The following is a 144,179-nucleotide window of genomic DNA, read 5'->3' as shown; positions in this document are numbered from 1 at the left end:
GAGCACTACAACTGGCTTTGCAATAGTGTGAAGTTATAGGAGACGGTTAAAACCCAATATTTATGAGTTATTGACAATTGGATAAAAGAGAGAATCCTAAATGTACCTTTACTGATGTGATGGATTTAGAAAACGATTTCTGATCATAGATTACTGCTTAAAAACTCCTTCGGAGCACTGCCGCAGTCTAATGTTGGGATCCTAACTTTACAAATCTGGCCAGAGTGGAAACACTCCCAGTCATTGATTCTTTTGCCCTAAAGAAGCTGTTTGTCATGTTGCCATACACCGACATATGTGTCAGCTGTTGTTGTCGATCATCAGGAAGGGTTGGAGTTTTGTGCCAATCTATGGATTAGGCAATTGATTTCAATGGATTGTATCAAGTAGTTGCTATGTGCTTGTATTGTAATTTATGTACTAGTATTGTCATATATGCTTGTAAAATATTTTTTCTCTGAAGATTTTTGTAATAACTTGTTGTAGGAATTTCCCTATATGATGTTTAAATAATAAGAATCAGAAATGTTTTTTAAAATAAGTTTAATCAGTTTAAGTTATTAACTTCTTTGCATCAAACACTCTCCCCCAAAACTGCAGAACCCTCCTTAGGGTCCTAAATAGAATGCAATATAATTATGTAAAGGTTGAGTTTAGTCTTTGTTGGATAATCTTTGAGTGATTGCAGGTCAATTGGTAATATTTGGTTCCATTATGCTCACTACTAAGAACAGCCACTAAAGATAAGTAGTATCTGAGCTATACCTCAACATTCCAAACACAACCAGTGCATATTGATAGCTCTGCTTTGGTTGAAAAACAACCTCAGAGCAAACCACTGTGTAAAGTTAAATTAACAGTCTGTTTACTAAATCTTCACAATCTAATTGCAATTAGTCCCATTGTCTGCTGCACCTTATAGAGAACAGTTGGGCCTTTCTGCCAGTAACTTCAACAATGTCGAATTTTTATAGCTAAAATGTGTTTTTTACATACAAGATAAGTGGTCTACTTACCCGCAGCGCCGGGACACTCCATGGAGTATCTGTGCGCTTTATGAGCTCTGTTTTGATTTTGATTCTTTTTAAGATTGTATAGTATTTTATCTGAAATGTATTCGTAACTACATTATTAAATTTCTTTTATTTTCCTACAAACAATATGGTCCATTATTTCACTTACTGTTTCAATCAAGTTTTTCCCTATTTGAAAATAAATCATTGTTGTCATGTTGATAACACAAACATAAACATGCAATATAAAATAAAAGAATATGTAAATTGTGTTATTTGATTGTATATTGTCATTCCGGTTTCTGGTGTCATTTACAAAACATATGGGTTTGGTACCTTATGATTTATATTGTCACCAGAACCCATCAACAAAATGACTGGCCCATACTACAGGATTAGCCCTCATGTTTCCTCTATATCTATATCCAGCTATAATACATATACACATATATATATATTTATATCTACATTTATATTTTAATTAATATATATTTGTATTTTAAAATAATTTTATGATCACTATAGTAACCTGAAAAGTTGGCTTAATATTATCATCCATTTAGGAAATTAAAAGTCTGTTCAGAGGAAAGGTTGAACACGAGTGTGTATTGTCTTTCTAATGAGAAGTATTCTTGCACTGCAATATTTTATGCTACATGTCCAAACTAATTTTCTTCTGATAGCCTAACAGTGCTATACACATACCCTTCCGAGATTAACTTTTCAGGCTGGCAAAATGAAAATGCGATTAAAACATCATAGCTGATATAGGATGACATTGCCTAATTCTCAAAATTTAATTGAGAGAGCTCACTCTAGTTTTAATTCATTCTAATGAAACCTGAGAGATCCCTAAGTATTTAACTAATTATTCTGATGTCTATGAGGACTGCAATGCTGAGGGTAAAAGATATCAGAAAAGTAGCAGGTTGTAAATTGACTAACAGAAGAGACGGAGAGCCAGATTTACTACTAGCCATAGTGGATATTGAGCGTTTCCCTGGTGGACCGGAGGGGGGGTTTTGTACACATGGGCGCGGGGCCGGATGTGTTGTTGGGGGCCGGTTTGCAATATTGGCCCCCTATAACAAAATTGGGAGCATGCTTCTCTCTAGCACCCACCCCTGCTTTGGGGGGCAGTCGTGCAGCAATCTGTTGGGGCTGGTTGCTGCTCCCAATCTGTCTGGGAAAGCAACACAGCAATGGAATGTTCAGTGCTACATTGCGTATCATAGCTCTGCCTCTTTAGGGCCAAAGCAGTCGCCCTTGCGCCACAACGCAAGGATGTCCGCTGTGTAGTCAGGATAGTTTTTGCACAGGACGAAACACCTTCTTGCACAAAAACTATTCCTAGAGCATTATTTCTCTTTGTATGTGTGCTTCAGAATGCAGCACATATGTAAAGAGACAGTAACAAGGACATATAGAGATATTTCTCCTCGTTGCACCAGCCTCAGGTAGGCACATGCAACCCATGTTTACTGACTTTAGTAAATATGGGTTTGCATCAAAATAAAGGGGCGGATGCACAAAAACGCCCATCATCCACCCATGTAATGCTTCCTGGAGTAAAGGTAATGCAAGACAGCGCTGTGCGCTGCCTTATGTTACTTTTGGGTTTAAATCACACGCAAAGCCATGCAAATCTTGATTTGAGTGGCTATGTAAATCCCAACATGGATTTTGCATCGGGGCTGCACCACAAAAGTGGTGCAACCCCATTGCAAAATGTTAGTAAATCTGGGACTCGTGTTCTACTGTAAGAATATATATATTTATGTGTGTAATGATTTTGTATGACAAACCCTCATACAAATATATATTTACCTTTATTTGTAAATATATGCACATATATGTACTTTTTTATTGGAAGGTTTTGGATTTCTACTCAAAAGAGAAAATAAATTGCAACAAATAACATTGAAATTCAGCTAGAAACCATTATTTCAATAAATGTTATAAGTATAAAACAAAACATTAAAGCCACTGGAATTCGCCAGGTGTGGGGCTGTTTCAAGCGCTGTGCTAAGTCAGCTCAAAGAAGAGTGCCTGTTTTTGGTATTTAAAGTGTCTAAAGTTAATATATACAGTTAAATTTAATGAAATGCAAAAAGAGTTGCCCCTAGGTGGGATGCATTCCCAGGTGGAGATTACACCAAAGCAAGGGCACACGCCATGAACAAAGTCCTTTTGTTGGTTTCCTGCCAGACGTGTTTCGGGCCAACGCCCTCTTCAGTGGCACACCATGTGACATGACGGCATGTGGCAACCACCAGTAAATCCCCGTAATAATTATGCTCAGGTCAACCACCTGAAGCAATGCTTTCTGGGACTGGTGGTTCAGTAAAACTCAAGTGGGTCGCCGCCGGCACTCACATTAAAAAATGTCTTTAAAAGGATTGCCAATGTTCGCGCCGGCACCCCTGCATATAACAGTTACATATAATGGTACGTCCCCCGATGAGCACACAACCATAACTCCCCAAAGGTCATTCATGGCACCAGAGACCACTGGTCCACTGCCTCTGGGGTCAGCAAAAGACACTCAATGCCAGTGCAAGACCAATTAGCATCCCTCAAACTAAGGGCCTGATTTCAACTTTGGCGGTGTGGCACATGGTCCGCCCTGCCGCTGCAACGCAAAGCCATTGTCAGACTGCCTGCTAGATTAAGAGTCTGGCGTGCTGGTTTTTGGCGTTTCCACGGCGGTGCCTCAGAAATGGGCTCTGCAATGGAGATGCCATAAACAGTTCCTGCGTGGCATTGACTGAAAAGTCCATGCTGTGTAGGAACCGGGGTGCATGCACACAGGGGCCACATGTTTTGCCCCCCTGTGTGCATCCCCATGCAGAGGAGGCCCTTTGATTCCTGTCCGCCAAGGTGCTCATGGAGTAGAAAACTCCATGCAAAAACCAAAGGAAATGATGGACGGAGTGTTGAACATTGCAAGCACTCACCCCCAGTCAACTGATCTGGGTTTAATCCATCACCGTTCTTTAGCCCACTCTGCCACCCCAGTTCAGACATGGCCATATGCAAATCAGTCTGACCCTGTGCCTCATGGGAACAGTCCAGCCCGAACTGCCAACCCATGTCTTCTCTGGACCGGAAACAAGCTTCCTAGGACCGGTTTCTGGCATTTCAGCCGTCTTCAGCCAGGCTTGCTTGAATCCAGTGGCAAAGTGAGCAAGGGAATCACGTCTGAGCATACCCTGCCAACTTATGGCGAACAAAGCAAAAACCAAAGGAAATGATGGACGGAGTGGTGAACATTGCAAGCACTCACCCCCAGTCAACTGATCTGGGTTTAATCCATCACCGTTCTTTAACCCACTCTGCCACCCCAGTTCAGACATGGCCATATGCAAATCCGTCTGACCCTGTGCCTCATGGCTTGGCGGTTCGGGCTGGACTGTTCCCATGAGGCACAGGGTCAGACTGATTTGCATATGGCCATGTCTGAACTGGGGTGGCAGAGTGGACTAAAGAACGGTGATGGATTAAACCCAGATCAGCTGACTAGGGGTGAGTGCTTGCAATGTTCAACACTCCGTCCATCATTTCCTTTGGTTTTTGCTTTGTTCGCCATAAGTTGGCAGGGTATGCTCAGACGTGAGTCCCTTGCTCACTTTGCCACTGGATTCAAGCAAGCCAGGCTGAAGACGGCTGAAATGCCAGAAACCGGTCCTAGGAAGCTTGTTTCTGGTCCAGGGAAGACATGGCTTGGCGGTTCGGGCTGGACTGTTCCCATGAGGCACAGGGTCAGACTGATTTGCATATGGCCATGTCTGAACTGGGGTGGCAGAGTGGGCTAAAGAACGGTGATGGATTAAACCCAGATCGGTTGACTGGGGGTGAGTGCTTGCAATGTTCAACACTCCGTCCATCATTTCCTTTGGTTTTTGCTTTGTTCGCCATAAGTTGGCAGGGTATGCTCAGACGTGAGTCCCTTGCTCACTTTGCCCCTGGATTCAAGCAAGCCTGGCTGAAGACGGCTGAAATGCCAGAAACCGGTCCTAGGAAGCTTGTTTCTGGTCCAGGGAAGACATGGCTTGGCGGTTCGGGCTGGACTGTTCCCATGAGGCACAGGGTCAGACTGATTTGCATATGGCCATGTCTGAACTGGGGTGGCAGAGTGGGCTAAAGAACGGTGATGGATTAAACCCAGATCAGTTGACTGGGGGTGAGTGCTTGCAATGTTCAACACTCCGTCCATCATTTTCTTTTGTTTTTGCTTTGTTCGCCATAAGTTGGCAGGGTATGCTCAGACGTGAGTCCCTTGCTCACTTTGCCACTGGATTCAAGCAAGCCTGGCTGAAGACGGCTGAAATGCCAGAAACCGGTCCTAGAAAGCTTGTTTCTGGTCCAGGGAAGACATGGCTTGGCGGTTCGAGCTGGACTGTTCCCATGAGGCACAGGGTCAGACTGATTTGCATATCGCCATGTCTGAACTGGGGTGGCAGAGTGGGCTAAAGAACGGTGATGGATTAAACCCAGATCAGTTGACTGGGGGTGAGTGCTTGCAATGTTCAACACTCCGTCCATCATTTCCTTTGGTTTTTGCGTAGAAACCTCCATGACACCGCCGGTGGAGAGGAAACTTATCATATGCTTGCCAGGAACCACGGCGGTCCCGCAAGCATAATGCAGCCTCTTGACCACCACAACACTGCCAGGGAATGGCGATTCCCTGGTGGCTGCAGTGTGGCAATCGTGGTCCGACTGCCCTAATTGTAACAGGGTGGTCGGGAGACTGCCACTGCCGCGTCCCCATGAGTCTGGCAGTCCGTGGACCACCAGACTCATAATAGAGCCCTTAGTCGGCATGACCAAAGCTGGTGTCCCAATGGATTCTATTGTAAGGCATATTGAGCCCTTTTAGTGATGTCATGATGAAAATGGTGATGTGCTATATATAGCGTTTGATTCCATTTGAATACTTTCATCTGTAACATCATCTGAGAGGTTATAGGCTGTGCTTTTTGGAAGTCATGGTTGTTTTGCTCACTATAATTCCAGTTTAATAACTTAAGGAGAATCTGTATGCATTTTTGTGAAAATAGCTGCTTTCCTCTTAATAAAGTTTATTTCAGTGAATTCATTGGCTATTTAATAGTATATATATGAGCCTCTGGCCAAAGTAAGGAACTACTGAGGTATTGCTTCAAATTGAAGTTGTCTTGCACTTTACATTATTCAGAGCAGATGTACAGACTGAGTGGGCATAGATTCCACTGCACTGACACAACCTTGTTAACCTCATAGTATAAATGAATACACTTGCAATTGATGGCTGACAGTAGATATGAATCTGGAAACTTTAATTAGTGAGGCTGCTTTCCATATGCACAATCCATGGCCCATCACAGAACAAATGGAGAAGACGTGTTTCGGTCATTATGACCTTGATCACATTACACCCTAGCAAGTAAAACAGTGTGAAAATATTGTTATAACATAAATGACGGGGAAGGTGAAAAATCGAGGAGGGGCACCATCTTGGAACAGAGGTAATATATCCAATAATTGTGCAAGATTTACAATGAACAAAATAAAATAAAAAAAGTTGACAAAGACACAATATGCACAATTGATCGCTTCAATAAGAAAAATGGAAAAAGCCCTTTCGTAAGAAACTGTCTGTCCCCAACATGTTTCGCATTATACTCAATTAGAAATCTCTTCAAGAAAATAAAGCCCAAGTGAACAACATTGTAAATGGTCACAAATAAAATACAAAGAGCCTAATACTTACAAATCCTAAAATGTACTGTGAAGCTTTCAATAAAAATTGACAAAGTTAATCCAAGGGCACAAAACATCAGAGAAACCTACACAATAGATAAAACATAGAACAGAGGTCTTCAAACTTTTTTGCTCCAATCCCCTTCACCCATAAGCAAAATGTTTTGAAGTTGGGAGCCCCTCTAAAACTTTCTGGGTAGGATTTGGGTTAGTTGGAAATGCAGGGCTCATGGTAAGTGGCCGGTGTTATCAGATAGTTTCAAGGGTGCTGTTGTAATCCACGCTAAATGTGAGACTTATAAAGTGCAATGGCATCAAACAAAAACAGAATTGACCAAAAACACTTCCCATAATTGGGGTGCAGTGAGTCTCAATACATCACCACCTGCTGCACTAATAATGGCTGCAGCCCGAGAAGCAAGTGTTCTCCTCTTCTCCTTTCACTCCTTCACTAATATGCCTGACCATCGCTTCAATCTTGGAATAAACTCTCTGTCCCTTTCTGAAGATAAATAATGAGCTCCCACATGTTGGCCCCTTTTTGGCAGCAAGGGTGCCATCTGCCCTAAGGCTAGGAAGAAAAATGAGCACCAATGCCCACTTTTTAAAGTATAACATTCATAACTGTAATGCAGTGCCTCTAGGGCCAGATGTAAGACCCTTTCATTTAGCGCCTCACAATTTGTAACTCATTGCGAGTCGCAAATTGCGAGGCGCTAAATGAAATGTACAACAGTGTCATTACACTGTTTTGCGATTCCCAATGGGGTCGCAAATTGCGAGGCTCATTATTATTAATGAGCCTCACGCAATTTGCGAGCCCATTGGGAATGACAGTCCTCCCAGGGATGGTGGCCTATTTTTCTGATTCCCAAATCAAGGGGCCACTACTGCTTCATTTTCTCCTTCCCTTGGGCCATTGCTGTGAGATCCAAAGCATGGTGCAAGGGGGCCTGTGTTCAATCAGTCAATCATAGGTTTGTTGAGCGCAACTACTTACCCGAGAAGGTCTCAAGGCAATGGGGGCTGCACAGGTTCAGGATGTTCAAGGAGATCCATCGAAAAGCCAGGTCTTGAGGTCCTTCATAAACTTGGAGAGTGTTGGCGTTTGTCTGAGACGGAGCAGGATGGTGTTCCATGCCTTGGCCACGAGGAAAGAGAAGGATTGATCTCCTGTTCTGGTCTTCTTGATGCGAGGCACCATGGCGAGGGAGAGCTGGGCTGAGCGGAGGGATCTTTGGGGTGCACGGAATGTGAGGAGGAAGTATAAGTATGCAGGTCCGATGTTGTCAAGGGTTTTGTGGGCGTGGGTGAGAAGCCTGAAGATGATTCTCTTCTCGATGGGGAGCCAATGTAGAGTACGTAGGTATTGGGTGATGTGGCATGATGCAGTAGGTTGATGACTAGTTTGGAGGAGGCGTTCTGAACATTCTGGAGTTCACGGGTGAGGTTCTTATTGATTCCAGAGTACAGAGCATTGCCGTAGTCGAGTATGCTGCTGAAGAGGGCCTGGGTGATGGTCTTTTTGTGTTTGAGGGGGATCCATTTGAATGCCTTTCATAGGAGTCAGAGGGTGTAGAAGCAGGAGGATGAGACAGCGTTGGTTTGGCGGTTCATTTTGAGTTTGGAGTCCAGGATGATTCTGAGGTTCCGCGTGTGGTCCATGGGGGTGGGCGGGTTCCCGAGGGCGGGGGCCACCAAGTTCATTCCAGGCATTAGGGTGTAGGCCCATGATGAATACTTCGGTGTTGTCCAAGTTGAGTTGTAGGCAGCTGCTCTTCATCCACCTGGTGATTGCTTCCAATCCTTCTTGAAAGTTATGTTTGGATAAGGTGGGTTTGTTGGATAGTGAGAGGATGAGTTGGGTGTCGTCTGAGTAGGATACAATGTTGAGTCTGTTGGATCTGGCAATGGGGGTGAGCGAGGCCATGTAGATGTTGAACAGGGTGGGTCTGATGGTGGATCCTTGGGGAACTCTGCAGGTGACCAGTGTGGGATCTGAGAGGAAGGGTGGGAGTCTGACTCACTGCGTTCTGCCGGAGAGAAATGAATGGATCCAGTCGAGAGCCTTGACCCGGATCCCTGCATCATGGAGTCTGCTTGCTAGGGTGCGGTGAGAAACTATTGTTGAAGGCTGCAGAGAGGTCCAGGTGGATGAGGGCCACAGAGTCCCCTTTGTCGAGAAGGGAGCGGTTGTCATCTGTTGCGGAGAGGAGGTGGGTTTCAGTGCAGTGGTTTTTCCTGAAGCCGGATTGAGAGGTGTCGAAGATGTTATGTTCTTCAACAAAGGAGGCGAGCTCGCTGTTGACAGCTTTTTCAAAGACTTTCACTGTAAACTGGAGTAGAGAGATGGGTCTGAATTTTTTGAGATCAGTGGGATTCGCTAAGGGTTTCTTCAGGAGAGGGTTGATCTCGACGTGTTTCCAGTCGTTGGGGAAGGAGGCGGTCTCGAGGGAGTGGTTGATGGTTCGGCGAAGCTCAGGGACGATGATGTTTGCGGCTCTGTGGTAGATGTGAGGGGGGCAGAGGTCCATGGGGACCCCAGAGTGGATTGATTTTATTGTCTTCAGGGTGTCTTCGGTGGTGAGGGTGGCCCAGCTGTCAAGTGTTGGCTGCGTGGTGTCAGGAGTGGGAGGTGTGGGTTCCACATGTTGGTTTTCGTCGTTGAAGTTGTCATAAATTGTCTTGATTTTGTTGTAGAAGTAGGAGCTGAGTTTGTTGCAGAGGTCCCTGGAGGGAGGGATGTATGTGGTCTCACTGTTGGGTTGGGCGAACTCTTTGATGATGCTGAAAGGTTCATTGCTGTTGTGTGAGTGGGTGGAGATTCTGTCCTGGAGTGCTTTCTTCCTTGTGTTTTTGATGAGCTGGTGGTGGGCAGAGGTGGCTGCTTTGAAGTTGTCATGGGCTACTGTTGTTTTGGAGTTCCTCTAGATCTTTTTGAGGAATCTGCCAGTTTGTCTGGATTCTTGGAGTTCGGTGGAGAATCAGCCTGCTCTCTTGATGTATGTGTTGGTGGTTTTCTTGAGGGGGCGATTGGGTTGGCGCAGTCGGAGATCCATTTGCACAGGGTGCTGGCTGCGGTATTTGGGTCCACCATGGTGGTTGGAGTGGAGCTGCTGAGGGAGGTGGTGAGCTGATCGTCGGAGATCTTGTTCCAGTTTGCTGCCTTCCCAGGTCTACCACTTATGGTAAATCTGGGAATGTGTCAAAATCCATGGTTTTGCGTGGGAACATTTGCACACTGCCCACGGAATGCCTCCCTGGGGCACAGTAATGCAACTTGCGCTGTGTTGCGTTCCTCCGGATTTAATAAATCACTCAGGGCCACGCTAGATGGCCTTGTGTGGCTTGATAAACCACAATTAAGGGTTGCGTCGTGCATGAACCTCATTGTGTGGTGCAAAAGTGATGCAACTCTTTCATAAAAAGAAGTGTGCCCTTTTAATGGACACATAAAAAATTGGCACTATAGTCTAATTGCTTATAACTAACATTGATCATGTTAAATGATTGATTTATCTTAAACACTATTTTGCAGCAGCCTGTTTTATACTGCTTTAAAATTATGACATTTATAGTGCTTTCTGTCACAGGCTGGGACCTCGTAATACTATAAATAAATGCATTACTATTCCTCACTGCACCAATAAGGACTTAATTCTGTGTCTCTCTGGTCACACATACAGACATCTGCAGTGATCACAAAGTGGGAGAGGGTTGGAAGGGAATGTCCCTTCATGTATTTCAAGGTGATTGTTATTAGTGCTGGACTATAATTTTGATGTGGAATTTGTGAAGTGTGGTAAAAATGTAGTTGCATACTATTTATCAAGAATTCCAGTGAGTGAGGGAGATGCCATTCAGGAGGTATCTGATAAAGAGGTGAATGGAAGCGATGGAGACTTTGCATTAAATAGTGAAGAATGGAATGTGGCAATGATTGATTCCTGAAAAAGAGGAGGAAGTGAAAGCTGTGCCGACAAAAGATTTTTTTAACATGAATTAAGTGTGTTTTTCAATGTAAAAGATGAGTTGAGTCTACTGGGAGGGAGGTTGATGAGGAGGAATCAAATGTTCCCTCCTAGTGGAGTCCACAAGCACATTATTAACATTGTGCCTGAGCGACATCTGGGGCATGGTGTGACAAAAAGAAAAGTAAGACAGTCATTCTGGTGGCCTGGCGTGGATAATGATATTGAGAAGGTGGTGAAGAATTGTTTTAAGTGTGCTAACAGTGATAAAGCTAAGGTAATAAGACAACCACCGCTGGAGTGTACAGTTTGTCCAAGAGATCATAATAAAGATTAGCTAATGATTTTCATGGGCCTCTAGCAAGATTAGGATCAAGGAATAAATACATTTTGGTACTTGTGGGTTACCACGCCAAGTGGTTCATATATAGCACGCTACTCACCCGTGAGGGTCTCAAGGCGCTGGGGGGGGGGGGGAGCGGCTCCGGATCAGTCGAAGAGCCAGGTTTTGAGGTCCTTCCGGAACGTGTGCAGGGTCGGGGAGCATCTGATGTTCACAGGGAGCTTGCTCCAGGTCTTGGCTGCGATGTAGGAGAAAGTTCTCCCGCCAGTTCTGTTTATGCGGATGCGGGAAACCTCTGCCAGGGCGAGGTCGGCGGAGCGGAGGTTCCTCTTGGGTACGTGGAATGATACTCTCTCGTTGAGGTATTTGGGTACGATGTTGTTGAGGGATTTGTAAGCGTGTGTGAGGAGTTAGAAGGTGACCCACTGCAGGTGTGATTTAATTTATAGAGGAAGTTTTTATGGAAGGAGGGATACAATGAAGTGCAGTTTATCTCTAAGGAAATGACCAGTTATTTTGTCAGAATGGGAATAGTTCAGTAAAGGATAGCTCTCTTTAGACCCCAGTTTAATGGGTGGTTAGAAAGAGCAAATCGCCTAGTAATTGAGAATATTCAGCTGTCCTTAGCCAATTGACTTCCGTGGAGAAAGGAATTGAGAAAGATGATTTGGGCAGAAAGGACGGCTCTGCATTAAGTGAAGGGTATATCACTATTTCGACCATTGGAAAGAAGAGAACCTAGAAGAAAGGATTGTCCTGGGTGGTTGAGTGGGAAAAAGAATGTGTGGGGTGATCGTGAGAGTTAAGAAGAGTCAAGGGAATGCAAATAAAAAGTGAACAATATTATAACAAGAGGAAAAGTGTAAAGAATAAGGGTGGGCTAAGAATTCCGGTTTGCCGGCTGAGTTCGGGGAGTTTTGCGCTCATTAAGTTGGCGAGCACTTGCAAGAACAAATCACACTAGGACTCTTCCCGGCGAGCTTCCTCAAAGCGGTTGGCCGCAGCAGGTTGCGACCGCTTATGTTGAGAAATCTACAGCTCGCTTTGAGGAAGCTTCTGCTTGAGTAGAATGTCTACTCGAGTGGCAGAAAGCAGCAGCACTCTCTGGTGTGATGAATAGTGCCGTTCATAGCACAGGACAAACTCCTGGCGCCTAAAAATCAGTGCGAGTAGCACAACTTAACAGACTGCCACAGGAAGAACTCCACGGAGCGGGCAGAGTTTTTCTGCCTCTTCGCAGAGTTCTGCGGTGTGAAACTCTGCAAACTCTGACCAAGCCTAGGAAAGAAGACCTGTGTGGAGAGTAGGGATTGGGTAGTCGGGAAAAAAGGAGGTTTCGTTCATAAGGGTGACAATAAGGTTTCTATGCTGTGTAAGGTTAGATAGGTCAAATTTAGTGTAGTTGTTTTGGAGAATGAGTCTGCCTGGAGTTTGTGAAATGTGTGCAAGGTTAATAGATTAAATGTTGGGGGTATTTAAGTTGTCAAATAGTATGCTAGGAGGTAAAAGCGGAAGTTGTCTGAATGTAGTATATATATTTTTATTGACAAATTCTTCGTGAAGGACTTTAAAGGGGGAGATGTGTGGTGATGTCATAATGCTGATGATGTGGGGGAAAATGGAATGTGACATCATCGTGGGAGGGTTGAAAAGGAAGGAAGCTGAGGAGGGTGGAATGAAAAACTGAAGCTGGAGATTTATCCTTGATTAAAGCTACGTATTTTTCAAGAACTCTGCATGTCCTCGTCTTTACATACTGCTGGATACCAAGAGGACACATATAACCTTTTTATGATATCCTGAAGTTTGGATATACTGGAGCAGGAATTAAGAATTCCAGTTGGTATATCTATCAAGCACCACAAGTTAATAGATCTGGAATGGGCAATAGCACAAAGATTTGGTCCTCGATCAATAGATACATGCCGGCTCTTATTCAATTTCCAATAGTGGGCACGTTCTCATGCTCATTGGCCACCGGCTCAAAGCAGGTGGTAAATGTGAGGTGGAGATAATGCAATTCATTGGGTGGGTGTGGGGATGGTGTCAAGGACGGGCAGGATTCAGTGGAGCTGTTGGGACCTTTTTTGCATGAGCCCCTCAGTGGTGTTAGATGTGTTGACCCAGCCCCCTTGCATTTTCACCTTGGGCAAAAACCAGGCCCTCTGTTCTCCCACCTGAGAATTGTGGGTGCAGGATCACAAGGCAACTCATAAATGGAGGGATGGTATCCTTCCCGGGACACTGCTCTACTAGTTTCTTAATGAGGGTATAAATGTCATTACTTTGCTTTCAGCTGTTACCAGCATTGACTAGAAGAGACCCCTTTTCTACTTAATATCTAGTTCTCCTGATGGCCTGTATTCTTGTCACCAAAGTCTGAAAAAGAGGGGTGCCCACTCATTCCCACAGAAAACGTTTGGAACAAATTGATCTGAGCAGTTAAAGGCCCACCAGACTTCTTCTCCTCATGTATGAGTTTCTGGAAAAACATCTCAACCGTCCTGACCCAGGATGCACTTATCTGGTCCCAGTTTCAAATCAAACCTTGGCACAGAAACGGTGTTGTCGACAGTGATGGAACACTGCAGGCTACTAGAGATAATGCCAAATAGACAACACAGTTTTACTTGCTCTCTCCATGGCCTTTGACATTGCCGACTGTGTCCATTTAAAGGATGGTCAAGGGCAGAGGGTCTTGCTGGTTTACAGTTTTTATGCTTTCCTGGGTGATCAATTGCTGGTCATATTTTTAGAGCATCGAGGATCAACAACTCTTCTATTTGTATGATACTTAGCTTCTGGTGAAGTTTCACCAATCATTTGACTGTTTCAGAAACTGTATGGTCGACATCCATGACTAGATGGTTAAACGATGAGAAGACAGAGGTCTTGATTTATAGAGTGGTTATTCCTGTTGCACTAGGATGTGGCTAGAGAACCTAGCAGTCCTTATCGCTAAGGCAAAAACTGGGGGGCTTATTTACAAGGCCCTTGTGCCACTTTTGTGTCACTTTTCCCATGTTATAAATGATGCAAAAGTGGCGCAAGGGCCTTGTAAATCTGCCCCTGGGTGTCATCTTGAGTAAGATCTCTCATTTGATGCTCAGGTGGAAACAGTTTGAGCCTCATGCTTTTGCAGCTCAGCTTGCGCCAAAACATCCTATTGTTTCCTTCAGCTGACCATCATGCTATGGTCATTGGTGACACTTTTCTTTTGTACCGGGACTATAGTGACGCCCTATATCTGGGGCAAGCAGGGTCCTGTGAAGCCAAGCTACAGAAAATTAAAAACCTGGCTAAAGATTGCATTGCATTCTGCACAAGTTTTGCTGTGATTCAGTGGCTCACATCTCTCAGTTCTGCCTCCCAGGAATGCAATGTATTTTCTTTAAATCGACTTTATGGGCGATCCGGCCATGCAAAAGACCCCTACAAGTGTTGTCTCTCTTGAAAACCAGGATTCCTCTGCAATCCTTTTCTGGCGCTCTAGTGGCAGTAGAGCATTCACACCCTAGAATAGTATGCCTCTCCATCTCCTCTCCATTTCTGACCATTTGGAAGCTTTAAAGACACACCCTTTCTGTTAGCTTCCTGGTCTGCTTGCTCTCTGTTTACTCCTTTACGTTATTTTATTTTGTCTCAGTTTTCTGCTTTCCAATGACTCCTAGCGCCAGTGTACATAGAGTTCAATGTTACATGTTATGTAAATAAATCAATACAAATATTACAGTTTTGTAACGGTCGCCTCGCATATTCTCCAAACAGATAATAACATATTACGCCCTGCCAAAGACATGGGGGCAGATTTATCTTCCCTGGAGCATCCCTGCAAATCAGCATGGATGCGCCAGGGAAGATGCGTCACGAAAGTTTACCCTTGCGCCACAATAGATGCGCCGCATTTACAATGCAGTGCATCGTGGTGCAAGGATAAACAGATGCGTGGCGGAAGGTTGGCGCATTGCTGGAGGTGCCCTATCGTTACAATGCTGCGTCAATCCTTACGCCTACTTCAAGCATCATGACGCAGCATGGCCGGAAAAGTGACTGAGTGAAATCTTGTAGATTTCACTCAGCCACTTTTCGGAGGCGTTCCTGCGCCGGAATGCCCCCCCCTGTGCAGGTACGCCCACATGTGGCGCAAGCTTTACAACGTGACGCATCTCCCTAGATGCGTCACGTTGTAAATGGGGCGCAACATGGCGCAGGGTTTACGCCGCCGCTGAGTCACAAAAGTGACGCAACGGCGGCGTAAAAGTTGGGCAAGTCCGTTATAAATCTGCCCCATGATGTCAAAAACCGCTCTCAGCTGCAGAGAGGATCACATTTGGGTCTGTTGGTTTTCTAAGCAAATTTTCTTCCGATTTTCAGTTTTGCTGGTCACTGTGTTTCACATAGTGAATAGTTAATCGAAAAAAATAAAAGTGAAGCACAACACCCCCACTCCCCAAGCAGGTCCAATTAGCTTGCAAGAGTTATTTGTCTTAATGAAAACCACATTCTGTCTTTGTAGGGAGGGAAAGAAATGCACTCTGGCCACCAGACAGATCTTCAACATAAACTCAAATCAGACTTGATGTAATGCTAAATATTGCTATGCATAACATCGAAGCAATCTGACAGATTAATATGGGAAGAGGCGCAGTTGTTTTCAGATTACATATTACTTCTCACAGGGGATAGTGGTGAGATGGAAAAAAGTGACTGACAAGGAAAATAAATGAGAGTTCATGGGTCTGGAAAAGAGGGAGGAGGATGTGCACGCTGCCTACATTTTAATACCAAATCAACCTTTCTGCGAGATGAGTCACAAATATTAAATAGATTTATTTAAATTATCTTTTCTGGGTTGACCAAACCTGTTGTAAAAGTTGAATGATATTGGGATGGAGGGGCGTGCACTACATATCGAAGTCAAAATATAGAGGGTGATAAATATCAAGGACAAAGGGCCAGATGTAGGTGGCTAAATACCGGTCGGTAACCCAGTAATTCGGTACATTTCAGGGTTACCGACCGGTATTTAGCCATTCCTAATGTAGGTGATGATTCGGTATTTACTGAATCGGTATTTACCGATTCGGTAAATGCAATTTAGAAAGCACATAAAAGAGTGCTTATGTGCTTTAAGAATTCGTTAATTACCAGGTTGGTGGTAATTAACGAATTCCTTTAAAAATTCACTTTAGAATTTTTTTGTAAGTGCCATGTGGCACACATCCATGCCCTTAGGGCATGTAGGTGCGCCACATGTGCACACAGGCGCATTTCAGGGGTGCAACAGGGTGTCCTTTGGACTCCCTGGCACCCTTGAAATACCTCCCGGTATTACCGATTCGGTAATAAGGAATATTAAGGAATCGGTATTTTTTACCGATTCATTACCTACATAAGAAATACCGATTTCTTAATACCGAATCAGTAAAATTCAGTATTGAAAATTCGGTATTTGTGGATTACCTACATCTGGCCCAAAATATTGAAAACAATATGATATTGAAAAAATATGGACACGTGAGTCGAAATTTTGTGCACGTAACTCCACCTTTATGTTCCTAAATGGTACCTATAGTTTCAAGGTACATAGATGTGGCGTTAGGAATAGTAAATCTATACTTGCCTATATATGCACTGACCCTTCGATATTTTGTCACTCGATACTCAGTCATCAATATTAGTGTATGCAGATATTCTTCATGTCAATATTCAATAGCACAGACATATATATGGAGGCCCTCTCAAAGGGGTTATGTGGCAGCAATATAATTGATACAATGTTCTGTGCCTTGTTGTGTCCAACATTTCTGTGCCTTCAGCTATAATGCGCTTGTAATACGACAGATCTATTCACCATGTTTGTAACTGAGTATCCCGTCTGCCAAACTGTAACTAAATCTGTAAACAGCATTACCCAGAGAGGGAAGGAAGGTGGGAGAAGGTAGGGAGATGAAAAAAGGAAGACACAAAAACGAGGGTGAGTGTGACAGTGTCTCTTTAGCACAAGACAGTGTCTCAAGGGCCTCACCTCAAGAAGAAGAAAGACTACGGTGAGAGGATAGCTCAGAATGGAACACAAGGAGACAGGGCAAGATTATCACAACTACAGAGGCCTTCAGCAACAGACCAGCACAGACAAGAAACTGAAGTGAGGTGCAGACACCACAGCTGGCATGTGGAACCAAACGGTCAGCGGCCTTACGGTTTTTGCTGCTCTTGACAAAAGTGCCCCAGTGAGCTCCCACTGACAGTCACCTCTCTAACGTGCGCACATGAAGTAATGAGTTATTTTGCATGTATGTGGTGACCTCATGCATTGCAAGGTGCATCTGACTCCATACGTGTAAATCTATCTCAGAAGACAGAACCATCACCCTGTGCCCTGATCACCCACCATACAGCTTCTGGAATGGAGCGGTTCCTTTAAGAAACTAGACATTTTTGTTGTCATTTGAAATTCAAAGTCACCCAAGCGATGGCAAGGATAGATTAAAGACAACCTTGGAATTTCAAAGGCTTGTGGTGAACACATAATTTCTCAGCACTCTGAAGTAACCTCCTAAGAACCTGAGTACTATGTAAAGGCGAGAAATACATTGAACACTCCTCTACAGAGAAATATGCAAACTGAGTGTATACGCCATGTTCACCTATTGTAAATGACACACAAGATTATAAACAAGTTTAAAAATGACTGAAAGGGAGGTTAATTAACCAGGAGAGCTCTGTAATCTCCATTCTCCCGGCCCACCATGATCCATATGAATGTAGAATGCAAGCGGTCCAAACCAGCATAAGCGGGATCCCACCACTTAACCAACCTAAGAGTCACTGCGCGGGTAGGAGAACACCATAGCACCAGGTACACTCAAATGTGGAAAGTTTAAATGACCCGGCAAGGCCAGCATTGATGGGAGTAAGCGTACTCCAGACATCCCAAAACCAAGTCGAGTCATTATATACCAATCAGGGTATACCTGCAGGGGAAGACCAGTTGGCGAATGATTCTAAGCGCAGAATTTAAGATGGCTAGGAGAATTGGATGGGTTGCCAGGAGACTGTATTGTGGTAACGTTTAGTTCACCTGGAACGATCCAAACCATATTAGAAAGGGCTGGAACCAGGTCTGTTACCTATAATGGGATACATATCCTACCCCTTGTTTTATATTATCAACCCTCAAGGTTCATACAATATCCCTTAGAGGGAGAGAATTTCCTTGGGGTAGGACAACAAAGGTACGCCGTTCCAATCAGTAACCAATTCGATGTTTTTAGCACCTTAGGAGATATTGATTGACGGACACCACAGGCCCAACACTCAACTTGGGAGGATGCGTCAGCAGGGAGCAGCAGTTTGGGAATTTTAGCACACAAGAGTAATTCGGAACAGTCTGACCTAGAGAGAGATGTAAACACGCAATGGTGGGAAAAGGATGTATGAGCGAGGGAAATCGTTACAGGGAACGAGGTCCTTTTGTCTGCACCCCGAAATGGTCCTCCCCAATTACCAATGGCAGCCCGCACTGATAATCCCAACAACTATAGGCTTGCTCCATCTACTCCCTCACATAATAACGATGTGCCTCCCTGTAAAGTTATTTCATGGAACATCTCAGGGTTGCGGTCAAAGATAAACAACCCAGTATGGTGTAATTACATCCAGAGTTGTGATATACTTTGCTTACAGGAAACCTGATCTAGAGAACCATTACACACTAATGGTTTTAAAACCTTCGGTACCCACGCTGTGAAGGGTTTAGGGGGTAGACTTAAGGGTGGTCTCTGCACGTACATCTCTAATAAGTTGGCAAATAACAAAATAGAGTCCTCTCTGGGGGACAGATTCTACCAGATAGTTAAACTGTTTTTTAGTGTTAACCAATGTGTAGTTAGTTCTATTCAACTTCTATAACAATACTGCTCCAGAAGAACTCTGTCAGGTGTTGAAAAACTTGGGTGGTGGCTTGAGCTTGATTTGTAATACTAGCTCAATAGATGTTATGATAATTATGATGGGAGATTTAAATTGTGCCTTGTGTCCATTTGAGGTTAATAGAATATGTGGCCTTATGTATGAAGAAGGCTTTAGTAACACCCATTTTTGTCATGCAGCGGCGGGGGAGTTGTTCAATTAATTTATTGCTTGCACTGAACTGGGATTTGTGAACGAGCTTGTCTCAACACCAGTACCAATGCCCCACACTTTTATTGGAAGGGGTTTAGCCTCTACAATAGATTATATTCTAGTCTCATGCAATCATGCATCTAGATTACTCTCCTTTGAGGTTGGTGATAATCCCCTGAGCGATCACTACCCCTTATGTTTAATGGTTAGCTTGCCACTAAATAGACCGAATAGGAGTAATAATACCACACAGGGTATAGGTGAAATTGAACTTGATAAAACTAACAGTTAAACCATAAAATAGTCGATGGTGGACCCTTTGGCAATGACAAAATGTTTAGTGACTAATTGTAAATATGCCATCGATACTTGCCTATGTGAACTAGCTTCTCATGATAGGATTGTAGCATCTTATATTGAAATATCCAATGAGCTCAGGAAATTAGTGTCAGCCCAACACCGTAACAAATCTAAAGACACGGGCTGGTTAAATACAAGGTGCACCCAAGCGTATTCCAACCTGAAGCTTAAATTACATAGGCAACCTATAATTTTGAATAATGTCAGGATGGCAAGATTGGAATATAGGCAGGCTATTAAGGAAAGAAAGAGGGTCCTGAGAGATGAAGCATGGGAATCGCTTCACTCAGCAGCACTGTTGAAAGACAGTGCAGCATTTTGGAGTGCAGTGAGGGCACCGTTTCTAACTTCTCGAGATGGCCCATCGATAGAAATTGCCATCTCGGAAGAGCACTGGATCAGGCACTTTTCACAGGTATACAGTGGCCCAGATAATTCCTCTCCCTCAACCAGTGTTAGTGTAGTGAGTAATCATGTTAATGTTAATTTGAAATTCACAATAGAGGAAGTAAACAGAGCACTAGCATTAAGCCAGGCTGGTAAAGCCCCTGGTCCAGATGGCGTTCCTGTGGACCTGTTTAAATCTAATACCATCCTATGGGGGCCCATTATAACGCAGGTTATCAATGCTAGTTGCCAAACTCAACTTCCTAAGACCTGGGGGGAGTCAATAATTTTAAAAAAGGAGACCGCCAAAACCCGGGTTGTTACAGGCCAATCTCCTTGTTCGACTCTATGGTTAAAGTGGCGGGGCGTGTGATTCTGGAGAGTTTGCAAGACTGGGCAGAAGAGACTCAGGTCTTATCAGATTTACAATATGGCTTTTGCGAGGGGTTGGGTACAACGGAGCAGTGTCTAACTTTGGCCATGCAAATAGGGAAGTACACAAGGGCGAAAATGGGAAGACTGTTCCTGGTCTTCGTGGACCTAACCGCGGCTTTTGATTCAGTTTGGCACGATAGATTATGGGAGGTCCTCGAGGCTTTGGGGGTTGACCCACACATTATTGTCTTTTTAAGAAACCTTTATAATGGTGCATCAGCCAGTGTGCGTTTTGGTGTAGGGGGTGAGCGCACGGCTGCCTTTGCCGTAAGGAGGGGGGTCAGGCAGGGCTGCATGCTGGCCCCATTCCTTTTTAACTTGTACATTAATGGATTGGGCGAAGCATTAACAAGTAGTGCACAAGATTTCCCTCAAGTTGCTGGTCGACCCATTCCGGTACTTCTTTATGCAGAAGACGCAGTCTTAATGGCAAGAATACAATTTGGTCTCTAAAGGTCCTTGACTGTTTCTCAGTTTTTATGAAGGACCTTGGTCTTAGTACCAATATATCTAAGACGTTCGTAATGAGATGTGGCCAAGGGACCACGAGACCAAAAGATATATTTGTGGATGTTCAGAAGTTAGTTTCAACTAAGAGTTCCTCATACTTCGGAGTACAATTTAATCACAGTGACTCATGGGCTCAAACAATATATCTATAAAAAAATTGTTGTTCATTCGGTCATCCACCGCCCTCGCAACGTTTTCAAAGAAATTAGGTAGGAAACCCCCGGGGGGTGCTCCTACAAATTTACAAAGCAAAGTGCATTATTTCTGTTATGTACGGATCTGGGGCGTGGGGCCTAGCTAACACTATCTTGCTGCAACAAGTTGAAAATTCCTTCTTAAGATTTATTTTATCTGTTCCACCAAGTACCTCTTCTTATGTTTGTCATGAGGAGCTGGGTCTCCCTTTTATCTCTGACCTTATTAAAATAGAACAGATACTATTGTGGCACAGATTCTGGTCAAAGGAGCAGACACAGTTAAATAGTGAGATTCTGCAGGACTGTCTTAAATTAGATGGGGCTTTAAAGATTCCTTGGGTCAGGTTTGTGCGTGACTTTATGAATTATTTAGGTCACCCTGAATACTTTACTGACCCAAGGTCCCTGCGTCCGATCCCTAGAAAAGTCCTTAAAAAGGAGGGCCTACACTTGTTGGAAACTGTTAGATTGTCAGGAGAACTTTTAAAGCCTAGTGTTAATCAACACCAATTATTATAAACTACATTAAGAATGGAGCCATATCTGTCATTTGTGCCAGGTACCTGCGATAGATTGCTATTGACCAGGTTTAGGCTTAATACTGTCCACAAACTAGTGACCTTGCCTAAAATGAACGATTGGTCGCGACAGTTGCCATTGTGTCCTTGCGACAATCAATCTTCTCAGTCCTCTATTCATTTAGCCCTTTTTTGTAAATTTTATTCAGAGTTAAGGAAAGCATGGTTAATTCCACTTTTAAAATCTCAGGGGTTGAGGCAATGTCGTCCTGCTTTGATAACACTTCAGTTTCTGGAGAATGAACATGTAGCATGGAGGCTAGCCATATTTTTAAAGAGAGCGCTTCGCTTAAGAAAAAGTTTTAATATTGATGAACTCTAACTATAAACGAACCCCTTTTTTCATTTATATGTTTTTTTAATCACTGAAATGTGTGTGTATTTTAAACAACAAAATTGTACTGTTTATTGTGATTGTTTTTGTTTTTAATCTATGGATCTCATTGGAAAATTGACTATTTTTAATGCTTTTATGATTGTAACCGTTGAATAAAGCTTTCCTTGACTTGACTGAAAGTAAGTAATGTCTAAAGAAACAGGAAGTTATCTTTTTAGCACTCTCGAAGGCGCACTTTCACTAACTCAGTGAAAGGGCACCTTGAGCAAGTGCGCAGTGTGGCCTGCTATTCACTTAGCTGCGCGGACTGGAGCGACTGAAATGGTACTCATAGGTGTGCCCAAGAGGCAGGTGAAACAACAAGATTCAGAAAGGGCACCCGGGGGCAGCTGCGAATGGGGAGGGGGCCTTGGAGCTAACTGACCAGCAGCACTGACTACCACGCATAGAAAGAGGACAGGAGGTGAATACCTTCATGTCAGCATGGTTGGCCTCCATTACAGCGGTAGCACACCATTACAATACTGACAAAGAGCCGATTGCAAACCAAATGCTGACAACCTGGCTTTACAAACAGTTATTCCTAGGCAGATGGAAGACAGCACTAAATGAGTTGTTGACAGTGAGCCCATTCTTCCCATTTTATAGGCAAACAAACCCCACTGTTTTACACGTACCTCTGCCTGTACATAATGCAAAGTAACCATGACAAGGGTTATGCACGGACGCATATATTAAATGTGTAAACTGTTTGTTAAGTAGCCCCGCTCTGACCAGCCTGGCACCGCGCCTCAAGCTACACCTACTAAGTCCCATACATTCATAGTCCTGAGGCAACATGCGGATGCTCCCTTCCCAGGCCTGCAGAACACCCCGCTCCCTCCACATACAGGCCTTGCCAAGATCAAAAATGTATCCTGGCATCTTTCCATTGACTAAACGATACAACTAACAAAATTGGCCTAGCCCGGGCCCAGCAGCTGTAAATTTCTTTGTATCCTTACCTGGCCCAGGGAACACACCACGCATGGCGCCCACGAGTCCCGACATCAACCTGCAGTGCTGTGTGCAAGCAGCCATTAGGACAAGCTGCCTGCACTGCAGTAAATCATGTGGCGGGCTCAACAGAGACATACACCAGTCTTCTTATAATGGCGTCCACTCCAGGATTAACAGATTCATGCATGGGAAGCAGCCTCACCATAATTCGAGTCCACGCAGACTCCATTTCTTGGCTTCCCACCTATCACACCCTTTCCCAACTTGCCACAGGGTGGGGTCCCACCTTGAGGTCCCATTCTACTCCCTGTAAAAAGTTGGGAAATGGTGGGGTGACAATGCTCGCCACTTCCTCACTGACATGGAGGCTTAGCGATACGGGGCTTGTATCTAAACGCCCAGGGTTAACTTTAAAACTCCACTCCATCAGAGGGTTGGGACTGGGCATTGGTGGTAGGTCTTAGCAGAGCTGATGACATCACAGCTCTCAGGGCTGTGAGATTTTCAGCCCAGCAAATACTTAAACTTTGTGCCCGCCCAGGGGCGCAACTTAGTTAATGCTTGCAGTGAGAGTCATGTCACATGTCCAGCAACAACGCTGATATCAGTGAGCGGGGCAGACAGTGTCCCATATTATAGAAACTTACATTGGGGTATTCTTTTTTTATTAAAAACAACATATGAGCATTGCTATGATTGCTTTGTTTATACAGAATGTAAAGGGGCCGGAGCCCTTGCGGCCTTGGACAGAAATCACCACTGCATTACTCAGCATGTGGGTTGCACCAACATCATCATGAAACAATAAACAGTGACTAACCCCTCAAGACCTGAAAGATAAATCCCTTTATTCTATTAAATACTGTTTCGGTATTAGTGCAGCACCACAGACAATACCAAGCTAGATGACTGCTGGCACCCACTATGTATGCACCATCGGGGCAAGACTGTTGGCATGTATTCGAAATTATAGTGCTGCTATCTTTGATCATATGGACAGGAGTTTGCTACCAAGAAATCTCTAGGAGTAGGGAATTGACTACACTCTACTTAGAGCAATAAAGGAATAATGTGATGGCACATGGGCCCAGGTAAATGGTGTACTGTTGTCAGCATAGGGGGCTGAAACAGTGTTGCCTACTAACTCCTCTGCTTTCCAGGCTCTACTCTACTGACCTTGGACAACTCCTTTCCTTTCCACTAGTCTTGTCATTACACACAAGTGATGGAGTACACAGATGGTGTGGTTGTTTTAGTCACCCTGCAGAAAATACTCTGCCCTGGACAGATACAATTGTAGGAATATGAAAGTGGTCAATAGATGCTTGCTGGAGCTCACAAAAATCGGGTTACATGGCAGCTGTGTAAGGTGGATCCACTGTAAAATACTATAACCTTCAATTACTTCAGCACCTGGCTCAGTGATTTTTGCTCACTATGATACCATCTTGCCAAGCTCAAGTGGAAAAGCTCCTCACTGGTTGTTGTCCTTTATGGGGTATACTTTTCATCAACACCCCTCTGCAACTCACACCATGAAGGCAAAATTACTGCATTTTCCAAAGTACAGGCCTTCCCTACAAAAGCGTAGTACGTAGCTAAATTTAATTCAGTATGAATTGTTCAGGAAAGTCTTTAGCCTCCTAAACTCAATGCATCACTCCAAAATGAGGCTAGAATTTAGTGTTCTGAGACAAGAAGTACCAGTAACAGTGGGCGCTCCTTCGCTAAGGCGAAGGAGCATCACCCCACTGCTTCAGCTGCAAGTTGAATGCAAAAATGATAATAACGTTTGTTTTTATCATTTTGGTTTTTGTATTCAGCTTGCAGCTGAATCAGGTGGTTGGGAATGGGCTGCCCACGTCACAGAGGGAGGAGTGGTGGCAGCACCTAAAGTGCACATGACGCTTTGGCCGGCCGTCTTGGGCTAGCCGAAGTGTCATTCGCACTGTTCATGTTTTCCATGCAGGCTGCATCACAGTCTGCGTGGAGAACATGAACAGCGTGCAAGCCACTGTCAGTATTGTGATTGGTCAGGGAATTCTGGGCGGCTGTGTGCTTCGTGACGAGTGCAGACACCACCCCCCTCCCTCCATCACCTCGTCCCACCTCCCCACCACCCCTGTTCGGTTGCAGCAGCTACTGACCAGTAATAAAGCCATTAATAAATCTATAGCATGGCATGAAAGTCCTGAACCTGAGTCGGTGAAGTCTCTCATCTGGAATTATCTATGTCACGAAAAGGCCACGGACAAAGCCAATGACTTAAATACATCAAGAAAACAACAGACGTTTAAGAGGCTGGAGTGGCTTGGAATAGCCCGCAATCTTTCTCTTGCTTTGAAGTATGCACAGCCGATCAAGTCATTGTAATTCACAGATTGGAGGATAATCAGGAATTTAATTCGAGAAAGAACTCCTGCTATATTATAGCCTCTTGCCAGAGCATGATGGTCAAGGGATATTTGGGAGTGTCCAATGGCCATGCAATGGCGTAAAATAATATGGCTGCAATCCCTGATCCTTCCATTAAGGGAATATAGACGACAATGGAGTCATTTCCAGGTGAAGTCAGGACTGTGCAATTTATGTTCCAAGTCTTTGGAGTCCATAACACATATTATATATATTTTAAATGTGTTAGTAGTGAAAAGAAGCCCTGGCCCAAGTCCACCTTTCTCGAAGGTGTCATTCGATCTTGTAAGACAGTTGTCAATCTTTGCTGTGATAGTGACGATTGCAATGTTTTGGAAAACAAATAAATGTATTGTATAGTTAATACAATTTCTTTGCAAAATGTAACACATGGTTAAAAGCATTACAAAATGGCAAGATGTTCAAAAGTTGATAATGTAAAAGTTGTACAAAAGGCTGAATTGGTGATAGACAGGGTCTAAAAATGTGTTTACACATTTTACATTTAACTCTTTGGTGGTGTTCGCGTTCCACAAAGCCATTAAAGCGTTTATTTGTTAAAAGATAACATTTAAAAATATGCAAATTGGTTTGTGATTAGTGGAATCTTACAGATCACATATACTTTAGCATTAGACTTGAGTTACCAATTTGGAAAGAATCCCTTTTAATAAGGATAATTACATTTCTTACAGCAGCAGTTAGAAAATATCAGAACAATAATTTCTGTAGGCTTACTGCGACGTTGCAAAGTTAATGCTATCTTAATTATGTAGAATTATAGTTTTATATGGCTATTTTACTAAATTGATTTGTATATTTTGAATATTTTTATGCATTTATTTTTTCTGGAATGAATGTTATTAACTAACCAATAAAATCTTTCTAATTCTGACTTTTTTTGACAGGTTATCCAATATTGCACTCCCCAAAATGAGGCCAGGGAAATTACTGGGATTACAAGATTTTTGGGAATAACATGTGGTAATTGGTGGTTTTGTGCCAATTCCTGCATGTTTTTCCCCAGAGTTACACATGGAGATTTTCGCTGCTTTCACCAGCTGATATCTCTATGTGAAATGTTGTAACTGAGATTGTGATGGACATGGTAAAATCTGTTACCGGGCCCATTGGAATTTGGGAGTTGATCTACTTGAGATACTTATACTTTTCTGTAAAGCACTAAAAATCAGACAATAGAGGTCCATCACAAACCAAAGTTACAGTAGTTGTGTTAAAATTTGCATTCAGTTGAAATGAGTGCCTTGATAATGCCGATCTTTGAATGACAAATTATGAGACATCGCACAAAGTCAGTGGTAAGACTAAAGGCATGATTCAACAAAAATGTAAAAGGTGAATGTTTGATTTGCTCTGCATTCTGTCCATCATCTGTGTGTCTTTTGCTTTCTCGGCCTAAGTGTGCCGCGTATGCCCAGACGTGGGTCCCTTGCTCACTTTGCCACTGGATTCAAGCTAGCCTTACTGATGACAGGGGAAGCAATGAAACCGGTCCCAGGATGCTTTTTTCTTGTCTAGAGAGGACCTGGCTTTGTAGTTCGGGCTGGACTGTTCTCTTGAGGTACAGGGTCAAGACTGATTTGCATATGGCTGGGTCTAAACTTGGGTTACATGGTGAGCAAAAGCATGATGGATTTGACCCAGATCTCTTGACTGGGGGTGAATGTTTGATTTGCTCTGCATTCCGTCCATCATCTGTCTTTTAAACTATGAGATATGACACAAAGTCAGTGGAAGGAATACAGGCGTGATTCAACAAAAGTTCTCCCAAAACATCCTTTTGTGATCATGTTAAAATGATAAGATGTAAATTTACCCGTTTTGGTTAGTATGGTGTAGGTATTGTTATAGTTAATTTCTATTTGCACAGTGTCCACCCTCATGGGTGGCCAGCAATGCTATAACCAGCCAACGTGCTACAGACCACAACCCCACATATTTCTATTTTTTAAGTTTTGTTTTGGAGTCCTGCAGGACTCCAGCGGGCCTCCTGCGGGTGTCCCACCAGACAACTCAAGGGATCCACGCTGAGGAAAATCATGTATATTTTGGTGCTTAATGCAACAAAATCTGCATGATATAGTAAAAACCGTATGCTTTTTTGACCTGCCAAAATGTAATAAAGGTTGAGGTATTTAGCACATCCGAAAGGCACTAGATACCTTCCAACTCATAATTCTGAGCCGTGACTAAACAGGACTTTACGCATGAGCCAAAACACACTGGCTGGCTCATATTCAGGCCCTTAATATTTTGACATATAACCTCAAGTCAGCTTGCTTCCTATAGCAAGCATTGCACGAAAATGATCTCTAAAAAATATTTGAAAATGTCCCTTCAGCACATCTCTGTGAGTGTTAAGGAGTCTTTGCACTCTATGTTTCAAACACAACACTGGCAGTTCCTATTTTTCTGCACTGCAATCTATGTCTGTAGGATTTACAAGGTGCATCAACCTTACAGATATCAAATCACTGGATGTGCAACTACCGCTGTTACATTCAGACAAAACTGAAATAGAAAATCTCAGATCTTTCGGAAATCTCATTAAACATGGTTCCAATTTCAGTAAGTCTGTACATTTGTTTCAGAAAGTAGCCCCAATTACAGAAATGACTTTACTTCCCATGGTGGGTTTGAGCACCAGGCTAATCCATGAATACCTTAATGGGCTGGCCAATTAGGCACATGCCATAGTAACAGCACATAAGTAGCATAGGTGGTGCATGAAAATATGGAAGACGTGAGACACACAAAGTATTTGTTTTCTCATCAAAAAGGACACAGGTCAAAACAGTGTACATGTGGGCTCAACAGAAGTTTATCTCTGTACAAATTACTAAGCACATGATGGTTAACAAAGGGGGGTACAGCAGGGTGCTTACTTGGTTAAGAATTATCAATTGTTGACATTGAAATAAAGTGGCATTGGAGGTAAGATGGCAGGCATATTTAATGCACGAAGTAAACAGGGTATATATCGCCTGCTCCACACTGATAATCTCCTAGACAAATCAGAGTGGACTACACCATTCTCGTGTTCCCCTGCCAACACTAACAATTCTATTATCCATTGCTGTGGTTTGAATGCCAAGAGTGACAGCTGTGAGAATCTAATGTTTGTTATCACTCCACACTGTGCTCAAACCTCACCCTGACCCAGTTTGTTTCCATAGGGATGGGCGAGGCTGAAGAACACTGAATTTAGCAAGATTTTCCCACTGACAGATGAGGGAATGCTGAGCTCACATGCTCGCACAGTGGTTGGACTGCAGAGTTCAAATTTCTCCACACCCACCCAGCCCTGGGTATGCACTCTACATACATTATCATTTATTGACGAGCTTAACGCGACCTCTGTGAAGCTTCACAGACAAAATGTTGGATAATAAAAAATACATTTTGTGAGACACATAAAGAAAATGTCATCAAACCTTTAAACTGTGTAAACAAAGAATATAAATTCATTTTCTTTAAAAGTAATGCAATTTTAAGAACAGCAAATGACTGTGATGGTCGGGTGAATGCAGTAATCCATACTGATGGAAAAAGTAAACTGCTGGCTACCTATTGCTCCATTTAATGCGTGACTTCTTCAACCGACAGAACTAAAAATAAATGCTTAGAAGTTTTATTTGGAATCTATTAAGAGACGTGTGGATGAAGCCCTTGACCACGACTTTATTTATGCCTGTGTTATGTTTACCTGAAAAAATACTTTGGTGAGTTTGACAATACTTTTGAAAGATGGCAAAGAGCCTGATTTACTGTTTGACAGACGATACTCTGTTAGGGTGGCGGAGGACATCACATCCACCATCCTAGTGACCTGCTGTCCGTCAAAATTAGAGATGACCACCGGTTCTGCGGTCATGTTTGTATATTGAAAGACCTAGCTTGGCAGTTCGGGCTTGACTGTTCCCATGAGGCACAGGGTCAAGACTGATTTGCATATAGCTGGGTCTGAACTGGGGTGGCTAAGTGAGCTAAAGAACAATGATGGATTCAACCCAGATCTGTGATTGGGTGTTGTAGTGTCTTGACCCAATAATGACAGACACCTTATACTTTTATCACAAGCTTTATTTAGTGCTTCTTGCCCGGTCCCCGTCCCTACTCTAACTGCCCTCTTCCTGCTGTGTCTCCTCCTCTTCCCTTTGGCCCCGTAGCTCCGCCCACCCAACTACTAGACTGCTCACTTTCTACATCTCACCCTTTGTTAACAAAACAAGATAACTGACTTGTTCATAGTTCTTCAATTAGTCGTCTTGGCCTTTGAATGTCTCGTCGAGGTCGGAGAGATACGCTTCTGGCTTCAGACTCAGGCTCTACGTGAGTATCATGTCGCTGGACCGCGACTGCCAGTTCAGGCCTTTCTCTCCCCTCACTCTCTGGTCGTCTCATCATCTTCTGGAGAGACTCTCTCATGACTGGAGTACATTTTTGAAAGTGCGACACATTCCTGGTGATTTGTCTGCTGTCAGACTCTGAGGTCATCATGGTACCCTTTTGCTGAGTAATCGTCAAAGGCTCAGCTCTGAATTTACAGTCCGTTTTCCTTTACTGTTCCTGTTTGACTATGACACAGTCCCCTTCATGTATGGATGGTGATTTTGCTCTCCTTCTAGCGTCCGCATATGACTTCATTTTATCTTTTCCAATATGGTCAGCTGTCATTACCTCCTGATGAACACGGGCTGGTGACACCGCTCTCAGGGCGCCTTCCCAGGTAGGTATCCAGCTCCTGATTGGTCGCCCAAGCATTAGTGTGGCAGGGCACTTTCCTGTGGTGGCATGCGGTGTTGTTCTATATGCCCTTAGGACTTCATTGAGAGCCACTTGAAGATCCCTTTTCTCGACTGTAGCCTGTTGAAAAGTCTTCTTTAAAGTGGCCATGAACCTTTCAATAGTCCCGTTGGCCTGCGTCCACAAGGGCGTGACTTTGCGGTGCTTGAAATTCAAATGCTTGGCGAATCCACCAAATTCGTGTCCATTAAAAGGAGGGCCATAATCTGTATTGAGTTCCTTGGGTACACCCCATGCCACAAACACTTCGTCTAACACCGCAATGGTGCTTGATGCACTGGTGGATGATACGAATTGGGCTAGTGGAAATCTTGAATATTCATTGCCAGGGCATATTTTCCCGATTGAAGAGGTCCATAAAAGTCCATGGCAAGTTCTTGCCACACTTCACTGGGCAGTTTTGTCATTTGCAGAGGAGCTGGAGGATCTCCTTGACTGACTAGTTGACATTGGGGGCAGTCTTTGAGGGTGAGTTCCACCATTTGATCTAAAAGTGGAAACCACACCCGCTCCCTGAGGGCTCGTTTTGTCGCGACCACTCCCCGGTGGCCTTCATGGGCGAGGTTGATGATTCCTGATGTAATTGGGTCGGAATGACAATCCGTTGGTCCCTGAGCAAGAGACCTTCCGAGGTAGCAGAGAGTTCATTACTCACATGTCGGAATGCTCGCATTTCTTGTCGGATTGTGGGATCACTCCCTTCCTCTTCACTGTCATGTCTCCACCAATTAGTCTGCAGTCGGCGTAATACTTTCTGCAGGATGGCGTCTTGCGCAGTGGCCTCTTGAATGGCTTCCAGGGGAACTGCTGGTGGTTGAGCTTGGTCCACCACGAAGTGGATGTATTCCTCGGCCATCGATGATCGTGATGCCGGTGATGATTGAGGGTGTCGTGACATGTAGTCAGCCAGATTTGCTGATTTTCCCGGCTTGTGCAGTATCGTGTATGTATATTCCTGTAGACGCAAACCCCACCGCTCAATCCGAGGCGGCATCTTTGACCTGGGGTTTCCAAAGATGGTGACAAGCGCCTGATGATCGGTCACCATGGTAAAATGTTTGCCATAGATAAAGACATGGAAATGTTCGCAGGCCCATACAACTGCCAGACTCTCTTTTTCTGGTTGAGAATAAGCCTTCTCCGTGTCCGACAAACTGCGACTGGCGTAAGTCACAATGTGCCGCTGATCGATGTCATTGTCATACTGAGCCAAAATTGCACCCAGGCCCACTGGGCTAGCATCTACAGTTATCTCCGTCTTCCTCTTGGGGCTGAAATAAGCTAGGTTGTCGGCAGACTCAACCGCAAGTTTGATGTCTTGGAACGCCCGCTCGCACTGAGGGGTCCAGATAAAAGGCTGTCCCTGCTTCGTGAGTGTTCTGAGAGGGTGACTAATCGTGGCATAGTCCTTCATGTAGCTGGCGCAATAGCTGGCCATGCCCAGAAACGATCGAATGTCACTGACATCTTGGGGACTCTTAGTGTCATTGAGCGCCATCACTTTTTCAGGGTCAGGCTTCATCCCGGCTCCAGAGAACACATGTCCAAAACATTTGAGAGTGGATTGATAGAATTCACACTTGTCTTTGTTTAGAGTCAGATTGGCTTCCAAGAGGGCATGACATACCTGATCCAGAGCCTTATCATGTTCCTGAACGTTTGACCCATACACGAGAATATCATCACTGTAGTTCAACGTGTTGGGTATATGGTGTATAGTCTGGCGGATGGCCTCTTGAAAGATCTCCGCAGCCGAGGAAATACCAAAACTTAACTGTTTGTACCGAAACAGCCCCGATTTTTCATGCAACTAATACCCTGGCACCATTTAATGCAGAGATCATGTCACTCAGATGGGGCCCGGGGTGATGTTCCCTTTCGATGGCAGTGTTAGGGAGCCGCATGTCAACACATAGACGCACCTTTCCGGGGGTGCCTTTCTTCGGCACGATGACTACAGGCGGCACCCATGGTGTGGGACCGTCGGTCCGTTCAATGATGTCGGATGCTAATAGTTCTTGAAGTTCATCCTCCACTGCTTGCTGAAGGTGGAAAGGCACTCACCTGGGATGTTGTGCTACAGGCCTTATCTGTTCATTAATGTGAAGTCGAATTTGGCATCTGTTCATCTTTCCCAGCCCAGTGAATAGCTTGGGGAATTTGTGTATAATGTCTGGGTCATCACTAACCCTGTCTAGAATCTCAACTAGACGAAGGCGCTCCACAGTGGGTAAGCTGAGAAGACAATCAGCCTCCGGACCCTCAATTACGTGTATGAATGCCGGCACAGACGTGGTCTGGTGCCTGCGTGTCGTTGGGAATTTTCCTAGACAGGGAAGGGGCTTCTTCGACATCCAGGTAAATACCCTGACATACGCTGGACTCAAAGGTGGCTGTGGCTTTATTTTCTTGTATTCCGTCACAGGGATATAATTTAGTGATGCTCCACTGTCCAGAACAAATTTCGTTGCGTGATTCCCCACGCTTATATTTAGCCTCGGGTATTTCTTGAGTTGGTCAGGGTCTGCTACCATACTAGCGTATTCAATAGTGTATTCTGATTCATGCGACCCTGATCGGGAATCCCTGGACGGCGACCTTCTCGACCATTGGGACCTCCTTGATTCTCTGCTGGAGTGTGAAGAGCCAGAGGACGACTTCGGTCAATCTTGTACGGCTTTCACATGGTGCCGTCTGGTGTCAGGGCGAGATGGCCTTGTCCTTTCATTCCTTCTTTCCCTGCGATAGTCTCCACACATCACCTCAAAATGATTCGTCCGTCCACATTTCCGACATTTCTGACCCATGGCCGGACAGGCATCTATGTGCAGAAAGTCATACCCGCACCGATAACATTTTCTTGAGTGATCTTGTTTCTTGTCTCTCCGGCCTGACTCGTGACGCCTACGCTCTGTGTATTGATGGCGAGAGGACGGTCGGGATCTGTGCTGTCGCTCTCTCGAGCGTCTGCGACTACTGCTGGCCTGCACTCGGCATGCCTGCTCTCTCCTTTCAGTGCGCCCAGTCTCCATGCTCTTGGCGTGTTCCTCCGCTTGAGCGTAAACCCGGGTCATTTCCTCAATCTCATCCAGATTGTGACTCTTTCTTAATAATCTCCTCCTAAGCGTCTCGGATTGACAACCATCGATTATTTGCGATCTGATTGCATCATCCGTTGAAAACGTGTCAGATTCGCAATACCTGGACAGTCGACGTAGTCTCGTTATGAATGTGCTCATCACTTCCTCCTTCCCTTGACGGGCTTGGTGAAAGGTATGTCTCTCGTAATCCACGTTTCTCTTATGTAGGAACTTCTTGTTCAGAGCGTCTCGCACCTTATCATAGGTTCCTGTGTCTGCCGTCGGCAGTTCTTTGATTAACTTGCTGATTTCTTTACCCACGAGATTGCGCAGTGCAATCACTTTGTCTTCATCCTCTGTCACTTTTGATCCCTTGATATAATCTTCAAAGTCCTCGAGCTATTCCTGCCATCTGGGGCCCATGCTCCCTCCAGTCGTCAGCGTTAAAGGTTCTGGGGGGCGCAGATGTGACACCCCCGTCAGGAGTGGTTTGACTTCATTTCTTTGTGGAGAGTTGTGGTTCGACATCTTGGCAGTACGCTTTTGTTTCTTTCTTGTCTATGCACGTGCTTGTTTGTTGTTTCTTATTTGTATTGACTTGGGCTTGTTCGTTACTTCACGCTTGCTTTGGCTTGTGCTTATTTGTTATTTCTCATTTACATTGACTTGTGCTTGTTTGTTAATTCACGCTTGCTTTGGATTGTGCTTGTTTACTTTTCAGGCCTTTTTCTCGATTAATGCTTGTTTGCTTGGCATTGCCTGACTTCAAAATGGCCGCTCATGAACTTCATAGGGGTGTCCTTCAAGGATGCCTGACTCTAAGATGGCCGCCAAACAGAAACTCTCATCCCCATGAGATTTGGCTGCATTCAGTCTTCAGGCTCACCGAGCTTCATTCGGCACTCACCGGCAGCCACTTCCACAGGCACCAGGGCTTCAGCAGTGTCTCGCACACCTTTTGGTCACTTCGCCTATCCAGGCAGGCTCGGGATAAGCTCCCGACTTCTTCCTTCGTGCGCGTGCCGTTCCTCACGCATCGGGGGTGAGCTTTTCCGCTCTTGGCGTGCGACTGCGCTCTTTCTTCCGGGCACTTTCACGAGGCTTCAGCAGTGCCTCGGACACCTCCCGATCACCGGAGCAGCAGGCAGGATCGGGGTGGGCTCCCGATTTCTCCTCGTCACTCGTGTGCCGACTTGCACGCATCAGGGGTGAGTCGCAGTTTGGCGCGAACCGGCGTTCTGCTTCAAACTCCCTCAGCGTTCGCTGACACTTCTCCTCGGGGCTCTACGCGACTAGCAACTCGCGGAGCAGGTGCAATCACCACTGGGCTCTTGATCTGGGTGGTGGGCTTACTTCAGACACGTGTGTCTCGACAGCGTTTTCTTCCTTCACGCTACAGGGGACGGGACGCTTCTTCCTGAGGTTCGGTGGGTGGTGGGCTACACCATCCCACCCTCGTCGCCAGTTGTAGTGTCTTGACCCAATAATGACAGACACTATATACTTTTATCACGAGCTTTATTTAGTGCTTCTTGCTCGGTCCCCGTCCTTACTCTAACTGCCCTCTTCCTGCTGTGTCTCCTCCTCTTCCCTTTGGCCCCGTAGCTCCACCCACCCAACTACTAGACTGCTCACTTTCTACAGGTGTGAGTGTCTGAAAAGTATCAGTGGTCCGTCCATCATCTCCTTGTGCTTGCTTTGTATATTGAAAGGAACCATGGTCATGGTACAAACATTTTGGTGGCCGGCAACTGTCAGTTTTCACAGCCGTTCACCAAACTTTTAACATCTTTCAGTTTCTTTCAAAAGAAAAATTCCCAAAGTATGTTGGTTTCTTCAACAAAAAAATACTAATGACCCCTACACTCTTGGAGTTCTTTATCATGGTTGTGGGGATTATTATTGTTTTTTTGCCCCCACCAAATATAAAAGACATTACATGGTCCATTGTAAATAGGGTGGTGTAAGAAATTGAAAATGCAAGAAATTGGATTATTGGTTGAAGGGGATGAGACCCCTCTTCAAATAATAATCACAATCATTGTATCCTTGTCAGGGTGAACCACACAAGACACAACATAAACCTGTGCTTAACCCTCTGGTAGCTTGGCACAAAGGCAGCGCCAGGCTTAACTTAGAGGCAATATCTAAAGTATTGATTGAGTCAGCAGGCAAACTGTAATAAAGTGAAAACACAATACAAGAACATTCTCAAACCTATTGAGAACAATAGAGGAACTTTTTAAAAAGAAAATGACACCAAAATAAATCCAATCATTCATTCATTCAATCAACTTTATGTCGGTTCAATACACAGTGTAAAATTCAATTAGTAGAATCGGAATTATAAGTATTTTAGGTTTTTGGAAAAAAATAGCTCCAAAATGCGCAAAATGTCCACTAAGGGTACCATATTGCACCGAACCGGGACAAAGTCACTTGTTCAGTCCAACTGTGATGAAGTGCAGGCTAGATACAGCACCTTGTTTGGCCTGCTGAAAGTTTAACCTTCTGACTTAGATGTGAGGACTGTGTGGCATTACTTTGCAAGGTTCTGCATTGCTCAGACTAGGATCCAGTGGGCTTTCAGTCGTGAGCTGCACAGCTCTGCAAGGTTCTGTGTCGCTTGGCACTGGATCCAGTGCAGCCTTCGGCAAGTAGGCTACATCATACAGATCTGCAAAGCCATGCATCGTTCTGGGTTGAATCCGGTGAGGCTTCCAATCGGGATCTGAGTGGCTCTGCGAGGTTCTATGACACTCAGAGTTAGTTCCAGTGAAGACTTTGGGTAGCAGCTGTGCAGCTTAGCGTAGCTTAGGGTCGGTGAATGCGTCAGCTAAGCTGGGGGGAAATACACTCTGACTCTAGCCAAGGGTCCAGGGCATTGAGATCAGCACTTTGGAGTCAGGTCTCACTCACACAGAGGCCAGCATAAGGGGTCAGGTGAAGTCAAGTTACATTTGGTCAGATGGGAAGCAGGAAAGGCCTCTGGAGCTTTTTGTATCCTTTTAGTGCATGCAGGAGGTCATCCAGCTGACATTTTGTGTCACTTCTGGGGCCCTAGGTTCAAGGCAAGCAGGTTCAGTCTTCTGTTGGGCTTCAGATAGCAGGGCAATCCTTCCTCTCAGTCTTCACAGGCCCAGGAGGGTTCTCGTTTCAGATTATGGGCATGCCACATGTATACCCAGTGCCAGTCTGTCAGTGGGGACTCCTCTTTGTGTAACTCTAAAAATGGTTATGGTTAGTTCCTCCCTTTACCATGGGTATGGCTATAGCCTGGCTAGTAAAACAATGGACAGAGACTTCTGGGTGAGAGTTGCATCTGCCAGTGAGAGGGTTGGCATCTTCTGAAGTCAGGAAGGGCTGGGTATAGCACCAGGCTACCCTTTGAAGTGCAGTCAGGGAAGGGCACATCTCTTCCCCAGCCATCCTATCTGGAATCCCCTCTACACCCAGGTCCATTGTCCACTGTCTGGAATATATACCCACCACACCACATGAGAGCCATTAACAGTCAGGTGACCCTGGACACTGGATGAAAGACACAAGTTGCATTTTCAAAATAGTAATTTAAACTGCGACTTGGCCATTAGGTTGGATTTTAAACTCCCAGTCCTTGATTCATTTTTCTAGCCAGTCTCAAACTGAAGTTATGCACTAAAGGAGTTATAATGTAACCCAATGCTTTTAGTTAGGAGCCAGCCTTGCCACACTGAAAAATGACTTTAGAGATGTTTCACAGACAGGACATGTAAAACATTAAATATATATATGCGTCCTACTTTTTAAATACCATTCCCACATTCATATAGCCATTTAGAGCCTACCCTAGGAGCAACTTATAAGTAACCTGTCTGTTAAACTCTAAATTGGGCTCTAAATCTCAGGTGCCATTAGGCTGCTTACTTTTATGATTGCCTATGTGCACAGAGTGCACTGGAGAAATAGGCTACAAGTAGGAGGTAGCTGAACAGCACCAATCCTGCTAACATGTATTGCGTTAATGTACCAATGCATGCAAACACAAGCATTCACAAGTGGTATTTAAATGCATTACATGCGCACATGCTATTTATATCATAATAAAGCCTGCTTCGTTGCTTTCCAGAGCAAAAAAAAAGTAGCAAAAAAGCATTGCTTTATGAAAAGAAGGCATATCAGAAACATAGACTGAATGTGACAAACAGCATGATGATTAATTATGCTTTCCAGGTGCACAATAGAAGTCTACAAGGTGAAATTACACCCCAAATAGCCAATAGCATTTACTGAGGGGTACTACTCTTCTGGGTAAAGCCAAAGTCACCACTATTTATATTTTAAGGCCTATGGGCCCTATAATGACTTTGGCAGTCCTACAGTGGATGGTACAATGTGCCGTCTGCTGTAGGAACGCCAAAGTCGTGCTGCTGCCGCTCACCAGATTAGGACGTCAATCCTGGTCTGTCGGGTTGGTCCTGCGGTGGTCTGACAGCGGTGGTCCGTGAGGCTCACAGAAGAGTCTCACATGCAGACTGTCACTACCAGGGCGTAAAGTGCACCTTCCTGCACAGTGTGGCATACATGCCTCACCATGCAGGAAATGGGGGTGCAAATACAGGGGGGCACTACATGTGCCTCACATACACCCCAGGCCAAATTCTGGCAGGGGGCCCTGTTAGGACACTCCCTGCCCCTCCTCTGTAAAGCAACCCTCTCTAAAGCATCTATCGCCTCTAAATGATCTCTCTAGGACAGCTTCTCCACTAGTGCATCTCACTCCTAAAACACACTCTAATCCTGTAACAGTGCAAGAGTTCCCCACCCAGAACAGCTTTAAACCATCAGTTCTATAGGTTTAGAAGCCCAAGAAAGAAAAACGGCAGTCTCCCTGGCATGCTCTAAGTGTGTAGCAGTAATTGAGGCCATACAGGATTAAACCACTGAGGTTCCAGGCCACAGGTGCCTGCCAGCTGCCAGAGTTTTGTAGCCCTGACACCCTTCCTAACATGGCCCTTTATTTACTTAAGTTCCAGATCAAGGTAGTGGCCTTTCTCTCAATAAGCAACAGCAGTGGGCGCAATGAGAAGGCACAGGGTAGACTGGTGCATGGCTGCTTTCACGTTATCCCTTGTATGACTCTCTCTGGCTGGGCTGTACATAAACACAATACAGCCTTTCGTTCGGGTGAGCCTTCCATCATTAAACTGAGTTACATGACCCCTGGAAGACAGCAGCACATGCCTACTCTCAAAGTCTTCTTAGGTTGTTACAATTTTGTAACTAATGCACCTGTGCCGCGTGAAGAACCGAGCAGCAGCAGATTTGGAAAGGGACTTGGAAGCAATGTTCTCATGCTATCTGTGAGCATGACTTTACAAGTTAAATGTTTAGCAGCCCAAAAGTTTCTGCTTTCATATTTTGATTATAGCTAGATAATAAATATAGGCACAAATTGAAAGCATGCTTATAGCATTTCCCTATCTAGTGTTTTTCTGCTAGGGCTCATGTTGTTTCCTCTACTCCAACAGGGCTCAGAAGCAGCGTCAAAGAAATTTTTTGATGAGCACAAGGGGAGCCGTTTTCATAAAACACATTTCAGAGCAGACTGCTCCACCCTACATCTCCATGGGCTTTCCCGCTCCTTCTGAGGAGACAAAATATGCACACTGCCTTTTGAAATGGCAACTCAATATGCTCGGCGGTGCCAGCTGCAGCACCGCCATCATATTCCTGCCAGTGAAAGACCGCCAGCCCAGTGGGATTCTTGATCCTGGCGGTCTCTGCAGTCTCATGGCGGTCCGACCTCCTCACTCATAATACTGCGGACGGGCCCACAGTTTGGTGGTGGTCGCAACGCCACCAAGGGTTTGGCAGTCCATCGCAATAAGGCCCTTGATAACAATGTGTCTTTCAGTGAGCTGCAGTGGCAAGCCTCACTTAAAAAGTAATACAGGGAAGTGGTATCAAAAAAGGAGATTCATATCACATGGATGAGGTTGGGACTGACTGCTCTATAATGGTAAATAGAGCAAAGACCATTTGTAAACTTCTTGACATCTGCCCATCTATAGACTGCAGATAGGAAACACACGGCTGTTGGAAATTTCATGTTGTGCTTCATTTACTATTATAAACTTTCAAACCATTCATCCCAAAATCACTTTTTCCTTTTTACCCACTACCTCATGAGACCCTAGTTAACTGCCCCACCCCTATTTCTGACAGACCCCATTAGGCTCTTTCGTGCCTGAAGCGGCACATATGTTTTGTAGCCAGTTCCCAGGTACATTATGTATGTTTTTAACTGCTGCAAGATAACCATTTGTAGCGTCGCGCTACGAAAGAAACCACAGACACGGCGAGATGCAATCACGGAGCTTTATTCCTCGTGTCCTACACCACCACTGTCCCTATTCTGACTGCCCCTTCTCCCTGAGGCTCCTCCCCTTCCTCTGACCCCTTGGATCCGCCCTCCTTAACCACTAGACTGCTGGCTATTCTACATCTCCCCTTTTCTTCATAAAATAACAGAGCAACAGTGCTCTAGTCCATCTCTTCGATGAGTCTCCGGGGTGGCCGGATCTCCCGACGTGGCCGCAATGACGGGGTCCCGGTGGACGCACTCGCCACTGGCTCACTTTGCTGACCGTTGTCCCCAGCATTGAGAAGGTCATGTTCTTCACCTGCCGGTGGTAGAGTCATGTCTCTCCCTGATCCGTTTGTGTCCTGCAGACACTTCTTGAAATGGGAAACATTTCTTGTTATCCTGCGGTGCTCAGATTCGGCGGTTAGCATGGTGCCCTTCTGGCGGGTAACCACCAGTGGCTCATCACGGAACCGGGAGTCAGTTTTCTTCCGCTGTTCTTGTTTGACGAGAACAAAATCCCCTTCATGCAAAGACGGAGACCTCGCCCTTCGTTTTGCATCAGCATACGATTTCATTTTGTCTTTATGGTGCTTGTCCGTCGCTACTATTTCCTGATGGAGGAGGCCCGGTGATACAGCTTGCAGAGCGCCTTCCCATGTTGGGATGCGATTCCTCATTGGGCGCCCTAGCATGAGGGTGGCAGGGCATTGTCCAGTAGTCGAGTGTGGGGTCGTCCTGTATGCTCTGAGAACTTCCGTCAGAGCGACCTGGAGTTCTTTCTTCTCGGCGGATGCCTGCTGAAATGTCCTTTTAATCGTGGCCATGAACCTCTCAACAGTGCCATTTGCTTGGGGCCAGAGCGGCGTGACTTTCCGATGTTTGAAGTCCATGTGCTTTGCAAAAGCGCTGAATTCCTGTCCATTGAACGGGGGCCCATTGTCTGTTTTGACCTCTCTGGGGACACCCCATGTTGCAAATACATCGTCTAGTACTTTTAGAGTACAGGAGGCGCTGGTAGATGAAATCATTTGAGCTATGGGAAAGCGCGAGTATTCATCAATTATGACGATCACATATTGGCCGGACTGCAGTGGCCCATAGAAGTCCATGGCGATCTCTTGCCATACTCCGCTGGGTAAAGTGGTCATTTGCAGCGGTGCCGGTGGATTGCATTGGCTGGTTAGCTGACAGAGATGACAGTCTTTTAGCGTGGATTCTACCATCTGATCCAGGAAAGGGAACCAGACACGTTCCCTTAAGGCTCTCTTCGTGGATACCACCCCTCTATGTCCTTCATGAGCCAAGTCGATGACTCCCTGTCGCAGCTGCCTGGGGATGACGAGTCGGTGACTTCTTAGAATTATTCCTTCCGTGGTGACTGAGAGTTCCTCACATACATGCCGAAACGCCTGCATCTCCTTCCGGGTGGTCGCATCAGCGTCTTCCTCTGGTGTCATGTGTCTCCATTTATTCATGCGGATCCGGTGTACCACTGATTGCAGAATGTCGTCCTGAGCAGTGGCCTCCCGAATGGCTTCCATGGGGATGGCCGGTGGCAGTGCTCGATCAGTCACGAAGTGAATGTATTCCTCGGCAATCGATGGACTCGATTCCACAGATGGTTGAGGGTGACGAGACATATAGTCAGCGGGGTTCTCCGCCTTCCCTGGTTTATGAATGATTGTGAACGTGTACTCCTGAAGCCGGAGACCCCATCTCTCGATTCTCGGCGGCATCTTGGACTTGGGGTTGCCGTATATGGTGAGAAGCGCCTGATGATCCGTAATCAGAGTGAAGTGCTTGCCATAAATGAAAACGTGGAAATGTTCGCACGCCCACACTACCGCAAGACTTTCCTTCTCCGGCTGTGAGTACTTCTTCTCAGGATCCGACAGGCTGCGGCTGGCATATGCAACGATCCTTCTCTGATCAGCGTCATCATCATATTGGGCCAGAATGGCACCCAAGCCAACAGGGCTGGCATCGACAGTTATTTCTGTTTTCCGTCGTGGATTGAAATAGGACAGGCTGTCGGCCGACTCCACCGCCCGTTTTATCTCCTTGAACGCCCTCTCACACTCAGGTGTCCAGTCAAACGGCTGACCGAGCTTGGTCAGGACTCGAAGTGGGTGGCTGATGGTCGCGTAGTCCCGGATGTAGCGGGCACAATAGCTGGCCATTCCTAGAAAGGAACGTAAATCATTGACATCCTGCGGGCTGTTGGTGTTATTCAATGTCGCAATCTTATCCGGGTCAGGCTTCATGCCCTCATCAGAGAAGATATGACCGAAGAACTTCAGGGTGGCCTTGTGAAATTCACACTTCTCTTTGTTCAGCGTCAAATTTGCGCCCAGCAGGGCATGGCAAACGCGATCAAGAGCGATGTCATGCTCAGTCACGTCCGTTCCATAGACCAGGATGTCATCGCTGTAGTTCAGCGTGTTCGGAATGTGGTGGATGACTTGGCGGATAGCTTCCTGAAAAATCTCCGCAGCGGACGAGACACCAAAGCTCAGCCGTTTGTACCGGAACAGCCCTAGGTGCGTGGCGAATGTGGTGATGTAGCGAGACTTGACGTTCAGTTCCAACTGGTGATAACCTTTATTCAGGTCCAGCTTTGAAAACACCCTTGCGCCATTGAGAGCAGCGATCATATCGCTCAGGTGAGGTCCGGGGTGTCGTTCACGTTCAATTGCGGTATTTGGCACTCGCATGTCGACGCACAGTCTCACTTTGTTGGGGGTCCCTTTTTTCGGCACGATGACCACTGGGGATACCCATGGCGTCGGTCCCTCAGTGCGCTCGATGATGTCTGCTGCGAGCAGGTCCTGAAGTTCCTCTTCAACTGCCTGTTGTAGATGATAGGGAACCCGTCGCGGGTGCTGCGCAACAGGCTGGACTTGTTCATTGATGTGCAGCCGAACCTGGCAACCTCTCAGCTTGCCCAGACCCTGAAAGAGTTCAGGAAACTTGGTGACATAGTCCTGTGTGTTGTTGACGTTGAAAAGAATCTCCACCAAACAAAGTCGTTCGGCCGTGGGGAGGCTGAGGAGGCAGTCTGCCTCAGGCCCTTCGATGACGTGTATGACCGCCTGTATGGTAATGGTGCCGTGCGTGAGTGTCGTGTGAAATTTGCCCAGGCAAGGAAGTGGTTTGTCAGACATCCACGTGAACACGCGGACCGGTGCAAACGTCAGTGGAGGCTTCGGGACCATTTTGTCGTGCTCTGTAACTGGAATGTAGTTCAGTGACGCACCGCTATCCATGACAAATTTGGTGTTGTGATTCCCCACCTTGATGTCTAGTCGCGGATATTTCTTCAGCTGATCGGGATCTGCGATCATGTTCAGATACTCCACTGTGTATGCAGAGTCTCGGGAGGATGATGAGGAGCTCGAGTCCCGGGACGGAGACCGTCGATCCCAACACGACCGGCGTGATTCCCGGCTGGAGTGAGATGAGCCGGGGGACCGCACAGTTTCTCCTTGAACAGCCCGTATGTGATGTTTTCGGGTGCCTGATCGGGACGACCTCGTCTGCTCGCTTCGCTTGTTTCGGTGATAGTCCCCACACATGGCCTCAAAGTGATTTGACCGCCCACATTTCCTGCACCGCTGACCCATGGCCGGGCAGGTGCCCACATGAGGATAGTCACGTCCACACCGGTAACACCGCTGAATCCTTTCAGTCTTCTTGTCTCTTCGCCGGGCGTCCCGCCTTCCATACTCCGGACGCCGTTGGTGAGACGATCTGCTGGACCTCCAGTTGTTCTCGGGAGAGTATTTCCTTCTGTCACTCGGGCGTGCCTGAACACGATGCGCTTGCTCATGGCTGACAACGTGACCTGTTTCAATGGTGGCAGCATGTTCCTCCGCCTGATCGTAGATGCGAGTCATCTCTTCAATCTCTTCTAGATCATGAGGCTTCCGCAATAGCCGCCGCCGAAGTGTCTCTGAGTGGCAACCTGTAATAATTTGCGATTTGATGGCCGCCTCCGGCGAGAACCTTTCAAACTCGCAGTACTTCGACAGCCGTCGCAGTCTCATGATGAACGCACACATCGCCTCCTCCTTTCCTTGGCGTGCTTGATGGAATGCATGGCGCTCGTAATCGACATTTCTTTTGTGAAGGAATTTTTTGTTCAGTGCGTTCCGCACATCGTCATATGTCCCTGTTTCGGCCGCCGGGAGGTCCTTTATTATTCTGCTTATTTCTCGGCCTGCGAGATTGCGAAGGGCAATGAGCTTCTCTTCGTCTTCCGTCACCTTGGATCCCTCAATGTAATCCTCGAAATCCTCTAACCACTCCTGCCACTTGGGGCCCATGCTCCCTCCTGTGGTCACAGTCAGGTATTCCGGGGCTCGCAAGTGCGATCCTCCCACATTCCGTCGTGGTGACGTTGCCATTTCCTCGACGTCTTACTCCTATCTCCTTTATTAATCTCCGTTCGTGCTGTGCTCTCGCCAATGCTTGCTTGTTTATTCGTGCCAATGCGTCTTTATTTCGTTGTTTTTTCTTTTTTTTTTTTTGTTTTCGTCAGTGTTCGTTCGTTTGCATTTGCCAGTGCTTACTTTATCCTGCCAATGCTTGTTTGCATTTACCAGTGCTTACTTGCTCTTGTCAATGCTTGTTCGCATATACCAGGGCTTGCTTGATCTTGTCAATGCTTGTTTGCATTTACCAATGCTTACTTGCTCCTGTCAATGCTTGTTTGCCTTTCCTTCGCCAATGCTTGTTTATTTGGTCTTGCCAGTGCTTGCTTCTACTGCGGCGTGCCTGACTTTAAAATGGCCGCTCCCACACGTGTTAGGGGTCTGTCTCGAGAGCCTGCCTGACTCCAAGATGGCCGCCGTCTCTGCACGCACGAGGTTTCCTCTCACTGCCCACACTCAGTCCTCTTCATTCCGGACTCACCAGCGGTCATCCTCGGCTGGTGGCACACCTCCGGTCCTGCTCAGCATTCACTGCTGCCACTTAGGTGAGATCGGGGTGGGCTCCCGCCTCTTCCTGTCGTTTCCCGCGATCTTCGTCACACTGGCATGCCGAAGCTCACGCATCAAGCGTGAGGTTTGCCGGTAGCAAGCTCTCTCAGCTCACACAGCAACGCGCTCGACAGCGCTCGCAGCTACTCTCCCAGGGACAGCGTCTCAGGTGCTGGGGCACTCCTCTTCCCACAACTTGGGTGTACGACGGGTTTGGGGTAGGCTCCCAACTCTTGCGCTTACAGCGCTTGCCCGATTACACGCGTCCCGCGTGCAGCGCGCTCCAGCTCACTCGGCTCCACTCGCCTTCACACCGTCTTGTGGTCAGTGGGGTTGGGGCATCCCACCCTCGTCGCCAGCTGTAGCGTCGCGCTACGAAAGAAACCACAGACACGGCGAGATGCAATCACGGAGCTTTATTCCTCGTGTCCTACACCACCACTGTCCCTATTCTGACTGCCCCTTCTCCCTGAGGCTCCTCCCCTTCCTCTGACCCCTTGGATCCGCCCTCCTTAACCACTAGACTGCTGGCTATTCTACACCATTGACATCATTTAGGGGTCACCAAGGGTCAAAGCTGAGACCCCAGGCTTGCTCCATGCTACCCCTGGGACAGCCCTTGCGACCTCAAGCCTCAGAGGAACGAGGAACAGTGCATCACATATAAAATAAAAACGGGTCTTGCAGTCCTGTTCATGTTAGCACCGGGAAATTATTGCACGAATGTAAGTCCCCAGAAACACTACACCCCAAGTCAAAAGGCAGTGTGCATATTTTGTCTTTCTCCTCAGAAGGGGTGGGGAAGCCCATGGGGTGTAGGGTGGAGAAGTCTCCTCTGAAATGTGTTTTATGAAAATGGCTCCGCTTGTGCTCATTAAAACATTTCTTTGACGCCGTTTCTGAGCCCTGTTGGAGGAGAAGAAACAACATGAGCACTAGCAGAAAAACACTAGGTAGGGAAATGCTATAAGCATGCTTTCAATTTGTGCTTTCATCATAGCTATAATCAAAATACGAAAGCAGCATTTGTTGGGCTGATAACATTTAACTTGTAAAGTCATGCACACAGATAGCATGAGAACATTGCTTCCAAGTCCCTTTCCAAATCTGCTGCTGCTCGGTTCTTCACGCGGCACAGGTGCCTTAGTTACAAAATTGTAACAACCTAAGAAGACTCTGAGAGTAGGCATGTGCTGCTGTCTTCCAGGGGTCATGTAACTCAGTTTAATGATGGAAGGCTCACCCGAACAAAAGGCTGTACTGTGTCTCTGTACAGCCCAGCCAGAGAGAGCCATACAAGATATAACGTGGAAGCAGCCGTGCACCAGTCTACCCTGTGCCTTCTCATTGCGCTCACAGCTGTTGCTCAGTGAGAGAATGGCCACTGCCTTGAACTGGAACCCAGGGCCATTTTAGGAAGGGTGTCAGGTCTACAAACCTCTGACAGCTGGCAGGCATCTGTGGCCTGGAATCTTAGTGGTTTAATCCTGTATCGCCTCAATTACTGCTACACACTTGGAGCATGCCAGGGAGACTGCCTTAGTTTATTTATTGGGCTTCTAAATCTATGCAGATGATGATTTGAAGCTGTACTGAGTGGGGAACTCGTGCACTGTCACAGGATTAGAGTGCATTACAGGAGTGAGAGGCACTAGAGGAGAAGCTGTACTAGAGGGATCATTTAGAGGTGATAGATGTTTTAGAGATGGGTGCTTTACAGAGGGAGGGCAGCGATTGGCCTATAAGGCAGTCTAGCAGTGCCAGATTGCCTGGTCTGAGAGGTCAGTGTGTAGGCTTGTTTTTTTTGCTGTTTGTGGGCTATTTTATTGTCTGGTGGGCTGGTTTCTGCAAATGCATGCAGTGTCCCATGCCTTCCAAAACATGTATATATCATGACTCTACAAGTTCAAAACTGCTCTGATTTCCAAACTTGAGTTACTTTTTCACCTATGAGGGCCACTTTTATTGGCGCCCAAACCTATTTTCGGTCCCAGTCCTACCCTGAAGAGGGGTTCTTCAGGGGGTGTGAGGCGCTTTAGAGCAGAGGGGTACTTTAGAGAAGAGGTGTGCTTTATAGGAAAAATGTGGTATACATGACAGATGTGTTATACCAGAGTAGGTGTTTTACAGCAGAAAGGTTCCTTAGTTGACAGAGGTGCTTTGCCAGAGAGAGATAGAGAAATCGTTCACCAGGGAGGGGTGCTTTACAGGTTAGATTTGGTATAAAGAGCTCATATGCACTGAAGAAGGCAATGCTATAAAGGAAAATGTGTTTAAAAAGGTGGATTGTTTAAGTGAAAGGCTTGTTTTAAAGGTCTGGTGTTTTAACTGGGTGAATTGCACTGAAGGTGAAGATTGTGTTTTGAAGATGTGTTTTGATGAGGAAGCATACTTTAAATGACTAGGATTTGCTCTAAATTAAATAAGTGATGCAAAATATAAGTTTTAATATTTCAAAGCACTGTTGAGGAATGTTTAATTCCCACTATACAAACAAATCCAATCAGTGTGCCCTAATCCACTTGTTACTGTTTGGTTGTAATGCTAACTGGTAGCAGACATGTTATATACATATTTTTCCTTTTCCTTCTCCTGCTTTTAGAGTTACATCATTCCATCCACCCATTCACTGTGTAGTGTAGGGCCTTCAAGCATGCCTCTCTATAGCGTTTTCTGGACTCTTCTAGCCTTAAAATGTTGACTGCATAATATTTTGGTTCGAAATCTGAGGACTGTCCATAGAAAGCATGTTGATGACCTTTCATGCCAAAGTTTGACCTTTTAATACGACAGCTTAAAGGAATACAATTCCACACCCACTTTGCACAGCCTATTGGCAAACAAAAAGCCAGCATGCTTGTGGAAACTGCCTGGGGGAAATAGCCTGGCAATAGCCTAAGTGAAGGTTTGAGTTGCCTTAGTATCAGTGGCTGAAAAAAGGACTGGCTGTGTGCCACTGAGTAGTTAGCATGCGCCACTTACAGACACCTTGCTGCTCATCTGTTGGTCAGTGGTATATGATCAACTAAGACTGAATGCTTCACAATGCATCCTTACTCTCTTTTTTTTCTCCAAAAAATAAGTTTATTATGACCCTTGGTCTTTAAACCACATAAAACACAGTAAAACAGCAGGAAATACAATATATAGATTACAATTCTATAAATGAACCATAGAAGCAGGGTTAGCAATATTTCAAGTTCAATATTTCTTTATCTCATGAGAGCTTGTTTTCCTAGCTTCGATCGTAATTTGTTAAACCAATTCCATACTCAAGTAGAGAGCGCAATCCAAATACATATATACGGTCAAACATTTAGTTTCTGCTTTGAACAACTAAAATAACCCAAGTAATCTCTATTTATCACTCCTTGACCCACTCTTTCATTCCCTATTCCACAAGGAACTTCTTTGCTGCTTGGATAAACTTCTCCAAAGCAATTGCAATATCAAGGAACTGCATATCCGTAAGGAGCTCGATTGCTTGTATACATGACCTTGTACCATAATTTAAAAAAACTGGTCGTAAAAACAGTTGACGCAGAGCCAACAGTTTTTGGCAATCAATTAAAATGTGTACACGGGAACATTTTATGCCCATCCTGCATGTACATCTACCGTCACGGTCAATTCATATACTTTTTATTTTTTCATTAGCACAAGCTGGACTAATGCCTACTCTCACCTTTATAATTCCATTCTCAACCATTGATTTGGTAGGGTATCTAAATAAGGGTACCAGTTATCAATGCTCCAGCTATTTAACATAAATTGCACAGACTCTTTTTGTTTCAGATACACCATATCAATTTGTCTAGACTTTTCCTTCCCCAAGACTTTTAGTACACTCTTAGGTTCTTCAATATACAGCGACAGGGGGTCAATTTTCACCTTCAGATTGCCACAGATGGAGTAGAGTTTCTTTCTTGTTGCTTTTGCCCACTTTAATTCACTTTTCTGAATCTCCTTCATACACCAATGTGACACTTTCTCCTCTTCCCCTGCCCCTAACCGTTTCCAAAACCTACATAAGTTTACTTGAACCTGAATGTTCCATGATAGTAAGTCTAGCTCCAATCTAATGGCCTGTAACATTGATGAGCTGGGCAATGACAACACGTTTTTTAAGCTTTCCCTTCCTCACTGTCCCAGGAGTGTTTCCCTCCTAAGCATAACATTTCTGCTCCATATTGCAATTGAGGAGAGATCATTGCATTATAAGCCTTCATCATAGGTCTGTGGGACATAGCTCCATAATTACTGTTGAATTTTTTGAACCCACAAACTGAGGCTAGGGCTTTGGTATTCTGGGCCTGTAAGTGTGTGCCCCAATTTAAAGATTTATCAAAGTATATTCCCAGGTATTTGTATTTGCATCATTACTCTCGAATTCATAGTTCCTCACCTAACCTAAACACTATGCTGACCCATTGCTTTGTGTGGAGGATTAAAATGCAGTGCGCACGACTGGCTCAGTAAACTGAGCAAAATATTTTCCCCCTCCTCTTTCTTTCCACCTCAGTTACCATTGGATCTTTCTGTGTGGTCGCTGTTGTTCTTTCTGCCACCAACTACCTATACACAAAAGTGTATCTCTCTGTTTAGCTCAAATTTAGTACTCTTCCTAGGAGCTGGATTCAGGCCACTGACCATTGTAATGTGCTCCTCCATTCCCCGAACAGGTGTTGAAAGCACTCCTTTAACAAAAGTGTTGTAAAAAGCAGTTTTACATCACTTTTTTGTTCCATCTCTTGACTTTTCTGTTTCTTTCTCCAATAGTTCTTCCCCTCCCATTCATTCCTTCACTACACTCTTCTTTTTCTTTCATCTTGCCTGTTTTTTTGGCTCTCATTCTTTCCTGCTCCCTTGCTCTATCGTCTACTTTTTTTTGTTCTACTCCCCTTTTTATTTCTTTGCCTCATCAATTATTTCTCTCATTGTACCCAGCTGTCATCCTTTCCCATCTTGGTGAGTTCTTTGCTGATCTTTATTCCCTGGTCCCTCAGCCCTGCCACTTCAGTCCTCTAGCAGGTTATTTATGAACATCTGCCTGAAAACATATCTGTAGAAGAGGATCCACAACAATCAGTTGTCCACTTGCAACAGAAGGCAAAAGTGAAGGCAACAAAAATTACCAGAGTCAACATCAGCCCATGCTTCACTATTATGCACAACAGGTTCTGTACAGGTAACACTGAAAATGTCATATACACACAATACAGGTACTGTATGGAAACAGTAATTGGGCATGCTCGCACATCTTAGGTTGTTACTAGACATATGAAAGTTGATCGTGGACATTTGGGAATTCAATTGTGCATGTCAGGTTCTAATCAAGCATCTTAAGTTTCGACTTGGGTATATGATCATTGTGTAGAATCTTACATCTGAACATTGCTATAATATTGATTTACCAAAGCACATCTTTGCAGCTTCTTGTGTAATTTTCAAGTGGCAACTTAAGTTCTCCTTTGTCTGTTTTAGTTTCCTTTTTAGTTATTAAATCTTCCATTGATCTAGCATTTTTTTGTACTTTATGTCTGTTATGTAACTTCACAGACAATTGTCATGTAATGTCATCAGGGTCTAAGAATGTTTGATGTCATATCTTGTGATGTCATCAGGGTCAAAGGTCATGTGATGTCACTTCCGCTACCCCAGGCATTTTGCTGAATTGACTTTTATAAAGATAACTGAGTGGGTTGAACATCCATTGCACAGAGGTTACTGTATATGCCATGATTAGGACTTTGACAGAAAGCTTATGCAGCAGGGGTGTTGCATCTACAAGAATAGTGGGGGTCCTGATTTTCTGGTGCAGACATCTAAAGATTGTGAGCACTCACTGGATTGGACTGGATATCACCCACCAGGCAGGCACAAAGGACCAGTCTCAATTAGGGTGAAGGAGTCACTGGATCTTCAAACAGCGACATCTTGGGAAACATAAGTCATAAGGTTGTTCCAGTTGGTCTGAGTACAGCATGGCCAACCATGACCAATAGAACACAGTTTCCTTCTGGGAAAGGAGGAAACACAACTGTTCCTTCTGTATTGATATGGATGATGTAGACGCCCTCAAAACATTATGTTCTTTTGACTTCCTCGAACCACGATCCCTAACCAGTACCTCTGGAGTGGCCTCGACATTTTTGGGATGCAAGTAGTGATCTTGTTTTTCAGATTCACTCCAGGGAGACTGTGTTGCAGCTTATTTTGACTCCTGTGGCAAGTTGCCCCCCGTATCAGTCTTATTTGCATGTGACAATTGATTTGCCTTTCTAAACATCACTTATGCCACGGCACACAGATTTTACTCAAGGCAGGCCAACTACTGTTCTTTCGGGAAGGACAGGGTATCAGTCAAGTTGCCATTGTCCAAGCCTTAATTCCCCAGCTTCTTAGAAGCTTTTTTTTTTACTTGTAAGGCGCCTGGTTACACCAACTGATGTGTCCAAGCGCTAGGACTAACTCTTCAGAGGAAGGGAAATGGACATGGACTCTTAGAGCTGGAAGAGCCAGGTTTTCATTTTTTTCCGGAAAAGAATCTCTGATGGTTCCGCTCGGAGAAAGAGAGGTAGTGCATTCCTGTTTTTGGCTGCCAAATAGCTGAACGAGCGTGAACCCATTCTTGCTTTTTGGACTTTGGGAACTTTGACCAGATGAGTCCCGGTAGATCTAAGATCTCGTGTAGGACTATAGGGGGCAAGTAGATCATGAAGATAGTTCGGACCTTTGCTCTGCAAGCCCGAATGAGTAATGCATAAGGGTTTAAAAATAATTATTTTATTATTCGGAAGCCAATGCAAGTCAACCAGATCTTTCCCAGTGGAAGCTCTACTGGGAAGATTTAGAACTAAGAGGGCAGCCGCATTCTGAATACATTGCAACCTGTGAAGGCATTTTTTTGTTGCTCCTAGGTAGAGGACATTTTCGTAGTCCAATTCAGATGTTACAAGGGCATGGACCAGGGATTTCCTGGCTGAGGTGGGGAGGATATCCAGAGTTTTCCTTAACATTTTGAGGATTCAAAAGCACTTCCCTGCAACCTTTCTAGTGTGTGCCTCGAAAGAAAGAGAAGATTCCACCCAGACTCCTAGGTTTTTAACCTGCTTTTTAGGGGTAGGAGTAAGACCAAAAGTCTGTGGCCACCATGCCGATGACTAGATGGAGGCGGATTTCCCCCCCACTAAAATCTCTGTTTTACTACCATTTAGTTTAAGGCAGGTATTTGTCATCCAGGAAGCCAAGTCCTGCAGGCAGGAAGAGAACTTTATGGCTGCTTCTGTAGAGTCATGGGACAGGGAGACAACAAGCTGTGTGTCATCCGCATATGACACAGCGGTAACACCCTGCTTTTCCACAATCTCCGCCAAGGGTGCAATGTAGAGATTAAAAAGAGTTGGGCTGAAAACTGAGCCCTGTGGAACCCTTTGAGACAGAGTTATGCTTTTGGAGATATGAGCGTGTTGTGCAACCTGGAAGCTCTGATTCTGCAGAAAGGAAGCCATTCATTTTAGCGCTGCTCCATCCAGCCCACCTGATCTGAGACGTTGTAAGAGCAGTTTGTGGGATACCATGTCAAATGCTGCACTGAGGTCCAGTAGGACCAAGGCAACAGTCTGATCTTCATCCACACGTCTGCTTAAAACACTGGTCATGCTATCATGAGTTCTCCCAGCTGATCCTGCAAGGTTTGCTGTGAAGTCAAATAGTTACAAAGTGCTGGCTTCAGAAGGCCAGTTTGTAAGAGAATTTAGAGGCCAATCCCTAATCCTCAGCACCTTTAAAGGTATATTCATACATTGGAGTGAGGTGGTAATGGCACGCGGTCAAGGAGTTCTGGATTAGGAAATCACATGCAAACATCCTAAGTAAACCTGAGCTGTGGCTCGCCTGAACCTGGCATTGCTCTGACAGGGCAGTCAATCCAGTTTTAGCCAAGTGCTTTTGAAAGGCAGTCATTTGTTCTGAATATGAGATGATTTCATCCCAGAAACAAGCACAGGCGAGACCACTTCGGGGTCAATGATGTGTCTGCTTCATTGATACAGAAGCCAAATTGTTCATATTTCTAATGCAGGTAACATCCACCTAGGTGTACTTGGAATATATCCAAGGCTGGATAAATACACTTGTGCAACCACTGCTTTTTCTGCTTAACTATGGGTTTCCCACACTTGCCTTATATTACACCCTATGCTGCATAATTTGTAAATTACAACAAGAAAAAATAGTTTCCAACAGAAATAGATTAAAAAGTAGTAAAAACCAAATTCAGAAGGAAGTGGCAAAGACTTTGCAAAGGTTAACCGGAGGCATGGATTGCTCTACTCAGATATTAAACAAGTATATATGAGGTGAAAGCTTTTGTCTGGCTAGTATAAATAATAATGATTTGTTGCAAAAATGGTTTGCTTGAAAATGTATGTAATGGCACATACATAATACTTCTCTTTTAAAGGCCTAATATCTTCAATCTTACAGTTATTATTGTTTGGCAAGGAATAACATTTTCTGTAGAATCTGGTTCTTAAGAAATCTTTTGCATAGAGTTCTTATCCTTGGCAGATATAAATCTGTGTTAAATAGATAGTAAGAAAATACTACCAACAATGCATTGCCTAATGCTGCATAGTTAAAGGGCCTTCTTTGAGACCCTTGCCCTTTGTGAATGTAAAAAAAAGTTTATGGAATAATAGGAACTCTTCAATAAAGCAAACTTTTTTTTTAACGGAGACCCGGTTCTTTTAAGGAAAACAGCATGCATTAAAAGAAATTTGCTTTATTTAAAAGCGATCACAGACATGGTGTACTGCTGACCCCAGCAGGCCACCATCCCTGTTGATCACCTCCAACCATAGTGAGTCACAATTTTTGACCTATCTCATGAATATTCGTGAGGTTGGCCTGATTTCTACCTGCAATGATTCAGAATCGACCTATTAGTACATACGAAGGTTCTTAAAACTCTTTACTGGTTGCTAAAATACGGATCAAAAAATGCGGCTATTATTTTGCAAGCAGTAAACAGTACACATGGCCCTTCGTCCTTAACTGTGGCAAAAGTCCATTGGCCCTGAATGTACTCTTAAGGAGGATGCAAATCACACCACATAAGCTCTCCACACATACCATATGAAATCTCAACCAAACACCACATAATCACACGGGAAGTTTCAGGATCCAAGTTATGGAGAACTCAACAGATTTTTGATGAGGCTTATTAGATACCTTTCGCAGGGGTACTGGTAAAAGAGCTTGCAAACTAGGCAAGCACCCATCTGCCATCAGAGTTAGCCTCTCCGTAGCCTGTTGAGTGGATAACAGTCACGCTCTCACTGTCCATCGGAATGCAGAGGTGACCCTGCAAACACCCCCACTATGATCCAGAGCTGTGCTGTTATGTCACTACGTTGGCACCATTCACACTGGCATCTAAGAAGTGCCCTGAGTACTCCTGCAATTATGGGAGCAGTTTTTCATTTGTACGGGAAGGGTTACATGGTGCTACCCAGTACTTACTTTGAGTTAGTGGTTGCCGGTGCGGGCCACTGGCACTCCTTTTTGGGACCGGCACTTATTTTTCCTCATTAGACTTTTCCTGAGAACAAGAGAGGGAAAATCAAACAAAGGGGAAAGAGGGAGAAAGGGAGACAGAGAATCCGTTACCTTGGGCAAAAGCAGAAGCCTGAAAGAGCGAGATAAAGGGGCAGGGAGTGTCTGGCAGTGGTATAAAGAGGCCTGAGGTGCATTGAGGACAAAGTAGCCTTGATATTCGGCACGTTGACACTTAATAGCGCCAGCCGTGGCCGTCTGAGCAGGTCCTTGGGCACCGGCACTTCTTATTTTACAAATTAAGCACTGGTGCTACCTGCATGGATAAATGGAGCCGAGGGTGCATCGCTGTTATACTTGTCAGCAAGAGTGTATTTTGTTAATAGCCTGGTCAGGACTGGGGGTCCTCAGTGACGGGGAGCATTGGCAAACAGTGGGGCCCTGCACACATTTGTTAATACAGCCATGGATGTACCCTTGTGTAACAGTGGACCAGTGGCACATTTTTATTTGGGGCAGACTCGTCCTAACAAAAGCCTCCCTAAAACAAGTGATTTGTAATTTGTTTTACCTGCAAGATTCTCTTCTGAAATTAAAGATGGGGGATTTAATATAGCAGAATACCCGCCCGTATGTTAGAATTGCCTCCCACACTTTACATGTTTAAATCTGTCATCTCGAATGTCCGTAGCTTTGTTATCTATCTATCTATCTATCTATCTATCTATCTATCTATCTATCTATCTATCTATCTATCTATCTATCTATCTATCTATCTATCTATCTATCTATCTATCTATCTATCTATCTATCTATCTATCTATCTATCTATCTATCTATCTATCTATCTATTCTATCTATCTATCTATCTATCTATCTATCTATGATGGGGGATTTAATATAGCAGAATACCCGCCCGTATGTTAGAATTGCCTCCCACACTTTACATGTTTAAATCTGTCATCTCGAATGTCCGTAGCTTTGTTATCTATCTATCTATCTATCTATCTATCTATCTATCTATCTATCTATCTATCTATCTATCTATCTATCTATCTATCTATCTATCTATCTATCTATCTATCTATCTATCTATCTATCTATCTATCTATCTATCTATCTATCTATCTATCTATCTATCTATCTATCTATCTATCTATCTACCTACCTACCTACCTACTTACCTGTCTGTCTGTCTACCTATCTCCATCTTACTGAAAAAGCTTGAAGTTTCCTAATGTACGTACGCACCAGGTTCATAGAAAAATCTTAAGAAGGTCAGAGAGGGAGCAGCGGGATTCTGCCAGCATGTGTAAGCGAAGGTCTATTTTCCGCCGTCTATTATTATCCTTCATCTTTGAAGTTGAAGTGAATGCCCCCAGGTTCTATTATTCTCAAATGTATTTGTGGTATTGCTTTTCTTCGTTGGACTCACTGCCCGACCTCAGAGGAGGCAGAAGCAATTAGGAACATTTTGGGAAATAAGAACAGCGAACCTCTCCAGAGAGCATTGGTTGAAAAAAGGCGAGAAGTGCCGGATGGAAATGAATGAAAGAAAGAAATGGAGAAAAATACGCAGTAGAAAATTATTGAATGGCTAAAGGTTACATATGCCATCACGCAGCAAGGCGCATAGTGCGTCAGAAGGTCAGCGTCCAGGAACACGGAAGCGCCAAATCTAACCTTGGCTAATAATGTCTCCAACAGAATGTAAGGGATCCGGTGCAGAGTCAAAACTCACTCCTAGTCCCTATTCTGATGGTCACAAGGTGATCTGTGTTGATAAAAAATGAAAATAACAGATATAGTTGAAAACGGACTCATAGAGACTCGTTCTGTTAAATAGGATTCGAAATCGGGCACACAAACGGAATGGCTTCAAAGGTGTCGGAAGGGCCATTTTAACTAGAACCAGCCGTCTCATTTCTACGGAAGTGATACATAAATATCCCCATGTCCTCGCTGTGATACTTAAATCTCCCCGTCAATTTACCACGAGTTAAAACATTTTCAGCTGGTTTTATGTCTTCTGCAGGAACGTGTAAGTAAGGAAAATGGACTCCCTCGCTGCTGTATGGGAAGTAAGATACAGCAATGCAGTGTTCAATGGGTCGCACAAACCGTTGGAACCCGGTGCGGTGCACCTGCTGCACCATTGCCAGCTAGGTCCCTGTTGAACAGATTGGTTTGGCAAATACGGATTGGCAAAGCCAATACGTCTACGTTTGATGTTCTAACACATGCAAATGCACAAATGCTGTTTGCCTGCGTTTTATGTACAACTGCTTTTAGGCACATTAAAGTCCTACTGACTGTCAATTACGGGGAAAAGAGTAAAATATGTTTGCTTTCTGTTCAGAATGCACAGAGCAGCTAAATAACTGAATGTTCCAGGGTGGAGAAGATTGACTGTATGTGTCAGATACAAAGTATTCCCTCATGCACGCCAATGGAAGCACCTACTAAACAGACCCTTCCCTGGATTTTGTGATCATGGGCTGCACATTTTGCAGCACACAAAAGCAACATTTGCAGCCCCAAATCCCTAAATTTGCAGTATTTTGATGGCAAGCGGAAAAAAGGTGCCTGTTAACAAAAATAACTCCCCGTTCTTGGGGGCATATTATCAAGCCAGGCGATAAAATTATCGCCGCTTTAGTGGCAGAAAACTGCCGCTAAAACGGCGATAATGGGCTTGATAATATGCTCCATGGAATTCCAATTGAAGCCCATGTTAGATGTGAAGGACATCTAACATGGGCTGGGGGGGGATGCTGCTACTGTTCGAAGAGCCAGGTCTTGAAAAGTGTTCTGAAGGTCAGAAGGTCTTCGGTCTGCCACAGGCAGATGGGGAGGGTGTTCCATGTCTTGGCGGCGAGGTGGGAGAATGATCTGCCGCCGGCGGTCACTCTTCGGATGCGGGGGACGGTGGCGAGGGCGCGGTCTGCGGGCAGAGCTGGCGGGTGGGGTTGTAGAGGCTGAGTCGGCTGTTGAGGTACGTTGGTCCGGTGTTGTGGAGTGCCTTGTGTGCGTGGGTGAGGAGTTAAGATATTTTCCACTGTTGAGAAGCCACACTGTTCAATCTGGAGAAACTGATGTGTATTTCCCCAATTAGAAAGTCTTGCTAAAAGACATTTTGTAAAAAGATTACCCAGTATATCCAAGATGGCACTCAGATGATAACTTGTAGGGTCATTCCTGTCACCTTTTTAGGTCGAGCTTTAGCGGCAGCGCGCAAGCGCTGCTCGCTCTGCGAGGCATGCAGTAGTAGGGTATGGGGAAACAAGCTTCCCTCAATCTCTGCCCATATTTTTCATTGGCTTCTGTCTTTGCCCTTTGTAAATCCTGTCTTCTGATTGATTATGAGGTTTGTTAGTCCCGCCTTATTATGCTATGTCGTCATTTGTACCCTCCTATGGCTATTGGCCCCTTTACTTGGAGTATTACACTGTACAGTACATGTGATTTATAAGCACTATTTTTTCCCGCTACCTCGCCCGCACTCCCGCTGTCCTTGCTTCTCGCCCCCCTGCCCCCGCCCACCTGCACTCCCGTTTGCAATGCAATAGGTATTGCGTAAATGCAAGTCCTATTGCATTGCAATTGTTTGTTTAAGGACTTGTGCCCTGCAAGTACTACTGTTTTTGAAGAAGCGTCACAGAACGGAAGGAGGCTGGACTGTCAACAACCCGGGTGCAACGATAAAGGTTGCATGCGAAAACCTGAGATCATTTGTAAAGAGGTCATCGAGAGGCAGCGTTTCATCAGATCACAATCTCCAGGGCATTCGCAGTGGGCGGGTTAACAACTAACGTAGGCTCTGCATGTGTCACATGACTACCTTGTAACACTGGAGGCCGGGTAGGAGGAGGGTTGGTTGGATCCATAGGAGAGGGCGGATAACTTTCCCATAGCTGTGGGGTGTGTTAGGGCAGCTATCGGATTGCCTCATTCAGGCACCTTTGAACATGTAGAGGAGTGGGAAGGTGTGGGAGCGCTGCCGCCCCCTCCCTGTCTGATACGTTTCATTCAGCGACAGCAGTATATCCAAAAAGCAAGCGGATTTCAACAGAGGCAATCTCAAACTCAACGATTTGCCCAGCCACACCGCAGTAGTGAAGAAGGCAATCCTTTTCCTACAGCAGAAAGCTGAGAAAGAGGGCTCGCGGTGGCCCCTGGGTTTGTCAGAAGAGTTCTTGCTTCGATTTCTTTGAGCCAGAGATTTCCACATTGATCTGGCATTCAAGGTAAACAAACACATGTTTTCGTGCTACTGATTCATATTGCAATCTACAATGAGATTTCATTGCAAACCTCTGTGCGGTTCTTTTGCACACACTTAAAGTTACTCATTATTTGCGAAGCAAAGCGTTGGCCAGTCACCGTGCCTCGGGATATCCGTGGTTGTGATTACTCAAGGAGAGGTTCTCTGCCGATTTTGCTCCTCTACCCATTGGTGTCGGTGGGTAGTTTGTGTGATGTGGGTTATCTTCCCGGAGGTGTTTTGTAGGGTGGGGTTATTGTGACCTTCCTAGCCTAGCTTTCTCAATCCTGTGTGTTTAGTGGAGTGTCACTACATGGCAGCCCGCATTGGGGTTTTGGTTTGGAGGCTTTTTGTCTAATCTGTGTCAGCACTGGCAGTGTGTGTCTTGTGCCCTTCACAGTGATCTAGGTGGTTTCATATCAGAGTGTTTCTAGTGCAAAGTTTGTGACTTAGTCTGGGGTGCATTGTTCCAGATCTAGGTTTTAAAAGAAACAAAACACTCTTGGTTGTTGTTTACCGCTCTTCTCTATACAACAAGTGTGCCCCTACCACCCAGTCTCTTTTGCCCTTGGGTGCAGTGAACCGGTTTTGTTGTCTGTTTCTTGACCCAATGTTTCTCAACTGTGAGGTCCAAGTGCCCCTGTACCCATGTTTCCTTGCCTCACGAGAGCTCTTCCTGAGGTCGTCTTACCCCAAGGCCACCAGTTTACCTCTAATAAAAATAACATTGACTCTCCAAGAGTGGTTTTACTTGAAAATTATTTTCCTCTCAGAAAAAATGACAACAGGTTACTTTTTGTGTGCAACTTTGTGCCAGTCCTGGCTTTTTAGTCAACAACATTTTCTTTGTATGTTGGTAGTTTTAAGTTAGAAAGTCAGGCTAACAAATGCTGTCATTCATAATATGGAGCCAGTGGTAAGTGATATAACAAATGCATTCTGACCAACTTTATATGCTCGATAGTATATGAAGTAGAGATTGCCGCTCAGTGTTTAATTCTCCCAGGGTACACTGTGACATATCTCTTGGTTGCAGTGTGTCGTATGGCCTTTCTTTGAAGTCTGTGGTTACTTTAAATCGTTTTGGCGGTTTGACTACCCTGTTGTTACAATTTTTTTATAAAATGTGGAATGCAACATGTCTCACGTTTACGCGAGTTTCAGCTATTGGCATTGTAAATGATAATGCCTTTTATTTATCTTTTGGGTTTTGAAACATAAATAAAACGTATTGTCATTTATAATGCCAATAGGTTAAACTCAGGAAAATGTGAGACCTATTGCATTGCAAATGCTTGTTTATAAAGTGGAATGAATTACTCTCCTACCAAGCATTGGGAATTGAACTGGATTCTAAGCAACAGTCAATTAAATTTTTAAGATATGTTGCCCAGGAGATGGCGCAGGATTTTATTATCTCTACACCGATTTCATCTAGGCCTGCTGCGCTAGATTTTTTTCAGCTTCTTCATTACTTTATCAATTTCTTCTATTGATAGATCATCCCAAACAATTGCTGCCAAACACATTGCTTCTAGCGAAGGGTAATGATTGCTGAATACTATGTGAAGGTAAGAAAGTTAACATTTTATGTGGCATTATTGATGACTACTATGTGATGGCAAGAAAGTTAAAACTATATGTGGCATTATTGCTAAATACTATATGAAAGTAAGAAAGTTAAAACTATATGTGTCATTATTGCTGAATACTATGTGAAGGTAAGAAAGTTAAACCTATATGTTGCATTATTGCTGAATACTATGTGAAGGTAAGTAAGGTAAAACTATATGTGGCATTATTGTTGAATACTAAGTGATGGTAAGAAAGTTAAAACTATGTGTGGCATTATTGCTGAATACTATGTGATGGTAAGAAAGTTAAAACTATATGTGTCATTATTGCTGAATACAATGTGATGGAAAGAAAGTTAAAACTATATGTGGCATTATTGTTGACTACTATGTGAAGGTAAGAAAGTTAAAACTATATGTGGCATTTGCTGATTTCAATAATGCCTTTGATAAAGTTGATCATCCTTTATTATGACAACAACTAATACATTATAGCATACCTAGTTTTTTATTGGATCTAGTGATTAATTTGTACTCTGAAAATTGGCTAGGTTTTATCAGGCACTGAGATAGAATATACCTCCAATATTACAGTTTTACATGATTTAAAACTGGGATGCATTATCTCTCCTTTGTTATTTTCTTTATATTTGACTGGTTTTCCCAAATTGGCTAATGGCCATCCTCTGACGTTGGGTTCCAGGCCAATCTTCCTGTTAATGTATGCTGATGATTTAAACCTGATGTCCCTTAGCCCCGTTGGCCTCTAGAGACAACTAGAGGCTCTAGCCGGCTATTCAGAAATCCATAATTCAACTGATTTACCTACACACAAAGGAAAGAGAAAAAGTATGAATATTGGGGCATTGGTCTTGAAATCTCGAAATCAGTGGTTCTATAAAGGTTCCAAATTGGAAACTGTAAAGGTCTATTACTATCTACAGATGAATATTTCCAATAATCTAACTTGGTCGAATCATATTAAGGGGCAAATTACCACAGCAACTGCAATAGGGATTGGTCTTCAGAAATGTTTTTTATTGTGTGGAGGGTGGAGATATCCCCTCTTTACTACAAATGCATGGCAAAAATCCAGTCAGTAGCTCTTTATACTGCAAAATTTCACTCAATTGCTGCCCCGAAGGGGTATGTTAGTATTGAATCTACATAATGGAAATCCCACCTAGGCTTGGGGCAGCCGTCTTCAATTGAGATGAATCACTTAGAGTCATCCTTAACAAGCATTAATTTTACAGCATATTGAGAAATCTTACTGTATCCATAGGCTTTTTCCTAACCCTAAAAATGAGCATATAAAACGTATTTGTGGAGCATTCATGCATGAGTCTCTAAAGGGTTTTACTTTTACAAAATTATTCTTTTGTTCAGCTACTCAATTAAAACTTTGGAAAGAAGACATTTTTGCAAACAATTGATGAAGCTCCTGACTTTGAAGTTGAAAAAATGTATCAAAACAAAAAGTAACCAAAATGACTTTGAGCACTGTTAGCGATTTTCAAGGTTATAAATGAACTGTTTATATACTAGACATAGTGTAAGGCAATTTTACACCAACCGCCAAAACGTTTAAGAGCAGACAGTGGTCCCACGGACCACTGCCCAACCTGAGAAAATAAAAAGAAATCTTTTCAATTTTATTTTGGAAAAACATGCAGTTTTCCTGTAAGAAAAAACGGGATGTATTTTAAAAAAATCTGCTTTATTTAAAAAGCAGTCACAGACATGAGGGTGGCACCATCCCTGTGAGTGTCGGCGATTCACAATTGGTCACAAATTGCGACCTGTCTCATGAATATTAAGAGGTAGGTCCTTTGTGACCCATTTGGAAATAACAGTGTCTCAGACACTGTTGTACATGAGGTTTTGCAACTCGCAAATTGCGCATAACTAAAAATCACAATTTGCGAGTCGCAAACCAAACCCTGATGGTTGTCGATCTGGCCCTATGTCTCCATTAGAGCGCAGATTTGGCAGCATACTTCAGACCTTGGAATTAGTGTTACATTGTGACACAGCACCATTAAGGATTAATAACTATAAAGGCTACTGTGAACTGCACTTATAATACTATGATTCACAGTTTCACTTGTGGTCCATATTAGGGGAATATTTGACCAAATTAGACGGCAGGGGTTTAGGAAGTCGCGAAGAGGGGTTAGCAGAGGGGTAGGGACAGATTTAGGGAGGGACATGCACACTAGCCACAAAAGAGTAAGTCTATTGCTCTTCACACACTGCACTTCTAAAGTTACAGACATAAGGAACCCAAAACAGTAGTAAATGACTCGAGCTCACAGCTGAAGTAAGACCAGTACAACAAATGGCCCACCACTAGGCCTGGGCTAAAATTTCGTTCCGTTCGCGGAAATTGCGATAATTGAACATTTTCGCGTTACGCGGAAAGCGCGAAAATGTCAAAATTTCCGCATTCCGCAGCTTGGCGATAATTTGTTTCTTGCTCGCGCTGTAAAATAATACATTCTCGCGCGCGCGCGATCGCCTTACCTGAATCCCTGCGTTCGCCGACAAGTTTTCTTGATCCGGTCACGTTCTCCATGAGATGTTGTATTGTTGTTAGCCATTTGCGCTGTCTCACGACAGTTCTTGCCCGCAGTGACGTCATGCGTCGCGCGATAACGTCTTTCTTCTCGCGATCATGCACCGCGAGACAACTGAAAACAAGATGGCCGCGCCCGCGAGCAACCACATGGGTAAGTTGGCAAGCCGCAAGCATGCAGAAAATCTCGTGAACATGCGGGAAAAAAACTTCTGCATCTTCGCGATATTTCCGCGTGTTTGCGATAATTTTTAACATTTTCGCGAATTCCGCCCACCCCTACCCACCACTCATACTGCAACACTCTTCTAAAGAAACTAATCAGGTAGGGACTTAAAACCCCAATAAAAATAATATTAAATTAAATAATTTTAAATAGTTAAACATCTAAATAAATATATTTTAATATTCAAAACTACATAAAAATAAAAGGTATTTATTATTTAATTATAACATATTTTAACAACCTTTCTTGAATTTAAAATGATCTTTTAATGAAATATAATCAATTTACTTTTGATTAATTATATAATTCACTTTTAACAATTAATAATGCATGATAAAAATAATTTAGTTATTTTAGCTGTACAAATACGCATAACTTTAGAAAAGTAATTTTAATGCAATTTCTTTCTGTAAATATTTATTTTAAAACTATGATAATAGTGCTTTTGTTCTACATTCCAAATAAAAATATAAAAATCGTTTACAATAATATTTAACACAAAATGTGTTTACTAACTTTTTTAGGAGTTAGGTAAACTTACTTACTTTTCCCTATTCTTTACCATTTCATAGTCGTGGCAGAGATCTCTGTATTTTGACTTAAATCTTTAAATGATTTAAATATATTAAATCAAATTCAATTATTTTTCTGAAGTTTAAACTAAAAATACATTTCCACATGAAGTAAAAAAATACTGTGCAGTAATAAATAATAAAAATGATGTATAGAATTAAAAGAATTGTATGCAATTATATTGTATTAACACAAAAAACAAAATTCAAAAAGGTTGTTAAAGTATTTTATAATTAAGTGACAAATATGTTTTAGGTTTAAATATTTTTTTTTTAATTATATTTATTTATAGTTGTAAGTATTTTAAATAATCTCATTTAATATTATTTCCATTACTTTCTATGGGGGAGTATTGCAGTATCAGTGGATGGGCAGATGTGTGGTGCTGGACTTACACATTTATTTTTTGTAAGTAGTAACTTGCACTTCTAATTTTGGCTTCCCACCCTTTTTCAAGTAAGTAAGTGTATGTGTAAGTCTACACTTCTGAATAATTTTACATTTAGATTTTGTGAGTAGCCAGAAGTAGTACATTTACTCAAAGGTATAAGACTTAATTACATGTGTAAATACTCACAAATTGGTGGTGCTCCTGCCTCGCAAACTTCTGGTTGTTCTGCTCTGTATAGAGTTGGGGAGGCATTGATTGTCCTCAGCTTTCTCAGCCGTTAGAAACCTCTGACCTGCTTATTCATCCACTAAATGATCGTTAGGTCATATTAATGGATGCCCCACCCAAATTTAGAGCACAGTGACTATAATTTTTTTCTCTATTTTTCCCTGCACGACATGCCGATCCTTGGTAGAGAAATGCATAACAGCCCCAAGCACATGAAGAAAACTCACCGTGTGTTAGACCACTGCCTTTTTTTATTTTGAGAAAATACTATTTTTTTGATGGGGTGGTATCAAATATGGCAGCTTGACAAAGCTGAAGTGCCTTCAACACAGCCACTGCAGTGGTTGGCTCAACTAAAGGAAAGAGATGTCTAAGTAGCTGATGGAAATTTCTAAATATGAGGGCATTCCTCGGCCACGGAAGCTCAGGCAAATTTTCTGCTTATCTGATTAGCCTGAAGGCTATTCTCCATACTATAAAGGATGCCATAGGAGTTTTATTACATTATTTAAATGAAGTTTCAAATGTATTACATGTTTCACAAAGAGTTTAGCCACTAGCAAGACCACAGAGGAGATGCTGGATTTAAATTAACATGCCTTCATAAGAGAACTGTCCATAGCATCTTCTGTGACTCCCTGCATCCCTCTGTTGCAATGCAACTTTGTTAGGGCCCACTCCTGCTCCTTTGTCCCACAGCTGAACCCCCCACCATGGTTATGATGCTGTATGTTACTCTGCCCATTGGTGTACACCCAACCATGTTGTCTCGCTTTGTACCACCATTATTTAGGTGGCTTAGAGGCTGTGTAAGCCCCACTGGTATTTAAGTGGTATCTATCCACATATGGTGATTAATGCTCCATGGCATTCCATCGTTCTGAGATGAACTCCAGAAACAATGCTCCGGTTTAGTAAAATGTAGTGGTACATGTAAATGAAAAGGTGAACTGTCTTAAATGTAATTGAATGTAAAAGTAGGGTGAATACTTTACAGATATTGATATCTCAGATGTTACATGGTCATTGCACCCCAGAGACTCTGTTTATATACATCGCTTTTCACTTTGTTGATGTGTTGCAGTTTTTATCTGTTTTGGTTTTGTTAATATCTGGGTGGCAATCGTGGAAGGTAATGTAATATCTTGAGCCAGCTGAGGGCAATATAGTTGTATGTAAAGCTGCTTCACTGGTTTGACTTTCTACCCACCTTCTGAGACTGAAATTATGACTTCTGTTGTGGGTAGCTCCTAAGGCTCTGGTAAGCGGGAGTCATGTGAACATGTCTTGTGAAAATGCAGACTAGTTAAATGGCTAAATAATTGGAGATTGTGAAATATCCACTGTACCAATCAACACCATTGTAAAATTACTGTATGTTGAACCATTTTGTAGATCAGATTTGGATGGTTTTGTGCCAAAAACCTCTGAACGTTGAAAGATCAATAGTTCCTGATTTGCTCAGGGTTAGTTTGTCGCTGGTTATTTATTAGTGAGTGGAGGGCAAATTTGCACATACAATAAGGATAATTAAGTGAGGATGAAAACTTGGAATTGCAGTCAGAATTTCTGAGTGATAATAAACATATGAACATGTGTGTAGGATTAATCAGTAATACTGCAAATCGCACTATCCAACAAGGTTTGCTGAGTGATGGGGTCAAACTGGCCATGAACTAAGCAATACTGGAAGGTGAAAATCTGGCTACAGAGTCAAGATTTATGAGTGATTGTGTAAAGTTTTAACATCTTCTTAGAGCTACAGAGTGTCAAGAGTGCATGCAACCACTAACCTGCGCTTCAAATGTTGTCAGAAGCCACGTGAGTCCTGAATCACCCTTGTACTAGAACACTGCTTCTGGGCAAAATTTCTGGAAGCTGAACTAAGAAACAATGAGAAGGGTGTTGGGTTGACAGAGAAAACACTACCTTTCTGAGTGGTGGTAATGGTCTCCTTCTTCACCAAGGCTGGCCACTTATGTGTGGAAATCACTCCAGATCTTGCAGTGATGAATATGCATTGGAATGACAGCAGATAAAGTTCAACCTGTGACTTAGGGGCTGATTACAAAGGCGGGCGGACTTACGTCCGTTCACCACTGTATCGGAAATCGGGACTGCCCGAATGACTGTTGGCGGTCATGACATAGGCATTATGATTCAACTGCCACCACAGCGGTCGCAATGCCTATCTTTTGTATTGTGGTGGGTGCTGGCTGCAGCACCCGTCGCAATGCAAAATAGGGACACTGTACATATCCCTGCACTATGTGGCAGGCACCATGCAGTGCCTGCCACATGGTGCAGGTACATGTGGGGGGCACCATAGGTGCCCCCAGTGCCCACATCAGAGGGCCAGTGGGTAAAGGGAGCCCACTACGGCCCCCAGTGTCCCTTCCTGCCAGCCTTTCCACGGCAGGAGAACTGCCATGGAAAGGCTGGAGGGGAGGGACATCGTAATCCCTATGGTGGTGCCTGGTAGGCACTGCTACTATTTCAGGAATTGCGAGACCCCCCGCCACACTGACTGGCTCAAGGAGCCCGTTGGATGCATGGCGGTCGGTGTTTCCGACCACCATCACACTGCCCGCCATCCTAATGTGGCGGACGGTGAAGGTGGTTCCGATGGCGGTGAGACAGTGGTCTCACCACCATCGTAATCGGGCCCTAAGTTTTTTCTCATGTATGCTTTTTATCTAACAATTCTAATGATGAACTACTGATATTGAACGGGTTTATTGTCACATTCTCTCTCTTTTTTATTTTTTTCATTTGTAAGTATTCCAGGGAAGTTAAATTCATGACAAAATATGCAATCACAAACTCGTAGATCACGTGATAAAAGACTTTTCACATCCAGAGCAGACAAGTTAATAGAGGCCCAACTAAATCTAAATCGCTTCTCTTAAACTCTTAAAGTGACAGTGCCTCATTAAATCCCCAATCTTTATACCCTAAAGTGCCGAGCATCTAAAAAGTAACAACAAAAATACCAATACTGATACACTTTTACTCCACTTTTTTATGTGGGGACATTTTGAAAGGAAACAAAATGAACAAGGACCTTTTGTTTAGTCGATTTAATCAATCTATTTTAAACGTTTTGTTTTCAATTTACCATATACTTATGGTGTATTTCCACGATTTACATAAAACAAATAACAAAAATTAGTAACTGTACATATATAGACTTATTTACACATAGCACCACAGTCATATCCACATTCGCTCCCATACCACACTGGACAGTCCAGAAACAAACATACTCTCTAATAATACAATCAAAATTCACTCTAAAGACACAAATTCGAATAGGGCCATAGGGAAGTGTTATACTCTGTAAAAAACAACACAGAAATTCCAAGTGGTTCTTTGAGTCCTTTAGGCCAAAAGTTTAGGGTCGACGCGTTTCAAGCCCCTTCTACTACTGGGGCTCTCATCAGGACCTGGGAGCTGTAAGGAGAACACAAGGGGAGTCTTACTAAACTGTCACCTCCTCTTAAATGCAACAGCATATTTCATAGTAAAAGATATACCTGTTATTGAAGTTCACTAGTGTGTCCACCAGACCTCTTGTTGTCTGAGATCTAAATGACAAATTAAACCAAAATTCAATACGACTATGTCATCTTCCAAACTACAAATTAGAAGACCACCATACATACAAGTGACATTTTTACTGTTATGCTTACGTGCAGAAGTGTTGGGGCGGAATTAGTCTGAAAAATCAAATGGGAAATGTATAAGATGCAACGTTTGATGAAAACGATATCAGTTCAGCGCATCTAAGGGTTGTCAGTTATGTTGGAACGGGTTACTTGATTAACAAATGTAAGAGGTGCTCTGGGAGTGTCAATTACTCAAGAGCGCCTTGCGCGCGGCTAACAGGCAAGTCGCCTACCTTAGATCGGGGAGCTTTGGAAGGAAACAAATCTTCTCGTATGTTCCGTTTTGTTTGTTCCGTCGTGATTAGATCACTGAAAATGATGAGAACGAATTCATCAAAGGGGTTCAAACCGCCGTAAAAGCGGGTGCGCTTTAATATTTTTGTTCGATCTTTCTCATACCTGTATTCGTTGCTTTTCACTCGTCAAACTCGGAGGAAATGAACTTCCGTGTTTGTTCTCCAATTCTCGTGAGAATATAATCTTGTGTTACACGCCCAGTGAGTTCTGGGTAGTGTAGTGCTTGGCGGTTTCATGTGCCGCGGAACGACTTCAGTCTAGGAATTGCGGAGTGTTGGTTGTTACTAAATCTCCTTCGCAAAATTTAAATACACTTTTCTTGGCTGCGAGGGTGTACATTAATGTTAAAAACAACTTTGATAAGTGTAAGGGTTGTAATCTGTCTTTCTTTTGAATAGATGAACTTTATTGTTCAGTCAAAGATGAGCCAAGCAGGCAGTTAAGTGCACTGTTATGTTCACTTGTATCGCTCCACGCAAAAGGTGAAATGGTACAGTGGGCTTGACTTGTGATTTAATATTTACATATATCACTCATCCAAAGATGAGAATCTTGTTCAATGAGTGTCAGGCTCTTGAAGGGACAGTGTGGAGGGGATCCACTATCATCCACGGTGTTTTATCCAAGATTATAGATTTCCGATAATTCATTTAGACCATTCATGGCTGTATTGAATTTCACTATGAGCATTGCTTCGCGCCGCGAAAGTTGTCGTTCAAGGTCGCCTCCTCTTGAGTCAGGATCCACCTTGGAAATGACAGTCCATTTTAAATCTGTTATTTGATGGTTGTGGGTTTTCCAATGTTGAACCAAAGGAGCATTTTGTACATTTTTATTGATCCGCGATTTGTGTTGTGATATTCGGACTCTGATTTCCTGGCTGGTTTTACCTATATACAATAGTCCACAAGGACAACGGATCGCATAAATCACATTTTTGCTCTTGCAATTAGTGAAGCATTCATGTTTCCAGTACATTGAATTATGTGCAAATAAATCACCTTCTTCTGTTAACGAACAACAGGCACATGTTCCGCATTTATGATGGCCAGTTATTGGAGGTAAGCCCACATATTCTCTTAGTGATTTTTTGGTTGTTGTTGGCATAGATGCTCGCACTATTTGGTTTGCAATACTGCGATCTTTTTTGAAAGCAAAAAGGGGATAGTCACTTAAAGAGGGGTCTAAGTTCTTGACTAGGTGCCAATTTTGGCAAATGATCTTCTTTAATGGATTTGAATTTGGACAGAATGTTGAAACACATACAATCTTCTTGAGAGGGGATTTTTCTTTCTGTGTTAAGAGCTCCTCTCGTGGTGTCCACCATGCTCTTTTCATGGCTTTTTTCAATAATTTCTTCGGATAACCCCTCATTTTTAAGTTTTCCAGCAGATTGGTTGCATGGAGAAAATATTCGTCCTTGAAAGAACAGTTTCTTCTAATCCTGAGAAATTGCCCGTAGGGCAAGTTCTCTCTTAGATTCCTTGGATGACTGCTGGTGAAGTGAAGTGCTTTATTGCGGTCTGTTGGTTTTTTGAACAGAGTTGTCACTAGTCCGTTGTCTGCTGGATATACCTCTACATCTAAAAAAGGTATCTTGGTCTTGGAATGATTCAGACTGAATTTGATGTCTTCCGTTCGGTTGTTAAGCCAGTCGTGGAACAGGTCCAGGTTCTGTTCAGTGCTTGTCCAGATCATGAAAACATCGTCTATATAGCGTACCCATTTTCCAATGTGTTGGGAGAATGGGTTGCCATTATAGACGAATTTTTCTTCATACTTTGCCATGAAGAGGACTGCCAGTTCAGGAGCAAATGGACAACCCATTGCTACTCCTCTTATTTGGTAGTAAAAGTCTCCTTTAAACTTGAAATAGTTCTTCTTCAGGGCGAAGCCAGCCAGGTCCATAATGAATTCCGTGGGAACTCTTGTTGGTTTTGGTCTACTCTCCAAATACAATTTAATCACTGCCAAGCCTTCGTCTTGGGGTATTTGGGTATACAATGAGACAACATCTAGTGTGACTAGATGATGCTCGTTTTGCTCAAAGACTGATTCTGCTAAATGATTAATGAAATCGGTCGTGTCACGTATGTATGAGGGTACTTCTTGAATAAATGGTTTGAGGAAAAAGTCAACAAATTTTGATATCGGTTCTAAAAGAGATTCGCAGCCGGAGACAATCGGTCTTCCAGGTGGTTTTGAGGCATTTTTATGTACTTTGGGAAGTACGTAGAAAAGAGGAATCCTTGGATTCTTGTTCTTTAAAAACTCGAATTCTTTTTTGTTCAGAAATCCTTGTTGGAGGCCTTCTTCAAGTATCGGAAAAAGTAGATTTTGGAGCTCAGTTGTCGGGTCATTCTTAATTTTCCTGTAACAATTATTATCTTGTAGTTGTCTAAGCACTTCGTCCGTGTAGTCTATGGTGTCCCAAACTACAATTGAGCCGCCTTTATCAGCCTGCTTTATTATAATGGAAGAATCTTTCTGGAGATTTGAAAGCGCTTGTGTCTGGGGTTTCGAAGTGTTGAATTTCACCCATCTTTTTTTCTTTTCCATTTCTGTGATTGCTGATAAAATTGTTTTTTCAAAAGTCACCACTTCTTTTGGAATCTTGCTTGTGGGAGGACAAAAGGAAGATTTTTTCTTTAGACCGGTGTTCTCCGTCAGTTCGATGTATGGGTTCTGGGCAAAGAAGGTTTTCAACCTGATTTTTCTACAAAATTCAATGACTTCCATTTTTAGTCGTACAAAATTTGTATTCTTGGCGGGTACGAATGTTAGCCCTTTTTCCAAAATGCTCTGTTCGTCTTTTGTCAAAGTTTTTTTGGATAAATTGTACACTACTGATGGCTCTAGTTTTTGTAGTTTTGCCTTCGAGTGGACATTTCCCATGGTTGGGAGTTGAATCTGACCCTTCCTCGCGACTTCTGTTGACCCCTGCCTAAAAAAGGCGTTTGTTGTTGTTGTTGTTGTTGTACGAAGTTTCATCGTCTGCTGTTATTTCTGTATTCTTCACTTGTCTCTCCTTCACTGCCACTTGAGGAGGATGAAGTGTTGGAAAAGGTGATGAAGTTCTTTGATGACCTGCCTTGGTATTCGGATAGATATCTGCGTGAGTCCACTCGAGAATAGAAGTCTGGCTGTAAATAAGGATATACTTTTTCAAGGGAAAAATTCCTTTTGTCTTTGTCAAATTTATTGCCTTTTTGATTTACTGTGTAGTCTCTAAAATCTCCGATTTCTTTTTCCACTTTGTCCAGTAATGCTTTTGAATCCGTGATGATTTGGTTTGTTTTAATTTCTGATTCTAATGCCTCAATTTCCTCTAGTTGTTGTTTTGACAGACGTTGTGCTGTTTCCACTGTTAGAACCATCAAGTCGCGGCTGCACTTTGTTTCAATTTGGCTGTATCCTTTTTTGTATTGTGGGTCTTCGGTGAAGATAACAGAAATATTTTTAATTTGTAGACCTCCTGGGATAGTACCTGCTCTGAGGTGTTGAATGAGGAAATGTCCATGTAAGTCTGTCCTTATTTGCTTTTTCTTTAGACGTAGAAGCTTATCTGCCTCGTTTTGGTTTTTTGCGGAAGAGCTTAATGTGGCTGAGGCAAAAAGGGGGGGGGCATCTAGTAGTTGTTTAATGTGTTCCTCGCTATAAGCGAAGGTGTCTTTTTCTGACATACTCTCACTCAAACTTCAAAAGAGACCCACATTCACTATACTTGACAAAAATAATAGGAATAATCACACCAACTTCAAAAGAATCTTACCAGAAGATTCTGTGCGATCTGCAAAAGCTTTCTAACAAATTGAACACCCAAATTAGTGGGTTACCACCTCGCAGAGCATCCTCTGCTAATAACGATTGAACATAAACAGGGTTTAGGCTGCAATCAGTAAGGCCATGCCTCGTATCATAAGTAACAACAAAAATACCAATACTGATACACTTTTACTCCACTTTTTTATGTGGGGACATTTTGAAAGGAAACAAAATGAACAAGGGCCTTTTGTTTATTCGATTTAATCAATCTATTTTAAACGTTTTGTTTTCAATTTACCATATACTTATGGTGTATTTCCACGATTTACATAAAACAAATAACAAAAATTAGTAACTGTACATATATAGACTTATTTACACATAGCACCACAGTCATATCCACATTCGCTCCCATACCACACTGGACAGTCCAGAAACAAACATACTCTCTAATAATACAATCAAAATTCACTCTAAAGACACAAATTCGAATGAAATATGCTGTTGCATTTAAGAGGAGGTGACAGTTTAGTAAGACTCCCCTTGTGTTCTCCTTACAGCTCCCAGGTCCTGATGAGAGCCCCAGTAGTAGAAGGGGCTTGAAACGCGTCGACCCTAAACTTTTGGCCTAAAGGACTCAAAGAACCACTTGGAATTTCTGTGTTGTTTTTTACAGAGTATAACACTTCCCTATGGCCCTATTCGAATTTGTGTCTTTAGAGTGAATTTTGATTGTATTATTAGAGAGTATGTTTGTCATCAGTGATGTCATCAGTGATGACATTTGAGATGTCATCAGTGATGTCACTGACCATGTCATGAGGGATGTAATATGTGACGTCATCAGCAGTGCATTGCGAGGGCGCGAGTTATAGTTGGCTGAACTAACTATAACAGGGGAATTTCTAGTGTTTTGTATGAGGGAAATGTCCAGCTAACTATAACACCCCTGAAACCTATGTTTTTTTCAGTGATTTTCTAAGGTTTTTTAAATGCCAATTCCTAACCATAACGCCCCTGAAACCTTTGGTTTTTTCAGTGAATTTCAAAGGTTTTTTAAATGCCAATTCCTAACTATAACGTGCATGAAACCTATGGTTTTTTCAGTGAATTTCAAAGGTTTTTTAAATGCTAATTCCTATCTATAACTTATCTCTGAAGATATCATGTTTAATGATTTTGATTGGATCTCTATATTTTTCAAATTCAGGGTGTCAATTTCATTAATTATCTTTTTTTAAAAATACTTTTTTATCACCATTTTTTAAAATTTTTGTTTCAATTAATTCTTTTAAAAATTAAAAAATATTATTTGAACTTAATGGGTTTTCAAACACATTTTTCAAAATATTTTTTTAACTATATGTGCAAAACTTTATTTTATAATTTTCTTTCAATGTTTTTGGATCCGCGCACCCTAAGCGCACCGTTCCCGATCCCTACGCGGTGGCATCCGCGCATGGTACGAGTTGGATACGTGTTTAGTGCGCAATGGTAATGCGTCCGGTACGCGTCTCCCAGCCTATACGCGACATGTTCGATGTACGTAACGCGACGTTTACGCGCTTCCGTGATGCGTCATCTACGTCTATGACGCAGTAGGTGCACAGATCCCGCAAAATATTTAACATTTAAAAAAACATATATATATGTATTTCATGTGAATATTAATTGAAGACAAACTCTAAACTAGTCTTAAAACTAATATATTTTTACATCTAATCCTATATTTCTTTCTAATTCAATTTCGCGGATGCGCGCTGGGTGCGTGCTGCGTAAGCGCACTGTGCGCGGATCCCATGTGACCTGCAAAAAAAGAGATTTGATTGGTTCATTACACTTCCTCTTCTAACTATTGAAAGACCCCACCCATTTCAATCATTCTTCTTTGACCTTCTTTAGAGCACCATCTCTTTGGAGAGAAGAAGATTTTTTAGACTAAGTTGACACTTAGCTCTAACTTTTTTCAACCAAAAATGGCTTCAGTGCAGCAGGCATCAACTGCATCACCTCATACTTCTGAGGATGAATTTTTGCCGGAGGCACCACTCAAAAAACGTTTTTCTTCAGTGGTGTGGAAATTTTTTACTTTCCCCGAGGGGCAGAATAAGACTAATGCCACCTTGGTCACGTGCAAGATTTGCAAAAGAGTCCTATCGAGAGGGGATCCTAACAAGAAATACTCTTGCGGCACGACAAGTATGATGAAGCACATGAGGACCCTTCATCCAAACAATCTTGCACGAGAAGAGTGCAGACGGATGAGAAACACTCCTGCTCCTGCGCCATCCACCTCATCGCAGCCGAGCACATCAAGAGTGCATCCATCAGCCCAAACCTTGGACATCCGTCCTCAATTTCAATTTTTAAAAGTGCTCTGCACTAAGTGCAATGCGACTTTGTGCTATGGTGAGCAGTCGATCGATCTGATCTGCCGCCGCCAAGAAAGTCACATTTGCTAGTTTTTTTTTTTATTGTTCCCTGAAGTTCATTGTTTGGTTTCTCCTGGGTTTTTTTTTTTTTTTTTTTGCAGAAAAACCCAAAAAAATTAAAAAAAAATCAGAAATTCAAAAAAAAATTATAAATGAAGAAAGAAGAAAAAAAAAGTTCTTGTAAGAACTAACTTTCTTGGTTTAAAAAAGAGCTACATTTCTTTGTTAGTGTGTGAAAGTTTAGATGAATGTATGTATAGTACGTAATTGACTGAATGAATGCATTAGTAGCGTATGGTGAATGTATAAGTGCAGAACTATGAGGAAGTGCTGCAGCATTACACAGTAACCTCTTTAACTACAGTGTGCTGTAGTACTTCCGAAGCACAGGGATGCAACATATGTACATAAATATGTTGCAAATCTATGCTTCTCTCTGCACGGCTGCTTAAACTGCAGCCATGTGGTGACACAGGCACCCTTGCACCATAGTGCAAGGATATCTGTGTCATGTGCTGTTTGTTTTTCTGCAGGAAGACACACCTTCCTGCACAAAAACAATGAGAAAATGCATTTTTCTCCTTCAATGTATGCTGAACATTTCAGCATGCATTGAAGATATAAAAATGTGGAGAAATGAAAACAATTCTCCTTGTTGTGCTTTCCTACACCAATTTTAGAATGGTGCAGCATTCACACACATATCAAGATTTGTGATTTCTGATAAATCTAGACATGTGTCTTGTTCTAGGAGTATTAAGTGCAATCGTGCACAACAACACTTATAGAACACCCTTTCAACACAAAGTGGTGTGCATGATGAGGTTATATTTACATGGAGTATAAAAAGTGCACAGAGTGCCTTTTCCTCTCTTTGTAAATATAAAAGAGTATCTTGCACAATAACTATGTTACAAAAAGTGACATATTTCTGTTTTTAAATTTCCTTGCGAATGATAGAAGGTAAGCACAGAGTTTTGTCTGCAAAGATGTTCAAAGAAGACTGATTGAAATGATTGCGGTCCTTCAACAGCTAAAAAGGTAAAATATTATGAACCCCTCAAATCTCTTTTTTTGCAGGTCACATAATATCTGATTATGGTCAGATTTCAAAACTACATAAGCAGAGTGTTTTTAGAAACGTGTTTCAACTTTGTAGCTTCTTGCAGGCCTCTTCATTCTGCATATTGAGACTTAGTTAAACTTACCTTCATAGTAATAGGAATAAAAAATGGTATACATTTTTTTCTGTTTTTCATTCAAATATAAATTCATATAAATTGCTTATTTTAAAGTTTGGATCTGTGAAAGAAAAGGAAAAAAAAATTATAACATGTAATAATACATTTTATACAACACAGCATCATTTCCACAAAGTAATTTTTTTGCCTTTTTTGCTGTTCTCAGAATATATTAAATTTCACTAAAAATAGTGATTTCAATCGTATTCATCTCTTAACAGCGGGCAAAAAAAACACAATCTCAAAGATTGTTAAAAAAAAACAACATGCCATTCTCAAAATACAAATCACAGATATATAAAATGCACGCAGCTAACAACATTTTTTAACTTTAACTTACAAAAACTGTAAATGATGTCGCTATAAAATATTCACCAAATCTAGAGTTGAATTTTTGGAGGATGCACCACGCCCACAACGTTTTCCTTCAGTGATGTGGAAATTTTCTACTTTTCTCGAGGGGCAAACAAAGACCAATACCACCTTTCTCATGCACAAGATTTTCAAAACAGTTCTGTTACGAGGGGATCCTAACAAAAAACTACTCATGCGGCACAGCAAGTATGATGAAACACCTAAGGACCCTTCATCCAAACAATCTTGCACGAGAAGAGTGCAAACAGATGAGAAACACTCCTGTTATGTATCTGTAAAAAAGAATCAAAAATAAATGTATATTATTAGCTTTCAAAATTATACTATTCCATTACTGTACAAATACATGTTATATAAATACTGACTAAGAAACTATGTCCCTGAACCACAAGTGTGACGATGGTTAAAACACGACATTCATAGTGCATACTACTTTGAAGCAGTTCATGTCCTAAAGCCTACCACACTAAAACTCTACATGCTAACTGACTAAATGATTACAGTACTATAAGGAGACACACTGGGTGAGTGACAGGGTGTTTGCTAGAAGAGTATGAATACTAACTAGGGAATTGAAGGTGTGAAACACAACTGTGTAGGTGATTAGAGGACTGCATCAATACTGCATAGGCATTTAAAGCAGTCCATGTGCTAAGGCCTGGCTCACTGCATCACTACTTGGGTACTAACTGAATGATTAGAGTATAGCAAGAAGAGTGCCTAGGTGAATTTATAAGTGCTAGACTTTTGGCACAGGGAATGGATTAGTACTTTGTACTGAATGGGTCACTAGAGGAGTGCAAAGGCAGTGACGAGATGTTTGCTGGACTGTATGGATACTGACTAGGAAATTGAAAGTGTGAAAGACAAGTGTCTAGGTGGTAAAAAGACTGCATGCATAGTGGATAGGGGTTTGAAGCAGTCCATGTGCTAAGGACTGGCTCAGTGCATGAATACTTAGCCACTGACTGAAAGATTAGAGTACTGCAACGATAGTATCTTGATGAATTTATAAGCGTTTGGGTTTTGGCTAGGGGTGGGCGGAATGTGCGAAATTCACTTGCGCAAATTATCTCGAAAATGTTAAAAATCTCCGCAAACACACGGAAATATCGCGGAAGCTTTTTTCCCGCCCGTTCGCGGTATTTTCTGCATGGTTGCGGCTCGCCAACTTACCCATGTGGTTGCTCGCGGGCGCGGCCATCTTGTTTTCAGTTGTCTCGCGGTGCATGATCGCGAGAAGAAAGACCTGATCGCGCGACGCATGACGTCACTGCGGGCGCGAACTGTCGCGAGACAGCGCAAATGGCTACCAACAATCCAACATCTCATGGAGAACACGACCGGATCGGGAAAACTTGTCGGCGAACGCGGGGATTCAGGTAAGGCGATCGCACGCACGCGAGAATGTATTATTTTACAGCGCGAGCAAGAAACAAATTATCGCTAAGCTGCGGAATGCGGAAATTTTGACAGTTTCGCGCTTTCCGCGGAACGCGAAAATGTCAAATTATCGCAATTTCCGCGACCGGAACGAAATTTTAGCCCAGGCCTTGTTTTGGCACAGTGAATGGATTAGTACATGGTGTTGAATGGGTCACTAGAGGACTGCAAAGGGAGTGACAGGGTGTTTCCTGGAAGTGTATGGATACTGACTAGGGAATTGAAGGTGTGAAAGACAATTGTGTAGGTGGTTAGAGGAGTGCATGCATAGTGGATAGGGGTTTAACCTCTTTTGTGCCCATGACGAGATAGTCTCATCATGGAGCACGGTCGCGCTGTGCCCATGACGAGACTATCTCGTCATGAAACCCGCCCACTAATGTAACGCCCGGCACAGGAGGGGCAAAGGGCGTGGCACAGAAGGGGTTAAAGCAGTCCATATACTAAGGCCTGGGTCACTGGATGAGTACTTGGGTACTGACTGAATGATTAGAGTACTGCAAGGAGAGTGCCTGGGTGAATTTATTAGCGTTTGGTGCAGTGAATGGATTAGTACATGATGCTTAATAAGGTCACTAGAGGAGTGCAAGGGGAGTGACAGGGTGTTTGCTGGAAGTGTATGGATACTGACTGGGGAATTGAAGGTGTGAAACACAAGTGTGTAGGTGGTTAGAGGACTGCATGCATAGTGGATAGGGGTTTGAAGAAGTCCATGAGCTAAGGCCTGGCTCAGTGCATGAATATTTAGGCAGTGACTGAATCATTAGAGTACTGGAAAGAGAGTGTCTTGGTGAATTTATAAGTGTTTGGGTTTTGGCACAGTGAATGGATTAGTACATGGTGTTGAATGGGTCACTAGAGGACTGCAAAGGGCGTGACAGGGTGTTTCCTGGAAGGGTATGGATACTGACTAGGGAATTGAAGGTGTAAAAGACAAGTGTATAGTATGTTAGAACACTACATGCATACTGCATAGACAATTGAAGCAATCTATTTGGTACTTAGAAACTGACTAAATAATCAGACTACTTCTAGGACAGTGCTTAGGTAAAACTTTGACATTTTCAGTTCTACCACAGTGAACAGAATAGTACATGGTACTGCACCTCAGTGTCAAACCCTGACTCATTTTATCAATGCATAAGCAAAGACTAGCTTCTAATGCTACTAAAACGTGACAGGTTTTAAAAGAGTTATCTGCTAAAAAATACACAATGTTACCAAATGTGTCTCTCACAGTGGTTCCCAAATGCACACAGACTCACAGTGTGATTCTAGACAACAACCACTATACCTAGGAGTTTACCAAAAATCATTCACTACTGTGGAAGTGGTAAGGGAACTGCACACAATCTTCATATTTCAGGACTGCACTTATGTGTCAAAGCCTGACTCATTTAATCAAAGCATAAGCAAAGACTGGCTTCTAATGCTACTAAAACTTGACAACATGACTGGTTTTAAAACAGTTATCTGTCAGCAAATACACGATGTTACCAAATGCTTCTCTCACAATCCTTACCCAAATGCACACAGACTCCCAGTGTGATTTTAGACAACCAACACTATCCTAGGAGTTTACCAAAACTCATTCACTAGTCTAGAAGAGTTAATGGAACTGAACACAATCTACATATTTAAGTACAGCACATCAGTGTCAAAGCATGACTCATTTAATTAACGCATAAGCAAAGACTGGATTCTAATGCTACTAAAACTTCACAACATGACAGGTTTTAAAAAAGTTATCTGTCAGCAAATACACGATGTTACCAAATGCTTCTCTCACATTGGTTCCCAAATGCACACAGACTCACAGTGTGATTCTAGACAACAACCACTATCCCTAGGAGTTTACCAAAACTTATTTACTACTATGGAAGTGGTAAGGGAACTGCACACAATGTGCATATTTCAAAAGTGCACTTTTGTGTCAAAGCCTGACTCATTTAATCAACGCATAAGCAAAGACTGGCTTCTAATGCTACTAAAACTTGACAACATGACAGGTTTTAAAACAGTTATCTGTCAGCAAATACACAATGTTACCAAACGCTTCTCTCACAGTGGTTCCCAAATGCAAACAGACTCACAGTGTGATTCTAGACAAGCACCACTATTCCAAGGAGTTTACCAAAACTCATTCACTACAGTGCAAGTGGTAAGGGAACTGCACACAATCTACATATTTCAGGACTGCACTTTTCTGTCAAAGCCTGACTCATTTAATCAAATCATAAGCCATAACTGTCTTCTAATGCTACTAAAACTTCACAACATGACAGGTTAAAACAGTTATCTGTCAGCAAATACACAATGTTACCAAATGCTTCTCTCACAGTGGTTCCCAAATGCACACAGACTAACTGTGTGATTCTAGACAAACAACACTATCCCTTGCACTATACCAAAACACATTTCTTCATCTAGAGGTAGTACTACATTTTAGTATAGAAACAGAACATAACTCATTTCACAAATTCATAAACAATGACTGGTTTCTAATTCTACCAAAATATAAAAACAGCACAGTTATCTGTCTGCAAACACATGAAAAACACAAATGCTTATCACAGAATGGTTTCTACATGCACACACACTGTCAATAAGATTGTAGAGAAAAAAAGTACTCCCTACACTTTAGCAGGAGAAATACATTAGTCTGATTGATTAAAATCAAAATAGTCTACATACATCCCCTCACAATTAAATAACTCATCTTTCAAGTTCTTTTGTAATTAAGAAGTATATCAGTCACTCACCATATTTTCTTTTACAGAATCTCTGCACTGTGCACCTCTCAGAAAAAACAAAGAATGGAAAAGTTTCCCTTTCATTTTCCACACATATACATGTAAACATCAAATCACAATCCTTCACACATAAACTCAAAAGCAAACACACATTTCTATTGGTTAAAAATTTCAACCCTTTCCAACTGAAAGACATTTCAACCCTTCCCCCAATCTGCCTTCTGCCTGTTACCATAGAAACAGGTCATAGAACACTGCACTAAGCACACAGGTCAGAAGTTCAGCACACAATGTTCCTACACAAGAGAGGAAGTGTGCTTCACTTTTCAACATATCAGCTAATCATATATAATGTTCCTTACTATCTTTTTTTGTTACCCAATAAGAATCATACCTTTAAAAAACAGAAATATACGCCCTACCTTTCAGTGTACAAAGTAGTCATACAACCAATGATTTCTTGTCTTTTAAAAAAAAAAATCAGTGGATCCGCGTACCCAATGCGATAGGATGCGCGCACGGTGCGCGCATTTCGCCGTTTTTTTTTTTTAAAAGGGGGCCCCAGGGGGTCCTTCTGGGACCCCCTAAGCACTTCTAGAGGGTCAGAGTATTTCCTCTCTGCCCCCTTTATATGTTTTACACACTTATTCCCCTTACTTCTGCAGCCTCACTTCTACCAAGGCAGAAAATGGCCGCCAACAGTTCCTGGTTTCGAATGTAGAAAGACACTCGACAGCCAATTAGCATTCAGCGCGCGATCGGGAGGCTGCGCGCTCGGTTCGGGGAGGGTGCGCGTACGGTGCGTGTATGGTCCACGGATCCTCCACGGCCGTAGATATTTATGTACTTTTAACTCTAATTTTCTCAGGAACTACTGAACGGATTCATACCATTTATACAAAAGGAACAAGTCTGAACTGAGGACTACCTCTTTGCCAAATTTGGTGTCATTCTGTTCAGCGGTTCTGGCTGTAGCTGCGACAACAGATCCTATGGGAAATTGCATGGGGAAAACGCGTTTTGGGACCCCCCTTCTTTCTCGGCCCCCGCTTGACGAATCACCACGAAACTTTCAGGGTAGGAGCAGAGCGGAGCTGGCCAAAAGTTTGGAAAAACCATAGAAATTCACAAAAAAAAACATAGGTGTCAGGGACGTTATAGTTAGTTAAACATTTGACTCATATAAAACCAGAGAAATTTGCCTGTGCGCCCGCAATGCACTGCTGATGATGTCACATATTACATCACTCATGACATGGTCAGTGACATCACTGATGACATCACTGATGACATCTCAAATGACATCGCTGATGACATCACTCATGACATCATCCACGTCACAATCTGCCATTCCCTTTTTTTTTGTCTCAAATGTATATCTAAATAACTTTAAACAGTATATGAGAGCACGCGAAAATCTAAATTATTTTAAACATTTTATATTTCAAACTGTAATAAACGTATATTATGATAAATATATTTTGTCAAAATCGGTGCGCAATTGCCATGTGACCTTAAAAAAAAGCATTTGATTGGTTCATAACATTTCCCATTGTAACAGTTGTATGACCCCACCCATTTTATTCATTCTCTCTACAGCGTTTGACGAGAGACAACTCTTCTGCTTAGAAAGCTTTTTTGAAAAGTTTTTTCCTGTGTACACATATCTTATAGTACACACAACATGCAACGATCATCTTGATCAATATTCATACTCTGTACATTAGCCTTCCACGTGTGATTGCCATGCATCTCAAACGTTCCATCAAAAAACAAATATGTGTTACACAATACCCCTTCTGTGTGTGTCTGCACATTATTGTGCTGCCTTTCGGCCTGGGTATTGCTGGCTCTAAGAAGCATCATCAGCCACAGTCAGACTGCACATCCTAGATCACATGCCATCTCATTAACGATAGTTTCCGCCCTCCCGACACATGCTACACTAATCTAAATTGCACACTCTGCGAGGTCAAAACCACAAAAGAAACACACATAAGTACACTTCCTGGCCAGGCAGGAACTGAACAACGCCCAAGTCCCCGGAATAATTATTCACACCCCTAAGCTGGCCTGGCGGACGCAAGCCCAGCCCACTTTGCGTACGTATAAATAGGATAACCACGACGCCACTAGTCCCTCTTCTTTCACCTCGCATATCACAATGCGCATTAAAAAAAAGAAATGGATCCATGAGGTGTACTTCATCCTGGCAATCAACACGGGCTCTAAATTGTGAGCCCTACTGCCCATCATCTGCGAAAGGGATCCTGAGGTGTACACTCTCCTGCAATCAACACTCCATCTGATTTGTGAGCACTGCTGCCCATAGTGTTTGCTCACACAACAATGACAGCAGGTAAGCAGAGTGGCCTGGCTGCACAGAGCCTCCAATTGAGCGCACTACGGTGAGAGGGGTGAGGTGCTTCAGCCTAGCTGCGCAGGTCCGAACAAATGATATTGCCATGTGTTATGATGTGATCTTTGACCTCATTCACTCACATCTCTGTCTCATTTTAAAGACCTGCTGGACTGTACTGTAGGCCTGAGCCAGCGGGCAGCGCTGCCCTACAGACACCTCTTCAGCGCGGTGCTGCGGGAGGGATGGGATGCTTCAGCCAGACTGCGCATGTGCGAATAAGCGATATTGCCATGTGTTATCATGTGATCTTTGACCTCATTCAGTCACATCTCTGTCTCATTTTAAAGACCTGCTATACCATAAGGTAGGCCTGAACCTACGGGCAGCGCTGCCCTACAGACACCTGTTGAGGACGGTTCTGCGGTAGAGGTGGGGTGCATCACCCTGAGTGCGCACGTGCAAAAAAGCGGTGTTGCCGTGCGTAATGATGTGATTTCTGAACTCATTCAGTCACATCGGTCTAATTTTAAGGACCTGCTGTACCGTACTGTAGGCCTGAGCCAGCGGGCAGCGCTGCCCTACAGACACATGGCGTTGGCTTTTAGGACACTGTAGTGAGCTCCTTACTAAGTGTACATGCACACAGGCTCCGCCCACACCAGAACCTGGGCTTCTAAGGGAATTCACAAGGGCATATTATCAACCCCTTATCGCCGCTTTAGCGGCAGTTTCCTGTCGCTAAAGCTGCGATAATGTTATCGCCCTTCCTTCATAATATGGCCATAATCTCTGGCCTCATGTATTTAATTTTAAGGACTTGCTGAACCACACTCTTTCTCGCAGACACCAGCGTACTAGACAAATGGGTGACGGAGGGTAAACACTAAGGGCTGGGTGCAATAGGCAGACGCTCTGTCTCCTCTTCCCTCTCTTTTTTTGACTCTCCCTCTCCTTCTCCCTTCCACCCACTCCCCCTCCCTTCCATTCTCACTATGGTCCTTTCATTCATACTACCTTTCTTTACCTCTTCCACATAGCACACATACTTATGTTCCATTTGTGTCTTGCAGGTTTCCTACGCTGCTTCCACTGGAGTCCAACCCACGTTTTTTTTATTATACTGTTCTATTAAAGTTACATTTCTATTTATTTCTGTTTTAATAAAGGTTACTGCCGAGGCCCACCCTGCATATTTAAATAAAGACCCGGAGTGGGGCGATCCCCGGACTTCAATTGGCTTCGAACCCCCGAACAATTAGTAAACAATACCCAGGAAGGTGGCGCTCCCCTAGGCTGCAAAACGTCTCTGTGCCCTTCCGCGCCTAATTTACATGTGACATTAAGATCCCCAGTCCTACAGAGACACCGCAATATAATATTTGGATTGGCCACGGAACATTACCCACCCACCAGGGGCCTCATTTAAAAGAACGGGTGAGACCCCGCTTTTTTTGTTGTTCTTTTCTCTTCATTTTTACCATCCGCATCCCCTCTATTACAGCGATACAAGGTTTTCCTCCTCTCGCTTCAAGTAGGCGAACAAGTATTTGCTATCACAGGGTGGAAGCCATGCACCACCCTCTAATAGCAAACACAAATGTCCAGCGAATGCACACCCGGGGACATTGTATGAGCTGCGCCTGAGAGGTCGCCCTCCATACTACCATGATGCATTTGTTAGTATAAACGCATACTAACACTACTTACACACATGTAGTACAGCGACCAGAATGTAGTGAAGAAGCAGAGGAAGCGCAAAATCTAAAAATATAAATCCTACCAGAAGTCGGATGACATAGTTCAATGAGCCGACGACCCTGGCATGAGTAGAAACAGCTACACAAACAAAACGGGTCTTCAGCACAACACAAGCAATTTTGAAATATTGCTGAGTGTTGCCTTCTTTTTGCCTTCACCCACTCGTCGCCAAATTTATGTAGAGAAGAGGCAGACAGCAGTGAATCCAAGTAGATTAATTACAAGAAAACAAGAAACCTGAAACAACCACCAACAGGAGCAGACAGCAAAGCAACAGTCTAATCCAGCACCGTGTACAAACTCCGCAAGGTTCCCCTCATGACAGCCCTACATTCTAACATTACATACTGAGGGCCATATTATCAAGGAACGGCTTTAAAATTATCGCGGCTTTAGCGGCAGGAAACTGCAGCCAAAGTGGCAATAATGGGCTTGATAATATGCCGTAGAGAATTCCAATAGAAGCCCATGTTCTTGTGTTGACATAGGCTTGTATTGGAATTCTCTATGGCATATTATCAAGCCCATTATCGCCATATTAGCGGCAGTTTTCTGCCGCTAAAGCGGCGATAATTTTAACGCTGTTCCTTGATAATATGCCCCTTAGATTCTAGTAGAATTACATACTAACATTCTACTATGACTTACAATGGAATACTACACAGAGCACATGACTTTACAGCAATGAGCTCATAGTTTCATCCATGAGTCTTAACACCTGTAGGGGTAAGAGTTTCACTTCCCACTCCCTATATTGTATAAACGTAAACTAACACTTCTTCCACAAGTATGCTACAGTACTCAGAGCACATCACTTTACAGCAATCAGCTCACAATTTAGGCTCACGGTTTAATCCCCGAGTCTTCACATCAGTAGGGATGAGTAGTTCGCTTCCCACTCCCTATATACTATAAACGCATACTAACACTACTTACACATTTATACTACAGAGCCTAGTATCCTACACCGCCCAGAGCCCATCACTTTACAGAAATCAGCTCAGTTTCATTCCCAAGTCTTAACACTGGTAGGTGTAACTACTTCGTTTCCCGCTTCCGGGAAACGAAGTAGCGGTCAACACACAGTAGCGGTCAGTAGTTTGCTTCCCACTCCCTGTATGGTATAAACGCCTACTAACACTACTTGCACACGTATGCTACAAACACCATACCACATCACTTTACAGCAATGACCTCACGGTGTAGACTCTAGGTTTCATACCCAAGTGTAGCACCATATCATATCACCACCATGCCACTCTGAGCAACACCGCACTTTCAGACCGTTAACAGTGATAACTATCTACTGGCGACTGCCAGTAGGTAATCAAGAACAAATTACAATTGTTCCTTGATTCTTTTAGCTTTCAAAAATTCTCTCTATTACTGTCTTTCTGCTTTTCCATATAAATAGTTTTTTTAATATTCAAGTACACATCGAAGTCAGAAATGCAACGTATTCTATCAACACACTTTCTAGAACATTCTACAAAACATGGAGGCTAAAAGTTCATCAATTTTTTAAAACCTAACGATATTTTTTTGCAACATTTTCTCGAACATTTAGCGGCACGTGCAGGTTAAAAGTTCACAGTTGTATTAAGTTTGAACAGTGCCTTCCAAATGCAAGTAGCAGGTGTGGTTGAGTTGAGCTAATTTTATCCTATAATATGTACTGTAATATGTACGTGCAAACTGCTTTTTCTTAACCAATCACAAACATACTTTTCCACAAAACGAATGTGCACCCTACTTTTAAAAAACAATGCTTTTCATCTCCCAATCAGGTACTGTTTAGAATGCGAAAAGAAACTAGTTCCCCATCTTTAAACATATTTCTTATTCTACGAAGGAAGTGCATGAGCTACAGACATCTTTCCATACCTTCCAGCCATACCTTCAAAATGCTAGTGTGGATCGTAGGACATAGCTATGTTTTCTGGTGCAAGAGGTATGTAGAACAGAGACGTACTGACTTAGACCTAGGTTTACAAAATGTGGACATAAAATGGTTTGGACAGAGAGGATTGAAGTGGCACCAATTGTTGCCTTTGGTTAAAACCTGTTTGCATCTCCAACACCCTGACCTCATGATTGTGCACTGTGGTGGAAACGACCTAGGCACATTGACTGGGGTAGATTTGGAAATGCTTATGAAGGACACCTTTGGACAATTGATGTTACTTTTGCCTCAAACTGTCTTTGTATATTCCAATATATGCCAAAGACAGAAGTGGAAATGGTCCAAACTATTTTGTCCTCAGATTGAAAAATCTCAGAAAAAAGTCAACAAAGCTGTCTCTGCATACCTCAGAGACCACAAAATGGGGTCCATATACAACAACAACATACGTTTTGATATGGCAGATATATACAGAAGTGATGGAGTACACTTCACAGATCAGGGAAACCGAGTTTTCCTGAATAACTTGAAGCTGTGCATCCGCACTTATATGTAGCTCCAACTAATGAACAAAAGGGCTCTTTTTAGAGCCACCCTATAACTTACAACTTAGGCCCCCTATTTTAGGGCCATATAACGCCAACTCCTGCACCCTAATGTATTCTCCACACAGCTGTGGCACAGCGGCCAGACCATCTCACTTTGCAGCACAGACCTCTCGCTTTGAGTCCCAGCTCTTCTCACCCATAGGGGTGAGTAGTTTGTGCTCTACAAATACCATATTGATTTACCTTCGCACTCCCTATACAACACCACCTAAGCACCATACACAAGCTACAATGTTCTAAACAAAAGTTCATCCAAGTACCTATAACTACATGCTAACACTACTTGCACAGATGTGGCACAGCGGCCAGAGCACATGACTTCACAGCATATGACACACAGTTTGGGCTCATGCTTTAATCTCCGACTCCGGCAACAGCTCAGCTTAGCAACATGAGACTCTAGACAATACCTCACATATATTCCGTACCCCAGGACTTTCATACCAGTACGGGTCAGTAGTTCGTCTAGTAGTTATACACACATCCGGACACTACTTCCACAACTGTTGTGCAGTGGCCACGGCACATGACTTCACAGCATAAGACACACAATTTGGGCTCACGCTTTAATCCCTGAGTCCCGCACCAGCTCACCTTACCCGCATCAGACTGTACCCAATACCTCACTTATTTCCATAGCCCACCACTTACACACCGGTAGGGGTAAATACTTCGCTTTGCACCCCCTCTATAGCACACCCTAAACACCCCACAGTGGTTACAGTGCTCCTACCCTCCTATTTCCCACTTTCCCCCGCTTTTTTCACCTTACTCGCTTCAACGGAATCACAAAATGGCGGCCAACACTTCCTAGTTGCAACCGCTTGCACCGCTCGCAGCCAATCAGCAACAAGCTCGTGCTCGTAACGCCTCAGCCAATCAGATGGCAGAATTCCCAAATATCGATATCTGTACATTTGGATATTTTTCAAAAACTACTGAACGAATTTACACCAAATAAACAAAAGTGTGCTTTCTAGACCAAGACCTTTCTTCCTGCCAAATTTGGGGTAATTCTGTTCACCCGTTCGACCTGTAGCCTTATCTAAAGTTTCCTATGGAAATTAACATGGAGAAAACATGTTTTGGGACCCCCCTTTTTTCCAGGCCCCCCCTTGATGAATCACAACCAAACTTTCAACATAGGAGCTGATCTCAATAAAAAAATTAGTTTTGAAAATTTCGCGAAGATTCGTCAATCGGCGCCAAAGTTATTGCGAATAGAATGTTGCCATTTTCCTATAGTAACAAGGTCCTAACTATAACTACCTACTGGCAACCGCCAGTAGGTAATATATATATATATATATATATATATATATATATATATATATATATATATATATATAAAGCATTGTCCCCACTCTTCCCGCTTTCCATCCGGCACACTAAGAAGAGAGAGTCACGGACACCCGTTTTCTTTGTGGCAAATCAGGTCTTTATTGCAGCAATGAGCTCATAGTTTCATCCATGAGTCTTAACACCTGTAGGGGTAAGAGTTTCGCTTCCCACTCCCTATATTGTATAAACGTAAACTAACACTTCTTCCACAAGTATGCTACAGTACCCAGAGCACATCACTTTACAGCAATCAGCTCACAATTTAGGCTCACGGTTTAATCCCCGAGTCTTCACATCAGTAGGGATGAGTAGTTCGCTTCCCACTCCCTATATACTATAAACGCATACTAACACTACTTACACATTTATACTACAGAGCCTAGTATCCTACACCGCCCAGAGCCCATCACTTTACAGAAATCAGCTCAGTTTCATTCCCAAGTCTTAACACTGGTAGGTGTAACTACTTCGTTTCCCGCTTCCGGGAAACGAAGTAGCGGTCAACACACAGTAGCGGTCAGTAGTTTGCTTCCCACTCCCTGTATGGTATAAACGCCTACTAACACTACTTGCACACGTATGCTACAAACACCATACCACATCACTTTACAGCAATGACCTCACGGTGTAGACTCTAGGTTTCATACCCAAGTGTAGCACCATATCATATCACCACCATGCCACTCTGAGCAACACCGCACTTTCAGACCGTTAACAGTGATAACTATCTACTGGCGACTGCCAGTAGGTAATCAAGAACAAATTACAATTGTTCCTTGATTCTTTTAGCTTTCAAAAATTCTCTCTATTACTGTCTTTCTGCTTTTCCATATAAATAGTTTTTTTAATATTCAAGTACATATCGAAGTCAGAAATGCAACGTATTCTATCAACACACTTTCTAGAACATTCTACAAAACATGGAGGCTAAAAGTTCATCAATTTTTTAAAACCTAACGATATTTTTTTGCAACATTTTCTCGAACATTTAGCGGCACGTGCAGGTTAAAAGTTCACAGTTGTATTAAGTTTGAACAGTGCCTTCCAAATGCAAGTAGCAGGTGTGGTTGAGTTGAGCTAATTTTATCCTATAATATGTACTGTAATATGTACGTGCAAACTGCTTTTTCTTAACCAATCACAAACATATTTGTAGTTCGTCTAGTAGTTATACACACATCCGGACACTACTTCCACAACTGTTGTGCAGTGGCCACGGCACATGACTTCACAGCATAAGACACACAATTTGGGCTCACGCTTTAATCCCTGAGTCCCGCACCAGCTCACCTTACCCGCATCAGACTGTACCCAATACCTCACTTATTTCCATAGCCCACCACTTACACACCGGTAGGGGTAAATACTTCGCTTTGCACCCCCTCTATAGCACACCCTAAACACCCCACAGTGGTTACAGTGCTCCTACCCTCCTATTTCCCACTTTCCCCCCCTTTTTTCACCTTACTCGCTTCAACGGAATCACAAAATGGCGGCCAACACTTCCTAGTTGCAACCGCTTGCACCGCTCGCAGCCAATCAGCAACAAGCTCGTGCTCGTAACGCCTCAGCCAATCAGATGGCAGAATTCCCAAATATCGATATCTGTACATTTGGATATTTTTCAAAAACTACTGAACGAATTTACACCAAATAAACAAAAGTGTGCTTTCTAGACCAAGACCTTTCTTCCTGCCAAATTTGGGGTAATTCTGTTCACCCGTTCGACCTGTAGCCTTATCTAAAGTTTCCTATGGAAATTAACATGGAGAAAACATGTTTTGGGACCCCCCTTTTTTCCAGGCCCCCCCTTGATGAATCACAACCAAACTTTCAACATAGGAGCTGATCTCAATAAAAAAATTAGTTTTGAAAATTTCGCGAAGATTCGTCAATCGGCGCCAAAGTTATTGCGAATAGAATGTTGCCATTTTCCTATAGTAACAAGGTCCTAACTATAACTACCTACTGGCAACCGCCAGTAGGTAATATATATATATATATATATATATATATATATATATATATATATATATATATATATATATATATATATATATATATATATATAAAGCATTGTCCCCACTCTTCCCGCTTTCCATCCGGCACACCGAGAAGAGAGAGTCACGGACACCCGTTTTCTTTGTGGCAAATCAGGTCTTTATTGCAGTTGTAGCTCTTCTGACGCGTTTCGGATAACGCAGTATCCTTGTTCACATGCGGAAGTGCCGTCCGCCAACAATTTTTATACCCGTGTGTTTTTTTCTCTCTACTATGTGTCATGTGATACTAAAAATGGAAAACATCCTTATCAGGTGCTAGTCTGCTTTCTTTGGTTTACAACATTTGTGGAATAACACAAAAACACAATAATTTATCGGCTTTGTGGTTGTAGCTATTGACATATCCACGAGTAACAATAATAATATTTGTTGACATGTTTTCATTGCACATAATTGAATATCCGCATTAATGCCAGATATACTATATATCATTCTATGGATGGTTCCAGTCGATATATATATATATATACATATACATATTTACCTACTGGTGGTCGCCAGTAGGTAGATATAGTTAGGACCTATTTTCCATAGGAAATCCTCAGCATTCTATTTGGAATAACTTTGGCGTCCGTTGACAAATAAAACAACTACAAAACAAAGAATACTATGAGAAACTAAAAACAAACCCCACAAAAAAATGGAAGGAAGAATTGGACATCAAGCTAAATATTTGGAATAAACAAAATTTGTTGAATGATGACGAAGTGAAATATCTGACCATGGAACATCCAAAAATGGCTACCATTTATTTCCTTCCCAAGATACATAAAAATCCACTTCAACCACCAGGGAGGCCGATAATCTCGGCGAAAGGAGCTTTGTTGGAACCAATGGCCAATTTTTTAGATGTTTTTTTGTTGCCATATGTAAAGAATTTGAGTTCCTATTTGCAAGATACAGGGGACCTATTGAGACACTTACAGGATACACCTTGGCAAACAAACTACAAATTAATAACAATGGATGTTATATCACTATACTCGAACATCCAAAACGACATTGGTTTGAAAGCATGTAAACACTTCCTCTCAGAAAGAAACATCCAATTCTCTGATCATAATGTGATGTTATTACAAATGATACAGACATGTCTGGAACAAAACACATTTATGTTCGGTGAGGAAATCTTTCGTCAAACAAAGGGGACAGCAATGGGATTTTCCTTTAGTCCATCATATGCCTGCTTAACGATGGGCCTATGGGAGCAGACTTGGGCTTGGAGCAGTGAACATGACGTCTATGTAAATAAAACCATAGCTTGGTTTAGATACATAGACGATTTGTTTATAATTTGGGAAGGATCTGAAAAAGAATTTGCGGAATACTTTGAGATTTTAAACACATCTGAATTCAGCTTAAAATTCACATACAATATCAGTGAGGAAAAAGTTGTTTTTCTGGATACTGAAATCTACATTGTTGAGAATATGATTCACACAACCTTACATCGGAAAGACACTGCAACGAATGCAGTCTTACATGCTGAATCGTTCCACCAAAAGAGCTTGATCAAGAACATCCCCTATGGGGAGTTTCTCAGAATTAAGAGAATATGCTCAAAGGAAGAAGAATGGTTAAAACATCGCAACCAGGCAATCACACGCTTCAAGAAAAGAAATTACAGCGAGAAATCAATCCAGGAGTCCTTAAAGAGAACCATGAGTATTAAGAGAACTGATCTGTTGAAAGAAAAAGGAAAAGAGAAACAGGATGAAAACCAAATAAGATTCATAACCACTCACTCTACTGATAATCCACAATTGATCAAAATACTGCGTAAGAACTGGCACATTTTAAAAATGGATCAAACAACTTCAAGTATTGTGGGGGATCATCCCAATATCACATACAGACGGACAAAAAACCTTAAAGACCAATTGGTTCATAGTCACTTTTTGGGCCAAAAAAAACAGACAAATTGGCTAAAACCTATCGGTTTCTTCAAATGCACGTGCTGCAAGGTCTGTACCATTGCTCAAAATATGAAGGAAATTAAAATGGCCAACAAACGAATGTGGAAAATCCAACAATTGATTAACTGTAAAAGTCAATTTGTCGTTTACATCATTGAGTGTCCCTGTTCTCTCAAGTACGTGGGAAGCACGAGGTGCGAGTTAAAAAAACGTATACTGGAGCATGTGAGGGCCACGATAAACACCGACAGAAGCAATGCGGTGGCCAAACACATGGAAAAAGAACATCATGGTAACTGGAAAGAACTTAAATTTTACGCTGTTGAAGCGGTGGGAATGCATCCCAGAGGAGGTGATCGTGAGAGAACTCTCAGGCAGAAAGAGTCGAAACACATCCTAAATTTCAGGACTCTGACTCCTCATGGGTTAAATCAGGATGAAGAACTCCATTATCACCTATAAATTTTCATCACTATAGATAAGGTCACAGAATGATAAGGACATGAACTTTGGCCTCCTGCATTTTAATATTTTAGGGTTGATTGTTTTTTTTCACTATTTTTGTTTTTGTCAACATGGGGTGTCACTAGGCAGCAATCTAATTGTTAAATGAATTGAGGTTTAATTGTCATACAACTGCTTTATAATACACAAAAATGAGATTCAGGTCAGGCCCACTGGAGGGCCCTATATACAGCATTTGCGAATACAGTATATGTCTTTGTTTCATACTGACCCACTGGAGGGTAAAATCATTGTTAGAACGCAACATTCCACAAATAGAAGGGAAGGAACAATTAATTATATACCTGATTAACTTTATTTGCAAATTGGTTGCATAAATGTCAATTTTTGTTTATAAATTTTGCAGATACATTGTCAGCTAAAAATGTTTAAAAATGTGGCAAATAGGATTAGAAACTACTAAGACCACAATTCCTTGCTGCACTAAAACAGGATGTGATGTCACTTCACGTTTTTTTATGTATTTAAAAAAGAAAAAAAACCATGTATCATTGGTAAATCTCGTGAACAAGCCTCAGGGGAGGTGAAACGCGTAGAGTCCTTTTGTTTGAACTGGCACGCTGTCATTAAATGGATTAAATGGATTACAACTGAACTAAACTTTATTGGCTAAGTTTGGCTTCTGTCCGTGAGTGCGTGGGGAATCCCCTCGGGGAAACGAAGGCGAAACTACAAACGGCTTGGCCCTGCCGTACCTCATTCGCACCGCCATAGAGCGCCTGGAATCCGAAAGTGGGCCGTTTTGCGGAAAAAAAACAAACAAAAAAAAATATATATATATATATATATATATATATATATATATATATATATATATATATATATTTTCTTCAGAAAACCGCTATTCCAAACCTCCTGTCCGGTGAGAGGAAAGCACACGAACCCTCAGAAATGGTGGCAGAGATTTTTTATTTTTCCAAAGACCTCATACGTGACGCGTTTAGAGCAGCAAGTGCCCTTGATCGCACGTTGACACAAATGCTGAGGCTGTTTTTTTCTTTTTCAAAGATGCAGTGCTACACCCGATCACGTGTGATGGAAATAAAAAACATACTTTTTACTTTTTTCTCCAATCTGAAAGTTCTTAAAAAGTGAAACAGGGTACATCAACAGTACATAAATGTTTAGCGCCGATAAAACATGTGGATAATAAAACATGAGCCATAATGACATAATTATTTAGATAAAAATGTTCGTGCTTTAAAATTGCGTTTGAATTAACTGAGTGCAAATCACCATACATTTTGACTATCAAACTTGTAATGCTATCACTTTTGATGATTTAAAACACAACAACACTAATCCCACTTGTCATATACCCTTCGTCTTTGGCTGATTGCAGATATCTTATATTCACTGAAAAAACCATAAGTTTCAGGGACATTATAGTTAGCAGGATTTTTCACTCGTACAAAACCATTGAAATTCCCCCGTTATAGTTAGTTCAGCTAACTATAACTCGCGCGCCCGCAATGCACTGCTGATGACGTCACATATTACATCACTCATGACTTGGTCAATGACATCACTGATGACATCACTGATGAGATCTAAAATGACATCAATGATGACATCATCCAGTGAATGTGTGTTTTTCTGAAAATTAAATGTTTTATATATGTATATCTCAAGGTCGATGGAAGAATACATGGGTATATAAGTGTCTAAATGGATGATTTGTTTTTGAAAAATTGATTGTATCTTAGTGAATACATGGCTTAGTGAGTAATGTTTAAATATGTAAATATCTGTATCAGTCTCTCACTTTGTGTTTAAGTGGCTGCATGGGTTGGTGAGTAGCTACATGAGTGCCTATATAGGTTATTAGTTGGTTTTTTGAGTGTCAGTATGAGTGTCTGAGTGTCTGTATGGTTCGGTGGGGGGTATTACGTAGTGCATAGGTGCATGAATGAGTGACTCACTGTTTGTATGTGTTGAAGACAACATGTGTGCAGGACTGTATGGGTGGATGAGTGTGTGCATGGGTGTGTTAGTGAATGAATTACTGACTCAATGGTGTCTTTATGAGTAACTACATATGTTTTAAACTAGCATATGTGACTATTGGTCTATATAAGTGAGTATCTGTGAGAGTGAGAGATTGGAAGAGTTCCTGTATGAATAAGTATGTGTTTCCATAAGTGATTGTTTAAAGACTAAGTATGTGTAAGTTTCTGTAGAAGTAAGTGTGGTGGCGTGTGTATAACTGTATATGCCAGTAAATGGATGTTTGATTCTTTATTAGCATGAGTGACTGTGTGTGAGTAACTCAATGGATGAGTGGCATTGTGTAACAGGATGTTATGTTATGTTATGTTACTGGGTTTTATACCGCGCACAGCTGCCCCAGCAAAGGGGCGTCCTGGCGCCAAAGGTGAACACAACAACACAGTATGCAGTGGGATTACTTTGATTTATTAAAAAGAAACGTTTTAATAGCCCCTCTAAACCTGGTTAGATTATCCATAGCACGGATTTCAGCAGGAAGAGCGTTCCAGAGCTGGGCAGCTACCACTCGGAAGGAGCGGCCACCCGTCCTGGTCAGCCGAAAGCGAGGAACAACCGCCAAATTCTGGCCCAGAGATCTCAGCGGGCGAGAAGGGATGTACGGAGTAAGGAGATTCGTTAAGATAGGAGGGGCCGAGCCCTTCAGAATTTTGAAGGCCAGGCACAACACCTTAAACTCAATACGCCGCACCACAGGTAGCCAGTGAAGAGTATATAATACTCCAGACACTGAGCAGCGTTTGGGCAGCCCAAAAATTGCTCTAGCAGCGGCGTTCTGAACTCTTTGCAGCCGCGCATGTTCAGCCTTGTTCGTGCCAGCGAGCAACGCACTAGCATAATCTATTCTAGATAGAACCGAGGCCTGGACCACCAGCTGTCTCGTACTGGCATCAAAGAATTTGAGCACCGGTCTAATGCTCCTGATGATGCCAAAACAAGCAGCAGCTACCTTCTTCGTATGACAGGTGAAGCTAAGTGATGGGTCAAGCCATACCCCAAGGTTCTTTAGCTCCACAACCGGAGAGGGGATCCCACCTAACTCAGAAGGCCACCAACTTTCCTTCCAACAGTCAGGACGCGTGCCAAACACCATCACCTCAGTCTTTTTGGTGTTCAATTGGAGACAGTTCTGATTCATCCAATTGGCCACCGAACGCAGCCCCTCACAGAAGTTGCGGGCATCAATAGCTGAGTCCCCACTTAGTGTGACCGCCAGCTGCGTGTCATCCGCATAGGAGACCATTGTCAAACCCCAACTTTTGACAATAGCAGCCAGCGGCCTCACATAAAGATTAAAAAGAGTGGGGCTCAGAGATGAGCCCTGCGGGACCCCCGTTGTGAGCTGATGGGAGGTGGACTTACCGGGCGGGATAGCTACCCGAAAGGATCTGTTGGAGAGAAAGGAGCGGAACCATCCTAACGCCAAACCCCTAACCCCAGCTTCCTCTAGCCGCCGCAGCAGAATGTCATGGGACACCGTGTCAAAGGCGGCACTCAGGTCTAACAAAAGGAGTGCCGCAGTATGACCGGTGTCCAGCACGGAGCGCAGATGTTCAACCATATACAGTAGGGCGGTCTCCGTGCTATGAGCTTTACGGAAACCATTTTGCGTGGGATCCAGAATGTTCGCTTTGTCCAGGTGATCCGCCAGGATCCCATTCACATGAGTTTCAGTGACTTTGGCGACCCACGGCAACAAGGAAATGGGGCGGTAATTCTCAGGTTTAGTGGGGTCAAGGGTAGGCTTTTTCAGGATGGGAGTGACTACCGCTTCCTTCCACTTGGTAGGAACAGTCGCTGACCCCAAGGACAAATTAATCAGGGAAAGCAAGGGAGTACGACACGTGTCCAACAGGTTTCTAAATAGGGCCGGTTTAAGGGGATCTATGTGTAGGTGTATGAGTACATATGATGAGTGAGTACATGTATGAGTGACTGTATAGGACTGTTGGTGAATGAGTGGATGTGTATGTGGATCTTAGAATTACTGAATAGGTTGTTGTAACTGATATTGGTATGTCCATTGTTTTGAAAATTTTAGTTTCTATTTTTGAATGTGTGTATCAAAGGTTATATTAGGGTGAGAGGAGGTCTGCCACTCTATCACAAGGATGATGCCATCAGTGATGTCATTTGAGATGTCATTAGTGATGTCATGAGTGATGTCACTGACCATGTCATGAGTGATGTAATATGTGACGTCATCAGCAGTGCATTGCGGGCACGCAAGTTATAGTTAGCTGAACTAACTATAGAGGGGGAATTTCAATGGTTTTGTACGAGTGAAAAATCAAGCTAACTATAACGCCCCTGAAACCTATGTTTTTTTCAGTGAATTTCTAAGGTTTTTTAAATGCTAATATCTAACTATAAAGTGCCCGAAAACTAGGCCTGGGCGAAAATTTCATTCCGTTCGCGGAAATTGCGATAATTTGACATTTTCGCGTTCCGCGGAGAGCGCGAAAATGTCAAAATTTCCGCTTTCCGCAGCTTGGCGCTGTAAAATAATACATTCTTGTGCGAGCGCGATCGCCTTACCTGAATCCCTGCGTTCGCCGACAAGTTTTCTTGATCCGGTCGCGTTCTCCATGAGATGTTGGATTGTTTTTAGCCATTTGCGCTGTCTCGCGACAGTTCGCGCCCGCAGTGACGTCATGTGTCGCGCGATCACGTCTTTCTTCTCGCGATCATGCACCGCGAGACAACTCAAAACAAGATGGCCGCGCCCGCGAGCAACCACATGGGTAAGTTGGCGACCCGCAACCATGCAGAAAATCTCGCGAACATACGTGAAAAAAATTTCCGCATCTTCGCGATATTTCCGCTTGTTTGCGATAATTTTAAACATTTTCGCGATAATTTGTGAAAGTGGATTTCGCCAATTCTGCCCACCCCTACCGTAAACTATGTTTTTTTCAGTGAATTTCAAAGGTTTTTTAAATGCTAATTTCTAACTATGCCTACAGAGATAGGACATGTGAAGAAAGAAGAAAAAACGCACAGAAAGAAAAAAAGAAATGCAGAAAGAAGCAAAAGAAGTCCTCAAAGACGAACAAAAGTGCAGGACGAAGGATAACGTGCAGAAAGAACAAACAGAAGAGCAGAAAGAAGCCTTGTTGCAAAATCATCCTGTACCCTCAACTTTTTCAGACGGATACTGGTGTTAACTGAGTCTGAATAACCAGTCCTAGAGCCAGTGCTATGTTAAAAGACACTCAGAATACAGTGAAAACACCTACATACACTAGGGAACACTATGCGTTGGGGTCCCCCTGTGATTTGCATGACCTCCTCTGTAAGCCCCTAGTATATAATAGGGCAGGGGGATTAAAACTACCTCTTAAAACGCGCCACAGGGCGTGTTTGCACACGTCACCTCAGGCCTCGTCCCCTCCCTTTCCCACTGTGTAAACACGCCCTGTGGCCATTTTAAGTTGGGAGATTAAGTCCCCTTGAATCCTGAGGGTCCCTAGGGTCCAACTAGACCACTAGGTACCTCCAGTAAGTGCCACAGAGCTGCGTTGCAGAGAGATGTAAAAAGGGGCACGGCCTAGACTACCTCTCTGCAACGCAGCGCAGTGGCGCTTACTGGAAGCACCTGGTGGGCTAGTTGGCCCCCAGGGTCCCTCAGGATTGAAGGTGAATTATTTCCCCAACATAAAACGCGCCGCAGGGCGTGTTTGCACACGTTAACTCAGGCCCCGTCCCTTCCCTTCACCACTGTGTAAACACGCCCTGTGGCCGTTTTTAGTTGGGAGATTAAGTTCATTTGAATCCTGTGGGTTCCTAGGGTCTAACTAGCCCACTAGTGCCTCCAGTAAGCGCCACAGAGCTGCGTTACAGAGAGGTATAAAAAGTGGCATGGCCTGGACCACCTCTCTGCAACGCAGGTCAGTGGCGCTTACTGGAAGCACCTGGTGGGCTAGTTAGCCCCCAGGGGCCCTCAGGATTGAAAGGGAATTATTTCCCCAACTTAAAACGCGCCATAGGGCGTGTTTTCACGCGTCACCTCAGGCCCCGTCCCCTCTCTTCCGCACTGTGTAAACACGCCCTGTGGCCGTTTTAAGTTGGGAGATTAAGTCCCCTTGACACCTGAGGGTCCCTAAGGGCAAAATACTCCCCCAAGATACGTCCAGTAAGCTCCATTGCAGAGAGGTGTAAAAAGGGGCACGACCTGCACCACCTCTTTGCAACGCAGAGCAGTGGTGCTTACTGGAAGCACCTGGTGGGCTAGTTGGCCCCCCAGATCCCTCATGATTGAAAGGGAATTATTTCCCCAACTTAAAACATGCCACAGGGTGTGTTTGCACACGTCACTTCAGGCCCCGTCCCCTCCCTTCACCACTGTGTAAATGTGCCCTGTGGCTGTTCTAAGTTACGAGATTAAGTCTCCTTGAATCCTAAGGGTCCCTAGGTTCAAACTAGCCCACTAGGTACCTCCAGTAAGCACCACAGAGCTGCGTTGCAGAGAGGTGTAAAAAGGGGCGTGGCCTCAGAACACCTGTCTGCAACGCAGCTCCCTGGCGCATACTGGAGATACCTGTTGGGCTAGTTGGCCCTCAGGGATCCTCAGTATTGAAGGGGAATTAATTCCCCAACTTACAACTGGCCAGGGGGCGCGTTTGCAGAGTGCTGCAAGGAGATGGTGTGGCCTCCGGCGCGAAGCCGGTCCTTTATTTATTTATAAGGCCCCCGTTCTTTTTCTAATTTATTGGCCCTGGGGACCCCATCCCCCAGGGTCTGCCCCTAATTTTTTTTTGAAAAAAAAAGAAATTGGAAGGGGGCCACGTGGCCCCCCCACCCAAGGCCTTAATCGGCCCCGGGGACCCCAACCCCCGGGGCATGGCCTTTTTTAAAAAAAAAATCTTTAGGAGGGGGGCTGCGTTGCCCCCTCCTCAAGCCACTTATGGCCCCGGGGACCCCATCCCCCGGGGAAGGCCTTTGTTTTTTATTATTTAAAAATATATATATTTATAGAAACACCTAGGAAATGCTGGACAAACCGCATGTACCTATCACCATGACGATTTGCGTGATATTCATTAAAAGGCGACTATGCATACAATGAATCTATGTGGAATGTATTTACACCGCTAGTGAAGCTCTGACGTGTCTGACGCCCTCCCGTGCCTAATCCCGGCGCCCCGCCGGTGGGTACTTTCCAAGTAGGCACCCTTGTCGTTTATTTATACAAACATGGGTAGCTATTGACGGGCACATTTAATACACACGCATACCAAGCCATTCAAAGAAGATTCAATAAAAATTCTACCAAAACTATGCAAGAAACCCCCCTATGGTTAATAAAACACACATCCACCGCCGGATGTGTAATACTTTTTATTTTACTCTCTGTAAAGGAGACAAACCTCACTTGAGAGTCACAGCGCTCTCCTGGCTGAGCATAATGCTGTGTTACACCCACCAGTGCCCGCCGCGCGCCACACACCTCTGTGTTGTATTCCACCAGCTAGTGTGTATGCCATGACACTCTCTAGTCCATGTGCACTCTAACACCACCCCGTGAATATGTCATGTCACACTTGCCTTCGCATGGGTTATATTGCCCCATCTAACATGCCTTCCTCGATGCCTATGTTATAAAGCACAGCGCTATGCCATACAAATTACAATCTGGGATCCATATCTTTGTCACAGTGAATATGCAACGTTACACTCCCCAGCACATATTTTATATTACAACTTTAGAGACCAGTTAGGTTACACAACACTGTCTTCTGCATATTACACTCCAAGGCGCATATCGCATAGCACACGCTAGTGCCTGTGCTATCTCGCGCTCTCCAATGAATCTGTCATTGCGCACAATGTATTGCATATTATATTTCACGCCCTGGTTCATCTTATATCACACTTTTTGGTGCATAGCTTATACCATACACTATATCTAGTTTTCATTTTCAAACATGCTCTCAGGACTAAGTTCTATATAACACTGCGTTCACCTACCCTTTTCACGGGCATTACATTTTGCGATGGGGGTGGAGGGTCAGGGGGTGTTTCTGCCAAGTGAGCCCGGAGGCACAGTCATAAACGTCCTCTTCTTCCTGAATAAAAGTGATATTATGCTACATACTCGTTCATATTTTAAGTAGTTCGCACAGACACACAATTTAAAAACAATAAAGTTCCTAATACCCACCTTCTCGGAACAGTTAGCTTGCTGCCCCATCCACCTCCTCCCTATCCTCTGTTGTCTGAATCCATGGACTAGCCTACTCCCTCCTGCCATGCATGGTCTGATGTGCTGCCACTGCCCTCCATTTAGCATGATGTACCAGTCCACTCCTCCTGCACTCCATTGCCCAATTCTATGCCCCATCATTGACCTCATGCTTATCCTCTGTGCTTAGCTTGCTGCCCCTATTCTCTTACCCCATGCCCACCAATGTCTTTGTGCATGCCCCTGCTCCATCCTTTTTGCCCACCGTGTTCCATGGACCTGCCACTCCTATCTACTTTGAGGGTTCTGTTGAGCTGCCACTCCCCTCCCACCTGTATAGCATTGTCAGATGACTGTAACCTGTCCCTGCCACCTCCACCCTGCCTGTCCACATGCCATGCCCCTATCCCCTTTCTCCTCTCCATGGTCCATTTTACTGCCACACCCTTCTGCCCTCCCTAGTCTGTTGTGCTGCAACTGCTCCTCCTGCCTGCCCCGCGCGGTCTGTTGTGAGGCCCCTTCCCCTGAACTCTCTTGTCTGTGCCCAGGTCCTGACCCTCCCTTGTATCCTCCGTGGTCCTTTGTGCATGCCCCTGCACCCTCCTTCTTGCCCATCATAGCCATTGTGCTGCCACGGCCAATCCCACTTGCCATGCATGGTTTTCTGTGCTGCCACAGCCCCTCCCACCTTCCCAGTGTGGTCAGCTAGCTGCCCCTGACCCCCTCCTACCTTCCCTCCATGGTCTGTGTGTATGCCATCATAGTCTCACTGTTTCTCTCCATGGTGTGTCTTGTTTCTAGTGCCCATCCTGCCTGACCTCCATGGTCATCTTGCTGTTCCTGCCCGCCCCCTTGCCCCCAGCCCTCTGTTTCCATGTGCAGACCCCTATTCCCTCCCTCCTGGCTTGTCTGTTCCATTGTAATGCCCCTGATCCGTCCCTCCTGCCCTTTATGGTCTGTTATGCTGCAGCTTTCTCTCCTGTCTGTCCATTATGGTCAGCTAGCTACCATTGCCTCTTTCCCCTCTGTTCTCTGTTGTCCATGTGCATGGTCCTGTCCCCTCCCTATTACTTTCTATGTATTGTTGTGCTGCACTCCCGTCCCGCATGCCCTGTGTGGTGAATTGTGCTGCTGCAAACCCTGATGCCTGCCCTGTAGGGTCAGATTGGTGCACCTCTCCATGTCCCTCCTGTCCTCTGTTATCCGAGTCCATGTCCCTATCCCAATTCCTCCTGCCTTCCATGATCCAATGTACCATACTTGAGAACATTTTAAAGTTGGTAAGAGGGAGTTTTTGAAAAAAAACTGGGGTATTGATTTTCCCCTTTGAGTTACATTGAAAAAGAGGAGATTGTAGACAGGAGACAGATCAAATAAAGCCCATTTGAGCTTAGAAACATTGGACGTTTCCTGGCTGAATCGGGTCTGTTGGCATGTATGGTTGTAATACCACTGCCTCTTCCTTCTGCCCACAATGGTCTATTATATTGCCACAGCCTCTCATGCCAGTCCTGTATTGTTGGTTTGTTGCCCCTGCCCCCCTTTCAACTGCCCTCCTTAGTCTGTTGTGCTGCCACTGCCCCTCCTGCCTGCCCAGTGTCATCAAATTGTTGCCTCTGCACCCTCCTACCTGCCTTCAATTTTCAGAGTCCGTGCCCCTGGCCTCTGCCTTTCAACAGTGTCTTAATGAACAACTAGATTGCTAACATTCTATATTTATTACAAAAGTGTGGAACGCCTGACGTCATCTTGATGTACTCAAAACTGTAATACCTAGAGCATTTCCTTTAGAAATTACATATATGAGAAGGTCTTATTTGCATCAAAATTATGGTTAGTGCTCTAAAAAACTAAAATGAGGACATATTTTCTCAGTTTTCAAATAGCGACAAAGCACTTTTAAATTATTTGTTATCGTTATGTTTTTTTATCCAGTTGACCACTTGATTAAATGTTGCACTTAGGGGAGAGGATGTGATGTTACTTCCAGAGCTGCAGACTTTGCAACTGGGGAACCAGGTTGGATTTTCTGCTTCAGCTCAACATTCTGTGATTCTGGTCAAATCTCCCCATTTCTACAACCAAAATGAATTTGATCTTGTGTGAGGTAACCAATGCTCATGTAAAGCACTCCAATACCTGACAAGTCTGCACTATATAAAACTGCAAAAACACAAGAAATAAGTGTTTTGTATCTGGGTGATATTTGTGTTGCATTTGGGCTCTTTTGTCTCTGGTGGCCATCTTGGGAGATTTATTTGTTATGAAGTTTCCTAATTTCCTCATTTACTGCAGTCTCCTCAGTAGGAAATGCTTTCAGTTTTTTACTTTGATACCATTAAGAAGGTATTCAGATGTTAGCACTCTAGTGGCTCATTAGATCACTGTAGTAAAGCTACTGCTCACCACTGAAGTCTGCTGCTGGTATTAAAAGTGCATGTTTCAGTCTGCATGTCAGAATTTGTTAATGAAATAGAAGAGGATTTGAGAAGTCACTCAAAATGTGCCCTAATTTTTCTTTCTTCAGCACTAATCATAATTTCTAATGCAAAATGAACCCCCTCATTGTGTTCCTTTTTATATTAAATGTTTTAAGTGTTACCAGTTTATTACAACCAAGATGGCTTCAGGTGTGCCATACTTTTGTCATAAGTAAGACAGTAACCGCTCCAGTTGTTCTTAAGAACACTCTGGGACATTCTGTCATTGGGCTATACTTGGGCTACATCTGGGTGATATTTGGGCTAGATTTGGGCTCTTTTGTCTCTGGTGGCCATCTTGGGAGACTTATTTGTTATGAAGATTTCTCATTTCCTCATTTACTGCAGTCTCCTCAGTAGGAAATACTTTCAGTTTTTTACTTTGGTTCCATCAAGAAGGCATTCAGATGTGTCACACATTTGCCATAAATTCTGAATGTTAGCACTCTAGTTGCTCATTAGATCACTGTAGTAAAGCTATTGCTCACCAGGGAAATCCGCTGCTGGTATTCAAAGTGCATGTTTCAGCCTGCATGTCAGAATTTGTTTATGAAATAGAAGAGGATATGAGAAGTCAAAATGTGCCCTAATTTGTCTTTCTGCAGCACTAATCATAATTTCTATGGCAAAATGAACCCCCTAATTGTGTTCCTTTGCAAATTAAATGTTTTAAGTGTTACCACTTTATTCCAATCAAGATGGCTTCAGGTGTGCCATACTTTTGTCATAAGTAAGACTGTTAGCGCTCTTGTTGATATTTGTGCTACATGTGGGCTCTTTTGTCTCTGGTGGCCATCTTGGGAGACTTATTTGTTATGAAGGTTCCTAATTTCCTCATTTACTACATTCTCCTCAGTAGGAAATACTTTCAGTTTCTTACTTTGATTCCATGAAGAAGGCATTCAGATGTTAGCACTCTAGTGGCTCATTAGATCACTGTAGTAAAGCTACTGCTAACCAGGGAAGTCTTCTGCTGGTATTGAAAGTGCATGTTTCATTCTGCATGTCAGAATTTTTTAATGAAATAGAAGAGGGTTTGAGAAGTCACTCAAAATGTGCCCTAATTTTTCTTTCTGCAGCACTAATCATACTTTCTATGGCAAAATGAACCCCCTCATTTTGTTCCTTTTTAAATTAAATGTTTTAAGAGTTACCACTTTATTCCAATCAAGATGGCTTCAGTTGTGCCACACGTTTATCATAAGTAGGACTGTTAGCGCTCTAGTTGTTCTTTGGAACACTCTGTGAAGCTGCAGTAGAACACAAAGGAATCAACGGACAGTCTCTGCCCTTGTTGGATGTGCATGTTTTACTTAGAATGTCAGACTTCATTCTCTCATGACTGAGAAAGATAATGTGAATTTACAGAAAATATGCTCTCAGTTTAGCTTATAGATCACCTTTCAAACCTCTGTGGAAAAAGCATGAGAAAATAGTTTTCTCTCAAACATGATTTATGATATCTCAGCAGAAGGCTTTTTCACATGGTAAAATCACATTAGAACCCACCACAATTCCTAAAATGAGTATGGTACCAACAACAAATGATTTATAATGTAACTAAAGTCTTAAAACCTTCTATTAACTGCAATGCTTTTTTAATGAGATGCTATCATGTATATTGGTCCCAAGATGGCTGCCAATGCTGGAGCAGGGTTTTATTTTAAAATTGTGTATACCCTCTCCATTTTGCATGTTTAGATTAATAAGATTAATTAACTAATAGTAATCGTATTACTTGGTTTGCTGTGGAATTTGATCAACCTTACTAACATAAAGAATACACGTGGGAATTGCAGTTGCATGGCATAATTAATACGTGAACTAAACAGTGTACGCATACTGATCATAGATAAATAGAGTATTACATGTTATATGTTGCTTCCGTGATGTATTTGTAATTTGTGCTCTAGTAATGTGAGTATAACCCGCAATGAGTGTTGCTTCTGCAAGATAACTACACACACATATGGGTATTAGCGTGGGGATAATATTTTATTAGTCATTTCTATGTATTAATTACGTTTTTGTTTCTCTTTGCTTAAGTTGCCCATTATGGCCTGCCTAAAGATGGCTGACATTGGTACTGAACCCGACTGCCAACGCTGAACAAGGCTTGGGTGAAGTGCGCATGCGTCGCCCCCAGCAACAGTGGCCTCTACGCGACCCTAACTCGACCGTGCCCCTCAAGGACACTCTGGGCTGCCAGCCAGATGCTCGAAAGAAACAGAAGAAGATACTTTTTTGTTCACAAAATATGAACTATATCTAAAGAAACATTCTCCGTATGAGAAAGTGGTGGAACAGATTTCATTGACCAATCAGAGACTTTCTAAAATATTACTAGTTACTTTTGGAATGTAATTTTACTATAAAAGGCCATAGAATAGAGAGGTTGCATCTCTTCCCCATCGAGCGCATTCTTGAATTTCCTGACGATATGCTGACGGGGAGGATGGTGACACTGCAGGACAGCTGTTTCCAAAGACTCTGACAGATTGAACTGATGACCAAGATTTTGACTTAGAAAACGACTTTTAGCCAGAATAGGTAAATATGATGGTCGATTTAACAAATTATCTTTTGCAATTACTTAGATAAAATATTATTATTATTACAAGAACTGTGTCGGGTTGTTTATTATGAGAAAACATTTATTAATGTAAATAGATTGTAGTTTTAAAAAATCACTTCAACCAGCAGCTAGCTGATCCATGGCCTATCCATGAGAGGAGTACCAAAAGTTGAAGTTTAGGCCTTATTGAATAGAGAAGGGTATTTCCTTTCATTACAGCGAATGGAACAATCACCTCCTTAGAAAAACAGATTAATAGATAATGAATGTTGGTGTTATGGGCCCCACCAGCGAATGTAGTGATTGAGTGTGTCGGTGCGATCTATGATCTGTGACGGAGGGAGGGATTTTGCATTCCACGCTGCAGCACCAACACTTCTTGGATGAAGTACTGACAGCCAATCAGATCTCACAATGAGACGTGTGGTTAGGCTACGCCCAGATATATATGTGATGTGGATTTTCTCAGGAACTACTGAATATATTTATACCATTTAAGCCAAAAGGCACGACTCTGAACCAAGGTCTACCTTTCTGCCAAATTTGATGTAATTCCGTTCAGCAGTTCGGGCTGTAGCTGCGGCTGAAGGTCCTATGGGAAATTGCATGGGGAAAACACGTTTTGGGACACCCTTTTTTTCTCGGTCCCCGCTACACGAATCATCCCGAAACTTTCAGGATAGGAGCGGAACGGAGCTAGCCAAAACTTTAGAAAATTTCGCAAAGATTTGTCAACGGACGCCAAAGTTATTCCAAATAGAATGCTGAGGATTTCCTATGGAAAATAGGTCCTAACTATATCTACCTACTGGCGACCGCCAGTAGGTAAATATGTATATGTATATATATATATATATCGACTGGAACCATCCATAGAATGATATATAGTATATCTGGCATTAATGCGGATATTCAATTATGTGCAATGAAAACATGTCAACAAATATTATTATTGTTACTCGTGGATATGTCAATAGCTACAACCACAAAGCCGATAAATTATTGTGTTTTTGTGTTATTCCACAAATGTTGTAAACCAAAGAAAGCAGACTAGCACCTGATAAGGATGTTTTCCATTTTTAGTATCACATGACACATAGTAGAGAGAAAAAAACACACGGGTATAAAAATTGTTGGCGGACGGCACTTCCGCATGTGAACAAGGATACTGCGTTATCCGAAACGCGTCAGAAGAGCTACAACTGCAATAAAGACCTGATTTGCCACAAAGAAAACGGGTGTCCGTGACTCTCTCTTCTCGGTGTGCCGGATGGAAAGCGGGAAGAGTGGGGACAATGCTTTATATATATATATATATATATATATTACCTACTGGCGGTCGCCAGTAGGTAGTTATAGTTAGGACCACGTTTCCATGGGAAATCCGCAACATTCTATTTTGAATAACTTTGGCGCCGGTCGACGAATCCTCGCGAATTTTTCAAAATAGGTGGGGCGCTACGCTCCGCTCCTACCCTGAAAGTCTCGGGGGGATTCGTCAAGCGGGGGCTGAGATAAAAGGGGGGTCCCAAAACGCATTTTTCCCATGCATTTTTCCATAGGACATTTAGACAGGGCTACAGCCCGAACGGCTGAACAGAATTACTAGAAATTTGGCAGAGAGGTAGTCCTCAGGTCAAGGAAGTGCCTTTTGTAGGTTTGGTGTAAATCTGTTCAGTAGATTCTGAGAAAATAGCCTTTAAATCAATATATATATCTGAGCCAGCTTACGGTGCGCTTACGGTACGCTTACCTTACGCGTACGGTGGCGTGCGCGAGCGCGATTCTGATTGGCTCTTAGATCTTAGTAAACATTCGAATCGGCCGAAACCAGGAAGCGGCGGCCGCCATTTTCTCTCTCGCACTGAGAGTGATGATTACAATACAAAGCTCATAAACATGTAAAGGGGGTGTTTAGACAGCTCCCACACACATAGCCATGTTGAGGGAGTCCCCAAAGATCCCCCAAGGCCAAAAACGGAATTTTTATTTTTTCGCTAATTTCGCCGATTACGCTTACCGTACGCGTACGGTAAAAAACTATAAAAAAAAAAAAATTATCCACACTCTCACCACCCCATGTGCAATTGGAGCCCGAAGGGCACCAATTTAGCATGGCATATTACAAATGCCAAAAATTAAAATATTTAAAAAAAAAATATTCAAAAATAAAATTATCCACATTCTCCCCACCCCGTGTGCAAATGTTGCCCGAAGGGCACCATTTGTGCATGGCTTATAACCGGTGCGGAAAATTTAAATATTACCTTTCAAAACGAAGTGCATCATATGTCCTCCATGTGCGCACGGTGCGCGAAGCGCATCGTGCGTACATGGCCCATCTAGCGTAACGTGGGCACGCGGTGCGCGTAGCGCACCGCGTGCCCACCGTGCGTGCACGGCACTAACTGCGTAAAGTGGGCGCGCGGTGCACGAAGCGCACCGTGCGCGCACGGAACGAACTGCGTTAAGTGGGCGCGCACGCCACGAATGGCGTAAAGTAACTTAGCATTTAAAAAAACGTACAAATTCACTGAAAAAACCATAGGTTTCACACACGTTATAGTTAGGAATTAGCATTTAAAAAACCTTGCAAATTCACTGAAAAAACCATAGGTTTCACACATGTTATAGTTAGCGGAAATTTTACTGATAAAAAACCAATGAAATTCCCCCGTTATAGTTAGTGCAGGCAACTATAACTCACGCGACCGCAATCTTCTGCTGATGACATATGTGTCTTTATGAAAAAAAAATATTTGTAATATATGTATAGCTAAAAATTTATGGAAGAAGACTTGGGCAAATAAGTGTCTAAATACAGTATTAGCATCAGCAGAGGATTGCGGTCGCGTGAGTTATAGTTGCCTGCACTAACTATAACGGGGGAATTTCATTGGTTTTTTATCAGTAAAATTTCTGCTAACTATAACATGTGTGAAACCTATGGTTTTTTCAGTGAATATATATATATATATACATATATATATATATATATATATATATATATATTTATATATATATATATATTTACCTACTGGTAGTCGCCAGTAGGTAGATATAGTTAGGACCTATCTATATCTATAGGTTGAGCCACAAGTGTCATTGCGTATCAAACTCTGAAGTGTGCTTTGTTCTCTTGGTCTCTGTAAATATCACTAAAAGTTATGATAAAAACTGAAACCCTACTGTGCCCAAGCCCACTTCCTTAATCTCCAATAATATTGAGTGGGGCAGGTAACTCTGGCATGATACAAGGCTTCCCTCTTACTAACGGTCTGCATTTTCTTTTCCCATTCTAGCAGCCTCGGAGCGGTAGAGGATTTCCTGTGCATAGTATTTAGGGAATGGGCAAACAACATTGGTAAATATAAAGTTCTCCATATCACATTGACCTATCCTGTCCCTCTCCCAGAGACCCAAAAGTGCAATTGTCGGGTAGGGAGAATATCCTGTTCATTTGTCCTGCCTACTACCTGAAGTACGCCCCTCCAGAACATCTCCAAGTGTCCGCAGGACCAAAACATGTGCAACCAATCCCCTATCTGATCACATTTTGGGCAGTTTCTAGATGAAGCAGAGAATATCTTATTGAACAAACACTGAGTACGATTCAACATTCTACCATTAAAAAAGGCCATGCAGTGAAAATTAGCCCCTCTGAGGCCTGAGTAGCTACGATCGAAATATCTTCACCATTGCATATCTTTTAATTTTATTACAGAGGGTAGAGGCTGGCAGGAAATTAGGGTAGAGGGGTGGGAGGGAGAGGGAGGTGGCTCGGGACAAAATAAAAAATGTTTAAAAAATACAACTTACCTGGTCCGCAGCCGTGTCTCTCCCCCACTTCTCGAGTCCCAGAACCAGGAAACACCCAGGCTCCCCGTAGCCAATCACAAAGCTGCAATGCAGAGTTGTGCTTGACTCCCCTAAGCTAATCACAACACTGCAATGCAGCGTTGTGGTTGTTCTGAGTGCCATGGATCGGTGCTCAGATGGGGACTGGGGGCCTGGGCTTGTCTTCCACCATGCTGTGTAATGCAGCCTGGTGGGGAACATGCAAAGTACACATGACCCAAGAGGGCTGGCCAAACAGTCATGTCCACTTAGGGAGTGCAAACCACTCCTCCCCCTGTGCCTTCAGACCCGCCCGCCCTAACCAGCCCCAAACCTGTTAAAAAGAAAATGAGAATAATTACGTTATGATCATTTTATTTTTCCTGCTCTTAGCAGAGGAGCCCCCCTCGTTCTAGTGTTGCTTTCCCACTTTCATCTAATCTTCTCAACCAAGTCATCCAGTCCTGTCTAGAGCTCTTTATACCAGTAACCCAGTGTAGCATTAACTTTATCCTTCCTGAATAGGTGTTAACCCTTGCTTATTGAGGAGTCCACATCCACACCAAAAATGTACTAAAAACAGCCCTTATTTGGTTGTACATGAAAAATTTAAAATGTACATGAGAGGCCTTTCCCGAAAAAAGAGCCTGGGGGGATTCCAGGCTAGCCCCAGTCAATACATTTCCTGACCTTTAGTATGGATAAATCTGCACATTTTTTAATTATTCCTTCTGTGAGGGGCGAGAGAGTGAAACTGGAAGTATTGCAGTGGTGTAAGTGTATTAACCCAACAGATTCTGTGTTTAGTAAAAAAAACTACTTTTGAACAGCAAGAGGAGATTTCATGATAACTTATTTAGCTGACTTGGGGATTTGAGCACACCACCTAGGGCCAGGCACTGTCAAGTTCCTCAGCTTAAGTTGAAGAATGGAACTATCAAAGTTAGAAGTCAGCATCGAGAAGTGCGGCAGGTGTAAAATAAAGGCTGCCATGTAGCATTTTTAAAAAAACAGGGGGGCATATTTACAAGGAAGTGGGGGAGCGTGGCATTAGCGTTAGCCTCCTCTGCTTAACGCTGCACTCTGCCACTTCTGAAAAGCACAGCTGCACCATATTTACAAGAATATGGTGCAGCTTTGCTTTCTTCCTTGCACTAACGCTAATTTAGCTGCCTAGCGCCAAAGCGGGCACCATTGCACCATAGTGCAAGGGTGTCTGCTTTGAGGGGAATGATTGTTTATATGCAGGAAGGTGTCCCTTCCTGTAGATAAACAATCTGAAATGGCGTTTTGAAACATTTACGTGTGCTTCTTAATGCAGCACACATAGAAGTTGCAAAATGCCTCTTGACAAATGATTGTTTATGTGCAGAAAGTGACACCTTCCTGCACATAAACAATCAATGGCGTTTTGCTGTTTCTAGCTTTGCTGCACAACGCAGCACACATGGAAACAGCAAAATTTGAGGGGAAATTAAACATTTCTCCTTACTGCGCCAGGGTAAGACCAGGTTTTCCCTGGTCTTCATTTTGGCGCTGCCCCATATCTACTCCACCCTTGAAAATATAGGACAATGTCAAAATCAATGGGTGTTGCGGTGGAAAGCCCACCACAACACCCATTGCCCGTCCCTTTCAGGCTACGTATAGCGTGAAAGGGTGCCTCATTCACAAGGCAGCGCTAAGCCATGTTAATTCGCTTAACGCCGCCTTGTGAATAAGGCGAAGCCCCTATCACCACCACAACGTCGAGAAAAATGATGTTGTGTTGTGATAGGGGCTTGTATATATGCCCCAGGGATTCACGAGCCTCCCTCACTCTTAGGCAGCTGTAATCCCTTTAGCTTTACGCGTGGGCATTTCAGCATTAACAAAAAGGATGATATGGCTTCATCAAATATTTTTTTTAAAAAGGGAGGTCTCTACCTTACAAGGAATCGGTAAAAAAAGGAAGAGTAGCATCTGTAACAAAAGACTGTACCCCAATAATTGATAAGAGCAAGCCTCTGCATATCTCCAGTAAATTAGAACCTTTATCGTCAAAGGTTTAAAATTGTTTTTAAACACTTCCTCCAGGTCTTCTGAATAAAACCCCCCAAGTACTCCTTTGGGCCTACTCTATAACTCTCTTTAATACTGAAGGGCGGACACCCAAGGTGGTGTTAAAACATAAATATAACTTTTTTTCTTTGCTAATTCTAATTTTATAGCTTAAATCATAATCGACTGCAGGGCCCTATTAAAATTGAGAATGATCGACGTTAAAAATAAGGCCATGTGATCAACATACAGCTTTATTTTTGAGCAAGAGGGAATGGGAGATGTAATATACGTGTCTTGCAGAATAAACTGAGCCTGGGGTTTGATAAAAAAAAGGGCAAATTATAGTGGGAGATAGGACAACCTTGACGGGTGCCCCGCTTCAAAGTGATATGATTTGCCGGAAAATTATTTATTATTAACTGTGCCTATGACCCTTGATATTACAGTTGAATACATTTTGTAAATTATGGAGGGAACTGAAACTTCCCTATGATTTGATATAGACACTCCCAGTTTGCAAGATCAAAGACCTTCTCGGCCTTTAGTAGGACGGTTGCTGCCCGAATGGTATCTCTTGTCACCATATCTATCAATTTAAACATAAAAGGAGTATTATAATATAGGTTCTGGCACCTTATGAATCCATTCTGATTCCCCAATATAGGTAAAATGGCTACCGTATCAATCCGATTGGCTAAACGTTTAGTGTAGAACCTATATTGAAAATTTCAAAACGTTATTGGTCTGTAAGATTTCAGATCTTTAGCCTCTTTCCCAGCCTTTTAAAAGTTTATCATAACCCTTTCCCGAAATAAGTCTGGTACCTGGCGGCCAGCAAGCAAATTATTAAAAAGGATAGCCATTGGAGATCTGACTTAAAGTCTCTACCACCTAACTCTCCGAGATAGGGTTTTAGTAAGATTGAGGCTGCTTCTTCCATCAAGGCAGGTAATTTTAACCTTTAAAAAAACATTGATTTGCTGCTCCAGCACCCCCCCATTAGGCCTGCTTGTCTGAATACAAACTGGCATAATAATCCAAAAATATATGCCTAATTTTCTCTCGAACTTTTCCATACTATGGAGGGTTTATGACCTATACCCAACTTTTTTAGATGATTTGGGGATTTGAGCACATCACTTAAGGGCAGGCACTGCCAAGTCCTTCAGCATAAATTGAGGAATGGAATTATCAAAGCTGGAAGTCAGAATCTAGAAACAATCCAGTTGTAAAATAAAGGCTGCCATGTAGTATTTCTGAAAAACAGGGAGTCCCAAGCCTTCCTCACTCATAGACAGCTGAAATGTTCCCCCAATTTTTTTTCCTTTGTGTCTTTGTGTGCAGCAGTGTAAGGTCTATGTGCACTGCAACCAAGGCTATGTGCGCCAGTAACCAGACAGCACGTATGGGTTCAGCGCCAAATATCACTCCAAACTTTTGCTTACAACAGTGAAGATGGTGCATTTCCACACATACAGATCCACGTGAACGGTGTTAAGGCAGGTTTGAAACTGTCCAACATAGCAATTTGAAAGCTTGGCAGCTATATTGCTGCATTTCTTTTCTGAATAGAGCTGGGCTGCGGGGGGATTGTGGCATTTGTTGAAATTTTCATGTTAATTACAGCACATGACGGGCGATGCGATTAACATGAAAACTTTAACAAAAGCGCTCTTTGAGCAGGAAAAATAAAATTGTAATAACTTAGTTATTATAATTGTATTTTTTGCAGCTCCAGAGCTGGGTTAGGGTAGGGCCACACCAGGCATTAGACTAACGCATGGTGTTTGCATCACCGCATTAAAATGGATTAGTCACGCATTCTAGCGCCCCTCTGACAATACTGCAATTGAGGCGCACTGAAAATGAGGCAGCACCAGCACGCTAAAATTGTCCAATATATTATTTATGCAACTTCAAATTTAAAATGCTATGTGTCAGAGATAGAATATTCATGAACAGCGCTGAGCAGGCAGGCCATAGTTTAACAGCTCATTTAGCCTTGCCCCAACCAGCCTTCCTGTAAGCCTACTCTGGGGGTACCAGCCATCACGTGCGTGATCCCTGGGTAGGCCTTGCCTGCTGTCTTCCCACAGTCACACCATCCTTTTGGTGACCAGAAGCACACACATGCTTCAAAGATTGGACACACTGGCGGGCGGTAGCTTTGTTTTTCCTTGCCACACCAGCCAGCAGAGAAGTCACATTACCTGAGCCTCTTGCGCAGGATGTTATAGTTTTACAGCCTGCTGTGACCATTCTCTTCTAAGCCTCCGTGTCAGCCTGGACAGAGATTGTTGACCTACCGTGCCCTCTTTATTTGTGTACTTTTGGGAACCGGAAGCACAGTATTGGTCTTGTCACTTGATCCTGGGACTTGATTGTTGTCAGAGCAGCACACAAGTGCGACCGGCAGAGGTAGGAGGCGTTTTTAAGAACAAGCTTATAATCCAAATTTTCAGACATTTTGTTTGTATGATCTGGGTTTAAAACAATAATCACTTATATACTTCGGGGCGGGGCAGGTAGAGAAGGAAAAGGACTCTGTCTCTTCCTTCTTGCCCAGAGAAGACAAGGACAGTGTCCACTTCTGCTCTGCCGCGGGCAAAAGCACTCACTGATTTCTGAATAATGATTGCAAAAGCGTTACGGTAACCATGTTGTTCCTGCTTACATGTCACATGCTTTACTTAAACTGGCATTCTCTATGAGTTCCTACTAGAGAGGGCTCTGAGCTAAACACATTTTTAAGTACTTCCAATCTTGGTTTTTTTCTATGGAGAAATGAGTTAAGTCCATCAACCCCTGCATTTATCAACGTTTAGAGGGAGGGGTTGTGCCTCAATTACAGATTTTGTGTTTGTGTCAGCTCCTTTGTTTTTGTTTATTAACAACTTTAGTTTAGTGCAAAGTCCATTCAGTGATCATAACTCCTTGTCTCTAGCAATAGGTGGGTTAAATGGTGGTGCTAGAACCTCGTTAGAGGCTCAGGTTGCGCTCTCCTCAGAGATCAATGCACGAGGCTTAGATGGTCTTGGTGTCATCCAAGCAGTTTACACACTGTTGCAGGCAAGCGATTTTCACGTTTGGACCCATGTCACCAAGTTGTGCTATTTTATCGGCATACAAGGATATTTCAAACAAGGTCTCAGTGCTGCAAAAAACAGTAGCTCCCATGGACCAAAATGGTTTGACAGTAGTTGCTCCAAGGCCCTGCAGCTGTTGAAGATCGCCCTAAGGCAGGTACCTAGAGAAAAGGCACTTAAGGAGCACAGCAAGATTTGCCAACTGTATGTTATCTGTTTCTGAAAAAGAACACATATACAGTCACACACCAATTTATAGGAAGTGATGTAGATCCTCGCTAGTGTTGAGGCCTGTGGGTGTCTTGGTGTTAAACTGGAGGATATACCTGTTCTTTAACTGCCGCAAGAGCTTCTCCCTGTTCCCCCATGTCTAAGTGTGGGTATGCAGTCAATCACTGAGTATTGGAGGTGCTCTAAGTTGTTATTGTGCACCTCCTTGAAATGTCTAGCTACTGGATAAGCCGGATCGCTATTGACAATAGCTCTGAGGTGCTGTAGAATGCGTAAATGTACTTGTAGCTTGGTACTCCCAATGTAGCGTAACCCGCACTTGCACTCAAGCATGTATATAGCATCTTCGGTACTTAATGATGAGTGGTGTTTTCCTAAATGTGGAATCTATCTACGTGATACTTTTACCAAATTTGCAGGCTCTGCAGCTGTGACATTTGACAAAGCCTTTCCTGTCAGTTAACCAATTGTGTGTGGTTATGATTTCTGGACTATTTCTCACCAGTGTATTGAGCATGGAGAATGCCCGCCTGTAGGTGATGTCAGGGAGGTCAGTTACTAATGTACCCAGAGTAGGGTCAAATTTAATGATACTCCAATGTTTGTTTATGACTGATCTGATGGCTCTTTCTTCGGTGTTGTGGGTTATGATAAGTCTGGTTCTGACTGTGCCAGGTGGTTTGGCCAGTATGCTGCCTGCGCTCATTATCTCAGGTGCTGGTTTACCTATGAGAATGGCATTAGCTCTTTCTGTGGCTTTCTGGATGTTAGAGGCCGAATAACATTGTGCCCTGAATCTCTTAGCTGCCTCTCTTTGACACTCCGTAAGGTCACTCTGGTTACTCCAGATCCTACAAAGGCGGAGCATTTCCCCATAAGGAATACTGGCAATTCGGTGGCTGGGGTGAAAGCTAGGGGCGTGTAGGGTGAAATTGCCCGCCGTTTGTTTTCTGTGAAGCTTAGAGTGCAGAGAACCATTGGCAATATATAGCATGACGTCTAGGAATATATATATATATATCCATCACAAACAGGCTCCTGAGACCCGTGAGAAGTGGCGCACACACCAGCAGAGAGTACCGGTAATTTAATCCACAAACAAAGTCAAAGGTACGTGCGCTCTCAGGAAAGCAGGATGCAAGACTCAAAGTAATCAAGCAAAGCGTTTATTTACACAACGCATTTTGACTACAAAAGCAGCCTTGGTCACGTGTAAAATGCACAGATTTTGACTGGCTTATAAAACAACACATGGTATGACAATCAACATGAAATGATGACGGAAGGCATGTGTCGCGGAGTCACCATGGCCGCCATAGTGTAATGGTCAAAATAGAACGTAAATAGTACACAGAATCATATATAGGTGACTCTATCGTCAAAATGAAATGAAATGGAACCAATGGTTTACTGGCAAAATGTTTGCATAGGCATTGCGGAAAACACTGTCAATAGATGACAAAATACAAAAAAGTGCATAAAATGCAAAAATGCACAATAACCATTGAGTCGGTGCGGCTCATAGATAGAGCAAAAGGGTCTGAGCATGGTGCGTTGCTGGGGTAGTCAGTGTCTGTGTGTCAACACTGCGTCAAGGCACTTGCAAAAAAGAAACCAAAATGAATGAAATGTCAAAAGGTGTGCCATGGGCCCACGCGGATGTGAACTAGTGTATGCACAGTGCAATACCGTCACGCGTTGGCTTACCTCAGAACCATCTGCTTAACATGGTGGTACAAGGGGTGAAATGCCCAAGTGGGCGTGAATGGCACAACGTAAGAAATACACCAACTGAAGGATAATACATGGGCAAGTGCAAAACAAGAAACCCATGGCATGACATGTGCAGGTCCTCTACAGTGCCAGTGTATGAAAATATAATCGGAGGCAAGTCCCTAATTGTGTTCTGTACACTGGTCGAGAGGATAAAATGGCCCCCTGCAAATGGTATAGTCCTAAAGTGTGCTTTAACCGCAAGTATACATGCCACATTGTCAACCACAATGGAATGTCACAGTAAGAGACTGATAGGCAGAGCCCCGCCTGCCAAAACTCATGTCAAAAAACCAGGTGATGAAAACAGACAGGTGAGGTAGAGATGAAGAAAAAGTTAGGTGGCCCGTGCTCGTGGTGCTTGGTGAAATGGGCTACTTCCTTCCCTCCTGCAAAGGAAACAGAAAAATACAAACAATTAAAACCAAAAGACCACACAGATTTCATGGGTCATAATAAGAGACAGTTCCTAATGCACTTCTTGAATTAATGAAGGAATAAAACAGAAACATGTGAGTTAGATGTGACAACATTCTAACCCTGGGAAACAGGGGAAATAATCCGTAAGAGATATGTCGGGAAAACTGCAGGTCTAGAGGAAATATTATGAAGCCGACTACTCTCCTCTTAGATGTATGGCTAATTTCTCGTCTTGATTTAACCCACCCGGGGTTTTGGTATGAAAGTCCACTATGTATTTGGATTACCTTTGCCTTAACCTAAGAGTACAGTCACCCCCCGGGGTCATTCTGGATCTGTTTAAGGATGAAGTAGCTCAGGGCAGAGGAATCTGAAAAATGTTTGGCTTGGTAATGTCTGGCAATGAGGTACTTGGGATCTAAGTTTGTAATGGCCCTCATATGTTTGAGGATATGTTTTTTGGCTATCAAGGTTGTGCTGCCGATATACTAAGGTTTACAGGGACATTCAATTGCATAAATGACAAATTTGGTACTGCATTGAGGAATTGGGTAATGACCTTTTTGCATGTGCCTGATGTGATTTCTTTGTGGAACATGCTGTGTTTACGCGCTTTACAATGTCCGCAGGGAGAAAATCCCTGTAGATTGTGTTCACTGTTAGTTTTATATCTAGTGATATCACTGTGTACTAGCATGTCACTCAGATTCCTACTGCATTTGTAGGTGATACTGGGTCTTTCTTGTATCATCCCTTCTATGGTGTTGTCGCATTTAAGTATGTCCCAATTTTTGACTAGAAAATGTTTGACGTCAGAGTGATATGTGAGAATGATTCTAGTGTCCTATCCTTCTTTCTCCCCCTCTGAGGGAAATTTGTCTGCTAGTGTTTTAGTTCTACTGACGTCTCCTACTTTCTCCTTGGCTTTTTTCAAAACCCAATTGGTAAAGCCCCTCTCTCTGAATCTGTCAAGCATGCTTTCACTTTCACACTTAAAAGCTTCATCAGTATTGCGGTTTCTCTTAGCCCTCAGCAGCTTTCCATAGGGAATGCTCTATTTGAGTGTCTCCGGATAACTGCTGAGGGCATGGAGAATGCTATTACCTGCTGTGGACTTACGGAACAGTGCAGTGTGGATGCTGTTCTGTCTAATCTCCATTTTGACGTCCAGGCATTCTGCATCAGTGTTACTGATGTTGCCTGTGAGTTTGATGTTACGATCATTGGTGCTCAGTTTCTCAATTAAATCTCCGGCTTCAGGTTCCGAACCCCTCCATATAATGAACAGGTCATCGATGTAGCGAAGCCACATCACGACCTGCCCAAAGTCCCAAGAGAGGGTTGGATCCTGCAAGATCTCCTCCTCCCAGAGTCCCATGAAGAGATTGGCGAACCTGGGAGCAAAGCAAGATCCCATAGCTGTACCAGTGGTCTGTATGAAAAGCTCACCATCAAATAAGAAGATGTTGTTCTTCAGACAGAACTCCGTCATGTCTAGGATCATTTGACTGTGCTCCCAGAATCTAACCTGTCTCCCCTTGAGAAAGTATCTGCATGCTTCAAGCCCTTGTTGGTCGTCTATAATGGTGTATAGGGACTGCACATCTAATATGATGAATAGAAATTCATAATTCCAAACAATGTCTTGTATTTTTCTCAAGATGTCTTTGATGTCTCTAATGTAACTGGCAGATTCATGACATGCTCCCTTAATAAATAATCAATGTATTTAGACACATGCTCAGCAACGCTCCCCCTTGAGGACACTATCGGTCTTCCCGGTGGATTGACCGAGTCCTTATGCACTTTCGGCAAAAGGTAGAGTACAGGAAGTATGGGGTAATCCCTCTTAAGGTAGCAGTATTCTTCCCATACCAGTATACCCTTGTCTTTCCATTCTGCTAGTTTGTCCCAAATGACAGTGAAACTGTTGTGGTAAACGTCACTGGTGATGGGTAGGTAGAAATTGGAATCTTTGAGTTGACGTTGGGCCTCATTGATATATTTTTCCCTGTCCAAGATGACAATGTTACCTCCCTTGTCTGCTGGGTGGATAACAATATCGTTGTCTTCTGCTAGAGATTTGAGTGCCTGCCTTTGATTAAAGTTGAGATTATGTACTCTTGATCTACCCTTGTTGTTCTTATGTCTGAAGTCTGTAAGTGCCTTAGTGACATTTTCATGAAATGTATCTATCCCATCATGTGGTAGGATGGGCACAAAAGTGGAGCGGGGTTTGAAATGAGTGGTGGCCGCGTTATCAATTAGTATCTCTAAGTCAGTAAGGACTTGTACTTCATTGACCTCAGTGGTGTTGCACTCAGGTTCTTGATATAATGCTAGCATGGTGATGAGGGTGTTGATATCGCCTATTGCTAGATCACTGACAGTATGAATATGTCTAGTTTCTGTTTGGCTAGAAGTGTCTGATCTTCTCAATTTATGCCATTTTCTGAACTTAAGTTTTCTAACAAACTTAAAAAGATCTATCCTGGTGTTGGTATAATCAAAAGAAGCGGAGGGGTAAAAGGAGAGTCCTAGGCAAACGGTCTGTTTTTCAATGTCATTCAATGTTCTTTTAGAAAGATTAACAATAGTTTTATTAACCATGGTTCAATCCATCATTGGGTTTTGTCGGCACGCGTCTTGCTGCTTCCCATGCAGCCACGTCTCTTGCCTCTTCTGCCAGCGTTGTTTGATGCGTCTCCATCTGTTCCTTCTTTTCCTTGGCCTCTGCCTCGACCCTGACCATGTCGCTTGGTTTCGGTGTTGGTGTATCCCTCGTCGTTATACGGCCTCTCCGTATGGGTCTGTATTCATCTAAAAAAGTGATCGGTCTGGATGACCTTTCACTTCCAGATGCGTTGCTAGTTGACAGATCAGACTCACTTCCACTGGTCACCGAGATGTCTGAGATTGAGCTTCCTGCGGGTTCCAGCTATGGGAGATCTGAGTTGGGCTTGTCAGAGTAAAGATGGTCATACTTCCTGCTAAAAGTCAGGATTCTCCCGCTCTCGTAGTCTGCATAGTCTCTGTTGAGTTTTCTGTGTTTGCAGTACCAAATTTGTCATTTATGCAATTGAATGCTCCTGTAAACTTTGGTATATTGGCAGCAACACCTTGATGGTCAAAAATCGGATCCTCGAACATATGAGGACCATTACAAACTTAGATCCCAAGTACCCCGTTGCCAGACATTACCAAGCCAAACATTTTTCAGATTTCTCTGCCCTGATCTACTTCATCCTTAAACAGATCCAGAATGACAAAAAGTGGCGGTGACCGTACTCTTAGGTTAAGGCAAAGGGAATCCAAATACATAGTGGACTTTAATATCAAAATCCAGGGTGGGTTAAGTCAAGACGAGGAACTAGCCATACATCTAAGAGGAGAGTAGTCGGCTTCATAATTTTTCCACTAGACCTGGCATTTTCCCACCACCCAGAAGAAAAACACCTGGCAGACGCGTTTCGGCGAATGCCTTAATCATTGCCAGCTTTGTGTTTAGTCTTTGTTGTTTGCAAGGGGCATTAACATACTGCTAGATGTGTTCCCATTGGAGCGTGAATAATCCAATGAGAGGCGCGATTTATTTTTATTTATTTATTTTATGTAGTTTATAGAGCGCGCAGCTACCCCCGAAGGGGTGTCCCGGCGCTAAAATCCTGAGCCTCCAAGGGAAAGTAGGGAGTAAAGAGCAGGCGAAGCAGTAGAGTGACTCAAAGTCCGGAGAAGAGCCAGGTTTTGAGTTTGGCTCGGAAAATGGATTCAGAGGGACAGAATCTCAGCTCGATTGGTAGGGAGTTCCATAGTTTGGCATCAATGACACTGAACCCTCTGCCACCCATTCTAGATAATCTAAAACGGGGCGAGATCAGGAGGCGAAGGTCATTGGATCTCAGGGATCTGGTGGAGCGGGATATCGAGGCACGTTTTTTCAGGTAGTTAGGTCCGCGGTCGTTTACGGCTCGGTAGGTGAGAGTGAGGACCTTGAACTGAATGCGGCTAGCCACTGGAAGCCAGTGGAGTTCCCTCCGGTAAGCAGAGACAGATTGGCGGTACGGGATGTTACCAATCAGTCTGGCTGCAGCATTCTGGACAATCTGCAGCCGGCCTACCAAGTACTGGGGGGCACCAGCATAGAGGCTGTTGGCATAGTCCAAGTGGGACGTGATGAGGGCTTGGGTAACTGTACGGCGGGAATCCAGGGGGAGATATGGGAGAATTTTTCTAATCATGCGCAACTTCAGGAAGCAGGCAGAGGTGACTTTATTAACCTGAGTTTTGCAAGACAAGGCGTCATCAAACTGGAAACCCAGGTTCCGAGCCGAGTGAACAGGGGACGGGGCGGGATCAAGCACCGTGGGCCACCACCAGAAGGAGGGGATGGAGGCTCTCTGATTAAAAAACAGTACCTCCGTTTTGTCTGCATTCAGTCTGAGGTGATTCGCGGTCATCCAGATACTGATGTCGTTGAGGCATTGGCGAAAGTTGGCGAATGCGGAGTCCGAGTGGTCCCTAAAAGAAAACACCAACTGTGTGTCGTCAGCGTAAGAGACCACCCTGACTCCGTAGGACTCCACAACGTCGGCCAAGGGGGCAAGATAGACGTTGAAGAACAGGGGGCTGAGGGCAGAGCCTTGTGGCACCCCGCATGACAAGGGTTTTTTCTCAGACTTGAAGGGACGCAACAATACCCTCTGACTTCTAGTCGAGAGGAAGGACTCGATCCAGCTGAAGGCAGTGCCACCAATGCCTATCTGCTTAAGTCGGTCAAGGAGGATAGGGTGGGAGACCGTATCGAAAGCTGCGGACAGGTCGAGGAGGACCAGCATGGCCTCCTCGCCCCTGTCCACGCATTCTCGAATTGTTTCGGAAACTTCCAGCAGGGCCGTCTCAGTGCTGAATCCGGCTCTGAAACCGGATTGTGATCCATGCAGCAGAGAGTGGTTTTCTAGATATTCCGAAAGTTGCAGCTGCACGGCTTTTTCCAGGACTTTAGCGGGTTTAGGGAGAAGGGAGATGGGGCGGTAGTTAGCAAAAACAGCGGGATCTGCGTCCACTTTTTTTAGGATGGGGATCACCAAGGCCTCCTTCCAGGAGGTAGGGAAGAAGCCATGGTGGAGGGAGGCATTCCAGATGGAGAGGAAGGGGCAGGCAAGTGAAGGCATCGGAGGGGGCGCCGGATTTGCAGTGGATGAGTAGCCTGATAGCATCATCCTGGTTAAGTTTGTTAAATGAAAGAAAGGACGGTGATTCTGGGGAACTTGTGGGGGAAGGCATGGGGACAAGCCCTGTGGGGAAGGAGACACGAAGTTTATTAATCTTTTCGAGGAAGTAGTCTGAGAGTCCCTCGCAAAGAGCCTGACTCGCGGTGTTCTGAGGAGCCCTGGCCGGAGGGTTAATAAAATCCTTAACGATGCTAAAGAGGGTTTTAGATGAGTTTTTGGCCTTAGTAATTTGAGAGGCAAAGTGATCTTTCATAGCGTTTTTTTTTTGTTTAAGGAATTTTTTCAGGGCAGATCTATATAAGAGTTTGGCTTCGAGGTCGTAGTTTAGTCTCCACTTACGTTCGAGAGCTTTACATCTGCTTTTCTCCTCACGGAGGGGGGTAGAAAACCAGGGAGCAGAGGGTCGCGATCTAGTGGAGGTGATGATTTTCTGGGGGGCGATAGAATCAATCGCATTGACGAGGGCAGCATTCAGCCTAGAAACATTTTCATCTATGTCCGAGGAGAGGTACTCTGTCTGAAAATGGAATACCGGGTCCAGGGTAGCACATGTAACCTTGTGCCACTTTCTTCCCAACTCCTTCCTTGGGGCCATAGGGCCAGTTTTTCGTCCGAGGGCAAGAGAGAAGGGGATGAGGTAATGGTCAGTCCAGGTGAGAGGGAGGGGTGGGAGGACAGTGATATTCGAGAAATTGGCGAATATGAGGTCCAGGGTGTGACCAGCCACATGAGTGGGACCTACGACTAATTGTTTGAGATTCAGGCTATCCATAGTTTCCAACAGATTGTTAGCCTTCACGCAGAGCGGGTTGTCTACGTGGAGGTTAAAATCGCCCAGGACAATGAAATATTGGTGTTTAAGAGATAAGTCAGCCAGTTGGTGAAAGAGGGCAGTGAGAGAGGGGGAAGTGGCGGGGGGGTGTTGTAAACTAATGTGCCAGCCAGGATAACTGCCGCAGAGACAGATATGGAGAAGTACATGGCTTCAATTATACCAATATTGGTAAGTTTGGTAAAAGTCAACTGGAAAAGGGATTTGAAAATGACGGCTAGACCGCCTCCAGACTTACCGCCAGCCCGGTTCAAGCATTTTATATCATATCCAGGGGGAATAGCCAGATAGATATCCGGAGAAGAGGAGTCTGTGATCCAGGATTCTGTGAGGAAGAGAATATCCCACTCATCTGAAGAGATGGACATCCAGATGTCATTGGCATGCCGGGGAAGAGATCGGCAATTGATCAAACCAGCTTTCAGGGTGCGCTGATTAGAGAAGGGTAACTGTGACGGGGGACGTGAAGAGAGACAAGGTTGGTAGGGCGGAAGATTGAAATTGCATTGCGGGCAGTGGAAATGAGCGGACTCCAGGTGGTTTGGGATGCAGCGAGTGCTGGTCAAGCAAGGGCGAGGATTAAGTAGGTGAAGTTGGGTATTGGTCCAACACGTGCGGATGGGGCTAGTGAAGGGGGCAGGGGGACTGGCCCTGGGCCCGGTCCAGGCCCGGACGGGCCCAGACGGGCTTGCCTTTGGCGCGCCTTCGGCGCGCTGACGGCGCGCCCGCTGCGCCCGTCCGCTGCGCTTCCTAGCGAGACACATTTTTTATGTCTGTGTAAGAGGGTGTCATGGGGGTGTGGCCAGCTGAGGTGGGCGTGTCCGCCGTGGCGCCTCGCCCTCAGTGATGGCGAAATGGAGTGTTCGTTGCAGCGCTAGAAGCGCTGTTACAGTGCACGGGGTAAGTGGTTAAAAGCACAGAGTATCACACAGCAAAGATTAAAAATGCAGATTCACTCCCGGCTTCCGCCTCAGGAGACTCACGAATTAAAGTGACGCGCTTTCCAGCTGCGCGCACTTTATAGTGACAAGAAGGGGGCGTGGCCAGCTGAGGTGGGCGTGTCCGCCGTGGCGCCTCGCCCTCAGTGATGGCGAAATGGAGTGTTCGTTGCAGCGCTAGAAGCGCTGTTACAGTGCACGGGGTAAGTGGTTAAAAGCACAGAGTATCACACAGCAAAGATTAAAAATGCAGATTCACTCCCGGCTTCCGCCTCAGGAGACTCACGAATTAAAGTGACGCGCTTTCCAGCTGCGCGCACTTTATAGTGACAAGAAGGGGGCGTGGCCAGCTGAGGTGGGCGTGTCCGCCGTGGCGCCTCGCCCTCAGTGATGGCGAAATGGAGTGTTCGTTGCAGCGCTAGAAGCGCTGTTACAGTGCACGGGGTAAGTGGTTAAAAGCACAGAGTATCACACAGCAAAGATTAAAAATGCAGATTCACTCCCGGCTTCCGCCTCAGGAGACTCACGAATTAAAGTGACGCGCTTTCCAGCTGCGCGCACTTTATAGTGACAAGAAGGGGGCGTGGCCAGCTGAGGTGGGCGTGTCCGCCGTGGCGCCTCGCCCTCAGTGATGGCGAAATGGAGTGTTCGTTGCAGCGCTAGAAGCGCTGTTACAGTGCACGGGGTAAGTGGTTAAAAGCACAGAGTATCACACAGCAAAGATTAAAAATGCAGATTCACTCCCGGCTTCCGCCTCAGGAGACTCACGAATTAAAGTGACGCGCTTTCCAGCTGCGCGCACTTTATAGTGACAAGAAGGGGGCGTGGCCAGCTGAGGTGGGCGTGTCCGCCATGGCGCCTCGCCCTCAGTGATGGCGAAATGGAGTGTTCGTTGCAGCGCTAGAAGCGCTGTTACAGTGCACGGGGTAAGTGGTTAAAAGCACAGAGTATCACACAGCAAAGATTAAAAATGCAGATTCACTCCCGGCTTCCGCCTCAGGGGACTCACAAATTAAAGTGATGCTTCCACCTCTGTGTGCAATTAAAGCGATGCTTCCACCTCTGTGTGCAGCATGCGCTAAGGTTGCTGCTAGATGTAGTCCCCACAGTGCATTGCAGTCCGAGAAGTTTGCACCCACAGAGAGCATGTAGGCAGTCCTACGTCACGAGCTCAGGTTCAGTGACCGGTTCGTGCATTAAGTAATGCCTTGGTAGTGTCAGTTTCTGAGTCCACCCACTCTCTGTCGTGTGAACATATGGCGGCAATCGTCTCCCGAAGGTGTCCCAATCAGCAGGAATCTGGTGCTCTCTGCCCGATACAAAGTTTTAAACAAAGGACTGTCTGAACCTGTGGGCGCACTTTTCACAAGCCCAAAGTGGTGCTTCAAAATATTTCATCGGAATCTCAAAATGTTCAAAAACGGCAATTCACATCAGGATATATGAATAAAAAAATGTCCTTCACTTAATTGTTAACAATATCAATCCTTGAAGATATATACAGCCCGATGAAACTGATGATGCACAAGGAGAGCGTAGACATGTAGTCCAAAACAGTGAGGAAAACAAGCTCAATCATCAACAGTTCATATCAATGCGTCCTTTAGTGTTTTATTGACGTTTTCATCTTTTCATATCTTGACAGCATAAATCGAAATCAAAACAATTCTTAGTTCCCAATGCATTTCGGTGTCTCTACACCTTCGTCAGGGGAATGCTGTGAAAAATATATACAAAGCTAATGTTTGCTAAATTCAAACTGGCTCGAACGCAGCAACACAAATATTTTATTACATGGGTGATTTAACATTTGAAATGTAAACATTTTTTACAATTTTTTGCAATTGGCAGGCCAAGCCGGTATACAGAATAGACAAAGAAAACACACCCGTGAAAGAAAAGAAACCATTGTAAAAACATGAGACCGATGGAAGAAAGAAAGACCAGAGCATTGACTAAACATGTGTTGAACAAGTGTGAAAAGGATTTTAAAAAATGTTTAGAAATGAGCAAAATCCTCAAATAGGTCGATTACCCATGCATAAAGCAGAAAAGCAAGTGCCATACTACTAAGACATCTATATCCAAATTATGTCACAGGGCATTCCTGTGAAAAACTCACCTAAATGTATCCCATCGAAAAACTGCTCATCCTCCAGAAGAGCAAGGGGCAATCAAACCAAGCGAATCCGGAGGGGACAAGGGTCCAAAAAAACAGGACGGCACACGACGCAATCCGAAGAGGAATTAGTCATGAACATATCTAATGTACAATTGTCTACTCTCCAAAACATGGTGTTAAACAAAGGCATGTCCTTTGTTCCTACATATCACACGAATGCACTAGAAACTGAAGTTTCTCTCTTCAAGTTTATGCGTAAACTTAGATTACGTTGGTTTTTCCATCATGTCATACAAGATGTATCTGCTGACACTTCCATACCAGTGCCACCACAAATTTTCAAACCCAAAAGTACGTTCATGTCCCCGGTTTCACATAAAGCATTAGACTTATTTGAGCTTTTAATTAAGAAAGATCTATTAGACATTCATCAGAAAAAGATTACCCAACACAATTCATCAAACAAGGAACTAACCACCTTACGAAACTTGGCAAAGAATGAACACCTAACGTTCCAACCTGCGGATAAGAGAGGAGCGTTGGTGGTCATGAATACCACATATTATGAAACTAAAGTACAACAACATGTACGGGACATTGACACCTATATCCCCTTGGATTCCGATCCTATGGTGGCCTTTCAAACTATTTTATCTCAAATTTTGAACAGAGCCAAAGACCTAGGACCTAGGATTGGATTGATGGATCTTGACATCAGATCATCCAAAAAGACCACACATTTACATGCTCCCCAAAATGCACAAAAACCCTACGGACCCCCCTTTCTGCCTTTTAGTGGCAGGCTGTGGGTCCCTACACGAACCGGTTGGAAAATTCTTAGATTATTATCTTCAACCTCTAGTTCAGAATTGGGTAACATATGTTCAGGACACTACAGATTGTCTGAATAAATTACAAAAGGTCAACATTCCAGAGGACACAGAAATATGGTTAAGCACCATTGATGTGTCAGCATTGCACACATCAATTCCTCACGGTGAAGGAATAGAAGCGGTAGAGTGGCTATTACTTAGACCCGACTACGAAGAATCTTTAAACATCTTTTTATGAGAACTTCTTCAATTCAGTCTTTATCATAGCTATTTCTCCTGGAATAACCAGTTTTATCTGCAAAAGACTGCCACTTCTATGGGTTTTACGGGGGCACCCACATATGCAAACATCTTCATGGCTAAGTTTGAGGATACACACATTTTACACAATGAGGCGTGGTCGGATCACTTGCTGATGTATTTACGGTACATAGATGAAATACTAGTATTTTGGCGAGGTACTCGAACACAATTGGAAAATGCGTTAGTAATGTTGAATCAGTGTCATCCCCAAATCAAGTTTACATACTCTATAAATTCCAGCATCATCAATTATTTGGATATTTTGATCGAAAGACAAGGTAACAAGCTGACGACAAGGGTATATAAAAAGCCCACTGACAGGAACAATGCCTTACATTATAACAGCTTTCATCTACATACTCTCAAGAATCACCTGCCACTTTTGCAATTTATCAGAGTCAGATGGATTTGTTCTGATGATTCTCAGGGAAGAACACACATTGAGGAAACAACTAAACAATATTTGAGAAGAGGTTACCCACTAGAAGTTGTAGAGACAGCTAAACAAAAGGCGATCAATTTAGATCGTGTCCACCTCTTGACGAAATCTATTAAATCCCAATTTACTAGAGAGGTGTGTGTTCTCAAGTATTCAACAGTTGCTACAGCGATCAAACGTTGTATCTATAAACGTTGGGAGATCATTGAGTAGGAGGATGACTTTAAGGAAGTTTTTAGTGGTCGTCCAATCATTACCTTCTCTAGATCTAAAAATATCAGGGAAATTCTCAAAAAGCAGGTGTTACCTCATACCAACTTGGCTACAGTAGGCATGCACAAATGCCACAATTGTGGTCATTGCGGGAATGTGATTACGGGAGACAAATTTGCACACCCACATACTGGGCAACTGATCAAACTCAGACACACTTCTGATTGCAATACGAGCATGGTTATCTATGCTATAAAGTGTCCATGCGGGCTCGTGTACGTTGGTCGCACAACCAGAAAAGTGAAACCAAGACTAACTGAACATAAAAGCATGATTCGAACGGCAAATTTTAAATCCTGTTTAGCACTACACTGGGCCGAAAAAAAGCACACTATCCCGCAGTTACGTTTTACCATACTAGAGCAGGTGTCAAATGCACCACATGCTGATGTTGCCAGATATTTGGCACAAAGAGAAACATTTTGGATTTGTTTATTAAATACCATGAGCCCTTGTGGGTTGAATGATAAAATTGAATTCACATGTTTTTTATAATTATATTGTTTCTTATTTGTTAAGGGCTGCATTAGGTCTGAAATTTGCTCATTTTCATCTTCACCTTTACTTTCTATTCTCCACGTTTATGTGTCTCATGTTTTTATTATGTATTTTGCATTTTGTATTTTTTATTTAGAAAAGTGCAACAGGTTCATATGTACTGTATTAGTATGCTCAGAAGGCTTACATGTATTTTCAAACTTTTAAGTTCGGTCATTGTTCATTGCATTCTCAACTTTCTACCCTCTTTTATTAACCAATCTCCATCCTTGTGGTTTGGGTCTTTTTGTATGACTAAATATTCATTTACTTTTTTTTTTTATTTATTTATTTTATTTTATTCAACCTACCCCCCGTGGTGGTGGGGGAGGGATTGGCAATATACATTTCATAGAAACAGATATCATGAAAGTGTTACAAGACAAAAATACATTATTAATAAAGAAAAAATTAGAAACCAGGTCATATAAGGGTATGTACAAGGGTATGTACAAAGAGACAATATATGGCAGAAATACATTGTTAGTTTGCTAACCAGTCTTGAAAGGGGGCCCAGTTCTTAAAGGCAATTAAACGTCTTCTCCTTCCCTGAAGCTTTCGTGCAGCAGTTTCTAATTTAAACCATGCCAGCATCCTGGCCTGCCAGTGAAAGAAAGTGGGGGGCTCAGGATTTATCCAAAGAGAAGTAATACACAGTCTAAACATTGCCATTGCAATAAACAGAAAAGAATGTACGTATCTTGATCTCGCAGAGATCATAGCATGTTGATAACCAGTGATTACCATTTCGGCGGAAATTTTAATTGAAGATTGAGTAATCTGTGTGAGAAACGTTTCGATTTGATTAATAAAGAGTGACAGTTCGGGGCAATCATAAAACATGTGAAGAGAATCAGCAGATGGAGATTTACATCTTGCACATAATGAACTCTTACCCCCTGTGACAGTCCCCCATCTGACTAGTTTTGCTGGAGTATAGTAAAGATTAAACATAGCCATGTAGCTTTGAGTGCGAAGAGTACCGGAGACTAAAACCGTCCTAGCTAACATCAATGGAAGTTTTATATCAATGGAGGGTACTCCAAATTTAACCGCCCATTTATTATTGTAATCAAGTAAGTCATCTGGGAGTTGAGACAAAAGAGTTTGATATAATATACCTATTTTAGCTTTCATTTTAACAAATTCAAATATCGAGATTTTATCAAAAAGTGTTGGGTTCTCTGGGGATTTTTGTCTAAGAAACTTGTAATTTGTAAGTATTTAAAGAAATGATTAGACTGTAATTGAAATTTATGTTTCAAAAAAGAAAAAGAAGCTAGCAGGCCGGAGTCAGCAAGGTCTCCAATGTCCCTCAGGCCTTGAGAGGCCCAGATGGAAACTACTCGGTCTTGAAATATCGCTGGAAGTAAGCCGGAAGCGTTCAGTGGTGTGTAGTAATTAAGCTTATGGATGGAAGAGAAACGACGGATTTTTTGCCAGATCTTAAACAGTGCCCATACAACCTTGAACCTCGTTTTTTTGAAGTAGCTTGGCTCGAGGATACGTGTTAGTATCCCTTTTGTAGCATCACCTAATGCAATTGAATATATTGATGGAGCCAGATACGGCGGTAACTCCACAGTCTTCCCTAATAATGGAAAAGCAAATTGCTGGATCATAGCTGCCCAGTAGTAATAAACCAAGCTTGGAACAGACCAGCCCCCACGTTCCTGCGGAAGGCAGGTCCATTTAGCAGCTCGCCTTGGCTTACGGTAAGCCCATAAAAACCTTTGACAGATCCTTTGTGCTTTTGTTAAAGTAAAATTGGAAATTAATAATGGAATAGACCTAAATAGATATAAAAATTTTGGAAGAACCAGCATTTTGAGAACATTGCAGCGCCCAAATAAAGAGAGATGAAGATGATTCAACCGTTCTAACTTATTATGGAGTAAATCAATAACGGGTAAATAATTCAAATCAGAAATCTGATCAACTTCAGCCGAGATCTGAATGCCAAGGTAAGTTGCTTGTGTAGTAATAAGCGATACAACAAACAAATGATGGACGGAATGCTGACAATGCAGACATTCTCCCCCAGTCAAGAGATCTGGGTTAAATCCATCGTTCTTTTGCCCACTACACCACCCCAGTTTAGACATGGCCATATGCAAATCAGTCTTGACCCTGTGCCTCATGGGAACAGTCCAGCCCGAACTGCCAAGCCATGTCTTCCCTGGACCGGAATCAAGCATCCTAGGACCGGTTTCTGGCTATCAGCCGTCATCAGCCAGGATAGCTTGACTCCAGTGGCGTAGTGAGCACGGGTCCCACGTCTGGGAATACCCATCCCACTTAGGGCGAAAAGCGATACAACAAACAAATGATGGACGGAATGCTGACAATGCAGACATTCTCCCCCAGTCAAGAGATCTGGGTTAAATCCATCGTTCTTTTGCCCACTACACCACCCCAGTTTAGACATGGCCATATGCAAATCAGTCTTGACCCTGTGCCTCATGGGAACAGTCCAGCCCGAACTGCCAAGCCATGTCTTCCCTGGACCGGAATCAAGCATCCTAGGACCGGTTTCTGGCTATCAGCCGTCATCAGCCAGGATAGCTTGACTCCAGTGGCGTAGTGAGCACAGGTCCCACGTCATCTCTGTACTGGGGTGAATGTATGACATTGTTCTACATTCTGTCCATCAATTGTTATTTTTGCATTTGTCACCCCGAGTGGAAAGGGTATGCCCAGACGTGGGTCCCTTGCTCTCCATGCCACTGAAAATCAAGCAAGCCTGGCTGAAGACGGCTAAAATGCCAGAAACCGGTCCTAGGATGCTTGTTTCCAGTCCAGGGAGGACCTGGCTTGGCAGTTCGGTCTGGACTGTTCCCATGAGGCACAGGGTCAAGACTGATTTGCATATGGCTGGGTTCAAACTGGAACGGCATGGTGAGCAAAAAAACGATGGATTTAGGCCCAGATCTCTGTACTGGGGTGAATGTATGACATTGTTCTACATTCTGTCCATCAATTGTTATTTTTGCATTTGTCACCCCGAGTGGAAAGGGTATGCCCAGACGTGGGTCCCTTGCTCTCCATGCCACTGAAAATCAAGCAAGCCTGGCTGAAGACGGCTGAAATGCCAGAAACCGGTCCTAGGATGCTTGTTTCCAGGCCAGGGAGGACCTGGCTTGGCAGTTCGGTCTGGACTGTTCCCATGAGGCACAGGGTCAAGACTGATTTGCATATGGCTGGGTTCAAACTGGAACGGCATGGTGAGCAAAAAAACGATGGATTTAGGCCCAGATCTCTGTACTGGGGTGAATGTATGACATTGTTCTACATTCTGTCCATCAATTGTTATTTTTGCATTTGTGTAGTAATAAGAGCGGTCGATGTTGGCATAGCCGATGTTTGCAATATTTGTGTTTTTGTGATGTTCAACTTATAACCCGAAATTAGACCAAATTGCGCTGCTAGAGTCTCCAATGCAGGAAAAGAGACAGTATTATTGTCTGTTAATACTACTATATCGTCGGCATATGCCAGTGCTTTGTACTGAATACCATGGACTATAATTGGGGAGATATTTTGAGATTTTTCTATCAAAGAAAGAAAGGGGTCAATGTATAAGGCAAAAAGGAGGGGGGAGCACGGGCATCCTTGCCTGGTGCCACGAGTGATGGGAAAATAACTTGATTCGGTTCCTGAAATACGAATTTTAGCTATTGGAGATACGTACAGAGTTTGTAGAGCCATGATAAATTCAGGCGCTATCCCCTTCGAATGCAAGACGGCCCATAAGTAGCCCCAGGAGACCCTGTCGAACGCCTTCTCGGCGTCCAACAGGATCACCCCGAGGGGAGAATTTGTCACCTGGGCCCAGTCTAAAAGAGCGATGACCCGCCTGATGTGGTCGGTCGTATCTCTACCGGGGATAAACCCGTGCTGACGGATAGAGACTAACGGAGAAATGATTTGCACAAGACGACACGCCAAGACCCTTGAATAAATTTTACTATCGGTATTTATTAATGCTATGGGCCGATATGATGCTGGATTTAGTTCATCCTTACCCTTCTTTTTAAATAGTACGATAGTCGACTGCCGCCAGGAGTCAGGAATGACCCCCGTCTGGGCAAGTTGAAAGACTTCCAACATTTGCTGCTTAAATAAATGTGAGAAAATCTTATAGAACTCAAGATGAATAAGATCAGGACCCGCTGCTTTGCCAGTAGACAGAGATTTTATAGCAGCTACGATTTCTTCCCAGCTGATAGGTTCAGCAAGAGTTGAATTCTGATCAAAAGAGGGCGTCTGGGTATCGAGAGGTTTGAATAAATACTCTAGCTGTTTTTGTTGCTGCTCAAGTATATTTGGCTCCTCGGTATATAAGATTGAATAAAAATCGACAAAAGTATTTAGCACTCCACTAGGTGAGTCTTGTAATATACCACACCGATCCTTAACCTTTGGTATTTGACTTGCTATTGCCCTTTGCTGTAGGCGTTTTGCTAAAACCTTACCGGACGCTTCGCCCAGCTCGTACATTGAGGTACGAAATTGAAAATACTTAGCGGCTATATCCTCATAAAGAGGGTCCAAGAGGTTAGCCTTAGCGAGGGCAACCGCTTTCTGACGGATTATTACATCTTCACCGTTACGAATACTAGTACTCAAATCTGTCTCCGCTTGTTGAAGTACTGCGACTCTTTTTTTGAGATTCAGCTGTTCTGTTTGCCATCGATAGGATGCAATTCTCTTGGTTTTGCCACGCAAGGCTGCTTTAAAAGTATCCCAAACTAGGCCAACCAGTGCAGTAGAACTATTAATTTCAAAGAACTCTGGGATTCAGACTGACATCCGTTCATGATATAATTTATCCAGTAGTAGTTTCCTATCAAAAGTCCAAGATCTTATTTGATGGAGAGGGCGGTCCCAATAAAAGCTAAAGACTATAGGATTATGATCGGATATAGTCCGAGGATCAATTCGAACCTTGATGGACCCCAGAATTTCAGGAGAAGTGAAAACAAAATCGATACGAACCATCTTTTGATGGGGTATTGAATAAAAGGTGAACCCATCATGAGCTGAATAGTTAGCATGCCATAGGTCTACCAGCCTATGTTCAAAGAGTAAAGTGCGAAGTGATTTGTAAAACTGGGGCTTCCGCCCAACATAGGGAATGGACTTAGTGATATCTAACCAACTAGGAATATCAATATTAAAGTCGCCACAGAAAATTAGCGGGCGCGGCCAGGTGGCTAATTCTACATTTAAATCCATCAGGATCTGCGGGTCATCTAGATTAGATGCATAGATGGAATATATCGAAAGTACAGATTTATTCACAAGTAATTCAACAATTAACCATCTTCCTGAGTTATCTTGCTTAAACCTTTTAACTCGGGTAACCCCCGTTTTTGAAATAATAGCCACACCCCTGATAGTAGAGGTTTGTCGGGTGGAGGCCACTAGATCTTAACCCAGAAACTTAAGATAATGGCGGTTGGCTCAAGAGATATGAGTTTCCTGTAAACAGATTAAATCCGCTTGCATCGCCTGTATCAACTTATGAAAGATCCTATGCTTCTTAGGATCGTTTAACCCACAGATATTCCAGGTTACACACGTCAGTCTACTGTTTGCCATTAATGCCATTAATGATGGTAAGAAAAATGTATATCTAACATATAATTTAAGAGATTATGGAAAATATGCCAACAGCTTATCTTGAAAAATAAACAAATAATTACCATCAAGAATATGTTTGAAATCATCCTGCCACATATATTAATAATAAAGCCAATCACCTCAGAAACCCACCACAACACCACCCAGTGCCCCCCACATCCTGCCCTCCCCACCCCGTACTGAACACCCACCCACTTCCCCCCCTTACCCCACAACCTATATCCGGGGCTCAGGACCTAGGTCCTTGTGATGGTTAGGTGAGCGTCCCCCAACGCTCCGCTGGGCCTGCAGTAACACCCGTATATATGATAATTGGGGAGCGATCCTATTAACACTAAAAAAGAAGAAGATTCAAAAGGGGTATATGTATGAGACAGATCGCCCCCCAAGAGAAAATAGGGATCCCCATTCTAGACAGTAATGACATCAATTTTTAAAGAAGAACCGCAGCATAGTTTTTTTTCGATTTTCGTCTTGATCTTCTAATGTTATACAAGTGCGCTAATCTTGTGCTTACATATCAATCATTGCAGAAACTGTTTTCGTAACCATACTTCGTGACATAGATTTGAGTCTTTCGTCTCTGTCTATGTTCATTACATGGTGACGTCACACGCTGAGTTTTGAATAAACGTACTCGAGAAGCACTTCGGGTCTATTTCGTACAATAACACGAGAGGAGTGTTCTGTTGCACTAGTGCATGTCGAACTATTAAGGTAGGCACTCCTTACTTTGGTTTCTTTGACGAACGGTCCAACACTAGTTTTTTAACTGTAGTAACTAGGTATTTTGCACTTTACAGCATCACGCATTTTAAAAGGATTCATCACCGTGGCAGTTCAGAGATGACCCTCTTTTCGAGTTGCGAAGTAGGTTTGCTTTCATTTGCCTCTATGTCCTTCACGCTTGGACACATCTAACCGACTTGGGGTACTTAAAGGAATTTCTCTGTTGTATATTTTTCTGTAGCACTGAATTCGCGTATGCTCTTTGAGAGAAGTTTTTCGATGGCATACATTTAGGTGAGTTTTTCACAGGGATGCCCTGTGAGATAATTTGGATATAGATGTCTTAGTAGTATGGCACTTGCTTTTCTGCTTTATGCATGGGTAATCGACCTATTTGAGGATTTTGCGCATTTCTAAACATTGCTGGTAGATGTAGTCCCCACAGTGCATTGCAGTCTGAGAGGTTTACACTCACAGAGAGCATGTAGGCAGTCCCACGTCGCGAGCTCAGGTTCAGTGACCGGTTCGTGCATTAAGTAATGCCCAGATAGTGTCAGCTTGCAAGTGCACCCACTCTCTGTCGCGTGAACATATGGCGGCAATCATTTCCCGAAGGTGTCCCAATCAGCAGAAATCTGTTGCTCTCTCCCCGATACCATGAACATTGTCTTGGGCGGGGGGGCGCCACTGTGTGCATTCAGCACATCACACCAGGAGAGATGTCGGCCAATGCGGAGCTCCAGAACGAGAGGCCCATCGGAATGCAGCGCCGACTGCTGCAATAACATCAAACACCAATCCCGCCTTTCCTTAAAAAACGGGTCGAACACATGCTTGGAACATATCCTTCATAAGAAGAATGAGTGCAGACCACAAATAGGTGCAAATCTTATTTTTTGTATTTTATTGAGCTACATCTGCCATGACGCGTTTCTGCCGTTACCGGCCTTGATCACATGACAACGCTACAGATGGTTATCGACTCTTTTAAAGTGACTAGTGCTCCACATGTGGTTAGTAGATATGGATGAAAGACTTTACGCCTGTGCAAGTAAGGCATAATATTCGTATAAATACTAATTTTACTGCCCCACACAGTACAGTTTCATTAATGTTACATTTATGCACATATCTCTAGCCTTATGTGTAAATAAAAAATAGGTTAACATTTTTACTGTATTTTGTCCAAATCCTTCCCAGCCAGGATTTGTTTTCATATCAACTCCTTTAAAGTGACAAGTGCTAGCTAACTACTGGATATGATCAACATATTTCCGATGCATTTGACAGGTCATAATACTTGTATAAATACTCTTTTTTTCCTTTATGGATTTGACCTCAACAGATTGTCCAACATTTGTGTGATATATAAAATATCTAATGGTCATTCAATTACTTTATACCGATTACCATACATTGCCAATTCTGTCACATTTATTTCATATCTCAATCAGATTTCTGTGCAAAAAAACTAAAGTGTCTATGTGCCTTCAGGTGAAAATTATTGTCAGCCAGGATTTGTTTAATAAAGTGCGGAATGTTTAAAGTGCTTGATTTGTGCAATGTATGTTAATAGCTGCTGCTGCAGATTATGTTCTTAAATTCCATTCAAGGAAATATATATAATCCAATGTTTGATGAGATCCTCTAAAGAACCGTTTAAAGTGCATGGAGTAAATTCATATCCAGGTTTCCAGAGAACTGAAGTGCATATTTTTGGAGGATACAATTAAACCTTTCAAAATTTGTTATGAAAGTTGTTAGAAAATTACAGTCAGTAAAAAAGCCTAAAACCTTATAGGATATACACACACACACTTTAAAGTAATTTTCCATTACGGATACCTCCCCCACATCCTTTTTGTTACCCGCTTCATCACAACCGATCTTCTTCACAAATATGCATAAAGGTCATCACTTATATTTAACCCTCCTGGTAGCTTCGTATCCAACTACAAGATATACCTTGTCTCCTATCTCCTCAGTTTCTCCTCCCGGTTCCCTCCTCTTTTTTGTGCAAAGACAGCATCAATTATAAAATATTTAAAAGACTTAAGATCGCTATTGTGAATTTCTTTAAAATGTCTTGCTACCTGGTAGCTGGGATCCCTGTTGACTATAGCCCTAGTACGCTGTAAAATCCTTTTATGTGCTTGCAATTTTGTGCTGCCTACATACTGTAAGCCACAACTGCATTCCAGTATGTAGACAACATGATCTTTTTTACATGTAAGTTGTTTATTGATCACCTGCATTTTATCACTAAATGCTGTCTGGTATTTGGTCTTATTAATGCCATATTTGCAAGCTTTGCAAGTTGCACACTTAAAACAGTATTTTTTTGCAGTTAGCCAAGAGCCTGCTGGGCTGCTCTTCACTAGGGCATTTCCCATGAAAGCTGTCTTTCTATAGGAGATGGAAGGTATTTTGGGTAACAGGTGGCCTATTACTGGATCATCTAATACAATAGGCCAATTGCATTTAATTATGCCCCTAAATTGTTTTTCCTGCTTGGTATATGTTAAAATCAATCTCGTAGATTCATCCAAATGTGCACCCTGTATCGTCTCATCTATACCTCTTTTATTGATGTTGCATTGTAGGTTGTCAGACCTGGTCAGCAGTCTAGATTTCATTATGGCGTCTTCTATGATTTACGTTTTATAGCCCCTTGCCAGAAATCTCTCCTTGCTTTCCTGTTGTTTTATGACCAAGTCTTCCTCATCACTACATATCCTCCTAATCTTTAACATTTCTCTGTAAGGAATACTTTGTATAAGGGTTGCTGGGTGTGAACTCGTGGCATGTAAAACAGTATTGCCTGCAGTTGGCTTACGATTTAAAGATGTTTTGATCTGATTGTTTCACTATGTGAACCTGTACATCTAAAAAAGTTACCTCCTCTGAGCTGATGGTAGCAGTACAATTCAAATAGATATTATTTACATTAAATTGTGAAATAAAATACAACGCACTTTGCTCTGTTACACTCCAGATTATAAATAGCTAATCAATAAACCTGAGCCAGGTTATTACTTTCTCCTGGAGTATGTGGCCAAATTGTTGCTTGAGGACTAGCTCCTCCCACCAGCCCATATGTAAACAGGCATAGCTGGGAGAGAAGCTGGCCCCCATTGCCACACCTCAAACCTGTTGCTATATCTGTTTTTTAAACATAAATAAATGATTTTCAAGACAGAACATAAGCATGCTAATCAACATTCAGCTGCGCTGTGCAAATTTTAAAGGACGATTATTGAGAAAGTGCGCCACCGCTCTAATGCCATCCTTATGCTGAATGCTTGTGTAGAGCGATGTGACATCAAGAGCAATTAGCATATACCCAGATTGCCATTGTATGTTTTGAATTTTGCTCAAATAGTCACTTTCATCTTGTACTTATGATTGGAGACTTTTCACATGATCTTGTAGAAAAAAGTCTAAGCACCTGGAATTATTTTCTGAAGGACCATCACATGCAGCTATGATGGGCCAGCCCGGTGGCTTTTGCATGTTCTTGTGGACTTTGGGAATAAAATAAATAACCAGCATTGTAGGATGTTCTTTTAAAAAAATATATATATCCCTCCATGCTTAAGAGGCCCACACTTTTCCATGCTAAAAGTTTTGCACAAAATTCCTCTTTTCAATTTTTTAAATGAACTTTTCTTGTAGCATTCAACGTCATTGAGCTGTGATTGTACTTCTTCCATATAAACGTCAAGTGGCCATAGGATGATGTTACCTCCTTTATCAGAATTTCTGATGACCACTTGTTTGTCCTTTGGAAGTTTCTCAATTAATTGATAGTACTTTCTTTCATGATTTGTAAATTTTTTCTTTGCCTTATGTAGATTAATATTCAATCTTTTGATTTTGTGCTGCCACCAGTTCCTAAAAAATATCCAAGGAGTCCCGGGGCATGATTGGAGTAAATTTGGATTTGGTTTTGAAGGAGGTATTAGGTTTGGCATATACTTCAGATATTGTTGAATTGGTAATGTCAGATCTTTGTTGTTGTTCCCATGCAACTTCTCTACTCGGTGAGATTATGTTTTCCTTTTGCAGGTCTTGAAGATCATGAAGCAGGGCTAGATCCCCTACTGTTAAATTCAGTGTGTCATGGAATGATATGTTTGTTTCTCCAGTGTTGTCCTTCCTTCGAGTCTTTTGGAGTAGATGATATTTCTTCAACTTCAGTTTTCTTATATATTTATACATGTCCGTTCTTGTTTGCGTGTAATTAGTCTCAGGACAATAGGACAATCCTAAATTGATATTCGGCCGCATAGAGGTCCACATGCGCTAAATTGATTATACTGTTAGCGCTATGGTTTGTACTGGAATATTGTTAATCTTCCCCTACCTGCGTTTCCAGTAACCCCACCCTTGAGCTGGCTTCTTGTTCCCTCTGCTTTCGGCAGGCTTTTTTTCATTCCCGTCTTCTGTTGTTGTGCAGTTTTTTGCAGACCTGATCCTCGGGTGGATATACATATATATATATATATATATATATATATATATTATATATATATATATATATATCCGACAGAACTCCTTCTTGCGAGAGAGCAGAGACCACACAGGGGAGGACCTTGGAAGCAAACTTTATTCCTTACATGGCGAATGCATTTCGGCAATTTGTCAGCCTTCATCAGCGCCCAAGAGTCCAGGAGGCTTCCTGCATCGTGAAAGTCAATCGCTCCGCCCCCTTGCGTTGTCATCACACCTGTTGTCAGTACACACAGTGCGTATGGACCACAACACCCAGGATGCAAGGTGTTAAGCCCAGGTAGGTGTTGCAGGGGGAGTATATCACCAATTGGTCATGCGGGAATGGCAGTACTGTTCGTGAGTTGCAGCCAAATTATCCTGCTTGTTGAAGAAACAAAAGCGCCACCTCGGGTCCCCAAAACGCTACAACCTCGGACAGCCGGGGAACAATCCTGCGGGGGCCGCAATGCATGCCGCCCAGCGTGAGGTCAATGACCACACGACCGTCTCAATTTCTCCCCAAAGTCCGTGGCGGGCCCCAACCCATCCAATACCTTGGATACACACGAAGAACGCCGTAGCAGCAAAACCAGTGACGTCAGGGCCAACTTGCGTAGCGGGGTCTCTGTATTGTGTCTCTGGCTGACACAAAACAATATCCGACAGAACTCCTTCTTGCGAGAGAGCAGAGACCACACAGGGGAGGACCTTGAAAGCAAACTTTATTCCTTACATGGCGAATGCATTTCGGCAATTTGTCAGCCTTCATCAGCGCCCAAGAGTCCAGGAGGCTTCCTACATCGCGAAAGTCAATCTTGCCGCCCTCTTATTGGCAGAGGGCCCGCTCCGCCCCCTTGCGTTGTCATCACACCTGTTGTCAGTACACACAGTGCGTATGGACCACAACACCCAGGATGCAAGGTGTTAAGCCCAGGTAGGTGTTGCAGGGGGAGTATATCACCAATTGGTCATGCGGGAATGGCAGTACTGTTCGTGAGTTGCAGCCAAATTATCCTGCTTGTTGAAGAAACAAAAGCGCCACCTCGGGTCCCCAAAACGCTACAACCTCGGACAGCCGGGGAACAATCCTGCGGGGGCCGCAATGCATGCCGCCCAGCGTGAGGTCAATGACCACACGACCGTCTCAATTTCTCCCCAAAGTCCGTGGCGGGCCCCAACCCATCCAATACCTTGGATACACACGAAGAACGCCGTAGCAGCAAAACCAGTGACGTCAGGGCCAACTTGCGTAGCGGGGTCTCTGTATTGTGTCTCTGGCTGACACAAAACAATATCCGACAGAACTCCTTCTTGCGAGAGAGCAGAGACCACACAGGGGAGGACCTTGAAAGCAAACTTTATTCCTTACATGGCGAATGCATTTCGGCAATTTGTCAGCCTTCATCAGCGCCCAAGAGTCCAGGAGGCTTCCTACATCGCGAAAGTCAATCTTGCCGCCCTCTTATTGGCAGAGGGCCCGCTCCGCCCCCTTGCGTTGTCATCACACCTGTTGTCAGTACACACAGTGCGTATGGACCACAACACCCAGGATGCAAGGTGTTAAGCCCAGGTAGGTGTTGCAGGGGGAGTATATCACCAATTGGTCATGCGGGAATGGCAGTACTGTTCGTGAGTTGCAGCCAAATTATCCTGCTTGTTGAAGAAACAAAAGCGCCACCTCGGGTCCCCAAAACGCTACAACCTCGGACAGCCGGGGAACAATCCTGCGGGGGCCGCAATGCATGCCGCCCAGCGTGAGGTCAATGACCACACGACCGTCTCAATTTCTCCCCAAAGTCCGTGGCGGGCCCCAACCCATCCAATACCTTGGATACACACGAAGACCGCCGTAGCAGCAAAACCAGTGACGTCAGGGCCAACTTGCGTAGCGGGGTCTCTGTATTGTGTCTCTGGCTGACACAAAACAATATCCGACAGAACTCCTTCTTGCGAGAGAGCAGAGACCACACAGGGGAGGACCTTGGAAGCAAACTTTATTCCTTACATGGCGAATGCATTTCGGCAATTTGTCAGCCTTCATCAGCGCCCAAGAGTCCAGGAGGCTTCCTACATCGCGAAAGTCAATCTTGCCGCCCTCTTCTTGGCAGAGGGCCCGCTCCGCCCCCTTGCGTTGTCATCACACCTGTTGTCAGTACACACAGTGCGTATGGACCACAACACCCAGGATGCAAGGTGTTAAGCCCAGGTAGGTGTTGCAGGGGGAGTATATCACCAATTGGTCATGCGGGAATGGCAGTACTGTTCGTGGGTTGCAGCCAAATGATCCTGCTTGTTGAAGAAACAAAAGCGCCACCTCGGGTCCCCACCCAAACCGCTACAACCTCGGACAGCCGGGGAACAATTCTGCGGGGGCCGCAATGCATGCCGCCCAGCGTGAGGTCAATGACCACACGACCGTCTCAATTTCTCCCCAAAGTCCGTGGCGGGCCCCAACCCATCCAATACCTTGGATACACACGAAGACCGCCGTAGCAGCAAAACCAGTGATGTCAGGGCCAACTTGCGTAGCGGGGTCTCTGTATTGTGTCTCTGGCTGACACAAAACAACATCTGACAAAACTCCTTCTTGCGAGAGAGCAGAGACCACACAGGGGAGGACCTTGGAAGCAAACTTTATTCCTTACATGGCGAATGCATTTCGGCAATTTGTCAGCCTTCATCAGCGCCCAAGAGTCCAGGAGGCTTCCTACATCGCGAAAGTCAATCTTGCCGCCCTCTTATTGGCAGAGGGCCCGCTCCGCCCCCTTGCATTGTCATCACACCTGTTGTCAGTACACACAGTGCGTATGGACCACAACACCCAGGATGCAAGGTGTTAAGCCCAGGTAGGTGTTGCAGGGGGAGTATATCACCAATTGGTCATGCGGGAATGGCAGTACTGTTCGTGAGTTGCAGCCAAATTATCCTGCTTATCCTATATCCTATATATATATATATATATATATATATATATATATATATATATATATATATATATATATATATATCCACCCGAGGATCAGGTCTGCAAAAAACTGCAGAAAAGCCTCCGAAAAAGGGAGCCTCCAACCCTTCAGGGCGGCCTCGTATACGGGCACGGAGAGACCCGTTGCTTCCAACAAAAGACCAAACGAGCGAGGCCCACTTCTGGAAAGAAACGTCTTTAATTCCAAGCATAGCCGTACATGAGCCCTCCATAGTCCAACATGTTTCAGCTTTCTTAGCCTTGGTCACGGACAGAGGGTAGTTGCAAAGTGCGTGCGTGCCGGCATATTTACATACATGTGGTCACGTGACTGTTCAAAAACTGCTTCTCCCACAATGCACCTTAATAAACAGAAAATGTGGCAATTAATAAGATAATACTCATTTTTAGGAAAGTTCCAAATATTCACATAGCCCATGGTGCATTTCATATTTATAACATCCAAATGGAGAGAACAGTCACAGACTGATAAATCTCAATAGTGATATTTGTTAAAGTCACCTTGAAACAAATAAGCTCCGTTACCAGAACGATTAATGGAACGGTCAGTCCCATCAAATCCCTTCCAAAGCTGCAACTGCTTTCGTTATCGTAGCATCTCCTTAGTAGGTTCAGTGGCAGCCAGTGAGTCATGCTCCCTTATTTGTATCCACAAGAAAAGCCTCCGAAAAAGGGAGCCTCCAACCCTTCAGGGCGGCCTCGTATACGGGCACGGAGAGACCCGCTGCTTCCAACAAAAGACCAAACGAGCGAGGCCCACTTCTGGAAAGAAACGTCTTTAATTCCAAGCATAGCCGTACATGAGCCTTCCATAGTCCAACATGTTTCAGCTTTCTTAGCCTTGGTCACGGACAGAGGGTAGTTGCAAAGTGCGTGCGTGCCGGCATATTTACATACATGTGGTCACGTGACTGTTCAAAAACTGCTTCTCCCACAATGCACCTTAATGAACAGAAAATGTGGCAATTAATAAGATAATACTCATTTTTAGGGAGGTTCCAAATATTCACATAGCCCATGGTGCATTTCATATTTATAACATCCAAATGGAGAGAACAGTCACAGACGGATAAATCTCAATAGTGATATTTGTTAAAGTCACCTTGAAACAAATAAGCTCCGTTACCAGAACGATTAATGGAACGGTCAGTCACATCAAATCCCTTCCAAAGCTGCAACTGCTTTCGCTATCGTAGCGACTCCTTAGTAGGTTCAGTGGCAGCCAGTGAGTCATGCTCCCTTATTTGTATCCACAAGAAAAGCCTCCGAAAAAGGGAGCCTCCAACCCTTCAGGGCGGCCTCGAATACGGGCACGGAGAGACCCGCTGCTTCCAACAAACGACCAAACGAGCGAGGCCCACTTCTGGAAAGAAACGTCTTTAATTCCAAGCATAGCCGTACATGAGCCCTCCATAGTCCAACATGTTTCAGCTTTCTTAGCCTTGGTCACGGACAGAGGGTAGTTGCAAAGTGCGTGCGTGCCGGCATATTTACATACATGTGGTCATGTGACTGTTCAAAAACTGCTTCTCCCACAATGCACCTTAATGAACAGAAAATGTGGCAATTAATAAGATAATACTCATTTTTAGGAAAGTTCCAAATATTCACATAGCCCATGGTGCATTTCATATTTATAACATCCAAATGGAGAGAACAGTCACAGACGGATAAATCTCAATA

This window comes from Triturus cristatus, chromosome 10 (assembly GCF_964204655.1).
Source record: "Triturus cristatus chromosome 10, aTriCri1.1, whole genome shotgun sequence".
Lineage (NCBI taxonomy): Eukaryota > Metazoa > Chordata > Amphibia > Caudata > Salamandridae > Triturus > Triturus cristatus.
This window is presented reverse-complemented; position numbering follows the sequence as displayed.